General features: G+C 53.8%; 1 protein-coding gene and 1 long non-coding RNA gene across 2 annotated transcripts; one reads left to right on the top strand and one right to left on the bottom strand.

The window, feature by feature from the left end:
* Positions 1 to 40,813: 40,813 nt before the first annotated feature.
* Positions 40,814 to 137,689, bottom strand: RTN4R (reticulon 4 receptor). The gene is made up of 2 exons (XM_063173196.1): positions 137,285 to 137,689; positions 40,814 to 42,871 (listed from the first exon to the last, which is right to left on the bottom strand). Exons 1-2 carry the CDS (start codon positions 137,304 to 137,306, stop codon positions 41,445 to 41,447), a joined length of 1,449 nt encoding a protein of 482 aa, XP_063029266.1. The 5' UTR covers positions 137,307 to 137,689; the 3' UTR covers positions 40,814 to 41,444.
* Positions 133,419 to 135,394, top strand: LOC134427351 (uncharacterized). The gene is made up of 2 exons (XR_010030146.1): positions 133,419 to 133,842; positions 134,174 to 135,394. It is a non-coding gene; the product is annotated as an uncharacterized LOC134427351 (long non-coding RNA).
* Positions 137,690 to 141,959: the final 4,270 nt, after the last annotated feature.

Below are 141,959 nucleotides of genomic sequence, written 5' to 3'. Positions count from 1 at the left end.
ATGTTGACACTTTTTCATTTCCTCCTTTTCAGGTAGTTTAGGAATATTACACATCCCAAATCCCAGCAGAGACCTTTGTGGAGCTCTCCTGGCAACCACTTTCATTTATTGCTGCTCTTTATTCCTCCTCCTTAACCTGGGATGTGTTCTCACCCATGCCAAGGTTCCTGAGGAGCTCCAAATGAGGAAACATGCAGGAGGCCTTGGGGAAATCCAGGATCACCCTCCTCTCTGTGTTTGCCAGCTCCTTGAAAGGGCTCAGATGTCTGAGGCGTTTCTCCCTGCTGCTCACCCATTCTGCACTGCAGCTCTTCCCTCTCAGGTTTCTGTGCTTGAGATGACCCCGAGGTGTTGGAAAGTCTTTTTTTCCAGCCCCACGACTGGAGAAGAAGTCAAGATTCGTTGGTTCTGCTTTTCAAAGTTGTTTATTTTTTCTTCTTTACATTCTCTCTCTGACCTGCTGAGATCTGTCCAGCAGGTTGGGTTGTGGCAACCCAACCTGCCTGTCTTTGGGGTGGTGTTAACCTTTTATACCAAGAACTACGTGTACTTTATTTACAATAATTTTCCAATACCTATCACCTATGTTAGACAGTCTGTCTCTACTCTAAACCAATCCAGAAGTGTCACCATCACAGCAGAAGATGGAGGAGGAGGAGGAGGAGGAGGAGGAGGAGGAGGAGAAGGAGAAGGAGAAGGAGAAGGAGAAGGAGAAGGAGAAGGAGAAGGAGAAGGAGAAGGAGAAGGAGAAGGAGAAGGAGAAGGACATGCCCAGATTCCTCCATCTTGCCTCTTGAACCCCCATTCTAAATCCCCAAAATTCTAGTTTTTCACCCTGTGACAAATTCACTAACATTCTACTCAAACTCTCGTGGCTTGTAAATCTTCACACAAAGTTGGTAATTGTTTCCATGGGCTAAAATCAAAGGCACAGGTGTTTGTGACTCCATGCCAAGGTCTCTGAGGCCCCTGCCAGGGTCTGGAATCACCCAGGGCAGCCAGAGGCATGTCCTGGGTTCCAACACTCCCCAGTGTTCCCAGGGCAGCAGTCAGACTGCTCCGTGCTTCCCAGCTTCTCTGGGAGCTCCTTTCAGACCTTGGCATCTCCTCTGCCACCTCCCTTCCCTCTGGCAGCAGGGCCAGAACCCCAGCAAGGGGAGAGCTCAGCAATTCCCTACCTGGGCTCCTTGGCAAGGCTGGGACTCCAGCTGGGATGGACAGTTTTTCATTATTCCCTTGATGGATTCAGTCTAAAATCCCCTCTTCTGGCTCCTCAGCTCCTCTGATTTGTCTCTCCCACCACCCAAAAGCCTTGGCCAAGGATCCTCTCCATGTTCCAGTGCAAAAAGAACCAAAGGAACAGGGATTTTCTGCTATCACTTTTCCATAACAAACCCCCCACCACTCTTGGGTCACCTCTGGCTCCTGAGGGTTTCAGCAGGTTCCCTGAGCTCCTCTCCTTCCCAGGATCTTCTGGGGAAGGACTGAGCAGAACTGAGATGAGAGAAGGCTTTGCCTTTTCCTGCTTTTTCTCCATGGTGGTTTTTCCCCAATGCCCATCCAAGGGATAGGATGTCCCAGTGAGGAGCTGTTCCAGATTGCAAGGCAAGATGGATTCTATTACCATCTGTATGGCAGTTGCCTTTTGTCAAGGGAGCAAATTCCTTACCTCTTCCACAGTCACTCCTCCCTTGGGAGGGGACACCTGCTGATAACAGCTATTGAATGTCCCTGCATGACTGATAAGAACTACAGCATCCCACTGGGAGATGTGAGCCCAGAGGGAGGAGCCAAGCATTCCTACCCAGATATAATCCAGAGGTTCTGAGACACCAGCACAGCTTCTCCACGGGATTCCCCAGAGGAACAGCAGCTGCCTCTCCTTCCACTGGATCTTCAGAGGAAGAATCCATCCTTCTCTACAGGATCCCTGCTCCAGCAGAACCACCCCTGACACTGCAGGAGGGCTGAGCCACAATTCCAATGGCACTGCCACCAACACCCTGACCCACAGGGTGTCAGGTTGGCTTCTGACTCTGTCACTGTTGTTCTAGTGTACTGCACTACAGTTTATTTTTTCCTTTTATTTTCTTCCCTATTAAAGAACTGTTATTTCCTGCTCCTATATTTTTTGCCTGAGAGCCCCTTAATTTAAAATTTCTAGCAATTGGGAGGGGTGGGGAGGGTTTACATTCTCCATTTCAGGGGAGGCTCCTGCCTTCCTTAGCAGACTCCTGGCTTTCCAAACCAAGACAGGAGCCACCAAACAGGCCCTTGGTGTGGCCCTTGCAGCCACACCTGGAGGAGCAGAGCTCAGCACCTGCCTGGATTTCCTTCCAGTTCTTGGAAATGGAATGCATGGCAGAGCTTTGGGAAGGGTATAAGGAGTGCTGGGTATTTTCTTTTAATTTGGTGGTTTTAACCCATGAATTAAAAAACATGGGGGGTGAAATGGAATTCTTCACCTGCTGCTCCCTGCTCCCCTTCGCACCCTCCTGGGACCCTTCCAGCAGGGCCTGGAGTTGCTACAAACCCAAACCAGACCTTTTCAAAGTAGAATCATGGAATTGTGGAATGGTTTGGGTGGGAAGGGATCCCAAAGCCCATCCCATTCCAAGCCCCTGCCATGGGCAGGTGTTATAAATGAGATTCAGTTTGTATTGAGTTAAGATTGAGTTGATTATTGTAACCTTGGGAAGGGGAGTTGTTGTTTTAAGGGGGTTGGTCAATGTTCTTTGCAAGTTGTACAGGGTCCAGGGGGGATGGTCCAAAGGGGCAGAATAACATCCAGAGACAGAGTCAGGGCAAAAACCCAGCGCTGCAGAAGGAGATTGGAGAAAAGACTGAACCAATCATTTGATGCCCCAAGGAAATGATTGGTCAAGAATAAACAACAATAAAGACCAACAAAAACACCAGAAACAAGCCAATCACCACGTGGATCCAAAACCTACCAATCCTGGACTCAGAGGCAGTTTATAAAAATGGGAGTTCAGTTGATTTTGGGGTTCTTTTGAGGAACTTGCTTCCTGGAGAACCCAGTGTGTATGTGGGGTAGACACATTCTTACTTTGTTTTGACTTGTTTTGTGGGGGTCTGAGCCTATCTCAGGCCTTCCATCTCCTGTAGCTCTTCTTAAATAAATGAGAGCCTTTTTCTCTGAAGAAAGTCTGGCCTTGTTCATCCATAACACAGAGACACTTTCCACTCGCCCAGGTGCTCAGAATGTGTGGCTCACCCAGAGCCAGCTGGGCTGAGGGACACGGAGAAGGGAGGGAGATGGGAATACAGCTTCCAACCATTATATACAACCCCAAATCCAGGGTGCCATCCTCTTCTCCATCACAATAACCATAAAAATGGCCAAAGTCCTTTAAAGGCTGGGAAAGCCTTTCCCATCTGCCAGACTGGGAAAACCTTTTCCCTCCACCAGACTGCCTTTAAAAAATAATAACAAAAAACCCCAAACTCTGAGCTCCTTCTTACCAGGCCCATGTGTAATAGATGTTCCAAAATTCCATGACCCCCCAATAAATGTCCTGAGAGGAGCTCTGTGCTGTTTCTGAGCTCTGAGGAGGGACAAGCAGAATTCCCTGCCCACCCCAGCTCTGATTTCCTGCTCAGCCCCACACAATCCCTGTCCCCTGCCCAAATTCCCAAAAAAAAAAAGTTTGACTGTCATGAGCAGGGAGCTGCATGGGCTGCTCCATGCTGGCACCACATGGCAGCCATTCCTCCGCTTCTCATTAATGCTTAACAAAGAGCTCTAATGAAGCCTGAGGAACTGGGAATGGAAGGGCAGCACCTGGACCAGCAGACACCATGCTGGCATTGTGACACTCCACTCCAGGAAGCTGCCAAGGTGAGGGGGTGAAGCTGCAGAGGAGGACAAGGGGAGGATGTCCCCACATCCATTTACACAATCCCTCATGGATGCAGCTCCCAGCAGAGCCAGGAGCTTCTGGAAGTGGTGGTGGCACAATGGCTGCTCCCAGCATCATGTGGGGAGCAAGGACCAGGGTGCTCCAGTGGCCTTTATAAAATCATGGAATGGTTTGGGTGAGAAGGGACCTCAAAGTCCATCCAGTGCCACCCCTGCCATGGCAGGGACACCTCCCACTGTCCCAGGCTGCTCCCAGCCCCAGTGTCCAGCCTGGCCTTGGGCACTGCCAGGGATCCAGGGGCAGCCACAGCTGCTCTGGGCACCCTGTGCCAGGGCCTGCCCACCCTGCCAGCGAACAATTCCCAATTCCCAATATCCCATCCATCCCTGCCCTCTGGCACTGGGAGCCATTCCCTGTGTCCTGTCCCTCCATCCCTTGTCCCCAGTCCCTCTCCAGCTCTCCTGGAGCCCCTTCAGGCCCTGCAAGGGGCTCTGAGCTCTCCCTGGAGCCTTCTCCTCTCCAGCTGAGCACCCCCAGCTCTCCCAACCTGGCTCCAGCCCTTGCAGCATCTCTGGTGCCTCCTCTGGGCTCTCCCCAGCAGCTCCAGGTCCCTCCTGTGCTGGGCCCAGGGCTGGGGCAGCTCTGCAGGTTGGACAGAGGGACAGAACCTCCTCCCCTGCTGCCCAGGCTCAGGGGGGGTTTCAGGGCCAGGCAGGTCCACCTCTCACCCACCACCACCCCAAATCTTCTCCCAGAGCTTCTCTCCAGCCATTCCTGGCCTCTTGCGGATTGCCCCAGGGAGGGGCAGGATTTGCTCTGTGGCAGAGCAGAAGGACAAATCCTCCCAGTGGGGAAGGGGCAGTGGAGCAGCCTCAGCTGCAGGTACAGAACATTGGCTGCCCTGGGATTTACCCAGCTGCTTTTTCTGCCTCTCGATTTTGGCCCAGGGAAGGGCCCTTGTCTGGGCACAAGGGGGGCTCTGGTGAGGACCCCATGGCTGGGGGTGCCTTCCACCTCCTGTGTGCCCACACTCTGGCTTTCCAACCACCTGCATTTGTCTGTGGGCTGAATTCCCTTCCTGAGCTCTCCCCTCACAGCATTCACAACCCTGCCCCAATAAAAGCAGCAGGCAGAGTGCTGAGTGCAGCCCTGGCTGCGGGAGGAGCTGCACACAAACTCCAAAATGTCACTTTGGAACTTCACACTTCATCTTTTTTAGCTGTGGAGGGGAAAGATCCTCCCCAATGCAAATTAGCACTGCAGCAAAGATGCCAAAGCTTCTTTGCCTCCCCCAGTCGTGGTGAGATTCAAGATTGCTGCATGATTAAGCCCTGGCAGCTTTGCCTCCCCTCCTTTTTCTAAAACAAACATTAAATTATGAAAATAAATGTAAAAAATCCCTTCTGCTCCTGCAATCTGGATGTTATGGATCCAATGGACCGGAGTCAGAATATAGAAATTCAAAAGGTTACAGAGAAATATCAGCTCTTCATCCTTCATTTCACAGCCTTTAAATCAGGATTAAATGATTGCATTAAGGCAACCGAATATTAGAGAGGGAATTGGCTGAAATTTTGCAGGAATACTTCTAGTCAAGGAAAATGGAAATGTGGGGAAAACAAAATGTTTTGCAAATCCATATTTGTTTTGCAGCTTGTGCATTTATTAGAGACACTTGGGCAATGTCACATTCCTTGGGTTCCCATCATTGTGCTTTTGAGAGTTTGAGGTTAATTAAAAAAGGAGAGAGAGAAGAGATGATGTCCCAGTTTTCAATTGAAATGTATGTGGTTTGTCAAACTAATTTTCACTTTAGCCATAAGAAATTCTTCTTTGCATTTCTGCTTTTCCGAAAATTTCAGTTTGGCTTTAGCTTGGAACTGATTCTGTGATTCTGTGAAAGATCTGGGCTTGTACAGAATTCGAGTTGCCACCACATCCTCTCCTTTTGTGTTTTCCAGCTCCTCAATTTGCATCCCAAGTTTGGGGAGTTTTTGTCTTTAATTGCTCCAGTCTATTTTAATAAATACTCAGTCAGCAAATCAGTCAGAGGCTCTTCTCCCTCCTTTCTTCTTCCTTTCATCTGCAAAACCCAGATGAGATCTGCATCAGGGCTGGCAACTGAAGGACACAGGAAGGGACCTTCTCCTCTCCCAGCTGATTTTCCCTGAGAAAAGCCCTGGAAAATTGTTGTGTTTGACATTTTGGCATTTGCTGGGGATGAGCCACGTGTGGGTTGTTGTTCTCCCTCCCCAGAGGCGCTCAGCATCTCCCTGTGCTTGGAATGCTGCCCATGGAAGGAGCAGAGCTCCACTGGGAGCCCTTCCATGGAGCCCCTCCTTGGAGAGCCACAGGTGTGGAGGGAAATCCCAGTGGGAAATGGGGGAAATCCGAGGTTTGGGAGGAGGGGGCCGAGGGGATGGACTCCAAAACTCCCAGGAGGACTTTTCCATGTGCTGGTCAGTGAGGGAACAGCCAACCCATGGGAGAAGGCCAAGGGCACTGGGACCACGGCATTGCTCCCCTGCATCCCTCAGGTCCTGGGCAGGAAGGGAGGAGAGAGCCCAGACTGTGGAACACAGCAAATCCCAGCTCTTCTTAGAAGATTTCCATCACCCAGGAAGGCGGGAGAGTGTTTCCATTTCCTGGGCAGATGGAAATGGGAAAGGAAAAAAAAAACCAACAATGAAAAAAAGAAGGAAGGCAGTGTGCAATGCCTGATTGGGTGAGCAAAGCTCCTGGGGCTTATCCTACATTTATTGTGGGAATAAAGTAAATATTTCTCTTTCCCAGGAGCAGACAAACTTCATTCATGCTCCCAAGCCCTCCTGACAAAGCAGGATTTCCAGTTGGGAAACCCAACAGCCATGGCTGGGATTTGGTGAATCACCCACCAAGGGGTGTGGAAAGACAAAGAATTCCCAAACCCCGGCTCCAGGTGGGAACTCCCAAACCCTGGCTCCAGATGGGAATTCCCAAACCCTGGCTCCAGGTATGAATTCCCAAAGTCCAGGTGGGAGCTCCCAAACCCCTCCCAAAGTCCAGGTGGAATTGTTTTGGGCCTGGAGCTGTCCAGGGCCTTTGCTTTGTGCTCCCCACTCCTCTCTCAGCTCCAGCTTCCCCTTGCAGAGACCAAGGCAGGGCGGGTTTGTGACCTGGACACCAAGGCCAGTGTAAGTATTGGCCTTCCCAAAGAAGATTGCCTCTCTCCTGACCTCCAGCTGTGCTCAATGCTTCTTCCTTCCCTCCTTTTCCAAGTTCAGCAATTCCCAGATGCCCAAAGTGTTCAGTGACATTGGCACAACCCCGTCCCTGTGCTGCCCAGTGCTGGGGAAGCGCCACAAAGCAGGACCCAAATCCGTGAATTGCAATAGCTGAGGGAAAATCTGCTTCCAGATGTGGATTCTGGAGCTGTGAGGAGCTGCAGGTGCAAAGCTGGAGCGGCAGAACTGGACAAGGAGCAGCTCCTGCATGTGCAGAGCAGCCCCCAGGGATGGGTGGCTGTGCCCCACACCAGAGTGTTCCTCCAGGAGGAACTGGGAAATGGGGGAGCAGCAAGGAAAGGAGAAGTTTATCAGCCCAAATTTATCCTTCAACAGCTTCAGCACATGGAGCCAAATGAGAAAAATCCAGGTTTCAGCAGGAAAATCACTGCTGTGGCTGCTTAGAGATCTCCCTGCTGGCAGCACGGATGGATTGAGGGATTCCTGGCAGGAAGGATCCCACACTGCTGACCATGGTGGGACTCTGGATCATTGCTGGGATGGACACTTCTCCATTCTGCCCCAGTGTCTGTGCAGATGGATCCTACTGGGCGCCTGATCCCTCTGGCACCCACAGATTCCAGAGAGAGCCCCATCCTGCCCCTGCTCTGAGGGTCACATTTCACAGAACCCTCCATCCTCCTTGCTCCCCTGCTCCCCATCCCTGTTCCCAGAGCAGCTGGGGCTGCCCCTGGATCCCTGGCAGTGCCCAAGGCCAGGCTGGACACTGGGGCTGGGAGCAGCCTGGGACAGTGGAAAGTGTCCCTGCCTGGATGAGCTTCCAGGTCCTTTCCAACCTAAACCATTCCAGGATTCGGTGTCTCTTCCCCATATCTCATTGTGAATTGTGTCCATGCAGCCTCTGGGCTCCCATCCCAGCTCCAGCACAAGCCAGGTGAGCAGCTGGGGACTAAAATTCTCCCTTTCCTACAAATCATAACAAAACCCACTCCCCCGACATAAACAAGCCAATTGTAGTCAGAAAATGTTTCATTTGGCATTTTACCCCAAAAGGAGCGGTTTCACTTCACCAAAATCTCTGTCAAGTTGTAGTTTTGGGTCAGCTACACACTTGTATTATTTCCTGGCTCAATGGCCAAATCCAGGGAACAATTCCTTGCAGATCCCTGCTCCTGACAATCCCATAAGGCAGCCTTGCCCCCATCTGCAAAGAGCAGAAGGAGGTGGAAGATCTGAGCCTCACCAGCACACCCAAACTGCTGCCAGCTCCCCCCAGGGCCCAGGAGCACGAGGGATGGCGCAGACAAGTGAATTATTCGTGAATTATTCTCTGAGCTCCTCGCCCAGGGCGGGTGGGGCTGTGATTCAGAGAATGGATGTGGTTCGGATTTCACAGAAAAGCTGCGTTAGGGAAGGGAAATGAGATGCAGGCAGAGCCCACGTCAGAGGCAGCATTGATGTTTCCAGGAAAGGCAGAGCAGCCCTCAATGAGAGCCCAGCACCTCCATTCAGGGCTGTTCCCAATTAGACTGATTACAGAGGGCATCTAATCACCGTGGATCCTGGCCCAGAGCTATCGATAATTAAATATTTGCAGTTTCTTAGCGACATCCTGGGGATTTTTTTCCACTGCAGGACAGCTCTGTGCCTGTTGCTGCCATTGATTTCACCCAACAAGGGCACATAAATCTGAGAAATTCAGAAAACAGGGAGAAATTACATTGTTAGTTCAATGTAAGAAAAAGAACAACATTTTCCAAGGATTTCAGCTGCAGGTCCCATCTTTTTTTCTGGCAAATCCCACATCCCTCCATCCACGGGGGGATTCCAGATGAAACTCTGTGTTTGCTCAAGTCCTGGCACATGTGCAGCGGTGATGGGGATGCAAATTCCAGGCAGGATGGGTGGAAGGTGGCTTTTCCTTTTCACTGCTCATCCTGGGATTGATTTCCAGTGCTTTCCACTGCGTCCCCTGGGGTTTTTGGTGTCATTTTCATCTCCGTGGAAAGGGAATGTCTGAGGCACCAAATCACACCTTGGAAGGAGGGACTGACAGCAGCATCTTCTCATTTTTATATCCATGATCAGGAGCTAATTGCTTCTGGTTTGTGGAATTCTGGATGCCCCAGTGAGCAGAGAATATTTGGGGTCCAGAGCTGGGGAAGCAGCCTGGCATCCCACACAGCAGGACCTTGCTCCTTCTGCTTGAAATGGGAATTCATGGCAGAATTCCCTCCTTCCTTGAGAAAACGGAAGGATTGGGGTCTGAAGTGGGAATTTATGGCAGAATTCCTTCCTTCCTTCAGAAAACTGAAGGATTGGGGTCTGAAATGTGAATTTATGGCAGAATTCTCCCTTGAGAAAACTGAAGGATTGGAGTCTGAAATGGGAATTGATGGCAGAATTCCCATCTTCCTTGAGAAAACTGAAGGAGTGGAGTCTGAAATGGGAATTCATGGTAGAATTCCTTCCTTCCTTGAGAAAACGGAAGGATTTGAGTCTGAAATGGGAATTGATGGCAGAATTCCCTCCTTCAGATTGGGGTCTGAAATGGGAATTGATGGCAGAAATCTCTCCTTCCTTGAGAAAACTGAAGGATTGGGGTCTGAAATGGGAAGTCATGGCAGAATTACCTCCTTCTTGAGAAAACTGAAGGATTGGGGTCTGAAATGGGAATTGATGGCAGAATTCCCATCTTCCTTGAGAAAACTGAAGGAGTGGAGTCTGAAATGGGAATTCATGGCAGAATTCCCTCCTTCAGATTGGGGTCTGAAATGGGAATTGATGGCAGAAATCTCTCCTTCCTTGAGAAAACTGAAGGATTGGGGTCTGAAATGGGAAGTCATGGCAGAATTACCTCCTTCTTGAGAAAACTGAAGGATTGGGGTCTGAAATGGGAATTGATGGCAGAATTCCCATCTTCCTTGAGAAAACTGAAGGAGTGGAGTCTGAAATGGGAATTCATGGCAGAATTCCCTCCTTCAGATTGGGGTCTGAAACGGGAAGTCATGGCAGAATTCCTTCCTTCCTTGAGAAAACTGAAGGATTGGGGTCTGAAATGGGAATTGATGGCAGAATTCCCTCCTTCCTTGAGAAAACGGAAGGGTTGGGATCTGAAAGGGGAATTTATGGCAGAATTCCCTCCTTCCTGGAGAAAACTGAAGGATTGGGGTCCACCAAAGCAACACCCAGGAACACGTGGGTGCCCCTGCCTCAGGCTGTAATTCAGAAATATCCAAAATTTCCTAAAATGCCATCTCAGGTTGCTGCCTAAAAAATCTCTCACTTTGGGCTCTTTGTAGCCCCAGGGCTCTGGATTTCTCTGCAAGATCCAGCCCTTCCATCCTGGCCCCCGTGGTGCAGAGTGTGCCTGCTTTTCAGAGGTTCTAACAACAGATCCTGAGCTTTTTAAAGAGCTCCTGTTATCAGGAGTCCCTGCGTCATTGCCAGCCTCAGCCTCCCATGCCTGCAATTTCCTACCCCTGGATCTTGATCTGTGCTTATCTGCAAAATTAGACATTGTTTTGCTATCAGGAATCTGCACCCTCTGGGGGGATTTTTGTGCTGTACTATTATTCACAAACTTCACTTTAATAAACTGAAGGATGGAGCCGCTTCTGTTTGGCACACTCGGTTTTCCAAGCCTTGACTCATCTTGTGAGGCTTTGTCTCCCTTTTGCAGCATAACAACGTGTTTGAACAATGTGGATATCAACTCTGGGGGCACAGATTATCTCTCCCCATTGTTGCATGCAGAAATCACAGCACCTCTTTCTCTCCACTTGGCATTTCCCTATGAATAAATTCCTGGCTCCTGTTCACCATCCCCATTTCCTTATCTCAGAGCGAGCTCCCATTAAGTTGTTATCTCTGCTCATCTCCCAGTCATTGGTGGGGTCATGGCTTTATAATTTCTCATATCACCAATCTGATCTGTGCTGTCTGTGCCTTGATTGAGGCTCTTGTGTCTGGTGGGTTGGGATGCACATTGATCATGGAATCACAGAATCACAGAATATCCTGAGCTGGGACCCACAGGATGTCCCTGCCCAGACCCCCAACAACCCCACCCTGTCCATCCCTGGCAGTGCTGCCCAAAGGCTCCTGGAGCTCTGGCAGCCTCGGGGCCGTGCCCATTCCCTGGGCAGCCTCTGGGAGAAGAACCTTGCCCTGATCTCAGCCATTCCTGTCCCTGTCCCAGGGCAGAGATTGGAGCTGCAGCCCCTGTGAAATCACCCCTCAGCTGAACATTCCGAGCGTCCTCAGCTGCTCCATAAGGAATTGACCCTGCCCAGCTGACCTGCATTTCTCAGTGTTTTTCCTGGAGTTTCCTCCAGCTCAGCTGGGAAGGAGTTGAGAGGTTTGGGGCTGGAAACATATGAGAAATTCAGAAAACAGGGAGAAATTACATTGTGAGTTCAATGGAACAAAAAGGAACAACATTTTCCAAGGATTTCAGGTGCAGAGGGTGGGGGGCAGCTCCCAGCTGGGGCTGGGCAGTTCTGTGGGGATTTGCTTCCCATGTGGAATGACACCATGGGGAAAGAAGTGACTCCTCACCCTCTTCCCCAGTGAGAGGAGGATTTTAAGTGATTCCTGTATGCATTGAGAGGAAGCTGCCACTTACTCATATCACACCTTTCTCCTCCCTGCTCTGTGTTTTCCATCATGGCTTTTGCCAGGATATATCGCCGGCCGGGGGCTCTGTACAAATCACAAACAGGACAGGGCTGCTGGAACTGCCTTGAGCTGTTTGATTCTCCAGCATCAGTCTCATTACATGGTGATGACAATGGGAAGATGTCAGCAGCTCACATCCCAGGCAGCAGACACAGAACTCAATGTCACAACTCACTTTATAAGTGTTTTGACCAATCACACAAAGCAAAAGCACACTGACAGTAGTTCTATCCAACCACTATAAGCACAGGTACCTTTGGTTAAACAATGCTTGCTTATTTCAAATACAACACCTGCTTGTGAGCCTTAAACACAATGCACAGAGCTCCATTATGAAGCTTCAAACTTCCTAATATCTCACTAGATAAACTTTTCTGTAGCTTAGAGAATTATTCTAGACAAGCATTAATACACAGACCATTGTTCTATTTGTCCTTACTTTTCTACTTCTTATATAATTTTTCTGCTGACCAATCTCATGGCTGCTGCTTAGCTCCAATCACAGTTCTGCTGTCTCTGAGGCCTGCCTTTGCAGCTTTCCTAAAACCCTCTGATTTTGTGGATTCCCACAAGGATATTCCATTCTTCCCTTGCCAATTGGAAAAGAGCAAGTCCCAGAGCACCTGGCCACTTCCCTCAGAGCATCCCAGGCTGCTGGAGGGGGAATGAGCCCCCTGAGAGCTCAGAACTGACACCAGGCCCTGAAGTTGCAACCTGGTGCCTGTAGGGCTCACAGGGAGCTGCTCTTTCCCAAGGAGAAAAGCCCTGGGAGCCTCAGCACTGTGTGCACCATTTCTGTGAATGCTGCACAGAAAATCCACCCAGCAGCTGCAGGAATCCCAGAGGAATTCCCAGCTTTGCTCCAGGTGGGATATCAAGACAGGCTGAGCAGCTTTGCTGAGATCATCACCCCTGGGGTTTGATTCCTGCAGGCCCAGCTGTGCTGGACACACACAGGGCTCAGGTGGGCACAGAGTCACCCCAGCAGCACCAGAAACTCTCCCCAAAATCATCCAGGCCTCCTGAATTCCCCCTTGGGAAGAGGACACAAACAGCAGCTACCTGGGAGAGGATTTTGCAGGAACAACCAAGGGGAGGAGAGATCTGTGGTCAGAGGTGCAGCTCCATCCCTGCAGAGCAGCCCTGCAAACCCAGCTCCTGACACCAGAACCACACTGAGACAATACTGAAGTCATAATCCCATCACATTAGGGAAGAAACTTGCTTTTGAGCATAACAATGCACTTTAAGATAGAAGAGAATTGGTTTGCAGGAGCCCCCGTGGGCAAGGCAGGAGCAGCCCCTGCCCTGTGGTGGGCTGAAGGCACAACCCGAGGGGTTTGTCCTTGTCAGGAACATTAACCCACACACACCAGAGGTTTATGTCCAAAAAGGAGACAGGGGAGTCATGTAACCTTATTAGAATAAAGGGAGAGGCCATGGGGTATTTCTCTGGGATCTCTCAAGTTTTTGGAGGACACAGCCTCCTTTTTATCCCAATTTTCCTCTCTCTTTCCCCATTTCTGAGGTACTTGAGAGGTACAGACTTCCCAAAACACCTTCTAATGTACAACCCTCTCTTTTAATTTTTAATTCTTATGGGATTTAGGGCTTTCCCCAGTTGTTTCCTTCCTTCTTTCAATATCCAATTTCATTGATCAGCAAACCTACAGTTTAATTGTAAAGGCAAATAGCTTTTTTCCATTCATCAATCAGTGGAATCCTTCCCATTGTTTGTCTCTCAGTGCCAGTTTCATCTGCCAGTAGACCCAGAGCTTGTTTGGAAAGACAAATCTGTCACTGCTCTCAGTCCCTCATCCCAAGGCTGCTCCTGCCTGGCACCTGTGGTGGTGGCAGTGCTGTTGTGCTGTCACACATTTCTCCCTACAGGGGACACCAGTGCTGGTCTTCTCCCATCTCCCTCTCTCACCCATGGCCTTCTGTAGGAGTGTTGGAGGTAGGACAGTGGGGATGGACGGAGACCAGAGATCTCTGAGCCAGGTCAGGAACTTGGGGTTCATTGCAAAGGGCCTGGGTGCAGGGCCCTGCTGGGAGCTGCCAAACACAGCTGGGGCAGGGCTGAGAGAAGAGAGAGGGAGAGAGGATGAGAGGGTGAGACAGTAAAAGGGTAAGAGAGCGAGGTTCCTGTTCCAATACCATAAATCTCCTTCTGTATTGAATATTCTAATTCTCACTAACCAATCTAGTACAAGATACAAATCCTATAGCATTTACATACAGCCTATAAGAATCATTACATTACCATACTGTGTTACATTTTAAACCCTAAAAACTCCTCTTTGGGCCCTTCTGCCAAGCTGTAGGGTCTGCTCTGACCCTTGGGCCTGTCTGCAGGCAGAGGGTGTTGTTCCATCAAAAGGGGATCACCTTCAGCTGGCCATGCCATTGTTTTCCAATTGTTCAGTAACTGAGGGATCTCAAAGCTTGCTTTCATTTCAATCTCACTTATAGTTTCTATATTCTCAACATCTTTTGCCAGGCAATCACATTTATAAGGCTTTCCTGTTTCATCTTCCCCAACAGCCTTCCAGCCCCTTTTTATGGTTGAGGGAGAGCAGCTGCTCTGGCAGGACCTGAAATCCCCCAAATGCTCTGTCTGCATGGAATGCTGCACCTTTGGAGGCTGGGGGTGACCTCTGTGCCACTTTAAAGGGGGCAGCTCCTCCTCTCCTGCTCTGTGCTGCTCTGCAGACTTGCACAGACACCCCAGCAGCCCCAGGGCTCCTGTGCCCAGGAGAAGGTGGTGGTGGGATCCATTCCCACCTGGCTTCTGTGATAGATGAGTAATGCAATGATTGACTCTCAAAATTAACAGACAAATCTCATGTATATAGGTTAAGAAAGGTTTTATAGATTTAGAGTTATGTTGTATCCCCTCATGTGGTTATCAAGGGACACCTGGGAGGGCTGGCTTGTCACTATGGAACACCTGAGCTCCAGTCAGGATCTGAGGAATGATCTCCACCACTGGGCAGTAAAGAAGGGGTTGATGGACAGAACTTTGGGAGAGGTTAAAGGGTTAAATCAGGATTTTAGGCAGTGACTCCACCACAGGACAGGGAAGGAGTCAATGGACAGAACTTTGGGGGAACTAAAGGGTTTAAAGGTGAAACCTCCATTGTGAGGGTGAGCACAGGGTGGGAAACATTCTCTGCTCTCCACTCTGTGATATTTTCTCTATTCAGTCTGCTGTTGGATTTTTGTGATAGATGAGTAATGCCACGATAGACTCTCACAATTAATGGACAAATCTCATGTATATAGGTTAAGAAAGGTTTTATAGATTTATAGTTATGTTGTACCCCCTCACGTGGTTATCAAGGGACACCTGGCAGGGCTGGCTTGTCCCTATGGAACACCTGAGCTCTAGTCAGGATCTGAGGAATGATCTCCACTGCTGGACAGCAAAGAAGGGGTTGATGGGCAGAACTTTGGGAGGGGTTAAAGGGTTAAAAGGGAAAAACCTCCATTGTGGGGAGGCTGAGCATAGAGAGAGGAAAATCTTTTGCTCCCAGTGCTATAACCTTTTTTCTTTATTCAGTCTTCTGTTGCATTTGTGATAAGGTTTAATAAACCTTCCTAAACTATAAAAAGTGAGTAGCTATTTCTCACACTTCTCCCACTTCCAGTGGTTTCCAAGGGCTCTTTCTCCAAAGAACCCAGCCCAGGAAATTTCCTGCTGCCTCCCTGTTCCCCATCCCTCCCCACACAAATGAGGCCTCACAAGCACGTCCAATTCCCATGAATAATTTATGCAAAGGAATAAGTTCCTGATAGCAATAAACAGGATAAATACAACTCCCAGAGACCACATTACCGAGCAGAATTCATTTTTACACAGATATAAAACTGTTATGATCGAGTAAGGGGAGAAATAATCTCCATCAATAACATTCCCTTATTTCCTCATTGTTTTATTTGCACAGGGCTCTGTCTCTGTGGAGTGCCCCATCCATCCAGTTGTCCTGGGGATGCCTAAGAAGCTATTCCAGCCAGGACTGGATTAATCATTTCTCATCAGCTCCCAGACAGTGGTGGAGGCTGTTCTTGTTTCCCTCTCAACATTAGATCACTTTGAGAACAAGCAGGGTGAGACCTAAACTTATTTTCAAGGTACTGAAAGCCAGCCTTATTTATAAAAATCCATATTTTCCCGGTTAATTCCACACTGGCACTCAGTGCACAGGACATAAAACATCATTACTGGACACTAGGAGTGTTTGGATTCCGAGCTAAAAGTCCCTGCAAAGGCTCAGTGTCACTGGTGGCTTGATTAGATTTTTGCAGATGGCTTTTTCCATTTGGGCCCAGATTATCTTTTCCCATTATTTCCCAGCTTTTTCCATTTGATCATTCACTAAAGGGTTTGAGAGGCTCCACAGACACCTTTTGAGGCAGCATTTACTCAGCAGTGGCTGCATCCTCCCTTTCCATAACAAGCATTCCCTTCCAGTGGATGTGGGAGAGGCCTTGCCTGGGTAACTGCTGCTTTTCCTTATTGCTCACCTCATTTCCACAGCTCCAAAAAGCAAAGCACAGGCTGGGCAGCAATCACCTGAAATTTCTGTGCTTTCATATTTTGGCAGAGATTTGAGACTGGCAGTAGATTAAAAAAAAAAAAAAAAAAACAAAAAACAACACAACAAAACCAATTTGATACTTTGCAACTTTTTATCCTGAGCTCAGATTGCAGCAAGGACAACACTTCCTAATCAGCACAAATGAGCTCCCTCAGTGGGAATCTCTCCTGCTCAGCACGGAAAACATCAGGTCCCTTCGGAGGGGAAACACCTACCTCGGCAGCTCTTAATTGCCGCTGTTAATTGCGGGGCTGGCAGCGCTGCCGGGCTGCCGAGATAAAGGCGAGATGAAAGGAGAACAAAGGCGGCGGCAAAGTGCAAGGGCGGGGAGGTGGCGACGTGGGGACAGAGCTACGGACAGAGCCGGGGACAGGACCAGGGACAGAGGCGGGGGACAGAACTGGGGATAGAGCTATGGACAGAGCTACGGACAGAGCCAGGGGGACAGAGCTGGGGACAGAACCACGGACAGAGCCATGGACAGAACCGGGGACAGAGCTACGGACAGAGCTGGGGACAGAGCCATGGACAGACTGGGGACAGAGCTACGGACAGAGCTGGGGACAGAGCTGAGATAGAGCAGGGGGGACAGACCCGGAGACAGAGTCAGGGACAGAACCGGGGACAGAGTCAGGGACAGAGCCAGGCATAGAGCTGGGGACAGAGCTGGGGACAGAGCTACGGACAGAACCCGGGACGGAGCTGGGGACAGAGCCACGGACAGAGCCAGGGGACAGAACCATGGACAGAGCCAGGGGACAGAGCCGCGGACAAGAGCCAGGGGACACAGCCGGGGCACACAACAGCTCCTGGAGGAGCAGCCAGACGCAGAGGATCCCGGTGCAAGGGCTGGGTTTGGGTCACTCAGTGAGGCTGCACCCACAGCACCCCTGGGGCTGCACCCAGAACATCCCTGGGGCTGCACCCACAGCATCCCTGGAGCTGCACCCACAGTACCCCTGGGGCTGCACCCAGAACATCCCTGAGGCTGCACCCACAGCATCCCTGGGGCTGCACCCAGAACATCCCTGGGGCTGCACCCACAGCACCCCTGGGGCTGCACCCAGAACATCCCTGGGGCTGCACCCACAGCATCCCTGGAGCTGCACCCACAGCACCCCTGGGGCTGCACCCAGAACATCCCTGGGGCTGCACCCACAGCATCCCTGGGGCTGCACCCAGAACATCCCTGGGGCTGCACCCACAGCACCCCTGGGGCTGCACCCAGAACATCCCTGGGGCTGCACCCACAGCATCCCTGGAGCTGCACCCACAGCATCCCTGGAGCTGCACCCAGAACATCCCTGGGGCTGCACCCACAGCATCCCTGGGGCTGCACCCACAGCACCCCTGGGGCTGCACCCACAGCATCCCTGGGGCTGCACCCAGAACATCCCTGGGGCTGCACCCACAGCATCCCTGGAGCTGCACCCACAGCACCCCTGGGGCTGTACCCAGAACATCCCTGAGGCTGCACCCACAGCATCCCTGGGGCTGCACCCACAACATCCCTGGGGCTGCACCCACAGCATCCCTGGAGCTGCACCCACAGCACCCCTGGGGCTGTACCCAGAACATCCCTGAGGCTGCACCCACAGTACCCCTGGGGCTGCACCCACAGCATCCCTGGGGCTGCACCCACAGCACCCCTGGGGCTGTACCCAGAACATCCCTGGGGCTGCACCCAGAACAGCCCTGGGGCTGCACTCAGAACATCCCTGGGGCTGCAGTTTGGGCTCCTGGCTTGTCCTTGGCTTCTCTTCCTGCACCTCTGAGCAGCAGCTCTGATCAGCTCCAGCAAAGGCTGTGGTGGGAAGGTGAGGAAGAGCTTGGTGGCACAGCCCAGCTGGTGCTGACCCCACAAGGAATGGAGTCACAGGATCATGGAGTCATTAAGGCTGGGAAGGATTTCCAAGGTCACCAAGCCCAATCTTTAACCACACCTGCTCCTTCCTTGGACACCTCCAGGGATGGGGACTCCACCACCCCCTTGGGCAGCCCCTGCCAAGGTTTAACCACTCACTCAGGGAAGGAATTATCTCAAAACCCACCCTGAGCCTCCCCTGGCCCAGCCTGAGGCCGTTCCCTCTCCTCCTGTCCCTGTTCCCTGTATAAGATCCCAAAACCCCCCTGGCTGTCCCCTCCTGTCAGGAGCTGTGCAGAGCCACAAGGGCCCCCCTGAGCCTCCTTTGCTCCAGGCTGAGCCATGGGATTGCCCAGCTCTACCCCCAGGGTTATCCCAGACCACCCTTCCCAGGGTTTAATCACAAGGGGGGGAGATAAATGTCATTTAATGCCCACAGCAATGGTGCCAGAGCAGGCTTTTCCCCAAAAGAAAGCATTCCATAGCAATTATCTGGGATGACTATCAGGATCAGTTTGCCACATTGTGCAGGTGTTGGGAATAAATTTTACTTGGTTTGTCTCCACCAGCAGTCGGAGAAAAATCCTGGCAAATGGCACAGAGAAATAATAACACTAAAACTGATAAGAGAACCGAGGTGGCCTCTGATTTTTTTTTTTTTTTTCAATTACAGCATTTTCAGGAAGCAAAGAAATCTCTTTACAATTCCTTTCACAGGAGGGTTTCATTTTCCCATGCGGAGTTTCCCTCTCATTGGAACTTTGACCACTTCAAAACCATGGGCAAGCAGAGGAGAGCTCCTCGTGTTTAACAAGCGAAGTTTTGGTTTTAATATTCATGATTTCATAAAGCCTTTGGAAAAAGGCTGATTTTATCAGGTGAGAGCCAATATCCACATGAGAGAAGCTGAGTTATCACCATCCTCATGGGGTTTTCAGTGGCCAAAGAGAAGAAAAAAAACCCACTCAACAAAGTGCACTTTAAGTCTTGTGAAGTTTTGTTTTTGTTTGCTTAAAATAGAAGCAGAGAATGAAAAAAAAAATTGAAAATTAGTGTCAGTCCCTCAAAGCAATTTCCTTCAGAGAAACACTGGCTCTTCTATTAAGAAAGACATTTATTTTGGGATTTTTTTCATGCTCCTCTGATTAGCACCATCTAAACAAACACTTGTTTCTGAGAGCAGGACAAAGCAGGCAAATCCACAAACATTGAGTTTTTTACATTCCCACAGTATTGGATCTGGTTCCTCTCTGTCCTCAGGCACCCTAAAAATCCCAAGGGCATTTTCCTGGGGGAAGGGGATTTATGACCCACTTCAAACCAAAGTTCTGTTCTTCCGGGGCATGTCCTGATTGTGGGAGCTCAGCACATCACTCCGGATGTCCAGAGTTACTGAGACAACCCTTGAGGGGCTCGGAAATCCTGGAATGTTGCCAGGAGTGCTTGGTGGTTGGATTTTGACCCTGCACGGGATGTGCCACCTGTTTGAGGACAAGAGAATCACTTGGGAATGAATGGTGTAAGAATTAATTATGCACAGGGTGAAAATACAGATTTTAGAATTTTGGTACAGGGGGGTTATGGAGACAAGATGGAGGGATCAGGGCGTGTCTTGTCCTTCTTCCTTCTTCTTCTTGTCATCCATTTTCTGTGGTGATGTTGGCACTTTGGGATTGGTCCTTGGTGAAGGTGCACTTGCTAATACAGGTGAAAGGTATTGGGAAATAAAGGTAAATATGATGTACGTAGTTTTTAGTATAAAAAGAGACGACCGCCCAGTGGGAGGTCAGAGTGCCCTTGGCTGCCTTGCTGGTCAGACCTCTGTCAGGCTGGAAGAAAATTTTGTAGATAAGAAATAATAAACAATATTGAAGACTGAAAATCTGAAGAGTCCAGACTCGTTGTTTGAAGCGCAGGCTGTCCCAGGGCCATCCTGCCCATGTCTGGGCAGAGACAAAAGCCAGAGCAGTCACCTGATGCCTCAACTTCTCCATGCAAAGCAGAGATGGATTTAACAGCTCTGGCCAGGAATCTGTTCCTGACCCCTTTTTTCATTCCCTCCCATTTTGAGGAGCTCATCTGGGCACTGGTTTTGCCACCAAGGAAGCCTTGGCCACTTGGATCTTGGGTTCCTCAACACCAGGATTGGATTCTGGATGGTTTTATCTTAAAATAGAGCCTAAGGTGGTTGGTCTCTGTTGTCTTCTGGAGGTGCCTGGTGCTCTGGACTCCTCTCAGGGAGCAGTTCAGGTTTGTGTGGCACCTTTAGCTCCTTGTTTGCAGCCCTTTGAGGCTGAGCCAGGCTGGGAGAGCTGGGGGTGCTCACCTGGAGAGGAGAAGGCTCCAGGCAGAGCTCAGAGCCCCTGGCAGGGCCTGAAGGGGCTCCAGGAGAGCTGGAGAGGGACTGGGGACAAGGGATGGAGGGACAGGACACAGGGAATGGCTCCCAGTGCCAGAGGGCAGGGATGGATGGGATATTGGGAATTGGGAATTGTTCCCTGGCAGGGTGGGCAGGCCCTGGCACAGGGTGCCCATCCTGGATCCCTGGCAGTGCCCAAGGCCAGGCTGGACATTGGGGCTGGGACACCCTGGGACAGTGGGAGGTGTTCCTGCCCATGGGGGTGAATCAGGATGAGCTTTCAGGTCCCTCCCATTCCAAACAATTCCAGCATTCTGTGCTCTCCAGGCTCCTCTGCCCCTGCAGGTGTGTCTGAAGGGCAGGATGGGGACAGGGGCTGCTCCCTCTCCCCAGACAGCCCCACACCTGCCCAGGGCTGTGCCCCAGGGTGAGCATCCCTCCCACAGCCCCTCCTGGGAGCTGCTTTGCAGCAGAATTCAAAGCAGCTTTTTCAGTCTCCGAAAGGATGATCAAAGCCTCTCTCCCCTGAGCTGATTCCAGCAATATTCCTCATCAAAAAGCAAGGGAAGAAAAAAGAACATATTTGCCTGTGGTTGTCTTCTAAATAAATCCCCCTCTCTCAGGAGGCTCAGGGCTGCTGTGTCACCCCAAATCAGCTCTAGGGCTGCTGGTAAAATTCTTTTTTTCCCTTCAGCACCTCCAGAAAAAGAATCTCCCCATTGTAGGAATTGGAGATGTTTACATCTGCTTATCTTCCCTCTGATCTCAGGATCCCTGTAACATTCCAGCTCCCTCTTTACATGTATCATTAGTTCTCCACAGATGACTGAGAAAATCCTCCTTGCAGAGCTGAAACCAGCCCAGCATCCCAGAGCATTTCCACCTTTCTCTCCTCTGGCCTCAGCTCCCTTTATTTATTTCTCTGGGCAGGCTGGGGAAGGATTCCCAGCCTGGTTTGATGGAGCAGCTCCCGTGGCAGTGGCTGCAGCCAGACCCTGCCCCTCCTCTGTAACCCCTAAGGCTGCATGGACAGATCCTGCAAAACGTGATATTCCTACTAAAATTCCTCTTCCAGGGGCACTTTGCTGTTTATTTTCCAGGCACCTGCCTGTGCTGGAGCCCTGCATCCATGGAAATGGCAGTTTCCTTCTATCTCTGTGATGATTGGGCACAGGAAAGGTCCAGCTCTGGCCTCAAAGCTGGACAAGCTGTGCCTGATGTCACAGAAATGCCCTCACAGGACATTTGTAACCTGCCACGGAGCAGGAACAGGTTTGAAATACAGAATTGCAGGAGCCCCTGGGACACAGCTTCAGCCAGGGCTGTTCCTACTCAGGTGTAAAATTGAAATGATTTAAATGCAACAGAGCTGAGACAAAATAGATCATCCCAAAGCCTTGTTCAGGTCCCTTGGAGCCAAAGCCTTCCCATGATTCTATGAGGCACTGAGGGACATTTTTAGGGTCATCTGCAGCCACACCCCAGGCTGGAGCATTCCCAACTCCTGCTTCTCCTCAGGGATCCCACACTGGGGTCCAACCTGGCACACATGCCTTGGGAAGATAAAAGAAGCTGAAAAGTTGTATTTGACTCTTTCTCTGCTGGCCTAGAGGGACCCCAGAGCTCGGCCCCACCGAGGGCTCTGTGTCACACCTGCCTGGGCTCTGGGAGAGCTGTCCTGCTGCATCCAAGCCTGGTGGAAACGCCTCCAGTGATCCCTGTGGGGCACTGAGTGTTCCCTGGCACACGGCCCAGCACCCAGCACCCCTCCAGGGATATCCTGCAGGAATTTGGGGATGGCATCTCCCTGTGATTCCTGCCTGAGGGGAGCTGCATCACCCCGAGGGCACAGGGAGCTGTCCAAAGCAGAGCCCCAGTTTGGCTGTGAGCTGACGGCGCACTGCCCACCAGTAATACCAGTAACACCAGTTACAGCACCAGTTAACCCCACAGCATCAATATTCCTGGATGCTGCAGATTGCAATGCAAGATGTTTTCCATTCTCATCTGTATGGCAGATTCCCTTTGTCAAGTGGGCAGTTTGCCTTATCTCTCTCTCTGAGTGACCACATTCACACCTCCCTCAGGAGGGGACATTGCTGATAACAGCTATTGAATGTCCCTGCATGGCTGATAAGAACTACAGCCTCCCATTGGGAGATGTGAGCCCAGGGGGAGGAGCCAAGCATTCCTACCCAGATATAATCCAGAGGTTCTGAGACACCAGCACGGCTTCTGCACTGGATTCCCCAGAGGAACAGCGGCTGCCTCTCCTTCCACTGGATCTTCAGAGGAAGAATCCATCCTTCTCTACAGGATCCCTGCTCCAGCAGAGCCACCCCTGACACTGCAGGAGGGCTGAGCCACAAATCCAATGGCACTGCCACCAACACCCTGACCCACAGGGTGTCAGGTTGGGTTCTGACTCTGTCAGTGTTGTTCTGGTGTACTGCATTGTTTATTTTAGCCTTTTATTTTTCCCTTCCCTATTAAAGAACTGTTATTTCCTGCACCCATAATTTTGCCTGAGAGCCCCTTAATTTAAAATGTGTAGCAATTCAGAGGGGTGGGGAGGGTTTACATTCTCCATTTCAGGGGAGGCTCCTGCCTTCCTTAGCAGACTGCTATCTTTCCAAACCAAGATACTGGAACTCACTAAGCAGAGAGTGTCAAAGGAAAAGCAGCTTTCTACCTCGTACAAAGCCCAAATCACCTTTGTTCCCCTGTCCTGGATGCTGTGAAATCCCACCCCAAGGTGCTGGCCTGGCAGTGACAGCCAGCACTGTCCCCTTCCCTGCTCCCTGCCAGAGCTGGAGCCTGCAGCAGCTCCAGGTGCCTGCCCCAAACCATCCAACACTCATCTGCTGGTGAGAAAACACATTTTAATGGAGCAGCCCCGCTCCACTACCGGGAATTATCTCAGGCTGCAGAGCTGCCTGCTTTTATCTGTACATCCATCCTGCCAGGCCCGATCTTATCTGCAAATTCGCATTTATTTTTAGATAATTGATAGAAAAGTTGAAAAGTACAAAGGCTTCAGGGTTTCCTTGCGATCCCAGCAGAAATGTCCCCATTCAGTGACAGTTCTGTGTTGATTGCTCCTGTTCAGGAGTTTGTTGTTGCTTCCCAACCCATTTCACATGGATTAGGTAATGCCCAAATATTAGTGTTTAAAAACAGAGGATTATGTCAGGTCCCTTTCATGGTTATATCTGTCAGCTCCAAGCTGAGAGGGACTTCAGTGGCCTGGAGTCCAGTATTGTGTCACTGTGTCCTGCTTTAGTCACACCACACACAAAGGTCCTTGAACCTCACAGCAGCTCAGAAGCAAAAACTGAGGTCCTGGAAGTGTCCTAGGCCAGGCTTGGAGTAACCTGGGATAGTGGAAGGTGTCCTTGCCCTGAGACAGGGCTGGAACTGGATGAGATTTATGACCCCTTCTGACCCAAACCATTTGGGGATTCTCTGTTCCAAGTCGAGCCAGGAATTCCCTCTGCCCTGAGGACTCGAGCTGCATTCCCACTGCTTCTCCTGACGCACTTCTTGTGGTGCTCCAGCAGCAGCACAGTCTTTCTGCAAGTCCGTGCCCTGGCCCTGTGCTTTCTGCAGCACGGTGAGTGGATTATCCATGGGGAACAGGGAGTGGATTGTGCCCTGTCCCCAGGGTGGGGCTGTCCCTGTCCCCGTGTGATGCCTGGCACATGCCAGCCTCCCTGGAAGGATCCCTCCCCATCCTGCCATCCTCCCTGTCCCCATCCTGCCCACCCAGCAGGGAGCAGGGATGAGGCAGCTCTGACAGCCCCGTCTGCCTCTCTGCAATTAATTCTCGCTGCTGTCCACCGGCTCTGGAGGTGTAAACAGGGGCTGTGCCAATGCCTGGCAGCGCTCCAGGACCAGCTCCAGTGTCAGGATGCAACAGGGGATTTTTAGGTTTTTTCTTTATCGTCAAGCTCAGCTCCAAACAAACCCTTAATTAATTCCTCCACAAAGTTCTGCTGAGCTCGTGGCCTCCAATTCCTCCGGGCTGCTAATTAACCTGATCTTCTCCCTCCCTGCTCCTTCCTCGTGACTGTCAGTTTGCACTTGTTGAATCCTAATGCCTTTCCCTGGTGCAACAATCTGCTCCTGTTCCCCAGACGCCTTCGCCCCCAGAGCACAGGCTCCACTTCTATTTTGCCTCTATGAGCTCATGCTCCAGCTGCCTGAGGAACAGCAACAGCTCCCACTCCTTCGCAGCAAAATTCCACTTTTTTCAACATTTCCCCTTAGCGTTGGGAAAAGGAAATCACCCAGGGATTGCAGTTTTCCACTAAAATTTTAATTTTTTAAAGCTGTTGTCTTTTGGTTTTTTTCAGTGACAGTTACAGTGCTGTGGATTCATGGAATTATGGCATGATTTGGGTTGGAAAAGGCCTTAAAGCCCCCTCAGTGCCACCCCTGCCATGGCAGGGACACCTCCCACTGTCCCAGGCTGCTCCCAGCCCCAGTGTCCAGCCTGGCCTTGGGCACTGCCAGGGATCCAGGGGCAGCCCCAGCTGCTTTGGGCACCCTGTGCCAGGGCCTGCCCACCCTGCCAGGGAACAATTCCTAATGCCCAATATCCAATTTAAATCTCCTCTCCTCCATCTTAATTCCATTCCCTGTGTCCTGTCACTCCATGCCCTTTTGAGAAATCCATTAGCATGTTCCTGTTGCAAATGTTTCCTGCAAAAACCTGAGGAAACGGAATCCAGACTCTTATCAGATTTACAGGTGTCCGAAGGCATTTTGGGCAAAAGCCCATTTTTTGGGGGGGATTTTTTCCCTCAGCTCCATCTTGACCAAAAGCCCATTAATTTCAGGCAGGAGGCACCCAGGCTGTTCTCATGCAAAACATTTCTTGAGGCTGAAAAAAAGAAGCTCCTGAAAGGAACTGAGATGTTTTGGAGACATTTTAGTCTTTGTGTGACTCAGTTCCCTGAGACTGATGTGGGTGCACTGAGCCTTCCAAGCTTCCACGCGTGGTGACTCTGGGCACAAAAATGTTTGTGAAGCTTCCAGCTTTCAGGGGAGGTGCAGGTTGGATATTCGGAAAATTTCTTCCCTGAAAGGGTGGTCAGGCATTGGCACAGGCTGGCAGGGCAGTGGTGGAGTCACCATCCCTGGAAGTGTTCAAAAATGAGCAGAGGTGGTACCTGGGGACTGCTGGGCATGGTCGAAGGTTGGACTTGATGGTCTTGGAGGTCTTTTCCAAACTCGGTGACTCTGTGATTGTTTCCATGATTCTACAACACCCATGGGCACCATGTGGCCATGGCAATGCTGAGGGTGGTGCTGGGGGACTGAGTTTGCACCCCAGGACCAGGGAGTCAGTGTGGGATATGGCACCACGGGGACACTGAGGCACAAACGCCGTCTTTGCCCCATCACGTGGGAAAGCAGGGCACTGGCCAAAAGGGAGGGAAGGCCAGGGTGCTGCTGAGGGCACAGGGACAGGTGGGACTGCCCTCTGCATGCCCATGGGAGGAGCCTGGCACGGTGCTACAGCTGGGAGCTGACCCCAGAGGAGAAGGGAGTTGGGGGATTTCACACCAAGCCCAATGGGCATCGTGAGAAGAAGCAAAGGGGACACCCTGGGACCTCCAGTGTCCCCTTTGCTGCCTGGTACTGCTGGGATCACTCTCACAGGGGCAGAGACCCTCACAGGGACCAGGCCTGTGCTCCTCACCCTTGGCAGAGCTCCCAGGGCTGCCCTGGGGGACAGGACGTAGCTTCCACCCACCTCTCTCAGGGACTGGCACCTCACTGCAGGCCGCTGTTACTGAGCTGCTGCTTCCAATGTCAAACCTGAAATAGAATCAATCCCACAGCTCTTTTTTTCTGTTGAACACACAGTTTTTGTCTTTCCAATCCTCCTGAGGCAAAAAAAATAAATTTGGAAAAATGCTGATATTTCCATTGGGTCCAATTCTTCCGGCCTCAAGGATTACTGGGATGTTGGGTGGCTCGGCTCCCTGCTGAGACTGAGGCAGGAGCACTGAGACTTCCAAACTGCCCTGGGAGGTGGCACTGGGAGCAAAAAAATGCTGGAAAAGCTTCAAGACACTGATGTGGCCATGGGAATGCTGAGGGTTGGCGTGGGGTACAAATTCAGGGAATGAACCTACACCCCAAAACACTCTCATCAGAGACACAGGGAAATTTGCCCAGAGCAGCTGTGGCTGCCCCTGGATCCCTGGCAGTGTCCAAGGCCAGGCTGGATGGGGCTTGGAGCAGCCTGGGACAGTGGGAGGTGTCCCTGCCATGGCAGGGGGTGGGAGCAAATGTCCTTTAAAAGGACAAATGTGAACAAATGGGAGCAAATGTCCTTTAAAGGCCCCTCCCAACACAGACCATTCCATGATTTTATAAATGCTGCCTGTTAGCTGAATGTTTGGGATGAAAAGAACAGAAATGGCACAATTTTGAGGGGGGTTTTGTTATTCTTGTGGCTTTAGTTTAGGTTTTTTTTAACTTGTGTGTCATCCTCAGAGCAGTCCAATCACACGTATTTTGTTTGCTGAAAAGGAGGAGTTTGGGAGCAGCTTCCTGGCACTTTGCTGCTTTAACAACCCAACAACCCAGGTGCATTTTGGGCAGCTGAGAGGTCACCAACCCCAACCCAGCTCTCCAAGCACCTGGAAAAAAACGCTGCCTACAATGCTGATAAAATAACCTCCCTATTTCCCAGCATTGACACACCTTCCTGGCTGGCTGGGAAGCACTGGGCAGTGAGCAGCAGCCCATTTTTAGTGCTGTATCCAGAGCAGGGCTGGGGGAAAGAGGCCACACATGAAACGGTGCCTGTGGGAAGCAGAACAGAGCTGCTCTTCCACCCCCGCTGCTCTCGAGGTTGAGTGAGGTGAGGCCACAGGGGAAAGGATGAGATCATTTCGTTCCTCATCTGAAGGAATGTGTGCCAGGAGTCTGACCCCACATGGGGCAGCCCTGGAATTCCTGCCTCATCCCACCACAAGGTCAGGCTTTCCAGCTCCAGCTGTTTACCCTGAGGGGGGAATGTCTCCAAAATCCACTCAGACCTGATATATTCCTCTGGTGGTGAGATATGAGAGGAAACACAAAGGAGATACCACACATAAGTGAATTTATATATTTGGGAAAGATGCTGGTTGTTGCTAAATTCAGGATTTAAATTCTGATGATTATGTGAGCCCCGGCTGTAAACAGAGCAGTTTGTGCCCAAATCCCACTTCTGCTCTCACCCTTTGAGGCCACCTGGGTCATTTCAGTCCCCCAGACCCTCAGATGCATCTCCAACACAGGGCTGAGCCCTTCCTGGAGGGAATGGGGTGGAGTGGAGCAGCCCTGCCTGTCTCTGTGGCACTCCTGTCGCCAGGGCTCTGGTGACGCTGCTTTGCCCGCGTTTCTCTCTTGCAGGTGGGAAGGAAAGGTCCTGGGAGCACTAAAAGAGCAGCTTCCCAAACCTTCCAGGGGCTGACCCCGTTCTCTGAGGAACCTCCAGGCATGTCCAGCACAGCACCTGGGCTCCATCCCCTCGGGGGCAGCTCTGATATCTCCAGTGGGCAACACAAGGCAAAGCAGACCTGGAGCAGGGCAGAGGGGGAGGAAAGCCTTAAAATAAGGTTCTTGGGGAAAGGAAAAAAAAATTAAAAAAAAAAACAAAAAAAAAAAAAACAACAAAAAAACACCACGCCACCTCTCCAGCTGAAATGCTTTGGAAATGTGAGTGTTTCTCTGAGGCTGAGAGATGGCAAAGAAAGAGCCCCTCGGTGGGGAGGAGAGAGCCCCATGGAGCAGCAGGGTTTGGCCACGGCCTGGGGGTGCAGGGCATGCTGGTTATCCCATCACAGCCCTTTGTGCCCTTTGTTTCCCTGTTATTGTCTCCTGTCGCCACAGCCATTACACGCAGCCTGTAAATAGCTCGGCGTGGTGATTTCCTAATTGAGTTAACTGGGCTGCAGCGGCTGTGCTGCTGAAGGATGGGGCTGGTGATTAGATAAGAGCCTTGCCCCTTGCAGAACCAACACCGCATTAAGGGGTTTTTCTAGGTCAGGCCGGGCTGCTCAGCCCGTGGCCCCAGCCCAAGACAGACAGACGCTCATTACGGCTAATGAAGGGCTGTGCTCTCCTTCCCCTGGGGAGCCAGCGTGGAAAACAGCACATCCTCAAGCTGGAATGAGTGTCCTCTGCCCCAGAGCCCAGGCCGGACACCTCGGGGTGCTGGAGCCTGCCACGCAGGTGAGAGTGAGGAGTCCCTGAGCTCTCCGGGGCTCTGAGCTCCCCACAGGATCAGGCCCTGGTCCTGCTGGGCAGGTGGAGAGTGAGGGGTCCCTGAGCTCCCCACAGGATCAGGCCCTGGTCCTGCTGGGCAGGTGGAGAGTGAGGGGTCCCTGAGCTCTCTGGGGCTCTGAGCTCCCCAAAGGATCAGGCCCTGGTCCTGCTGGGCAGGTGGAGAGTGAGGGGTCCCTGGGCTCTCTGGGGCTCTGAGCTCCCCACAGGATCAGGCCCTGGTCCTGCTGGGCAGGTGGAGACTGAGGGGTCCCTGAGCTCCCCACAGGATCAGGCCCTGGTCCTGCTGGGCAGGTGGAGAGTGAGGGGTCCCTGGGCTCTCCGGGGCTCTGAGCTCCCCACAGGATCAGGCCCTGGTCCTGCTGGGCAGGTGGAGACTGAGGGGTCCCTGGGCTCTCCGGGGCTCTGAGCTCCCCACAGGATCAGGCCCTGGTCCTGCTGGGCAGGTGGAGAGTGAGGGGTCCCTGGGCTCTCTGGGGCTCTGAGCTCCCCACAGGATCAGGCCCTGCTCATGGCCCTCAGAGCAGAGCACAATTACTCTGGGCTGTGTTGGTCCCTCAGGGCAAACCCCGCTGGTGCCTTTCCTGCAGACCTGCTCTGTTTCTCCCCACAGGTGCCAGCCCCACACTGACCCATGGCACACCTTATTCCAGGGGCAGAGAACTCTGGGTCAGGTTGTCCTGCCCTGAGTCACATCTCAGATGCATCTCCAAGTTTGCTGAGGTCCAGACACACATCAGGAGTACCCACAGCTCCAGGTGCAGGCCTTGGTGCCTGGATTCCCTGAGATGCCCACAGGAGAGCTGATGGAGTTGGTGGATCACAGAATCACAGAATCCCAGCCTGGTTTGGGTTGGAAAAGGCCTTAAAGCCCATCCAGTGCCATCCCTGCCATGGCAGGGACACCTCCCACTGTCCCAGGCTGCTCCCAGCCCCATCCAGCCTGGCCTTGGGCACTGCCAGGGATCCAGGGGCAGCCACAGCTGCTCTGGGCACGCTGTGCCAGGGCCTGCCCACCCTCCCAGCCAGGAATTTCTTGCCAATATCCCACCTAACCCTGGGCTCAGTCACAGCACCAGCAGCCCAGGCTAGACACGAAATAGGTGATGCTGTGGTGCCGCTGACCAAAGAGTTTCACCCCTCCAGAGTCAGCCCAGAAGAACAGGGGGGTGGCAGCAAGCCCTAGGGTTTCTCAGTCCCTCATGTCCTCCAGCTCAGAGTGATGAAGAGCTGGAGGCAAACCCTTCATCTCTGGTATCACAGAACTCAGAACAAAGGGATTCTTGTTCCCTTGGTGGTGCTGAGGCACCTAAACCTGCACCATATCCCACAGGAGTGACCAAGGGAACAGCAGGGCTGGGGCCAAGCCACTAGGAAGGACTGCCACAGCCACATTCCTGGATTCATTCTTCCACCAAAGTTCTTCCAGCCTGGAGGAGATGTCCACCAGAGAGCAGCTCCATGTCACACCCCAACACCTGCCCTGCTCCAGGGCTGAATCCAGAGCCTGCTTCTGCCTGGCTGACAGCACAGAGGGAGCTGCAGGACATCTCAGCTCTCCCTGGAGCCTTCTCCTCTCCAGCTGAGCACCCCCAGCTCTCCCAGCCTGGCTCCAGCCCTTGCAGCATCTCTGGTGCCTCCTCTGGACTCTCTCCAGCAGCTCCAGGTCCCTCCTGTGCTGGGCCCAGGGCTGGGGCAGCTCTGCAGGTGGGGTCTCACCTGAGTAGGGCAGAGGGACAGAATCCCCCCTGCCCTGCTGCCCACCCCAGGGCTCAGCCCAGGCTCAGAGCTGCCCCCTCACACTCAAACACCGGCTGGGCAGGGAACATGAAACAAACCCCTTTTAACAAGAACTGAACGCTTTAAAGAGTGAAATCGTGTTTTCCCTGTCAGCCCAGAGCTGGAATTGGCAGCACACGAGCACCTGCCAGGGCTGGGCTGGAGTCATTAGCAGGATCAGAGCCCTGGCAGAGCAGCAGGAGCCTGGACTCGCTGACCTAATTTGCGTCCCTTCCAGCTCCGAGAGGCCTGTGATGTATTTTTAATGAAGCACACACAATAAACTGCTAACATAATATTAGAGGCTCACTTCAAAGCTCCACCAGGCTGGGAAATCAAGGTGAAAGTTTCTGGATTCATCATTATTATGTGTCACTCATCTTCACTATGACAACCCCTGGGCACACCAGATGCTTCTTTTCCAGCCTTTGGAACGTGGTTTGGAGCCCACTCTCCTCCCCATTTTTTTTCCAAGCAAACCAAAAATAACTGGAAAGTAGAAATCTTGCCTAGATTCTCCTTATACACACATGCATTGTTCCAGCACCACAAAAGGTTTTGCAAGCAGCAGAATTTAGCAGCTCTGGAGAAAGCTAAGGCCGCTTCAGACCGGTTTTTGGCCACCTGGGTGGCTTTTTGTTCTGCTCACCCATTCTGAGCTGGAGTCTGTGAGGTTTGAGATGTGTCAGGGAGCAGCAGGAGCAGCTGCTCCCTCAGGGAAGGCCAGGATTAGAATGCCACGACTGGAAAAGGTTCCTCCAGCCACAGCTTTTCCCACAGGCCCTGGGTGAGGGAGCAAATCAAGGGATGGTGGCCTGTCAGAACTCAATGCATCCCTCTGGGTGTCCAGAGTTGCAGAGAACCCTGCTGGGGGGCTCAGAGACCCTGGAATACTGCCCAGAACACCTGGGGATTTGATTTTGACCCCTGCAGTGAGTTGCCAGCTTTGTATGAGGACCTGAAAGCCACAGAGGTTTGAATGGTGTAATAACAAAATGATCACAGGGTGAAAATGTAGATTTTAGGATTTTTGGTATGGGGGTTTTGGGGACAAGATGGAGGAATCAGGGCGTGTCCAGCCTTTCTTCTTCTTCTTCTTGTTCTCCATTTTCTGCCATCCATTTTCTGCAGTGATGTTGGCACTTTGGGATTGGTTTAGAGTAGAAGTGCACTGTCTAACATAGGTGATGGGTATTGGGAATTAAGTGTAAATATGTTATACGTAGTTTGTAGTATAAAAGGACAACACCGCCTTGGGGATGGTCAGAGTGCCTGTGGCTGCCCTGCTGAGCAGACCTCAGCTGGGCAGAAAGAAAATTTTATAGATAAGAATTAATTAATTAACCCTAAACAACCTCAAGACCGAAAAGTGAAGAGTCCAGACTCGTTCTTCAGTTATGCGGGCCGAAACAGAGACATCCTGCACATCTTGGGGCAGAGAATATCAACAGCAAACCCAAGAGTAGCCAGGTCCAGCCAGGAGCCCACAGAGCTCCAAGGAGAAGCCATGAAATCCATCCATGGAGCAGCCAGGAGGGACAGAGGAATGGCCAGTGCAGAGCTGCACTCCCCAGTATGGCCTGGAGGCACCAGGCTGGACAAAACTGGAGCTCCTGGGCCCAGGGTTTGTGTGGAGACACCAAACCAGGCTGGCCAGGACCAGGAGCACCCAGAGTCAGGGCAGGGCCCTGGCAAGGTGGGAGCTGCACCACCAACACAAGGGAAAGTGAGGCTGCTGAAGGTCACTTTGCTCCTTCCCTGAACCCTCTGACCACTTTTTCACCCAAATATTTTCTCCCAGAAAGCCAGGCCCAGGCTGGGCTTGTTGGGGTGTCTGTGCAGGGCCAGGAGTTGGGCTGATGATCCTTGTGGGCACCTTTCAACTCAGGATATTCTGTGGTTCTACAAAACCTCCATTCCTTCTGGGATGGCTCTGCTTCCCCCAGTGGCTGGAAATAATCTCATAGGTTGATTGAAGCCCACAGATCTGCTGGAAATAAAGAATATATTCCAAGGGAGAGAACAAATAAAAAACTGAAGGGTCGTCTGACATCACCTAAATATTCCTGACCCCTCCAGCTGACAAGAGTTGTCCAAGAGCAATGTGGTCAAAGCACCTCTCAGGTCCTACCAAACCCGCAATTTAGAACTTACCCTCATGGAGCGTGGAGAAAGCTGGGATTCAACACCTCTGGTAAGCTGGAATTGCTGGAAAATTCCTAAAAGTGACACACAAATTAAAATATACAGAGAAAAGCTGGAATTGTTGGAAAATTCCTAAAAGTGACACACAAATTAAAACATACAGAGAAAAGCTGGAATAGTTGGAAAATTCCTAAAAGTGACACACAAATTAAAACATACAGAGAAAAGCTGGAATTGTTGGAAAATTCCTAAAAGTGACACACAAATTAAAACATAGAAAAGTTAAATGTCCTGGGTTTTTTCCACTCCCACCCCAAATTCACAGAGATCAGGGTGTGTGTGGGAATGCATTCCCAGACTTCAAGTTGCTTCTTCTTCGTCCCCACACCCCAGCAAGGTCAGTCTGGCAGCAAGGCAGGAGAAGAGCAAAGAAAAGGCATTTAGTGAAATACAGAATGTAACAGTCTGGCTCTGAAACCTCGTTAGAATTCCAGCTTTTACTGCCCAAAGCCAACGGGAACATTTAGTGCTGGAGCCTTGAAGTGAGCCTGGAAGCGGTGTGAGCGCCTGGCGGGGGTGAGGAGCTGCTGCTGCCCAGCCTCCTGCACCTCCTGGGCAGGCAGAGCCCCCAGGCCCTGGTTCTGGCTGGGGATGCTCCTGGTGGAGTGCTGGTGATTGATTCCTGTCTGGCTGTGAGGACACAGGGATGTCACAGGGGTTTGTAACCATTCCACGCAGCACTCAGAGCGAGAATCACACAGGGTAACTCTCCCAGCCCACTGCTCCGAGAGGGTGTTCGTACAACTGCTGGCTCTTCTTGACATTTCTGCAAACAGCTCATAAATATTCCATTGTTGTTGTGGTTTGAATGGAAACACCGGGGAGAAAAGAGCAGCTCTGCCCTTATTTAGCAGCGTGGAGCTCAATGCGAGTCCTCAGGCAGCCACTCCAGGGCTGGGCTCTGGTGACAGCAGCGAGCAGCCCAGCATCCTGCCCTTCTCCTGCTGCCTGGACGTGTCTGCAGAGCCAGCCCACACACCCAGCCGGCCCTGGGAAGGGACTGAAGGATGTACCTGTGGTGTCACCAAGCTCAGGTGACACTGCTGGGGCTGCAGCATCTCTCTGGCTGTGCCCCAGGGCTCAGAGGGTCTGGGGGCACTGCCTGTGGTGGGTGCTGTGGGAAGAAGGTGCTGGGCACCCCCTGGCAGCCACGGGCACAGGAGAGCCCAGCACAGCCACTGCCCAGGGCAGCAGGGGGGTCCCAGCCTGTCAGCAGACATCTCTTATGGAAAATCCTTTCCTTAAGATTTTTCCTCCTGAGAAGCTGGGAGGCCTCAGGAACAAAATGTAAACAATGATTATCTGCTGCTGTGGAATGCAACAGGTGCATCTGGGATTGGTCTCATGTGGTTGTTTCTAATTAATGGCCAGTCACAGTCAGCTGGCTCAGACACAGAGCCTGAGCCACAAGCCTTTGTCATAATTTTTTCTTTTTCTATTCTTAGCCAGCCTTCGGATGAAATCCTTTCTTCTATTCTTTTAGTATAGATTTAATGTAATATATATAATAAAATAATAAATCAAGCCTTCTGAAACATGGAGTCAGATCCTCATCTCTTCCCTCATCCTCAGACCGTTGCGAACACCATCACACCCAGCCTGTCAGGGCACCTGGTGAAAGGTGCTCCTGACACATGAAAAGGTTCCTTGTATCACTGCTATGCTCCTGCTGCCCATGCTTGGAACTCCTTCTCCTTCTGCAGAGGTGCTGGGTTAACCTGCACTGCAGAGGCTGGAGCAGAAAGCAGAGCAGGACGGCCCAGCTCAGCAGGGAGCTGCAGGAATTCCAGTTTAAACCCCAGCAACCAGCACCACCCCAGAGGTGCAGCCTCATTGCTTCAAAACCGTGAGCTCCCCACTCCCACGGAAAAGTCTGGCCCTCCTTCCTCACACCAGACTCTGCAGTTGTTCCCTTCTTCGTTGAAATTCCAGGGATAACACTCCAGACCAGCCACAGAACAACGAATGCAGGTGGAACCCAGCCCCAACCCCAGCAGCAGAGAGGAGCTGAGCAGTCAGCAAAGCACTGCCCACAGCCAGCCCCAGAGCCAACCACTGCGGGTGGGTCCTGGCACACATCAACCTCTGAGGGTGGGTCCTGGTACACATCAACCCCTGAGGCTGGAACCAGACGCAAATAAACCCCTGGGGGTGGAACCGGGCACAGATAAACCCTTGAGGGTGGGTCCTGGTACACATCAACCCCTGAGGGTGGAACCTGACACCAGTGAGGCCCTGCAGGAGGACTCTGACTCCAGTAAATCCGGGCAGATGGACTCTCACACCAGTAAGGCCCTGCAGGTGGACACTGGGACCAGTAAATCTGTGCAGATGGACCCTGACACCAGTAAACCCCTGCAGGAGGACCCTGACGGCAGTAAATCCATGCAGATGGACACTGACACCAATAAGGCCCTGCAGGAGGATCCTGAATCCAGTAAAACCATGCAGATGGACCATGACACCAGTAAACCCCTGAAGATGGACCCTGACTCCAGTAAACCCCTGAAGATGGACCCTGACTCCAGTAAATCCGGGCAGATGGAGCCGCCCACCTGCGAGAGGCTGTGCAGGAGCCCAGCCCGTGAGTCATGCGAGCAGCGCCCGTGTCGCTGCCATGTGGAGTGCAGCAGGCTATCAAAAGCGATGATTTCATCCCAAAAAACGGCCCTGTTTTTGTGCTTGATGACAGCTGGGCCGTTTTGGTACCTGCTGACCTAGAACAAGTCTCTGCACCGGCACGGAAGGTGGGTCACTGTGAGATCTGAAGTGCCTCATCCTTCAGTGAGTGGGCAGGGTGCACCGTTATTCTCATTGTGCCTCTTTTTGCCCAGCCTCTGTTATCCCTATTTATAGATACCCTGGGATGCAATTCCAATAAGTCTCACCTGCCTCAGCAGTTCCCCCTGCAGCGTCCTACTTATGGCACAAATCAAGGGGGCTCTAATTAGAGTTTCTGGCCCGAGCTAGACTCAAATGTTTGACTTTGGATTTATAAGAAAGGTTTTCACAGATTCCTTGCCCTCACCATGGTTGTAGGCAGAATTCCTGCTGTCTCCAGAGCTTCCCACCAGCAATGATGTACCATGGTCCGATATCATCCCTAAAAAAACTCCTGTCTCTCCTGCCTGCTCTCTGCTCTGCTGCCCACCCCCAGCTCTCAATGACTCTGGGATTTTTTACCCTTTCCTGAATTTGATAAGGAGTCAGAACAGCAAAAACTCTACTCCCTGACTGCTTAATGATGGGGAACTAATCCAGAAACACAGCTTGGAATTAAAAACCCTTCCAGCCTTTATTATTTCTATGCATCATGTTTGTTTGGAGCAAAACTCGGCAGCTCGAATAATCTGCTCCGTGTCAGAGCAGAGATGTGGAAACACAGCTTGCTCACAGGGTTATGGGGAATCTCTTTAGGAGCAGAGATCTCATCCCTGGGGAGTCACAGCCAGCTGTGAATCTGCCCCAGGACCTTCTTTTGGGGAAGGATGGAGCAGAGATTCCTCCTGCCTGCAGTCCAGGTGTCCCCATGGACAGGTGAGGACAGGAGCTCCCTGACACAGCTCTCAGTGCTCTCCTCATCCTTGTGGGATTTGGGGTTTTCCCTTTGGTTCCCCAACTCCAAGGAGGAGTGGGGAGACTCCAGCCTCAGTTGAGAAAAGCCTGGGAAAAGGGTCTCCAGACCCTTTTGCAGCTAAGCAGGACTCAGGTGAGCTTCGCTAAGGAGCTGATTTCAGCTCAGGAAGTTGAGCTGAGCCCCAGTGCTGCTGTTGGGGGGAACAGCTCAGAAATGGGAGCTCCCCGTCCCAGGGGAAGGGCAGGAGAGGCAAAGGCAGCTCCTCCCACATCCAGGGGAAGAGAGGGAAGTGGGGAACAAACACATTTGAGGCAGCTGTGGATTGCTCAAGTACAAAGGTAAGAGACACCCCCAGAGCAGGACAGCACCCAGGGAATGGCTGGAGCTGGGCCAGGGCAGCTCAGGCTGAGCTCAGGGCAAGGTTCTTCCCCCAGAGGGTGCTGGCACTGCCCAGGCTGCCCAGGGAATGGGCACGGCCCCGAGGCTGCCAGAGCTCCAGGAGCCTTTGGGCAGCACTGCCAGGGATGGACAGGGTGGGGTTGTTGGGGGTCTGGGCAGGGCTGAGGGGGACTCCATGATCCTTGTCCTATCCAGCTCAGCATATTCCGTGATTCTGTCATTCTGCATGGAGCAAAATGCCTGGAACACTCCTGGGGACACAGCCTGCTGTGGGCAGTGGACAGAGGCTGTGCCCCAGTTGCCTGCCCGTGATCCCTCTGGCTGCCCCTGTTCTCCTGGTCTCTCCCAGTGCCCTGCTGGGGGTTCCAGCAGAGCCGGGGGTTCCAGCAGAGCTGGGTGTTGCAGCAGAGCTGGGTGTTGCAGCCGGGCTGAATCAGCACCTGCAGGCCCCAGCCCCAGCCCCATGGGGCTCTGTCACTGCCCACACTCAGGGTGTTCACATTCCAAAGGCTTGGAGGGGCACTGGACAGGAACAGGGAGGGATCCTCAGGAGAACACAGCTTGTACTCAAACTGCCTGAGCCACAGGTGTCAGAGCAGCTCAGTCCTTCCTGATCCATGGCCAGGACATCTGCTGAACCAGGCCATCAGGGGGTTTCTTCCACGTTGCATTATCCCTCTCTTGCCTCCAGCTTTGATGGGAAAGGTCTTGCTGATGGAAATTATATCAGAGCCACAGGATCCCTCCATGAAGGTCTCATCCTGGTGAATCACAGTCATCCATTAGCAAAAGAAAAGAAAATCTTTCAGAACCGGTTGGATGAAATTCCTCTCCGTAAAACCTGTCCACATCAGGTGCTGTAGCTTGGCAGCAGAAATGGGGTCACCACACATGTGTGCCAGGGACCCCATTCAGGATGGGACAAATCCCACCTGCACAGGCATTTGGAATCCACTTGCCCATCCACAGGCAGAGGAACAGCCACATCCCCTGTGCAGGAGGATGGGAAGGGGGAGAAAGGGGCAGAGGACAAACACCCTTCCATGTGACCACGACAAGGAGGGGCACAATCATCTCCTTGCCAGTTTGGATTGTCCTCCAGATGCACCTGAAGACCTGGAAGAAAGGTTTCTCTTCTGGTTCTCCTCCTGCTTGGAACTATCAGCCAGCAATCCACAGAGACAAATTCTGGAGAATTAAGGATGAACACGGTGTGTTCCCAGCACTGCCTGAGGGCCTGTGCTGTGGCTGCCTCTTCAGCCGTGCCAGGGGTCTGCTGGGGACAGTGCCAGGGAACAGTGGGTGCTGAGTGCTGATGATGATGAGCCCATTCTTCCCAGGGATTCCCTTATCCCTCCTGGCTCCTTGCTGCTGCCTTTGCCTCTGATTTCATTGCTGGCATCAGTGACAGGAGCAGAAAATTGAGTGTGACTTGCACGGTGAGAAAGGATGGGAGAGGAAGGATCCTGAGATGGGGAACAGCCAGCAAGGTCCTGAGCCCTGCTGGGTGAATCCCACTCAACTCAGCGACATCTGAATGTAAAATAAGTCTGGGAATACCTGAAAGAATTGTGCCAACCCTAACAAGGCACAAAGCAGGGGTGAAATTCCCTTCATTTGAGCTCCTTTCCTACCTCACCAATACCAGAGCTCAGCCTCTGGAACACCAAGCTTCTCTGGGAATTCCTCCTGCCCACTGCGTCCCCTTCTCCAATATTTGTCATTCGAATGGCTGTAAACACAGAATTGGCATCAGGACAGCAGGAAATCTAGGAAATTAGCACGAGGGACTCTCCTGGGCTTGTGGCCAATGTATAGTCCTAGGAGCCACTGAAAGCACAGCAGAGCCGAGCTCTAGAAAGCAGGAATGGTGTCACTAGGTTGGGAGAGAGCAGCTCCTGCTCCATTCAGGATGAGTGACAGGAATTCCTTGTCTGCTTTGCATTGTCCACAGGGAGCCCCACTCCCCAGGACCCTGCTTTGGGCAGGGCAAGCCCAGCTCACAGCTCTGCCCTTCAGCTGCTGGGGGAAAGCCACAATGGTCTCTTTTTTTCTCAATTTTTTCCTTCCAGATTCATCCTGATTTTTTGCCACCTGGTCTGGCTTCCTCATGCCCAAGGAGCAGGAATTTGGACCACAAGACTCACTAATTGCTGTACAAGGGAGTCACACTGAGCCTCTGAGCCAAACAGGATGTTCCATGTCACAGCATCCAGCAGATCTTCCAGCTTTTCCATGGGCTTTGGGGCACTGCTGACCAAGCTGCTCTCTGCTCCTGAGCTTCAGATTCCAGTGTAGGTTTGAATCCTTCAAGAGACTCAATGTTGCTTTTTGGGATGAGACAGAGAGTGCAGACTTTGGGAAATCCTTCCATGCTGGCGTGCTGGACAGATCCGAGCAGGAATGGCAGGAAGGGACTGGGGAGGTCCCACTCAGTGGCCTGTGAGTGTGGGCAAGTGCACCCCAAACTGGGCACACGCAGCAGGGCTGGCAGGGCTGGCCAGCTCACCCGGAACTATCCCAGCACAGGCAGTGATTTCCTGCTCCATCCTTCTGGCAGGACCATGAATTTGCACCCAAACACACCTGGAGCCTCTGCAGAGGCTGGATCATGGAGCTGGGCTGGCAGGAATGGGACTTGCTGGGATCCCAGGGCTGTCCTGCACAGCAGCTCCTGCCCAGCTGGCAGAGACAGGCCTGTCCCCATCACGGTGACACGAGGGACATGTTCGCTCCCATGGGTCTGTGCCACACGTATTTGGCAGCCCCAGGGATGGATTTGGAGACAGATCACAACTGCAGCACTTTGGGCACTCCCTGTCACTCACCCAGGTGGGAACTGGCTGTGGCAGAGGAGGGAAGGAGCCAGCAGCACCCTGGAGTGGGGCACAGGCCCTGCTCCACAGCATCCCCAGGTGGGAGATCAGCCATCCAAGCATCCTCCTGCTCCTCCCCATGGTCTCTGCTCCCTCCTGCTGAGCCACCAGGCCTAGGACAAGGCTGGAAGGAAGCCATGGCCCTGCTGATGGCCTTCACTCCTGGCTGGCAGTGCCTCACTCCGTCTGGGAAGCTCAGCACCAGTCCCAGTGCTGGGAGCCCCAAGGGATGGTGCAACCTGAGCCCCCCAGTCTGACTTCCACACATAATCCTGGAGTTCCCTTGGCACTGTGGCACTGCCCTTCTCTGGCCCCCAGCCCCTGGCAGCTGTGTGTGACAGGCTGCTCCTGCCTTCAGAGACCTCCACACCCCAGCAGGACAGAGGGGCACAGGACAATCTCTATGCTTTGATAAGGAAAAGCAGCCTCCTGATAAGCTCTGCGCCCAACCCTCCCTAGCCTGGCCCAGGGGGTGGCTGCAGTGCCAGGGGGGCACAGCCAGCTCCACTTTATGGCTCACTCGGTCCCATGGGGTGGCATCCACTGCACATGGACAGCAATGGTTTATTTTCTCAGCATCACAAGATCACCCTGGAGATGAAGCCAGTGGCACAGTGACTCCAGGGACGGGCACCTGAGCTGCCAGGCCTGTGTTTCTGGAGAAAATCCCCCCATTCCCTAAATCCCAGTGCTGCCCCACTCAGGACCTACCACAGAGCTGAGCCCATCTGTGCAGAGCAGGAGAAAAACGGCCCTGCCCAAATCCTGGGATTGTTTCTGACATTTCTCTACCCCAGCTCTGAGGGGCTGGGCCAGCATTTCCTGCTCTTCTGATCATTCTGGAACCCGGATAATGCTGGGAGGAGGTGGGACAGTTTGCAGGGAAACAGGAGCATGAGCAGGGCATGTTTCACACAACCAAACCCTTTGCTGGCACCAGTTATAGGTTGCATAAGCACCCAAAAATGCCTTATTTATCACTGTGGTGTTAAACGCTCAGATCACACTCCACATCCTTTTAAATCTTCAGCTTTTCAGCTGCTCCCAGTCCTTCACCCCTCGCAGATGACAACCACTTAGGAAAAAGAAATCTTTATTTTATAGGTTTTTTTTGTATACTTGTACACAAGTAAAATAAAATGCATATCTATATATACTGCAATCTTGTGAAGGGGCAGGCAGCATTCTTTAACAAATGCTGCCCGTAAACGTGGTGTGAAGGATGGAATGGAGACGGAAAAACTGCAAGAGTCATCAACATAGGATTAAAACAGCATCAAATCCATTACCTCTGCAAATGGGAACCTGCAACATTGTTCAGTGAGATGGTGAGTTACAAACAGACTTTAGACATTCTTTTCAGAGCATTTCTTACACTTCTTTTTTTTTTTCCTGTAAATAAACCACATTTCTTTACCATCTGCTGTAGCAAAAGCTGCTTTGTGGGCAAGTGCAGTTCCGAAGACCAAAGGTATAATTCACAGGTTTCAGGACAAATAAATTATGTACATCTCAGTATTTGTCTTTTTTGTTTTTTGTTTTGTTTTGTTTTTGTTTGTTTGTTTGTTTTAATAAAGGCATCCAGTTAAGTTTTGTGTAACAAAGCTTTCTCAGGGTGGATAGGAGTCCTGCTTTTGTTTGCAACATTTATGGAGGTCAGCAAAAGTCGAGTATTAAAGTGTCATCAACCCAGGAAAAGAGTTAATTTTAGCAGAATAACAGTAAGCTCCACACCAAGGGGGGGATCAAAAGGCTTAGGCTGAGCTGTAACGTGGAGCTGTTCCCCTGCTGGGTCAGGCGGCACTGGGCCTTTGATCTGTTCTTTTTAGAGCAGCCCTGCCTCTTTTTGGTTGGGACTGTGGAAGGTTCAATGGGCTCTAGAAATTCGGGTCTCAACTTGGTCAAAGGAGGGTCTACAATGCTGGGGAAGGTCCCAAAGGGGGAATCGTTTATCTGCTTGTTGCTGCCGTTTTTGGAACGGTCCGTCTCCATGTACTTGGGCCTGGACATGTTCTCCTTCTCCTTGAGGTGGTTGTTGGACGAGCGGCTGCTGTGGGAGGAGGGCCCTGCCTTGCCCTTGGCCTCGTAAATGAAGGACTTGTCCATCTCTGGCTGGCAGCACTTGGAGGAGCCGTCGTGGGAGCCCAGCGGGGGCAGCCCCGTCGGGAGCTTGCCCGACCTGGTTTTGGTGCTGAAGACGCTGGTGCGGATCTGGTTGAAGGAGTCCACGCAGCTGTCCAGCTCCGAGCTCTGCAGCCGCTTCAGGTCCCGCCCCGCCAGGCGAGGGGGCAGGTGGCACTCCAGCTCCGAGGAGGAGCCCTTGAACTGCTTAAACCAATTCCAGAGCGAGCGGGCCTGGCAGTCGCAGATCCACTGGTTGCCGTTGAGGCGCAGGTACTGCAGGGACACCAGGGGGGCCATGGTGTCCCCCGTGAGCACGGTCAGGTTGTTGTTGAACAGGTACAAGGTCATCACCTTCCCCAGGTCGTGGAAGGCGCGCCGGTGCACCAGGCTCACCCTGTTCTGGTGCAGCAGCAGCCGGTCCAGGTTGATCAGCCCGCGGAAGACGTTCTCCGACAGGCTCTTGATCTTGTTCCCGTGCAAAAACAGGTACGTGAGGTTGGCCAGGTCGATGAAGGTGTCGTCCAGCAGGATCTGGAGGTTATTATCCTGAAGGTAGAGGTACTGCAAGGAGAACAACCCTTGGAAAAGCCCCGTGGAGAGCTCCAGGAGCCCGCAGCGATCCAGGTGGAGGGTGTGGAGGTGCACGAGCCCCCGGAAGGTGACGGGGTTGATGGATTTCAGGTTCGTGTTGTCGCTGAGGTCCAGCTCCTCCAGCTTGGTGAGCCCGTAGAAGGCCCCGGGCTCGATGAGGCTGATGTTGTTGGAGTGGATCCACAGGATGGTCATGTTGCGGCAGGAGGTGAAGCTGGTGGCCCTCACCAGGGTGATCCGGTTGTTGTGCAGGAAGATGCGCTGGCTCTGGATGGGGATCTCTGTGGGGATGGCTGTCAGCCCCTGCTGCTGGCAGCTGATGGTGATCTTGGGTTCACTGTAGCATACGCACGCCCCGGGGCAGGACTCCACTTCTGATGGGATGTTCAAGCAAAGCACCAAAATCAGCAGTTTGCTTCCTGAGGAAGGACAGAAATAGGGTGGGGATTAGGCAGGGTCATGGAGAGCGCTTCTCCTGGCAGAGGAGCCTGAAACTCCCCCTCTGAGTGTGGCACCACCAACCACAAACAGATGCCAGGGCAGCCAGTGATTCAAATGTAGGATTAAAAATGGGATTCTGTCACTCAGCTCAAGAGCTTAAATCAATGTACACTTGCAGAGATGGAGTCCCAGTGCCTCCTCTGCCCTGCACCCTCAGGAGGTGAAAGAGTGGGATCAGCGCTTTGGATTTGCACATCCAACACCAGCCCTGTTCCCAAGATCTTACCTGTGAGCAAAGAGACCAAATTCTGGGGCATTTCCCTCTGCCGTGGGCACACCTGGCACAGCTCAGCCCCTGGAAAAGCACCTGGGATGTACCAGGGAACCCCAAATCCCATCCCAGCAGTGCCACCAGCTCCTCACTTTGCAGGGTCACGGAACAACTCTTCCAAACAAGCATGTCTCCCCACACTGCTCTCAAAACATGACTGCGACTTTCCACAAATAATTTTGGACTGATTTGATCTCCTGGGAGAAATAACTGTGAGACATTCCCAGAATAACTTTCAGGTCAGACCTGCCTGGAGAAGTCTCAGGGCCAAAAGGATCCTTTCCTTCTCCTGCTCAAAACTTTAAGCAACATATTCCTCCTTCCTCTCTCCCCATATTTTTTTCCTTTGAACCTGTGCAGCCACCGAGGAAGAGGAGGAAACAGCAGGATTTTCCATTGTGCTGTTGCAGGAGGAATTCACGTGCAAGGCTTCCTTCAGGGATCCCACCAAGTGTGCAAAGCAGGAACAGATTCCATGTGTCCCAAGCATGCTGGCAGCCCCATGGGGCTGGAAAACCCCAGAGAGGAACAATTTTATTCCTGGTGATGCCCAGCCACTTCCCCAGGAGCTGGGAATCCCAGGGAAGCATCTTGGTTCACCAAATTCCCCAGCTGGGAGCTGGGAATGAGCCTGGGGGGAGGGAGGGGATGGACAGAGCATGGTTCTCCAGAGGCACCTCGAGGGTCCCTGAAGGTCCTGCTAGAGACCTGAGGAGAGCCAGGCTGTTCCCTGCTGCTGGTGGGAAGGGAGGCAGTGCCAGCAGTGCTTTCCCAGCAATTAGCAGCCAGTAATTAGTCTGATTCCTCCAAACGGGAGATAAAATGAATGGAGAGCAGCCAGAGCAGCGGGAGGCTCCGTTTGGGAATGCCACATGTGAGCAGGGACACTGTGACTCCTTCCCAGCTCATCACAGCACCTCTGGCCAAAGGAAATGTCCTCCCCACCGCTGGGAATCTCCAGCCCCGGGACAAGAGCAGCTTTGCTTCTCTTATGGGAGGGTTTATCCTTTGAAAAACTCTAAATATTGTTCCAGAATGTTGACGCCTCATTACAAAGTAAGGTGGAAAAGCAGAGTGCAAAAAGCCAGACAGGAAAGCCCAGAGGAGCAGAATGGGATGAACTGGGGAGACTGGAGCCAAATCCAGCCTTGCAAATTCCAGGGGGAATCTGAAGGCAGTGGCTGCACCTCCCTTAGAGCTGGCAGGTGCTGATGTGGCCAATGAAACCATGACAAACACCAACAATAACAGATTTTAATCATACAGAAACCTCACCAAATCTTCACTGAAGGAATAACAATTGGAAAAGCCGAGGTGGGAAAGTCTCATTCCTGCAAGAACAGGCCAGAATCCCAGCTTTGGGTGTCAGTCTGGTCAGAACAATTCACCGTGTGTGGTTAATAAATCTGATGTGATCCAATAGTCCAACACAGGCAGGAGACTCCCATATATCATATTCCACAAGGGAAAAAAAACCCAGCTCAGCATGCAGAGATAATTGGAGCCTGATGCTATCAGCTGCTGAGCAACCCTGCAAGGCAGAGTTTGAGTGCAGTGTTGTGACACATTTTGGCTGCCTTGTCATGTTTTGACGTGTCACGTCCCATTGCATGAAGCACAGTAAAAGGAGACAGCTGAGACTCCCTGCTGCAGCCATGGCACACCAAGAGCAGCCTCCTGGGAAATTAAAACGGTGCTGGCCACTCTCTGGCCATCCCTCTGCAGCTGATAATGAAACCCCGTGGGCAGAGAAATGGGACTTGCTGGAGCCTCCCTTGGCAGCTCTGTGATTTGGGTGATGGGGCCAGGGGTGACACTGGAGTCACCTCCTCATGCAACACCTCCCAGTGCAGCAAAACAGGACTGGGACGTGGGGCAGCATCCAGCTGTCCCCAGGCTGCTCCTCCCTGCCACGGCCTGGGGACAACCCAGCCACAGCCTGAGTGCATCCCACAGCCCTTAGGATGGGAAACAGCAGAGGGAATGCAAAAACCCACTGCTAACAGAAAGGAGGCACAATGACAACATCCCCGTCCCAGCTCCACCTGAGGACACGGTACCTTCATGTAAATCCCTGTGTACATGGGGAGAGAGCTGCTGGCATGAGCCATGAGCATCACCCTGCCCTGTGCCAGCTGTCCCACAGCTGGGTGGGCACAGGTGACCCACAGGGTCTCCCTTCCCTTGGGGAGGTCCTGGCCAGGCAGCAGGGTCCTGCCCAGCTCCTGACTGTGCCCAGGAGGGCAGGGGCACGTCCTGCTGCCAGCTTTGGCTCCAGGAGGGCAGGGGCACATCCTGCTGCCAGGTTTGGCTCCAGGAGGGCAGGGGCACATCCTGCTGCCAGGTTTGGCTCCAGGAAGGCAGGGGCACATCCTGCTGCCATCCTCTGTCCCCCTGTCCCGCCCCCATGCCCCGAGGCTGCCAGCAGCGCTGACTCAGTGGCACTGAGAGCTGCTGGGAAATTAATTACAGCAGGGCCAGGCTGTGCGCTTTAATTAGGGACCTGGTGTTCATGAGCTGCTCGGATTAGCTCCTTCCAGCGAGACAGCTCCTGTCAATCATCCCCCAAAGCCTTTTTCCAGTGGCTTTCCCAGCGTGCAGCCCAGCCGTGTCATGGCTGAGCCACGGCACTGCCCAGCCTGTCAGTCCCAGCCAGGGCAGGGCCACGGGGAAGGACAGGAGCGGATGAAGCCATGGGAAGCCAAGTTGACCCTTCTGTCCCCAGCCAGGCTGGGTGTGCAGGGACAGAGACCCCAGGGACCCTGCCACAGCTTTCCCTGCTCCCCCAAACCCTTCTGCAGTGACTGGTGTCCAACCAGCAGCTGTGCCTGCTCTCAGTGTGTCCCAGACCCCAGTGGACACCAAGTGCCATCAGCCACCCAGACCTTGCACAGGGATATTTTAATTTGTTTACCTGGAGCACTGGGTTCAGCTCTGGCCCTGAGCTCCTTGCTTTTCCAGGAAACCCCCCTGCCCTGAGGCCAGAAGGACAGGAGACATTCAAGGCCAGGTTGGACGGGGCTTGGGGCAACCTGGGGTAGTGGAAGGTCTCAGGGGGTGGAACAAGATAAGCTTAAAGGTCCTTCCCAACCCAAAGCATTCCAGGGTTCTGTGATTCAGGGGTGTCAGGGAGGAGAGAGGTCAGCAGGTTCCCTGTCTGCCCATTCCCAGCTCCCAGTGGGGAACAGCATCCTCCCTTCACCTTCCAGATAAATCCATCCTGACTGCTGTATCTGCATCATCACCAATGCATGTTGATCCTCCACCTCCACCTCCAGCTGGACCCTCCCACCTCAGCTCCCATCTCAGTGCCCATCCCTGAGGAAAAGGCTCTTGGAATGACACCTGTCCCCTCCTCTCTTAGCTGAGAAACCATCCCTCCCTCTTTCAGCAAATGATTAAAACTTAACTCGAGAGTTCCTATCAAAAGCAAAACATGAAAGAAACTCCAGAACCTGGAACCTTCAGTCCCTCCAAGACTTCGGCTTTGAGTTTAGCATTTGTTCCTCCAGAGCTTTCTTGAAAGCCAGAAAGCTCCTTCAGTGAAGCTGCAGCTTCCCCTTTGCCATTCCCGAGCGTTCTGACTCATGGAACTGGAAGCAATTAAAGTTGGGTCCATTATCTGCTCCCCGCCGCTCCCCCGGGCCATCGCCTTGTCAAACGTGGCAATTAGAAAGAAAAGGCTCCGGGGGCCTCCAACAGATGCTTTGCAAACTTTTTTTCAGGAGGCCAGAGCGAGCTGCAATGCGATGCCCTTTGCAGAGCCCGGCCTCTCCCCGCTGCTCCGCTCTGCCATTGATTCGGAGATATTCTAATGTGCCTTTCCTGCAGCGCGGGGTCAATAATCATCAGAATTCTCTCCTGCTCGGACATAAAGGCAACATTTCACAATACAAAGCCTTTTGCTGATGCACACAGCGTTTCGCCTTTGTTTATTAGCAGGGACACGCTGGAGCTGCCGAATTCCCCGCTCGGAGTGGGCATCGTTTGAAAATCCATGGGCATCGTTTGAAAATCCATGGGCATCGTTTGAAATTCCATGGGCATCGTTTGAAATTCTGTAGGCATCGTTTGAAATTCCACGGGCATCGTTTGAAATTCCGTGGGCAACGTTTGAAATTCCGTGGGCAACGTTTGAAATTCCGTGGGCAACGTTTTAAATTCCACGGGCATAGTTTGAAATCTTGCCCTTGGTTGCTCCTGGTGCCTCCTGCTCTGTCCCGTGCCAAAGGTGGGGCTGTGCCTGTGCCATGGGGAAGAGGGCAGCGCTTTGATGCATTTCAATGGAGGTGGATGGAGAGGTCAGTGAGGAAGGACAATCGGCTCGGAGTGGTCTGGAATTTCCTCTCTTCTGCTGCGGAGAGGACGGGGGTGAAGCTTTGCCTCCATGAAACACCTGGGACGGGCACCAGAGTCACAGCTGTGGGGCACAGCAGGTCCTGCCACCCCAGGCAGCTGCAGCACAGCATTTTGGGGCTGAAGCAGGTCCTGGGGCACCTCTGTATCTCCATGGGCATTTTGGGGTGTCAGACACCCCTCTCAGGTGGGACAGACAGCCAGGTCACTGCGGTGGGTGAGCTCTGGGGTTCTGCTGGGGATGCTCCAGGTCCAGGGGTCACGGCTCACACCAGAACACTGGGGATAAATCCCAGCAGCCTGAAAATAGGGAGCTGATTCCCTTTTGGGCACGGCCAGAGGCCTGAGGCAGCAAGAGTGCTGCAGGCAGGATTGCTGCAGCTCCGTGTAAGACCCGTGCCAGGCCTGCCTGGAGCTGCTGGGATGGGAGCAGCAGAGGGGCAGTGATTTAGGCACCTGAATCCCACCCCTGGCTTGTCCCTGATGCCACATCCTCTGGGACTGCATCCAGACCCATTAACCTTTGGGACTGAGGAGCTTTTCCTTGCCTTTGGCAGCACAGCCCCTCCAGCACATCCTGCACAGGGTTTGAGCAGGAGAAACCTCAGCTGTGGTCAGGACTGAAAGGTCATTTCCGTAATGCATCTCAGGCAGTGCATGTGCCAGCTCCTCACTTCGAGTCTTCATCTTCCCCTCTTAAATCACACTCCCTTCGTGTGGTTTCTAGATTTAATATTGCAGGGATATTTTGAAGGGAAGCAGGTAAAAACGAGTTCTATCTTGTGCAATTCTTCCACACCATCCTCCCAAAGCTCCAGGGGGGTTGGAGCACTGGTTCTTCAGCATGGCTGGGGCTGAGCTCCACGGCTCATTCCAGGAGCTCAGGGCAGCACAGCCTTCCCTGGACAGCTCCATCCTTCCCTGGCATGTGCCAAAGCAGCTCCACTTGTGGGGCTCCCCATCCCTGCCACTGGCTCTCCCTCACTCCCAAAATTTTGGCAGCAGCCTGGCTTTAGCCTAAGAACATTTGGTCAGAGTTTTGCTTTTGGTGCTTTGCCAGCATTTCCCTGGGCAGCAGCAGGGAGAGGAAGGAGAAGGGCAGAGTGAACACTTTGTATTTCAGCCCATTTGAATGAGAACCCAACAAGAAGCACAAAAATTAAAGTTCCTTCTGTAGCCAGAGGGTTTCCATGCTGCTCAATTCCCAAGGCTTGCTGCAAGGCACAGAGGTGTGAGAGCTGCTCAGAGAAAAGGTCACAGAACCCTTCTGAGGGAAATACCAAGGGAGTCACCAGGTCCCTGGTTAACAATAACAATTATCAATTATTACAGCCCAGCAGTGCCCTGGGAGGCCAGGGAATGGGAAAAGTCCTGATTCCAATAAAAGAAGGTGAGGAGAGCTGCAGGGAGCCAGGCCAGGGACATTTGGGCTGGGCTGAGGTGGGATCCAGGAGCAGACAGGGGTGGGAATGCAGCTCTGAATGGTGGGAGTGTTTCCCTGGCACTTTCCCCAAGCCCTGGGCAAACAGTGGCTCAGGCAGAGCTTCCCTGGCTCCCCACCACACAGAAAACCTTCTTTCCCCTCTTGGGGATTCTTCCAAGTCCCAGGTCCCTGTGGGAATGCTGCTCCAGATGTTTTTGCTGTAGTCCACAGTGCAATACTTGGGGTGCAGGGTCAGCTCGGACCATGGCAGAGGTGCAGATGGATTGGGCAGAGATTTAGAGGGAATTCTGCAGAAGTTCAGATGGAAAATTTCAGAGGATCAGATGGAGTTTTGCCGAGGTTCAGAGGGATCATGGCAGAGGTTTAGATGGAATATTCCAGGTGTTCAAATGGAAAATTACAGAGGTTCAGGTGGACAATTGCAGAGGTTCAGGTGGAGTTTTGCCGAGGTTCAGATGGAGTTTTGCAGAAGTTCGGGTGAAATTTTGCAGAGGTTCAGGTGGAATTTTGGAGAGGTTCAGGTGGAATTTTGGAGAGGTTCACATGGAATTTTGGAGAGGTTCAGGTGGAGTTTTGCAGAGGTTCAGGTAAAATTTTGCAGATGTTCACGTGGAATTTTGGAGAAGTTCAGGTGGAATTTTGGAGAGGTTCAGGTGGAATTTTGCAGAGGTTCAGGAGGAGTTTTGCAGAGGTTCAGGTGGAATTTTGCAGATATTTAGATGGACTTTGCAGAGCTTTGGATGGACAATTGCAGAGATTCAGATGGAATTTTGCACAGATTTAGATGGACAGCTGCAGAGGTTTAAACAAATGTATACAGGGCTTCAGATGGACTTTTAGAGATGTTCCACAGCTTCTCTGGAAATTCCATTTTAGCACCTCCCCTCCCTTACAGGGAACAATAAATAAGGACTTGGCCAACCCACACAGGTCAAAGACGGTATTTAAAATTATTTTAATGAAATCAGGAATAATCTTTGAGGTTCTTAAGCACTGAAAACCTGACCTAGTTATTCCTATGGAGAGGCACTGGGAAATGCAATGGCTACACCAGCCCATTTTGCAGTGAGTGCTCTGCTCCTCACCTGGTGGGGCTCTCTCTGCCAGGCCCATCAGCACAAGCAGAATTTTCAGCTGTTCTCATGTCATACAAAATAAATCTGCATGGTTGCCACCTGGCCTCTTTCCATTTGTGGCACAACTGGAAGGGGAAAGCTCCTGACCTTTTAAAGGGAGAAAATGATGAGCTTAAAGTAAAGCATGGAGCATTCCTGTGGAAAAGGGCTCTTAGGTGGGTTCGGGCTTGGCACAGATCAGCCCTGCTCCTTTCTGTGCAGACACCGCAGGTCTCAGATGCTGCTGCCCACCCAAACTCCCAGTATTCCCGTTCCCTTCCCCAGAACTGGTTTCCCCAGTGCAAGCAGGAGTGTGGCCCTTGTCAGGATGTGATGAAGTCTGGAGCTGGAACACCCATGGACATGTCCAGCTCTCCTGAACACACTCCTGAGGCAAAGCCTTGTCCTGGTGCCCTCTCCAGCAGTGGGACAGCACAGCAGCAGGACAGGGAGCACGGGGGGTTTGTAGGGATTTGGCTCAGAGCAGGTGAGTTTGACTTTTGCCAGGTACCAAATTCCACAGAGGGCAGAATCTCCAGGAGAGGGACAGAGCAGGGGCCAGCTGTGCCAAAGGGACCCGAGGCTGTGGGAGCTGGATGGGAAGCAGAAAAACCTCAAAGAGAAGGTGAAAGCACACGGTCTGGAATGTGCATTTGGAAAACTTGAGGCACCAAGAGGGGAAGGGAATGGGCAGGAAGGCAGGAGGGCAGAGAGAGATCCCTGAAGGGCTGCAGGCATCTGCTGAGCTCTCCAAATCCCACTGCATTAATCCTGGAGCGCAGCTCTGAGTGGCTGCTCTGATCCTGATCCACCTCCCAGGGCTGCACTGGGCACCTGCCAGGCTGGGCCCAGCCACACTGAGCACAGGGAGACGAGGAGGAGGAGGAGAGAGGGGTCCTTCCTCACAGCCTGGCAGAACAAGAGGTTCTCCCAGAACCAGAAATTCCCACGGAATTTCTTCTATCCAACAACTTCAAAAATACCCCCAGCAAAATCATAAACACAGTCAAAACTTCCTTCTTAATCAGCCTAATCCCAATAACAATTTACATCCATTCCGGAACAGAAAGCCTCACCTCTTTCTGGGAATGAAAGTTCATCATAAGCTTCAAAATCCCCATCAGCCTAAAAATAGACTTCTACTCTCTTACCTTCTTCCCCATTGCACTGTTTGTATCATGATCCATCCTACAATTCACAACATGATATATATATGTGAAGATGAATGAGTTCATCTTTAAGGTGTCTTCCCACCCAAACCATCCCAGGGTTACATGAACTGTCACAGCTGCACTTTCTCCAAGTGACAGCCACCAATGGCCATGGTATTGTCACAGTTGTCACAGGATTATGGGATGGTCTGGCTGGGAAGGGACCTTAAATCCCATCCCATCCCACCCCTGCCATTGCAGGGACACCTCCCACTGTCCCAGGCTGCTCCCAGCCCCAGTGTCCAGCCTGGCCTTGGGCACTGCCAGGGATCCAGGGGCAGCCCCAGCTGCTCTGGGCACCTGTGCCAGGGCCTGCCCACCCTCCCATGGAAGGATTTTTTCCCCAGATCTGTCCCTGTCATGCTGCCTTTTCCCAAGAGTCTCATGGCCAAAACCCACACCCAGCCCAGTAAAGCCAAACCCAGCAGAGCCAAACCCTAAGAACGAGACCAGAAAACCTGTTCCTGGTTCCAACTCTCTGCTGAGGGCACCCTAAATCATCCCAGTCCTCACTGCCATCCTCTCCAGTTGGGATGCATCCAGCACACTGCACGAGCAGGATCATGTGTGATCCTGCCACCCTTCCATCCCCACGCTGGGAAGAATGAAGTGACAAAATATTCACTGTGAATCACAAGCAGCTCCTCCAGAATTCGGGATTATCTGTGCCATTTCTGTAAAAAATCAGGGACAAACAGGTGTCCAGAGGAAGGAAATGCAGGTTCCTGAGATGATTAAGGTCTCCCATGGGGCACAGAGTACCTCTTCCAAACCTTCTCAGGAAGAAGGAGAGGTTCCTGCAGCTCCAAAGCTGGCATTGGTGGCTGCTCTGTGTGTGAGTGACTCAGGGATGGGAGAGGTGAAGCTCCAGATGGAATTTACACCTGCTCCCCCCAGCCATCTGGGACTGCACCCCCTGCCAGCTGCAAATCCCACCCCCACAGCTTCTGGAAGAGCCCCTTGCCCAAGGCAGCATTTTCCTTGGTTTTCCTCTCAAATAACATTATCTCAGTTTTTGCTTGCAGCCCCAGCATCTGCATCATGTGGAGTGCAGGGATGAAGCTCAGGAAAGAGCCTAGAAGGGAAAGTTGTTCCAAACGTCCCCCATGGCCTCAGTTTGGTCGTGTGTGGATGCAGAGTGAGCAAACAGCCCCAGGCAGGACAGGGAGGGGGAGAACATTCCAACCCAACCTTGGACACAGCCAACTCCCTGAGAACAGTGGAACAAGCACGGGAGAGAGCAGATACAGGGCACTGGAGAGCAGATTTCTCCTCCCTGCTCACAACTTGTTGCTCCCCTTGCTGGGCCTGGAGGACCAGAGCTCTCCAGATATCCTCAGGTTTGTCACCTGGAGCAGGGGAGGAGCAGAGCTGGGATCTGTGAGGTCTCCACCTCAACGTGGCCTTCAGCAGGTTCAGGACATCCCTGATCCCCCCTGGGATACCCAGCCCCTCCAGCCTGGCCCCACTCCCCTTCTCCCTTCTATTGTATTTGTGTTCCCTTCAGGGGAGGGAGGGGAGGAAAGGAAAGAAAGGAAGGAAGGAAAGGAAAGGAGGGAGGGAGGGAGGGAGGGAGGAAGGAAGGGAAGGAAGGGAAGGAAGGGAAGGAAGGAAGGAAGGAAGGAAGGAAGGAAGGAAGGAAGGAAGGAAGGAAGGAAGGAAGGAAGGAAGGAAGGAAGGAAGGAAGGAAGGAAGGAAGGAAGGAAGGAAGGAAGGAAGGAAGGAAGGAAGGAAGGAAGGAAGGAAGGAAGGAAGGAAGGAAGGAAGGAAGGAAGGAAGGAAGGATGCATCTGACTCCATGTTCTCAGAAGGCTAATTTATTATTTTATGATACTATATTATATTAAATAATGCTATACTAAATTATACTGCAGAATACAGAAAGGATACTTCGTGCTAAAAAGATAGTAATGTAAACTCCTGACTCTTTCCAGAGTCCTGACACAGCTTGGCTTCAATTGGCCAAAGAGTGAAAACAACTCACAGCGGAATCCAATGGAACAATCACCTGTGGGTAAACAATCTCCAAACACATTCCACACCAGCAAAACACAGGAGAAGCACATCAGATAATTATTGTTTTCCTTTTCTCTGAGGCTTCTCAGCTTCCCAGAAGAAAAATCCTGGGTGAAGGGTTTTTTCAGAGAAAATGTGAATGCCACACCCTCCTTACCCCTTTCTCCCAGTATCTCTTCCAGCTCCTGGCACACATCCCTGGCTCGTCCTTTCATTCCCAGATCAAGCTGGGACTGGTTTTGGTAAGTGTGTTTGTCTCAGGTGAGTGCAGCTCTCTCAGCCACGCTCCTCAGGTGAGGAGCACGACACCCACACCTCTAGAAATAAACATATTGCTCTGAAATGTGCCAAGCTGAGCAAGGACACAACAGGCTGCTAATTACACAGCTCCCTGTTTTCCTGGGAATCAGGATGTGAGCAATGGGGAAAGGATCCCAGCAGGGTTTGAGCCCCTGGTGCTGGGCTGAGCTGCCCTCACCTCACACCCACCCTGAGATCCCACAGATCTCTTCCACCAGAAATTCACACCAGACTTCCATGCCCAAAGTCCTCTGCCCAAGGTCTCATTGCAGGCAGAGAAATGACAGCCCCCTCCTGCTTTTCCCTCCAGGTGGATAAATCTCCTGTTCCACTGCAGCCTCCCCTGTTCCCTGTGTCCATCCATTTCCCCACTGCAGGGCATTAAGTGTCCATAATAACCTGCTCTCCAATGGGGCCTTCAATCAGTTTTTGGCCCTGCAGCTCCCAGGTGCCAGAGATGCCCCCATTCCCTGCTCCCAGGTGAGCACCTGCTGGATTTCAATCCCCTTTTTCCTGCTGTCCCTCTCCCAGGCAGCTGCAGTTGCTCTGCATTGGAGCCCTGCCTTCAGCTTTATCCGTCAGGGCAAAATCCCAGCCAGCTGCCAACTGCACGGGCAGCAATTTATAGAGATGTTCAGGATCATTCATGAAAACAGGGAAATACAGCAGGGTGGAAGCTGAACCCTGCAAAGCTCCTGTGCAAGCAGCTTGTTCTGCACTGATCCTCCACCAACAATCGCATTTTGAGGGCTTTAAGCTGCCTGTTTCTTAATCCATTTAATAACTGCCCATTGATTCCAGAGACAGGATATTCCCCACCATGGAAATCGAGCTCCTGACATAAATCTGAATTTGTTATGATAATCCAGATCCATGAGCAGAGGCTGGGGAGGTTTGTGCACATCTCATCCACCAGGACATCGGTCCAAGCCTGGGGCTTGCTGACATCGAGGTGATGCCATCAATAAATAATTGTGACAGCAATACCTTCAAAAACAACATCAGAGAGGAAAAAAAAGGAGAAAACAGGGTTTAGAAAATAATTCTGGGAAATATAGCAGTGGAAATTATTGGTGTTTCACGGAATGGTAGAATCAATCAGGTTGGAAAAGCCCTCTAAGTTTTCCAAGTCCAAGTGTCAACCCAGTGCTGTTGAAGCACAGGGATTTGGTTCCCAAGTGCCACGGGGACACGTCTCTGGAGCACTCCCAGGGATGGTGACTCCCTGGACAGCCTGGTCCAGTGCTTTTCCAGGTATTTTTATCTGGATTTCTGTGCCTTTGATCCTTAGCTCTGTTAACATCTCCTCTTTCTCCACAGCACAGCTCCTGAGCTGAGCAGCCTCTCCTCACCTCTGGGGCTTTCACACTTGTTGCTTCCAACCTTCCCTGGCCTTCCCCATCTCTGGGAGTCCTCTTGTTTTCAGGTTTATAAGGAATTAGAGCCAGGATCTTGTCAGCAAGTTCTGGCCATGCTCCCACCCACACACCTGAGGAAGGGCTGGAGCATCCATCCCGGTGGGATTATTGTCCATAAACCATCCCTGTGGTTATTGTCCATAAACCATCCTGGAGGATGGGCTCTCATGCCAGCTGGACATCCCTCTCCACGGTTGTTGGAGCATTCAGGATCATTGCAGAGGAAAGAAAAGATTTTCTTGAATAAACAGGATTTTCTCCTTCCCATGGGAGCTGTTTGTCCCCAGAACTGGGTGTTCTTGTCACCCCTCCAGCCCTGGCAGGGTCCTCTGTCCTTCCCCTGCCACCCCAGGCTCACAGGCTCAGCCTGGCCCTGAGCTCAGCCCCTGGGGCTCATTCCTCAATTGTCACCATGATATTTCCTGAAAAATCCCTTTGCCAGGATTTCCTCTCCTGTCATGATGAGAAGCCTCAGCTTCTCCCTGTTTTGCTGCTTTGGAATGTGGTTTGGAGAATTGTTTACTCAGCATGGGAATTGATTTAATTAATGACCAATCACAGTCCAGCTGTGTCGGGACTCTGGTCAGTCATGAGTTTTTATTATTCATTCTTGTCCAGCCTTCTGATGTCTCCTTTCTCTTTCTTTAGTGTAGTTTTAGTATAGCATATGATAGATATGATATTATATGATAATATTGTAATATTATATAATAATATGTAAATATATAATATTTATGTATAATTAATATAATATAATGTAATATAATATAATAATAAATCAGCCTTTTGAGAACTTGGAGTCAAATTCTCATCTCTCACTTCATCCTGGGGATCCTCACAACACCACACTCAATTGAAAGAACCAAACCACCCATAGCCAGGGATGTGTCCAGGACAGAGAATTCCCACCCTCCAGAGCCCTTCTGCAGCAATAGGCCTCCCTTCCCATAAATGCCTGTTAATATTTCATGGGACTAAGTGAATTTCTTTCCATTTAGTTTGCCATCTTTGTTTAATTCACCTCCTGCAGCACGAAGGGGAGACAAATGACCAACTGCTGATGTGGGGGAAATATGAATAATCTCGTCAAAGGAATGAAGTCGAGTGAAAAAAAGGAAGAAATTGGTCAAATTATGAATAGAAATTACAGCAGAATCACAGAAAGCTCAAACCTGCAGGAGCAATAACATCAGGCACCCAAATAGCACCTCATGGGTAATACATTCATTTCCAAGCAGAATATCCCATCTCTTCCAGCTGGAAAAGCCTCAGCCCAGCATATTCACAAGGGTTTTTGTGGGGGATTTCTCATATTATGCAAGTCAAGGAAAAAGAAGAGTAAATCTTGTGGGTTTGAAGACAGAAAAAAAAAAAAAAATCTCCTCATGTTCTCCTGCTCTATTTTTTCCCGGCAAAGTGAAAGCCAGCTCTCCTTTCCCTGGGGAAATGATTTGTGCAGCTTCTGACAGGAGCAAGGACAAGGAGCACAAACCCTGCTGGCTCCAGCTGGAGCTCTCCAGACATCCTTCCCAAAGTGTTCCTGTGCCAGCCTTGCTTCCAGCCCTGCTCAGCATTCCCACCTCTCAACCCAAAGCTCCACAAAAAGTGTCCAGCAAATCCCCCCCCCAGCCTCACAGGGGGCACCGTGGGACCTCTCACAGGAAAAGCAGCAATGCTTTGGATTGAAGCTGGAATTGCAAATTGTCACTACTCCTGATGCCTCTGTCTCTGCCTTCCCTCCCTGGAGGACTTTTTCAGAGCAAACTCAGCCAATCTCCCCTCAGCTCCAGAGCCCAAATCCCAAATCACTGCTGGTGGAAATGGTTCCTCCCAGGATGTGATGCTGCTGGTTCTGCCTTACCACACGTGATCTCTTCCTTCCTGCTCTCCTCTTTAGCTATAATTTGGGGTGACACCCCCTTGCACAGCCCTTTTTATGGAACACAGACCAAACCCTGTTCCCCTGTGCACAGCCTGCTCAGACCCACACGGGGCTCTGCAGGAGGGTGACAGCAAATCAGGGTGACAGAGGAACCAGGGACAAATCCTGCTCTGTTCTGTGCATGTCCTGGCCATGATCCCACAGAGTGGGGACCAAGGGAGGGGATCCTGTCCCTCTGTCCCACCCAGGTGAGACCCCACCTGCAGAGCTGCCCCAGCCCTGGGCCCAGCACAGGAGGGACCTGGAGCTGCTGGAGAGAGCCCAGAGCAGGCACCAGAGATGCTGCAAGGGCTGGAGCCAGGCTGGGAGAGCTGGGGGTGCTCACCTGGAGAGGAGAAGGCTCCAGGGAGAGCTCAGAGCCCCTTGCAGGGCCTGAAGGGGCTCCAGGAGAGCTGGAGAGGGACTGGGGACAAGGGATGGAGGGACAGGACACAGGGAATGGCTCCCAATGCCAGAGGGCAGGGCTGGATGGGATATTGGGAATTGGGAATTGTTCCCTGGCAGGGTGGGCAGGCCCTGGCACAGGGTGCCCAGAGCAGCTGTGGCTGCCCCTGGATCCCTGGCAGTGCCCAAGGCCAGGCTGGACACTGGGGCTGGGAGCAGCCTGGGACAGTGGGAGGTGTCCCTGCCATGGCTGGGGTGGCACTGAGTGGCATTTAAAAGGTTCCTTCCAGCCCAGACTGTTCTGTGGTTCCATGAGTGAAGCAGCAGCAGTGACCTGTCCTTGGGACAAGGGGGCCTCTGGCAGTGGCAAATGTCCCCAAATGTCCCCAGGAGCTGCCAGAACCTGAACTGCAGATGCCACTGCCTCTCTCCAAGTCATCCCAGCTCCCTGGGAAGTTTAGGTGTGAAATTTAGATGAAATCCCAGGCACTTTTCTGGCCGTGAATTCTCTTGGTGCACATTTCCATCCCCAGGTGCTGGTGGAGCACTCAGGCTCTGCTTGGCCAGCTGGGCATGGAGAGGCTTGCAGAGGTGTCCTGGGCTGTGCCACCATTCCTTAACCATTCCTAAGGAGGACGAGGGAGGGAGATCTCTTTGTTTTATCCTTCCAGAGCCTGGCCTGAGGGACAGCCCTGCACCCTCACCCCACAGGCAGGACCACACCATGCTCAGGACCTGCAGCTCCTTCCTGACAGCTCTGCTGGAATGGGAGACCACTGCTCTGTTCCTCTTGTATTAAGGATGGATGGATGAAGTGACAGAAATTCTTATGTTTTTAGAATGTAAAATGTTGAGTTTATTAGATATTGCACATTTTTTAATAGATAGTCCTGACAAAGCTGGACTTGACTGGTTCTTAATTAATACTTCTTATACTACTGGTTAATTAGGAATAACACTTTTTTTTGTATGCATCTTACAAATAAACAACATGTTTAAAACACTAGCTATAAAGATTAAGGATTGTTTTCATTTTTTTCTCTGAACTTTCTCAAAAGTTTTGTTATAGATGGATAATGAGATGATTGGCTCTCACAATTAAGGGATGACTATTGTGTGAATATTAAGGAAAGCTTTATTGATGTGTAGTTATGTTATTGTAGTTTAGCTGTCCTCTGTTCTCCCCATAGTTCCCTTTCCCCCTGTATTGCTGTCCAGGACAGGTACAAAGAAGCTGCACAGGTGTCCCTTGCATGGGGCAGGTGGAATGGAAAAGCTTGGGGGTGCTCAGGGGGTGCAGCATGGCAACACCTGAGCTCCAATGCAGGTACAAAGCAGTCTGCCCTGATAAATGGCACAGAAGAGCTGAGTGACAGACCTTGGGAGGGGCCAGGGCTGGCTGATGCAGCCCCCAGGGGTATAAAAGACTGAGAATCCAGCTTGAAGATGAACTGGCCATGTGGTACCCACAAGGGCAGCTCCCAGCACTGCAGCTTTTTCCTTATGCAGCCCTTTGTTGTATTTTTGTTAAGGTTTAATAAACCTCTTTAAATGTTCAAAGTGAGCTGTTTTCTCTCACAGTTCCCACAGCAATGCCTGGGGAAGTTTATCTCACTCTTTCTGTGGCCAGACCATCAGCACCCATCCTGGTCCACGTCACCCCATGGAGGAATCCCTGCTCTGCCTGGGAGAGCCACCCCAGGGTTCCGTGGTGATGGATGGAGAGGAGGACACGAGCTGGGACAGGCCACCAGGGCCTTAGAACTCTCCTTAATGAGAGTTCTAATGAGAAGGGCAGAAAATGTGGGGATGCAGAAATGACAGGGAGGGCTGTGGCAAGAGCTGGCAGATTGTTCTAGGCTGGAGAACTGCTCCTTGTGGGGAAAATGAGCCTCCTTCCAGCTCGTCAGGAAGGGGAAGGCTGCAGATATGAGAGCTGTGTGTGAGGAGCTGCCAGGAGCTGGGAGGTGATGCCTGATAATGAGAGAGGGAAGAGCTGGGGACTGGAAGGGAATATTTGCTCTGAGCTTGTGTTGCCAAATGTTACTCCTTGCCTGGGGCTCCTGCAGCTGATCAGAAAGAATCCAATTGTTATTGATCCCTGCTCCAGCCGCTCTTAGGGGCTGATGTTCCTCCTCAACCACAACAGCAAGAAACTCAGAGAAAGGGGGACAGAAAGAGCTTTGTCCACAGGGGAACCTGGAGCAGCACAGGTGGAAATGTCCTAATTGTATGTCCAAAGAGCTGGAGGATCCTGGAAATACAGGATGGAGCAGGATGGGACAGTGAATTAACTGAGCTGGAGGAGAAGGAACTCCAGGACGGGAAGGGAAGGGAAGGGAAGGGAAGGGAAGGGAAGGGAAGGGAAGGGAAGGGAAGGGAAGGGAAGGGAAGGGAAGGAAGGGAAGGGAAGGGAAGGGAAGGGAAGGGAAGGGAAGGGAAGGGAAGGGAAGGGAAGGGAAGGGAAGGGAAGGGAAGGGAAGGGAAGGGAAGGGAAGGGAAGGGAAGGGAAGGGAAGGGAAGGGAAGGGAAGGGAAGGGAAGGGAAGGGAAGGGAAGGGAAGGGAAGGGAAGGAAGGGAAGGGAAGGGAAGGGAAGGGAAGGGAAGGGAAGGGAAGGAAGGGAAGGGAAGGGAAGGGAAGGAAGGGAAGGGAAGGGAAGAGAAGAGAAGAGAAGAGAAGAGAAGAGAAGAGAAGAGAAGAGAAGAGAAGAGAAGAGAAGAGAAGAGAAGAGAAGAGAAGAGAAGAGAAGAGAAGAGAAGAGAAGAGAAGAGAAGAGAAGAGAAGAGAAGAGAAGAGAGAGAAGAGAAGAGAAGAGAAGAGAAGAGAAGAGAAGAGAAATGTTGTGTGACCTCTCCAGTTCAAATTTCCCTCCTAACTGAGCTGTGCCATGACAGGGAAGCCCGTGTGGGATGGTACCACATGGACACAGCAAAGGCACACCAGGACAACCCCTGGCAGCTTGCAAAGAGCTGGGAAACAAAAAAATCGCAGGAAATTATGGGCAAAATAGTCCCAGCTTGAAGTCTGTGTCACAATGGGACTCAGCAAGTGGCAGTGCCCAAGGCCAGGCTGGCGCTGGGGCTTGGAGCAGCCTGGGACAGAGGAAGGTTCCCTGCCATAACAGGGATAGAATTCCATGATCTGAAAGGTCCCTCCCACCCAGAACATTCTGGGATTCTGGGATTTGCCTGTAAAATCATCCCTCAGACCAGTACAGCACCACAGGGCAGCATTGTTTGGTCTTTTTGTCATTGCTATCCAAGGGTGCTCCACAAAAAGAAATATTTCAGGAGGAAAAAGCTTGGGGAAAAGGGGACAACAAATTGTCACCTTTCCAAGGCAGAAATGTGGGCAGAGTGTGTCTGTCCCAAGTTCTACTCTACCCAGAGTCCTTCCCTGGAATGCTCCAGCTGAAACCAGCTGCAGTCCAAGTGCTCTCTGCAGTGAAGAGACTGAATGACTTAAACCCTTTCCCAAAGGCAGGGACTTCAAACAAGAGGGAGAAGATATTCAAGACAAATGTGGAAGTCTGACTACTTAAAACAGCTCCTGAAGAGCAGAGAGGAGGCAATAAAGCAAGCTTTGAGAGAAAAAAAAAAAAAAAAAAAAAAAAAAAAGGTGTTAAGGCTTGAGAGCAGCATTAATGCACAAAATCAAAGCAATTTCTCTAAGCTGTCAAAATAATCCCTGGATGTTGGGAGGAGCAGCCCCACAATTGGAGAGGGAAGGGATCCCTCCTGCCCGGGGGTGGGAATTCAACCATTGCTGACAATCACAATAGAAGCAAAGCCCATGGCTGAGTGGCATTTACAGGAGACTGAGAAGAAAATCTAAATGAGAAAGAGAGAATTGCAAAGCCCTGGCAAGCAGGGACACAAAAGGTTTCTGTTGAGATGCTTGTAAGCCTTGGTGCATCTCAGACGTGCAGAAATTAATAAATCAGTGGTGTAGGGCTCTGATTAAAAAAATAAACCCATATATAAATAAGAGGCTGTCAGCTCCCAGCACTTGTTTGAATACACTTTGTGTCACCACCGATCAGATCTCACCCAGCACGAGCAGCTCAGCACCACAGTGAAGTTAAAGACAAAAGGCAGGAAATCTGCATTTGTGACATGTGAGCTTTTTATAAACCCCCAGTCTGAGAGGTGAAACCCGCCAGGGTGAGAGGGACAGAGCAAAGGGCCAGGTTTGGGCTGGGATGGAGCTCCTGGAGCTGAGCCAGGGCCTGTCTGTCCCTGTCTGTCTGTCCGTGTGTCCCCCAGTCTGTCCCTGTCCGTGTGTCCCCCAGTCTGTCCCTGTCTGTCTGTCCGTGTGTCCCCCAGTCTATCCCTGTCTGTGTGTCCGTGTGTCCCCCAGTCTGTCCCTGTGTCCCCAGTCTGTCTGTGTGTCCCCCAGTCTGTCCCTGTCTGTGTGTCCCTGTGTCCCCCAGTCTGTCTGTGTCTGTCTGTCTGTCCGTGTGTCCCCAGTCTGTCCCTGTCTGTGTCCCCCAGTCTGTCCCTGTCTGTCTGTCCATGTGTCCCCCAGTCTGTCCCTGTCTGTCTGTCCGTGTGTCCCCCAGTCTGTCCCTGTGTCCCCAGTCTGTCCCTGTCTGTGTGTCCCCAGTCTGTCCCTGTCTGTGTGTCCCTGTGTCCCCAGTCTGTCCCTGTCTGTGTGTCCCCAGTCTGTCCCTGTCTGTGTGTCCCTGTGTCCCCCAGTGTGTCCCTGTCTGTCCCTGTGTCCCCCAGTCTGTCCCTGTCTGTGTGTCCCTGTGTCCCCAGTCTGTCCCTGTCTGTGTGTCCCCAGTCTGTCCCTGTCTGTGTGTCCGTGTGTCCCCCAGTCTGTCCCTGTCTGTGTGTCCCTGTGTCCCCCAGTCTGTCCCTGTCTGTGTGTCCCTGTGTCCCCAGTGTGTCCCTGTGTGCAGGCTCAGGGCAGCCCCAGGCTCTGCTCCAGGCCCAGCCATGGCCCCAGAGCCACGGGCAGGGCCTGAGCCCAGGAGCTGCCCCTGCCCAGGAGGCAGAACTGCTGCCCTGGGCAGTGCCAGCCCTGAGCAGAGCCCAGAGAGGCTCTGGGGGCTCCTGGCTGGGGCCATGGCAGAGCTGTGAGCACACCCTGCAGTGCCCTGGGCTTGGCATGGCCCCAGGGAGCACCAGGGGACACCAGGGACCCTCTGGGCTCCCTCCAGCCTCACCCACCCTGTAACTGATTTTGGAGATTCTGACAATGTTTGGCATTTTAAAGGACTTTGATGGAGCAGAGGGTCCCACCTGCTTCCCAGGGAGTGGGACACCATTGGAAGGGCACAGCCCCACCTCTGCCTCGTCTGCATTTTCCTGCCCACCCGAGGTGTGGAGCTGGAGTCCAGGATGGGTTTTCCATCCCTCACCCTGTCCCTGGGACTGTCTGGAATGACAGAAGGGGAGGGAAGGGGCCACAGCTCTGAGATCATTACCAGCATTTGCATGAAGGCCCAGCCTTTAAAGGGATGGTGGGAGCTGACCTTCACTGCAGCCCCTGCCCCGGTGTCCCCCGGAGGAAGCACAAACAGTGTGACATTTCAGAGCACGGCCTCTGTGGCCACTCTGACATTACAGGCAGAGAAAACAACTTCACACTGAGAGGGAAGTGTGAAAAATGCCTATTTATCATTGACTTTTCACAAATATTAAAATGAATGTTATATGTGTTATGTTTGAAAATGATGATGTATTAATTCTCTTAAGTAGTGTGTTAAATACAGTTTTCGGTTATAACAAAATGTTAAAATAGAAACTATGCTATCTAAGATGCTTTATTTAAAGAGAGGACTCAGACTGAGATAGCAGCCACAGGACACCTGAATCTTTCAGAAAAAGAGAATTTATTGCTCCATTATCAGGAGAAATGAACTTCTTCCTGCCTTGCTCAGCCCTGGGGACCCCGTCAGGATTAGGAGGAAGAAGCTGACACTGCCCAGACAGAATCCTGTGTTTGAATGGAATTTATGCATCATGGATGAGGTGTATGAATATGCAACAGGCTGTTGCTTTTAAGGGTTAATCCTCTGTTAACGTGGGTACTTTTTCAGGATAATTTTGCCCAGAAAGAGGTACCTGGACTGTCCATAACTCTTTGTTTCTGTTGTGTCATATTGTCCTAATTCAAATTGTTCACATTTTTATTACTCTAATTATATTGCTATTTTTATAACCATTTTATTATCATTAAACTTTTAAAATTTGAAAAACAAGTGATTGGCGTTTTTGACAGGAAGTTTGCATCAGCTGCAGACACCTGGGCTGGAGAGAGGTGCCAGGGCTGGTGCCAGCCCAGTGCCAGCCCCAGGCTGGGCTGCCAGGGCTGGGGAATGTGGGTATTGACAGAGAGAGAAAGCCAGATAAACCTTCCCTGCCTTTGGAAAAGGGTTTAAGTCATTCAGTCTTTCACTGCAGAGAGCACTTGGACTGCAGCTGGTTTCAGCTGGAGCATTCCAGGGAAGGACTCTGGGTAGAGCAGAACTTGGGACAGACACACTCTGCCCATGTTTCTGCCTTAGAAAGGTGACAATTTGTTGTCCCCTTTTCCCCAAGCTTTTCCTCCTGAAATATTTCTTTTTGTGGAGCACCAAATTCCTTTCCTTCCTTTCCCTTGGATAGGGATGACAAAAAGGAGGCCAAAGAACCAATAACAGGCTGCCCTGTGGTGCTGTGCTGGTCTGAGGGATGATTTTACAGGCAAATCCCAGAATCCCAGAATGTTCTGGGTGGGGAGGGACCTTTCAGATCATGGAATTCCATCCCTGTTATGGCAGGGAACCTTCTTCTGTCCCAGGCTGCTCCAAGCCCCAGTGCCCAACCTGGCCCAGGAATTGTCCTGTGGAATTTTGAGAAAGCTCAGAGAAAGAATTAAAACAATCTTGCAGCTGGTCTTTTGAACAGTTGTTTCTCATAAGATGTTTACCAAATGTGTCTCCTTAATTAGCCAGTGGTGTGTGGGGTGTTGATTAAATGACCAATCAGGAAAGGAGTATGAAAAGGAACTGGTTTCTCATAAACTCAGATTATCCTTCTGAGAGACCCAGAGCGTGTGTGTCACCTTCACTCCTGTTCCTGGTCAGCAGTGCCAGGGGAGGGGCTGAGCTGGGCACTGCCAAGCACAGCACAAACAGCCCCAGATGCTGCTGGGCTCCGTCCCCAGGCAAAAATGAAGGTGTAAATGGAGGGAGTCCGGCTTATGAAGAGATCTGAACATTTCAGACACTGTTAACAGCAGCACAGGACAGATGCTAGGAAAATGGGAAGGTGAATTAAAAGGGTGGAAAGCAAAGCCCCTGGGTCTGTGAGAGTCTGTTCGAAATATCCCCCATCTGCCTCACGATCGTCATTGGGGGACCACTGAAGAGAAGACCCCCCTGTCTAAAATCTCTGGCTCTGAAGGAGAAAGGCACATGCCAACAAGTCCCCGAGATCTGAGAGCATTGCTAAGTTATTGTTTTCACAGGTGTGTTTGCTGTATGCTAAGAAGGGGGCACCGTGCCCTTTTTGCAACAACAGCCTTGGGAGCTGTCCCACCTCTCGGCCTGCCTGGACTTCTCCTGAGTTTCAGGTGGTCTCCCACAGAAGACCCTCACCCGTTTTACAGCCACCATGACAGACAGACTGAGATGTAAGGAGCCTCTCCAGCAAGGACTGAGACATGGAATCCCCATGTGCAAAGGCCCCTCTGCTCCTCCCAAGGACTGGGACTGAGACCCCCAGCCCGGGGCAGGTGTGTGGGGAGGCAAGCTGACCAAAGCGAGATGGATGTTGCAGGTGTGAGCATTGGACCACGAAAACAATGGCTCTTGCTTACTGACAAACATGGACTGTGTATACCCTTTCCAAATACCATTCTTTCCCCATGAAGATACAAAAAACTACCTTTGATTTGGTTGCAAAATTAATTTGCCCCCTTTACCCCATGGAAAAAGAGTCTAATTGGGGTCCAGATGAACTGCACCTCTGAGATCTCCCCAATGTAACAGGCGGATCCTCGACTGGACTGGACCAAAGGACTTTGTCTCTACATTTGGTGGCTATACCCCCTCTTTCTCTCTCTCTTTTCTCTCTCTTTCTCTATCTTTTTCTCTCCCTTAATCCCTCTCTCACATTTTGCTGTGGTCACTCAATAAAGCTGCATTTGTTTAGATTATTACTGCAAACCCCTGTGCCGTGTCGGGTTTTTGCACTCTGAGATCAATCCATGAACCATCACGAAACCCATTCGTAAGGATGGATTGTGACAGTGTAAATCACGATTTTTTAACACTCAAGCCCTTCTTGGACAGTCAGCTGCAGCTCTGGCCCAGCACCACAGCTCTGCACACACACCCTCACACACTCCCACAACTGCTGGGTGAGAAGAGCCATCCCTCAGGTGCTCTCCAAGGCACACAAATCCTGGGAGCAGAGCTGTCAGACCCCATGGGCAGGTTAAAAATCACCAGTTTCTTCAAAAGACAGCCCCTACACCAATTCACAGTGATAATGTTGATGCAGGAGCATTACAGCATGAGGAGAGGTTCCTGGTCCTCTGTGTCCACCTGCACTGCCCAGGCAAACCCCGAGCTCAAAGCCATGCCTGTGCATCCCTGAGCATCTCAGGGCTTGGTGGGAGGCTCCAGAGAAAGGGAGGGCACTGAGCATGGACCTGTCCAGCTCTCAGCCACGTCCAAGGGGATCTGAGAGCAGCAAATGGGCTGGGTCAGCAGCCTTGTCAAGGGGGACTGGAAATTGAAACAGTTCTGCCATGACAAATACAACCAGAGCTTGCAGCAAATGAGGCAGGAGATGAACCTGAGAGCAGGACAGGGAGCAGAAGGAGAAGGTTTATTCCAGGCCCTGCTCTGAGGACTGTTCCTGTATCTGACATGACACAGCTGGGAATTAAAAACCAGAAATGCTCCTCTGAGAAGGGCAGGGAAAGGGTCCCTTCCCCTCCTGCATGCTCCTGCTGTGCTCTGCTTGCTCCCTCGGGATCCCTGCCCTGCTGGATGCATCTGGAATGGGCAGGAAGAGCTGCAGATCAGCACTTCCCTCCCTTCTCCCTTCCCACCTCTCCATCTTTTGGGGTGGCTGCTGGACCACGGATCTGCAGCTTCTGCCTTGGCTCCCCCATTCTGAGCCCGATGTCAATCTCAGGAAGGTGTCACCCGTCACCAAGCTGTCACCAGTTCTTTGGAGTTCACATTCTCTGCTCAGCCCTGGCCCACCTGGAGCACTGCCCCAGCCCTGGGCCCAACAGCAGGAGGGTTCCGAGCCCTGGAGCCAGCCCAGAGGAGGCACCAGGGATGCTGCAAGGGCTGGAGCCAGGCTGGGAGAGCTGGGGGTGCTCACCTGGAGAGGAGGAGGCTCCAGGCAGAGCTCAGAGCCCCTTGCAGGGCCTAGGAGCTGGGTTTGGTTTGGTTGGGTGACCATGACCAGGTTTGGGCACCCAGGAGGGCGCACTCAGTGTGGAAAAATAAGAATTACTTCAGTGAAGTTCCAGGCCCTGGAGAGAGCGAGGTCACTGAGGGTTTCTCACGCCCAGACATTGTCTTCCTGACAGCTGCCACTCAGCTCTGCCCTCCCACTGCTCCTGCAGCCTCTCCCTGTGCTGAACTCCAGTTCCTGCTCCCCTTTCTGCACCCCAAAACTGCCCCAGCCTGCCAGAAACCCACAGCTGGCTGCAGGTATGGTATCCTGGGGGACAGGTGACATTTATCACTACTTGTCAGAACTCAGCACATCCCTCTGGGTGTCCAGAGTTGCCAGGACCCCTGCCAGGGGGCTCAGAGACCCTGGCACACAGCCCAGAACACCTGTGGGTTTGATTGTGACCCATGGAGCAAATTACCAGCTTTGTATGAAGGCCTGAAAGCCACAGAAGTTCAAGTAGTGTAATAACAAAATTATCACTAGGTGAAAAAGTAGATTTTGGGGTTTTTAGAACAGGGGTTTTGGGGACAAGATGGAGGGACTTGGGTGTGTCCAGCCTTTCTTCTTCTCCTTCTCTACCTCCATCTTCTGCTGTGATGTTGGCACTTTGGGATTGGTTTAGAGTAGAAGCTCACTGTCTAACACAGGTGATAGGTATTGGGAAGTAACTGTAAACATGTTATACATAGTTTGTAGTGTAAAGAGATAACACTGCCCTGGGGGCAGGCAGAGTGCCTCTGGCTGTCCTGCTGAGGGGACCTTGGCTGGACAGGAGAAAAATTTTTCTAGATAAGATAAACAACTCCGAGACTGAGAAATTAAGAACTCCAACTCATTCTTCAGACGCATGGACTGAAACAGAGACTTTGCATGTGCCTCGGGGCTGCAATAAACTGTGAACTCCTGAGAACCACTGCCCTGACATTACAGACAAGAGGGAACTCTGAAATGCTTTTAGAGCAGGAGAATCCAGAGAAGGAGCTCCATGGTTTCCTTGGCAGAGCTGACCCACGGGGGGATGACTCCCCCAGGGAGGCGACAGAGCTGTCCCTCACTGCCAGCTCCGGCAGGGAAATGGTGGGATCAGGCTGTGGGGAGTGTCTGTGTTCCTGTTAAACACAGCATGGAGCATCCCTGGAGCATCCCTGGAGCATCCCTGGAGCATCCCTGCTCCTCGGGCTCAGCAGGAGAGGCAGGCAGGGGCAGGAGCCCCCCTGAGCTCACCCAAGGCAGGGGATGTGAGGCTCTCCCACGCTGCAGCTCCCAGCACATTTCAGGGTTTGCCATGATCTCAGGGCACTGAGCACTGTTTGAGGTGCAACTTCTGCATTCAGGGGCTCCTCACAACTTCATGATGCTGTTTTATTTTTCTGGCAAAAAAAGATGAAACATGAACTGTAGCTGAACCTCAGAGAGAAGGAGGAGCATGAAATATCCCAAACTGTGTTCTCAGGGAGTCTCCTTCCCTGCTCCTGAGGTTTGCAGCTGTTGGCAAACGGGGTGGATGAGGAAAGGCTCAGGGACAGGCTCCCAAATCACAGCAGCCCTGCAGAGAGCAACACCCGTTCCTCAGGAACAGGGCACATTTTCTGTGATTTTCTGATTTCCTGTGGGCTCCGAGCAGGGCAGTGTGGAAAGAGCAGGAGAAGGGCTCAAAACCAGAGCCTGAGCACTGAAGAGGATGGTGTGGGAGGACAGGGGATGGTGTGGGAGGACAGGGGATGATGTGGAAGGACAGGGGATGATGTGGAAGGACAGAGGATGGTGTGGAAGGGCAGGGGATGGTGTGGAAGGACAGAGGATGGCGTGGAAGGACAGGGGATGGTGTGGAAGGGCAGGGGATGGTGGGGAGGACAGGGGATGGTTTGAAGGACAGGGAATGGTTTGGAAGGACAGAGGATGGTGTGGAAGGACAGAGGATGTTGTAGGACTGGGGATGGTGTGGAAGGACAGGGAATGGTTTGAAGGACAGGGAATGGTTTGGAAGGACAGAGGATGGTGTGGAAGGACAGGGGATGGTTTGGAAGGACAGGAAATGGTGTGGAAGGACAGGAAATGGTTGGGAAGGACAGAGGATGGTGTGGAAGGGCAGGAGATGGTGTGGAAGGGTAGGGAATGGTTTGGAAGGACAGGGATGGTGTGGAACGACAGGGAATGGTTTGGAAGGGCAGGGAATGGTTTGGAAGGACAGAGGATGGTGTGGAAGGACAGGAAATGGTTTGGAAGGACAGAGGATGGTGGGGAGGACAGGGGATGGTGTGGAAGGACAGGGGATGGTGGGGAGGACAGAGGATGGTTTGGAAGGACAGAGGATGGTGTGGAAGGACAAAGGATGGTGTGGAAAGACAGGGAATGGTTTGGAAGGACAGAGGATGGTGTGGAAGGACAGGAAATGGTTTGGAAGGGCAGGGAATGGTTTGGAAGGACAGAGGATGGTGTGGAAGGACAGGAAATGGTTTGGAAGGACAGAGGATGGTGTGGAAGGGCAGGGAATGGTTTGGAAGGACAGAGGATGTTGTAGGGCTGGGGATGGTGTGGAAGGACAGGGGATGGTTTGAAGGAAGAGGAAATGGTTTGGAAGGACAGAGGATGGTTTGAAAAGCCAGCAGGCAGGGAGGACAATGCCGACAATCCTCCGGCACAGGCTGAGCTCCAGGCTGGCCCGGGGCTCTGATTTACAGGGCTGTGCCTTCTGGAGTGCAGATGACCAATAAGTGCTCGTCGCTTTTAAGAAAGCCCTTGTGCCTCGCAATAACTCAGCGCTGATTGCCCGCATTTCCTTAAAAGAGCTCATTTAGGGTTGATTTAAGCACTCCTGGGGAGGCAGGCGGGCGGGGGGAGCTGATTTACGGAGCTGGAGTGGCCGCAGAGGCAGCTCAGGCGTTCCTGCTGAAATGTGGCCCTGCCTGGAGAGCCGGGGCTGCCCGGAGCGGCTCCTGCAGCTGAGCCAGGCAAGGGCGAACTCTGCTCCCCCTTCTCAAGGGCCAGCTGCGGTTCCGGCACGGATTTGCTGTGCCCCACAGATGCCAGAGGTCAGGGGGTGTTTGTAGCTGCATTTCACCACTCGGATTTGGGGAGGGCATCACTCTGGGCTCCAGGCTCTGGGACACTGCTGCTCAGGAGGAAACATCAGCCCTGGACTCTACTGGGGGCCAAGGTGACCTGCAGGGACTTTCAAACGATCAAATAAACGTCACTGGACAAGGAGGTTGGATGTACACATCCTCATGGGACTGATCCCTCTCTTTTTTTTTTTTTTTTTTTTTTTTTTTTTTTTGCAGTGACACCTGTTATAGATACATATTACAATATTGGCTTTTTGCAAATATTAAAGTGGATTTATATGTGTGGTGTTAAAGTTACTCTGATATAGTTTTTATTTCTGCTGTTAATTAAGTCTAGACATAGCAGTGCAATAGCTGATGTCAGTGTTCTGTGTTACACTGCCTGCTGGGATGGGATAACACCCAGTGAACACAGGATGAGCACTCCCGGACAGATCTGCCAGCCATCAGCACTCACTGGCTGAAGGCAATGTGGAGCAAGGCACAAAAAACTGGAGGTGGTAAAATAGGACAAAAACCACAGCCAAGGAATGTGCACGCTCTAAAAGGGTGGATCCAAGGAGGAGCCAGGCTGAACAGTTCTTGGAACATGTGAACAGGTTTGGGGAAAAGCTTACTATGCATGAGGGTCTATGAAAATGCAACAGGCTGATGTAATTAAAGGTATTTAAGGGGTACCCTGAAGATAACAGGGTGCTCTTGGCTGAGTGCCATAAAACCTTTCCTCTGTGGTCCTTGTCTCCTATTGTCCTTTATTACATTTTTAAATGTTCCCAGGAGAGTGAAAGTGTTTTTCAGACACCCCTGCAAGAGCCCCCAGTGAGGCCCTGAGGGGAGGAGGACTTGCCCCCTGTTTTAGAGAGCCTCTGCCCCCTGTTTTACAGAGCCTCCCCTTGTCCCTCCTGGCTCTGCAGAGAGCTGCTCCACTGGGGACAGCCCTGGCAGCAGAGGCTGAGCAGGCAAAGCCTGTGTTCCCCCATTCCTGGGTTCCCCCATTCCTGGGTTCCCCCATTCCTGTGTTCCCCCATTCCTGGGTTCCCCCATTCCTGGGTTCCCCCATTCCTGTGTTCCCCCATTCCTGGGTTCCCCCATTCCTGGGTTCCCCCGTTCCTGAGCCCTGCAGGACACTCCTGCCATGCCAAGGTGTCTGACAATGACAGGAAAACGATCCCCAGGGCTGGCCAGCTCCTCTCAGACACAGCCTCTGACATTCCCAGGAGCTGCCTGGCAGGTCCCTGCCACGCTCCTGGCAAAAGCAGAAAAGCAGGAATAACCCAAACTTTTAATGACACATCTCCCCGTTTGTAAGTGTGCTGCCTCTTGAAAGCACTGCCTGATATTTCTGTGCATCCCTGGCTGGAGGGGTTGGAAAACACTGAGAAGAGAAATAATGAGGAGAAAAGGATTCATTTAGAAATGAGCAGAATGGGGAGAATTCTGCTGTTCTGCTGTCTCTGTCCCTCTGGCAGCCTCTAAGAACCCTTGGCCAGTCCTGAGTCGGCAGACACCCCAACACCACAGACAGCGGTGTGGTAAATAGGTATGATTTGTGCTGACAAAATTGAAACAGTAATCAATATTGATACAGTAATTAATATTTGGAAATAATAAAACAATTAAAAGTTGTAATGCCAAGAAAGAAAGAGAGAGGAGGGGTTCCACCCCTACCCCCTTACTGCAGACGTTCAAGGACAGGAAAAAGCAAGAGATGACAGTTACTAAAAACTAACAGAAAGAAGGGAAAATCTGGTTGGGTCCCAGGAAAATGCCAGCTACAAGAGATTTATTGCTTTGATGCTTAAATGTAGTAATATGTTAGTTCTGGCTTACATCATACTGGCTTGATGCACATGTGTAACCCAAAGGTGAATTAAAGGACAAAGATGAAGAGGAGAGGCCTTCATCCAAAACAACCCCCAAAAAGTGGTGCGACCACCAAAACGAGCATTGCAGTAAAGGTGGTGATGAGGGTGGAGGTAGAAGTGTGATGAATCAAAAATGGGAGGAGATGACATTGACACATGGCATATAAGGGGTGATTTTCACTTGGCAAGCTCGTACGTGAGGTGGCAAGGATCCCAGAGCCCTGCCCTCCGTACCCCGCGGTTATCTTTTGCTTATGCGCTATTATTGGAACCAAATTATCCCTTGTTTTAATCAAATTATATTGTCAATATTTCAAGTGTATCCAATTTTATATATTTCCTAAACTATTCAATTAAACTTGCTGCTACCTTAAATATTGTTTGGTTTTTTTATGATAGGATAATTGGGCAAACATAACAGCAGGGAGACACTGTCCCATGCCCCGAGGGTACTGAGGGCACTTAGGTTGGTCATCTTTGCAGCAGGAGAGACACCAGAGACATCCGTAGAAGATAAAGGGCCGACTCTTAGCAGGGGTTAATCCAAGTGTGAAAAATGCATGTATTTTATGATTGGCTTTTCTCAAATATTAAAATGAATGTTATATGTGTTGTGTTAGAAAATAATGCTGTATTAATTCTCTTAAGTACTGTGTTAAATACAGTTTTAGGTTATAAAAATTGTTAAAATAGAAACGATGCTATGCAAGATACTTTTTTTAAAGAAAGGACTCGTAGTGAGATAGCAGCCACAGGACACCTGAATCTTTCAGAGAAAAAGAATTTATTGTGCCATTATCAGAAGAAAGGAACTTCTTCCTGCCTCGAAGGCGCTGTTAGGATTCAGAGGAAGAAGTTGATGATGACCAGACAGAATCTTGTGTTTGAATGGAATTTATGCATCATGTATGAGGTGTATGAATATGCAACAAGCTGTTGTTTTTAAGGGTTAATCCTTTGTTAACGGGGGTCTTTTTTTGGGCTCGTGCTACCCAGAAAGAGGTACCTGGACTGTCCATAACTCTTTGTTTCTATTGTCTCATATTGTCCTAATCCAAATTGTCCAAATTATTATTACTCTAATTGTATTACTATTTTTATAACCATTTTATTACTATTAAACTTTTGAAATTTTAAAAACCAAGTGATTGGTGTTTTTCACACCAAGGGTTTATTCAGGGGCTCCGGGGAGCCCCTGCACCTCAGGGAGCTCCTGCTGAGAGCCCTGGAAGATGTGCCAAGGTTACATTTAAAGGGAGGTGGAAACCCAAAGGAGGTAACATTTTACTGACCAATGAGTGACCCTAAGGGATGGGCACTGGGGGATGGACATTTAGGACAGAGTATGGGGCAAGGCTTGGGGGGCTGACCCTGGCCTCTGGCTGATCACTCAACGACCTGGACTGAAGCTTCTAGATGGAGGGGATGGGATGCTGAGTGATGGACAGAGAGCCTGGGTGGGGTTTGAGGGTGATCTCATCCAGGGAGAGGGATTACACAGCTACAGGGAGGGGGGTACAGTCTGGGATAAATCATTTGGGAAAAATATGGGGTTACAAAACAAAACTTCTTCAAAGTATTACGAAGTATAAAAACACACACTACAACATTCTGCCCTCCCTGTGCCCAGTCCCCCTCTCCGCTCCTGCCCTCCCAAACTGGGAGCCAGGCCAGAGAGGCAGGGGGCTGCCCCAGGTGTGCCCTGGCGAGGGGCAGCAGGGGCTCAGGGTCTCTCTGTGTTTGTGTCTCCCACCCTGGAGCCCCGGCTGTGCTGAGGCTGAGCTAGCAGAGCAGGGCCTGGTTTCCATAGCAAACTGTGCACAGGGAGAGGCTGAGCTCACAGAGCCCACAAGAAAAGCCTTTATTCCCCCACAGGCATGAAGGGCACGCAGAGCTCCGATGCCACGTGTGGCTCAGATTCCATGAGCTCCTCTCAGCAGGGAGAGCCGGCAGCCAGAGCCTGCTGGCAGCTTTTGTCTGCTGCTCTACCCAGGCCCTGAAGCCTTTGTGGTGCTGAGCTGAGCTTTGCCCCCAGTTTATGGATTTGCTGCTCTCCCAGAGGAGATGCCCAGCGGGAGGACGGGCTGCTCCTGCCCCACCAGGCACAGGGGAAGAGGCAGTGAAGGCACCAGCACATCCTGGCAGGAGTGGGAGGACTGAAGGGAGATGGAGAAGGGCAAAAGCACCGAGTCCTGTGGGAGACAGGAGTCCCAGGCCCTGGAAAACCCCCAGGGAGGGGCTGGGCAGTGCCAGGGCCTCAAAAGGTTGTCAGGACCCAGGACATCCCTCTGGCTGTTCTGAGCAGCCAAGACCCCTGCCAGGGGGCTCAGGGACCCTCACACAGAGCCCAAAACACCTGTGGGTTTGATTGTGACCCATGGAGCAAATTACCAACCTTGGATGGAGATCAGCAAGCCACAACAGATAGGCAGAATATTAGTGAAGTTATAATGGGGTGAAAAAGTAGATTTTGGGGTTTTGGTATGGGGGTTCAGGAGGCAAGATGGAGGGAACTGGGTGTGTCCAGCCTTTCTCCTTCTTCTTCTCCTTCTTGGCCTCCATCTTCTGCTGTGATGGTGGCACTCACAGACTGGTTTAGAGTAGAAGCTCACTGTCTAACACAGGTGATAGGTGTTGGGAAGCAATTGCAAACATTGTACATGTAGTTTTTAGTATAAAGACACAACACTGCCCTGGGGGCAGGCAGAGTGCCTGGAACTGTCCTGCTGGATGGACCTCAGCAGGGCAGGAGAAAATTTTTTATAGATAAAAAACAATAAACAACCTTGAGATCAAGAAATGAAGAGCCCTGACTCCTTCTTCAAGTGCCGGGCTGGGAAAAGAGACTTTGAACAATCTCGGGGTCACTCTGAGCAGCTAGAGACCCCAACACCCCAGGAGCATGGGAATCACCCAGCCCACCCTGCCCTGGGGCAGCTGTGATAGTCCTGTCCCCTGGCAGCACCTGAGGCTGTGTCCCTGTCCTCCTGAGGGCTTCCTGAGCACAGCAGCCTCCACCCCTCCTCCAGATGCAGAGATCTGCATTTGCAGTGGACATTAAATCCACAGCAATGATAAAAAAGAAAAACTGTGCTGCAGCCATAAAGCTCCTTCCCTCAGGCAGAGCCAGGCAATGCCTGGGTGGCAGGGACATGTCTAGGTCAGGACAGGCAGGAGGGGACACCTCAGAGGTGTCACCTTTGTCACAGCTGCCCAGGGCAGGACAAGCATCCAGTTCTGCCTGTGCTGGGTTCCTGTGCAGGAATGCCCCAGAGCACTGGGATGTGCTGGGGAGACTCCCTGGGCCCAGAGACCCCGCGGCCTTTCCCTGGCTCTGGAATGCTGGGGCACAGTTGGGCTGAGCACTCTGCAGGGGAAGGTTCTTGGGGAAGATGTAACAGGAAAGCCTCATAAATATGATTGTCTGGCAAAAGATTTGGAGAATATGGAAACTGTAAGCGAAATTGAAATGAAAGCAAGCTTTGAGATCCCTCAGTTACTGAACAACTGGAAAACAATGGCATGGCCAGCTGAAGGTGATCCCCTTTGGATGGAACAACACCCTCTGCTTGCAGACAGGCCCAAGGGTCAGAGCAGACCCTACAGCTTGGCAGAAGGGCCCAAAGAGGAGTTTTAGGGTTTAAAATGTAACACAGTATGGGAATGTAATGATTCTTATAGGCTGTATGTAAATGCTATGGGATTTGTATCTTGTACTAGATTGGTTAGTGAGAATTAGAATATTCAACACAGAAGGAGATTTATTGTATTGTAACGGGAACCTCGCTCTCTTACCCTTTTACTCTCTCACCCTCTCATCCTCTCTGCCCCTCTCTTCTCTCAGCCCTGCCCCAGCTGTGTTTGGCAGCTCCCAGCAGGGCCCTGCACCCAGGCCCTTTGCAATGAACCCCAAGTTCCTGACCTGGCTCCAGGGATATCTCATCTCCCATCCATCCCCACCGTCCAAGCCCCCCTGATGCTCCTACAGAAGGGAGCACTCCCAGCTGGATGTTGGACACAGGCTCTCCCTGCTCCCTCTGGCCCTCTCCTTCCTGGGGGAGTGGGAACAGCCCATCCTGCAGCCCTGTGCCCAGCCCTGCTGCACAAGGAGAATTCCAATCTCATTTAGAAGTGGTTGGTCAAAGAAAGGCAGTGAAGGAGAGAAGATGCTCTTTTATGTATTAATTACGCATTAACTAATTTGCTCTAGAGCTACACCGGGAGCACATGAAGAATTACTGCATTAATTAGGGAGTAAATGACCCCAAACTCATCCCTGACAGGCTCCCAGCCCTGGCTGTTTGTTACCAGCAAGGAAAAGCCCCAGATTTCACTGCAGAGCAGAACAGGGAGTGAGCACACACTCAGCACTTCAGCATTCCCCTGCCAGAGCACAGGGAGCTGTCTGTGCCCCTGGGACCAGCCAGAGCTGCTCCACAGAACGCTCCCAGCACCTCGCACCTTTGATTTTGGGACCAAGAGATTTTTTCCTCCAGCTGAAAACCTCTGCAGCAGCACATCAGAGCAATGACCAGGGGCAGCTCTCACTCCTGCACAGCTCATCCCCTGCCAGAACCCCAGCAGCCTGTGCATTCTTAATTGACAGAATTAGGAAGCTTATTTGAAGAATACTTGAGTCCTCAGAGTCTAATTTCCTGCTGTATAAATAATACATCAGCAACAGCAGGCTCTGGGAAAACCAAATAAATAAATAAATAAATAAATAAATAAATAAATAAATAAATAAATAAATAAAAATAAAGAAGCAGAGGAGCCCAGATGAGTATTCCAGCTTCCATCACACTGTGAGAAATCCTTTGCAGAGGCTTTTCACAATAGCCCCCAACTGCATTGTACCATTTCTCGCCTTGTCTGCCGGAACCGAGGGGATGGGAGCTGAAAATGATTCTTGGGGGCCTCTCTGCAGGCGTGATCACACCTTGTGATGAGCACAGCCGGCGCTGGGCTGGCCAAAATAAACACTGCAGCCCCCAGAGGCCAGCCTGCAGCCCTCCGTGCAGGGAAACCTCCCCAGCACGCCCAGCAGAGCTCTCAGGCCCCTGCCACGGCCACAGGGGCTCCTGGCAAAAAAACCAACATGAATCTCCCAGCCAGTGCCAGCTCCCAGCGCTCCCAGTTCGGCCAGTCCCAGACTGGTTTGGGTGGGAGGTGAGAGGAATGGCAGATTTGTCTTTCCAAACAAGCTGTGGGTCTGATGGTGGATAAAACCAGCACTGAGAGATAAAAGAAACAAAGGAAAGGATTCCCCTGATTGATGAATGGAAAAAGAGATTTGCTTTTACAAATAAACTGTAGGTTTGCTGATAAATGAAATGAGACATTGAAAGACGAAAGAAACAATGGGGAAGAAAAACCCCTAAATTCTGTAAGAATTAAAAATTAAAAGGAGGGTTACACATTTGAGGGAAATCTCTGGTATCAGGTGTATTGGGGAGTCTGAACCTCTCAAGTACCTCAGCCAAGGGGGAAAGGGAGAAGGGAAATGTGGCTGGAAATTGGGATAAAAAGGAGGCTGCGTCCTCCAAAAACCTGACAGAGCCCAGGGGAATGCCCCATGGCTTCTCCTTTTATTGGAATAAAATAAAAGGATTCCTCTGTCTCCTTTTTGGACATAAACCTCTGGTGTGTGTGGATTAATTTTCCTACCAGAGGGGACCTTAAAGCCCATTCATGTCACCTCCGTGCCATGGCAGGGACACCTCCCACTGTCCCAGGCTGCTCCAAGCCCTTGGACACCCTCAGGGATGGGCCATTCCTGCCCACGGGGCTGGCACTGCCCAGGAGCTCACAGGACAGGTGCTGCTGCTATTGAATCCTTATTCCTGGGCAGGGAGGGATGAGAACTGCACAGCACCTGGGGTTTGGGCACACTGCACCTTCTTAGGGCTCAGTTTGTAGCCGCCAACTCCCTCAGCAGGAGCAGCTCCAGCCCCAGGGTGACAGGGCAGTCTGGGCTGTTGGGTTGGAAGCGCCACTCTGGTGTCTCTGGAGCCCTCCATGTGCCAGCACCATCCCCTGCTCCCCTGCTCCATCCCAGGAGCTGCACCCTGCCCAGGAAAGCTGCACTCAGCAGCTGACACCCAGATTTACCCTGCATCTGAGTTCTGATTTCATTCTTGCTTCAGCCCCACACTGCTCTGCAGGCACCACTGAGAGATCCAGGGAAACAGAAAAATCATGGGATGGTTTGGGTCAGGTGGGACCTCAAAGCCCATCCTGTGCCACCCCTGCCATGGCAGGGACACCTCCCACTGTCCCAGGCTGCTCCCAATGTCCAGCCTGGCCTTGGGCACTGCCAGGGATCCAGGGGCAGCCACAGCTGCTCTGGGCACCCTGTGCCAGGGCCTGCCCACCCTGCCAGGGAACAATTCCTTCCTAACATCTAATTTAAATCTCTCCTATATATATTCAAAACCATTTCCCCCTTTCCTGTCCCTGCAAAAGCAGCTCCATGTCCCACAGCCCAGGAAGTACAGCAGGCCTGGGAAAGGCTGGAAGGAGCTGAGCAGGGGAGCTCCAGGAGTTCATGGGAAGTGTTTCTGCAGCACAAATATTTGTATTCCTCTGCTGTGGGATTTACAAGCACACACTCAACTCCAGCAGGGAGAGCCTGCAAACACAGGCAAGGTTTCTGTGTACTCACCACTTACTCCTGCCTTTCTCCCTCCCTCTGGCTTCTCCCTCATGTTATCTCCATTTTTTCCTGGGCCTGACCCAGGGAATTGTGGTTGCTGGAAAGACAAAGTCATCACTGGCTGCTCTCACCAGAGGCAAAGCAGCCCCTGAGATTGGGAGCACACAGGGTCAGAGTGAGCACTCAGACTGTCCCTTTCCTTCCAGAACCATGGAATGCCAGGGGTGTTAATGTTGGAAAAGCCCTGTGAGACCATTGAGTCCAACTGTCAGCTCAGCACTGCCATGGCCACCACTGACCCCTGTCCCCAGGTGCCACATCCACGTGGCTGCTGGAAACCTCCAGGAATGGGGATCCAGCGCTGCCCTGGCAGCTGTGCCAAGGCCTGACCCCCTTTCCATGCAGAAATCCCTCCTGATGTCCACCCTGCCCCTGCCCTGGCCCAGCCTGAGGCCGTTCCCTCTGCTCCTGTCCCTGTTCCCTGGAGCACAGCCCGACCCCCCCGGCTGTCCCCTCCTGTCAGGAGCTGTGCAGAGCCACAAGGGCCCCCTGAGCCTCCTTTGCTCCAGGCTGAGCCCCTGCCCAGCTCCCTCAGCCTCTCCTGGGGCTCCAGCCCCTTCCCAGCTCCGTTCCCTGCCCTGGACACGCTCAAGCCCCTCCAGGTCTCTCCTGTCAGGAGGGTCCCAGAGCTGCCCCAGCCCTGGAGGTGCCCCAGCAGTGCCAGCTCAGGGGACATGGAGGGACATTCCCAGCCCTCAGTCCCACGCAGGGACAGGCTGGGACATGGGACAGAGGTGCCAGGCACCCTGAGCTGACAATGCACCCAAGGCCTGAAGCAGTGTGGGGACAGCCTGAGGCTGCCCTGCTGCAGACACCTCCATCTGCACAGGAACCTCACTCACAGCATCCCTGCTGCTGGAACAGAGCTCCAGGGTCGTGGAGCCCAGCCTTGGACCCAACACCTTCAGCTCCCTCTGCACGGCAGCCCTGCAGCTTCAGGAATTGCGGTGGATCCCATCAGGAAGAGAGGAAGGACAGGGCTGTGGGACACGGAGCTGTTCCCTTCCCCAGCTCTGCCTCGGGGGAGCCTCCTCATCCCCACCTGGGAGCTCTGAGATGTGGAGCAGAGGCGCAGACAAAGGGCCCTGTTAGAACAGCACTGCCCATAAATAATTCATGGCAGAGGAGTGGGGAGTCTCCAGGGAGCCAGCGCAGGGATCTGTGAATCTGGATGAGTTTGCAGTGCTTTAATTATGCAAATTGACAAATGTCTCCACACTGACAAATTCTGCTAGCCCTGCAAAAGAGCAAGAGCTGGAAAATAGCAAGAATTTCCCAAGGCCGCATGCCCAGCCAGCTGCCAGGCACAGCTGGCACGGGGAGCCTCCCCCAGGCCCCTCTGGAGCTGGCTCTGCTCCTGAGCAGGGCAGCTGGGAGCATCCCCGAGCAGCAATGGGGCAGTGCCTCCAGCTCCAGCTGCTCTGCCTGGCCGTGGCCTCAGAGCCTCTCTGGCTGCAGCACCTTTGATCCCCTCTGGCTCAGGGAGAGGGGAAAAACACCCAGCTCAGGGCTGCTGTGGGATCACAGGTTATGGGGTCACAGAATGATGGAATCTCCTGAGCTGGAAGGGACCCACAGGGATCACTGATCCAGCCCCTGTCCCTGCCCAGACCCCCAACAACCCCACCCTGTCCATCCCTGGCAGTGCTGCCCAAAGGCTCCTGGAGCTCTGGCAGCCTCGGGGCCGTGCCCATTCCCTGGGCAGCCTGGGCAGTGCCAGCACCCTCTGGGGGAAGAACCTTGCCCTGAGCTCAGCCTGAGCTGCCCTGGCCCAGCTCCAGCCGTGCCCTGGGTGCTGTCCCTGTCCCAGAGCAGAGATTGGAGCTGCCCTCGGGAGGAGCTGCAGCCCCTGGTGAGCTCTGAGCTCAGCGTCCTCTGCTCCAGCTCAACATTCCAAGTGCCCGTGGTGTGACCGTGTGCACAGGGGTTCTTGGATGAGGGAAGAGATGAGGATCTGACTCCATGTTTCAGAAGGCTGATTTATTATTTTATGATATATATTACATTAAAACTATATTAAAAGAATAGAAGAAAGGATTTCATCAGAAGGCTAGCTAAGAATAGAATAGAAAGAAGGATAACAAAGGTTTGTGGCTCGGGCTCTCTGTCCAAGCCAGCTGACTGTGATTGGCCATTAATTACAAACAACCCCATGAGACCAATCCCAGATGCACCTGTTGCATTCCACAGCAGCAGATAATCATTGTTTACATTTTGTTCCTGAGCCCTCTCAGCTTCTCAGGAGGAAAAACCCTAAGGAAAGGATTTTCCATAAAAGATGTCTGTGACACCCTGGAGTGCCCCAGGCTGGCCCTGAGCCCCACACAGGGGAGCCCAGCACGCAGAGGGTGCAGAACCTGCAGGTGCTGCTCTCTGGCTCCAGGCACAGCCAGGGATGATCCACGGGCTTGGAGGAGCGAAGCCTTTGCCTGTGGAACACTTTTGGAAAGCTGAGCACTCGGATGTGCCAGAGGAAGCTGAATCCAGGGCACCAGGGGCTGGCATGGCCCCAGCAGCAGCCAGCCCTCGTGGGACCTGTGGGAATGTGGGAGCTGCTGTCCCCAGGGACCAGCACGGTGCCTCCACCCTCCCGTGCCACCAGAGTGGATTAATTAGGTGCCTTAATTAGGTGCCTCAATTAGGTGCCCCATCCAGCCTCCTTAGGCTCAAACCAGGGACTGGGCAGGAGCAGGAGATGGGTAAAACAACAACTCAATAAACTATTTAGTGCAATACAACACCTCCCCCTTTTCTGTTAAAAAAAAAAAAAAAATAAAGGAAATGCATCAGACTATTTCTGCTACAGATTATGAAATTGTCACATCATGGGTTCTGGGTCACAAGGAGGAGGAGGGACCCGAGGGCAGGGGCACTGCTGTCCTCTCCCTGTGCCCAGGGCTGCTCTGGGACTCTGCATCCCCCATTCCCCTCTGCAAACCCTTTCCCAAATCGTTCTGATACCCCCACTCCATTACCAGCTGATAGTTTCATTTCTGAAAACTCACTTTTCTTCACTTTGGAGGGAAAATATTTGATTTTCTCTCAAAATATGCAGTCCTCTGTTACCTAAAGCCAGACACTTTCACTGAAAAATTAACACTGCCTCTGAATTATTTTTGGGCTCGTCTCTTTGGAAGAAAGTGGGAGAAGGAAGGAAGGGAAGTGTATCATTGAGAAAAAATGGGGAAATGTCAATGTAAATAATATTTCATCCAGAAACGCTTGCTTTGATTGAAAACCCATTTTCTTGCAAAATAAATTTTTCATGAAAACTGTGTCAGTGCCAGCTCCAAAGAGGGACAACCTGGAGTGGAGACAAGTCACCTTGTTCCTCTGCTGCTGATTTATGCCAGGCTGGGAGCAGGAGCTGGTGGCAGCTGCCTTGGCCTGTCACACACTGAAAAAGTGCTTGAGCCTCGCAATGCCAAGGCTCTGGATTGTGTTCAGGCTCTTCCCAGCACCTTGGCATTGCACTGCTGGCTGCACTGATGCCTCCTAAACAGCTCATCCTCACCCCTCACGTTTTTGGGATGCTGCTGGTGGGGCAGGATGAGGGCAGTGAGGTGAAAGGTCTTTTGTCCTTGGGTGTGTGTGGCAGCCATCTCGACATCTTCAGTGTGATGCTTTTTATAAGCTACAAGAATGTAAAATTTGGTGGGTGATTGGTTGATGATTTATTATCATGGTTTGTATTTTTGTTTGGGTCTTTTGGGGGGTTAGTTCTGGGGTTAATTCTATGTCTGTTTAGAGGTGGTTGTGGAGTGATGATGGTTGATTGTTGTTTTTGATATTAGGAAATATAGAGGAAGGTTAATTGAAAGTGTATTGATGGCAAGTGATTTGGATAATGTAGGAATATATGGTTTAATTATTTGACAAAAAAAAGTCAAGATAAAAAATGGATGCGTAAAATGGAATTTAAATTCTAGTTCCTAGTAAATTATAAAATAATTAAATAAAATCTGCTCTGCACTGGTGGGGCAGGATGGGGGCAGTGAGGTGAAAGTTCTGTACAGTGATCTGCTCTGCACTGGTGGGGGACAGCCCTGCCCCTCATGGTTCCCATGGTCCCTCAGAGGGTTTGGGGAGACATGGAAAAGGTGACACCCCAAAACGATTGTTGAAAATTGCAATGCAAGATGTTTTCCATTCCCATCTCTATGGCAGATTCCCTTTGTCAAGTGGGCAGTTTGCCTTATCTCTCTCTTTGAGTGACCACATTCACACCTCCCTGGGAGGGGACATTGCTGATAACAGCTATTGAATGTCACTGCATGGCTGATAAGAACTACAGCATCCCATTGGGAGATGTGAGCCCAGGGGGAGGAGCCAAGCATTCCTACCCAGATATAATCCAGAGGGTTTGAGACACCAGCACGGCTTCTGCACTGGATTCCCCAGAGGAACAGCAGCTGCCTCTCCTTCCACTGGATCTTCAGAGGAAGAATCCATCCTTCTCTACAGGATCCCTGCTCCAGCAGAACCAGCCCTGACACTGCAGGAGGGCTGAGCCACAATTCCAATGGCACTGCCACCAACACCCTGACTCACAGGGTGTCAGGTTGGCTTCTGACTCTGTCACTGTTGTTCTGGTGTACTGCATTGTTTATTTTAGCCTTTTATTTTTCCCTTCCCTATTAAAGAACTGTTATTTCCTGCACCCATAATTTTGCCTGAGAGCCCCTTAATTTAAAACGTGTAGCAATTCAGAGGGGTGGGGAGGGTTTACATTCTCCATTTCAGGGGAGGCTCCTGCCTTCCTTAGCAGACTCCTGGCTATCCAAACCAAGACAATGATCCTGCTCCACACAGCTGCAGAGTGACTCCTCTGAGCTTGGTCCCATTCCCAATGCTCCCATCTCAGTGGGGATGGAAAAAACAGCAGCTCCTGCCATGCCCTGAGGGCTGCTGTGACCCATCCCGCTCTGCCAGTCCTCTGGGACCGTTCAATGCCAGCAGGACGGGTGCCAGGGCACCTGAGGGCACTGGGGATGATGCTCTGGGCTCAGCTCCGTGCTGGGGGCAGGGTGCTGGCAGCTGGAATCTCCATTTCCAGACTCTGCCCTGGGGGCTTTTCCAACAGCTGCTGCTGCTGCTGCTGCAGATCCATCTCCCTGCAGGCTTGGCTCACAGCAGCACCCGCTCACGGGATGGGCTTGGGAGGGGGTTTGGAGGGGTTTTGGAGGAGTTTTGGAGGGGTTTGGAGGAACAAGATCCACTGACTGCCCTGCCCCTCCTGCAGGAGCTCCAGCCAGGGACACAAACCCCTCGGCTCCAGCTGTGCTCACCACAGCTGCTGGCACAGGGGAATGGGGATCCTGGGGCACTGCTGAGGGCCCTGAGGGTTGGGGACAGTTCTGGGCCCTGCAATTGAAGGAGGAGCTGGAGGGGCTGGAGCGTGTGCAGGGCAGGGAACGGAGCTGGGAAGGGGCTGGAGCCCCAGGAGAGGCTGAGGGAGCTGGGCAGGGGCTCAGCCTGGAGCAAAGGAGGCTCAGGGGGCCCTTGTGGCTCTGCACAGCCCCTGACAGGAGGGGACAGCCGGGGGGGTCGGGCTGTGCCCCAGGGAACAGGGACAGGAGCAGAGGGAACGGCCTCAGGCTGGGCCAGGGCAGGGGCAGGGGGGAGTTTGGGATAATTCCTTCATGGAGGGGGCAGCCAGGCACTGGCACAGCTGCCCAGGGAGGTTTGGAGTCCCCATTCCTGAAGGTGTCCAAGGAAGGCCTGGACAGGACACTCAGAGCTCAGGGCTGGGGACAAGATGGGGATTTAGCACAGCTTACACTTGCTGGGAGGATTTTCCAGCCTCAGTGATTCTGGGATTCCATGACCAAGAACTTCATGTGAGAAAGGTGACATGGCCACTGCCCCTGCCTGCTGACCAGTGCCATGCCCTGGCTGTTCCCTGCACCTCCAGATGCACCCTGAGAGATGGACACTGCTTATCCCCTGAGCTCCAACCAGAGGTTCGGATACCACAGCATGCCACCTGCCCTAGAGCAGACTGCAGGAGCCCTGACTGGACTGGAGCAGCTCCTGGATGAATGTTTGGAAGGGTTTTCAGGTCTCTGCACTGCCATTCAACTGCCACAGCCATCATCTCTGGGAATGCACCAGCTCCAGCCACCCTCCTGCTGTCCTTGGGCAGGGAGCTGGGAGCTCCCCTGTGCCAGGAGGGGATACACACAGCCCGGTGTCCCCGAGAGCACAGAGGGACCAGACCTGCTCCCCAGGACCTGCCAGGAGAGTGGAGGGACTCAGCATGGTCCTACTGCAGAACCAGCAGCTCCTCTGCAGAACAGGGCTGCTCCTGACCCATTGCATCAGCTCCATGGAACCACAGATCCAGGGAATGGTTTGGGTGGGAGGGACCCTAAAGCCCATCCAGTGCCACCCCAGCCATGGCAGGGACACCTCCCACTGTCCCAGGCTGCTCCAGCCCCAATGTCCAGCCTGGCCTTGGGCACTGCCAGGGATCCAGGGGCAGCCCCAGCTGCTCTGGGCACCCTGTGCCAGGGCCTGCCCACCCTCCAGGGAACAATTCCTGCCCAATATCCCAAAATCCCATCTAAGTCTACTCCATCCCAGTTACAGCCACTCCCCCCCGCCCCATCACTCCATGCCCTTGTGAGAAGTCAGTTTGTCCTGGATTGCAAGGCAATGTCTGTGTTCTGTCCCCATCTGTCAGAGCTGGGGCAGTTCTCTGCTGTCCATGGGCAGTTTTTTCTTTCTCTCTCCCACAGCCAACCCTCCCTCCAGCAGATCTCTGCTGTCCATGGCCACTGAGTGGCCCTGCAGGGCTGATCCAATCCCAGCATCCCGTGGGGAGATGCTCCGCCCAGGGGAGGAGCCAAGCATTCCTGCCTGGATCCAATCTGAGCCTGGCACAGCACAGCAGCCTTTGCCCCCTGCACTGCCAGAGGAGCAGCTTTCTGCTGCCCTGCATGGCCAGAGGGAGCCCAGGCCCATCTGCAGCAGCCCTGGATAAAGAACTGTTATTCCTGCTCCCATATCTTTGCCTGGGAGTCCCTTAATTTCAAAATTATAACAATTTGGAGGGAAGGGGTTGCATTTTCCATTTCAGGGGAGGCTCCTGCCCTCCTTAGCAGACACCTGTCTTTTCAAACCAAGGCACAGTGCCACATTTCTGAGGGAGCACTGAAGCCTTTGCAGGGCTGCCCTGGCAGCTCTGGAGCCCGTTCCCTGCTCCTTCTCCCCTGGGAGAGCCCATAGGGATCCATGGGGTGGGCACACCCTCATTCTGCAGCTCTGCCTGGGCAGCTTGGGGGGCATCAGGGCTCACTGCACCCTGCTCCACTGGCCAGGGCCAAAGAGGAGGAGGCCCCGTCATTTTCTGCCTCAGCACTGGAGACAGACAGCAGCGCCTTAAAACAGGATCTTCTCATCAATCATTTATTGGATTTATGCAGCTTCACTTAGGAACCTGATTTATATTTCCTCTCAATTTACTGCATTTGAATTGTTTGCAAATAGGCACGTGAATCATCGGCTGGAGAGGGGGAAAAAAAAGCTATTTTCAAGCTTCATTTAGGCCTTTCCAAGCATTAATTTTTAGTTGCAAAGGCTATTTTTTGCTAAATTGGTTTTTAGATCTTGTCTTCCTTGTGCTGGCTTATAAATTTAGTGCAGCTGGAGCAAAAATGAGAAGAATTGGATATTTTTCAGCCTTCTGAGGCAGGTGCAAGGGCCCAACCCTGTGCTGTGTTTTGCTGTGGGATGAGAGGAGACAATTTGACAGAAATGCCCACCTTGCCCCCAGCACAATTCAGCAGAAGAGCTGCAGGATGAGCTCTGTGTACATTCCCTTGTGTTTCCTTGGTATCAGGGTTGGATATTTCCTTGGAGAAGATTACAAATCCTTCAGCTGCACTCCAAGGGTGCCTTTGCTCCTGGAGCATCACCTCGGAATGCAGCCGGAGAAAAGGCTCCAGCTCAGCTCTTTTAAAGGTGAACTCGTTCCAGGTCCACAGCCTCCAGCAGCTTTTGTGGGTGGCTGGTGGCTGATGTTTTATTTAAACACAAAGCCATGAGATTCTAGCTCAGTTAAACAAATCCTTCGCTGGGAAAATATGCACATATTTCTGACACAAATCTGTCCGCGGCTCCATTAATTCTCCACCAAAGTGCTTTACCTGCTGGAGGAGATGATAATTCAGCAATGTAAACAGAGCCTTTTAATTTCATTTTGGGATCACGAAGGGAAACAAACTGATTAACAAAAGCAGGGTAAACAATGGTTCTGCCTCCTCCTGTTAGGATTAATATTCGCCTGGCACTGATGCTGCTCTCCTGGGAGCCACGGATGCTGTGCCCTGCTCAGGGCCCATCCAAGGACATGGGGCAGGGCCAGCAGGGGGGTTGGCTGCCTGGACACAGGGACGGGGCCTTCTCAATGCTGGGATCCACCAGCACCGAGGGAATGATCCCCTTGGCATCTGCAGTGCCCCAGGGAGCGCTGTCCCTGCTGCCAGGGCTGCCCCACCACCCACAGGGCAGCTCAAGGAGGCAGCACAGAATCCCAGGATGGTTTGGGTGGGAAGGGACCTTAAAGCTCATCCATTCCACCCCTACCATGGGCAGGGACACCTTCCACTGTCCCAGGCTGCTCCAGCCCCAATGTCCAGCCTGGCCTTGGGCACTGCCAGGGATCCAGGGGCAGCCACAGCTGCCAGGGCCTGCCCACTATCCCAGGGAACAATTCCTTATTCCCAATATCCCATCTAACCCCACTTTTTATCAGTGTGGATCCCTTCCCCCTTGTCCTGGCTCTCCAGGCCCTTTAAATCTTCTCCCTTCCCCTTCCTCTCCTCTCCTCCAGGCACTTCCCTGCACCCCCAGGGCAAACACTGCCAGGGAGGGACTCGAGCAGGGACAGGGAATCCAGGCTGGGATTGTTGGGGGGTCTGGCCAGGGCCAGGGCCAAGCTGGATGATGATGGTGGGGCCCTTCCGGCTCAGGAGATTCCATGTTGATATGATTTACTTCAGGCAGCCTGGAAGGGTTTTGTTCAGGAGCAAAGGGAAGGGATAAATCTCTGACAGCAGGAGGGGTGCCAGCCCCAGCCCCAGCCCCAGCCCCAGCCCCAGCCCCAGCCCTGCCTCATCCTCCAGAGCTGCAGGAAGGGCTGGGAGTGCCCCAGCTCCTCTGCAGGTGTCAGGAATGCCTCTGGGATTGCTGTAAGCACACGGAGGGACAAAACCTTATCCCAGCTGGAGCAAGGGCACAGGGAGGAGCTCAGAGCTCTTGTTCCTGACACCCAAACTGCAAACCCAACCTCCAGGGAAGAGCTGGGAACCAGGGATGGCAGGCACAGAGTGGGGCTGGCGACAGGGATATCACAGCCGCTCCCTCTCCACCACGCCCCAGCAATAAAAACCAGTGCAAGGAATAAAAGAGAGCAAGGGCTGGCTCCTGGGTGGACACAGCCCCATTCCATCCAGCTGACTGGATGTGAGCCATGCTGAGATGCAGGCAGGGAGGCAGATGGAGAAGGGAAAGGGCTGCAGGACAAGTGCAGAGATCAAGCTCAAGCCACAGGCTGAATTAAATCTTGATGATTTCGTTCGTGCTGCAGCTTCCAGGGGAGAGAAACCCAGAAGGCAGCAAAATTTTGGTGCTGCAAATACAGGATTTTCTTCTTGATTTTGGTGCTGCTGTTTGAGTCTTTGCTTTGGAGAATGCCAGGACAGAGCAGGGGAGCATCTCCCAGCAGAGCTGTGAGCCCAGCGTGGGGCAGGGCACCCTGTGGCAGAGCTGGGCAGGAGGGCACAGCCTGGGCACCAGGGAGGGCCATGGGAAGGGATCCCTGGGAAGCCCCAGAGGAAGAGTTTGTGTGTGTGTGCACAAGGAGGGGAGGAAGAGAATCCAGCTGGGCTCCTCAGAGGTGTCACAGGACACTGGGGAGGTGAAGGGAAGGCAGAGAACCCACACCTGGCTTTGCTGGGCCTGGGCTTACACAGGGGATGTCCAGACCAAGAACTCACTGGGACAGCTTCCACAGATATCCTGAACCTCTGGATGCAAATAACAGATTTCCCTGGCTGTGGCACAGTGGTTATCACACCCTGGGCACCCCAAGCTGCTGGAGATGTTGAGTGAGAAACCTGGGAGAGCCCAGCAGGACATCCCAGTGCTCCAAGGGCTGGAGCCAGGCTGGGAGAGCTGGGGGTGCTCACCTGGGGAGGAGAAGGCTCCAGGGAGAGCTCAGAGCCCCTTGCAGGGCCTGAAGGGGCTCCAGGAGAGCTGGAGAGGGACTGGGGACAAGGGATGGAGGGACAGGACACAGGGAATGGCTCCCAGTGCCAGAGGGCAGGGATGGATGGGATATTGGGAATTGGGAATTGTTCCCTGGCAGGGTGGGCAGGCCCTGGCACAGGGTGCCCAGAGCAGCTGTGGCTGCCCCTGGATCCCTGGCAGTGCCCAAGGCCAGGCTGGACACTGGGGCTGGGAGCAGCCTGGGACAGTGGGAGGTGTCCCTGCCATGGCAGGGGTGGCACTGTATGAGCTTTAAGGTTCCTTCCTGTTGGGGAAGATGAAACAGGAAAGCCTCATAAATGTGATTGTCTGGCAAAAGATTTGGAGAATATGGAAACTGTAAGCGAAATTGAAATGAAAGCAAGCTTTGAGATCCCTCAGTTACTGAGCAACTGGAAAACAATGGCATGGCCAGCTGAAGGTGATCCCCTTTTGATGGAACAACACCCTCTGCTTGCAGACAGGCCCAAGGGTCAGAGCAGACCCTACAGCTTGGCAGAAGGGCCCAAAGAGGAGTTTTTAGGGTTTAAAATGTAACACAGTGTGGTAATGTAATGATTCTTATAGGCTGTGTGTAAATGCTATAGGATTTGTATCTTGTACTAGATTGGTTAGTGAGAATCGGAATATTCAACAGAGAAGAAGATTTATTGTATTGTAACGGGAACCTCGCTCTCTTACCCTTTTACTGTCTCACCCTCTCATCCTCTCTGCCCCTCTCTTCTCTCAGCCCTGCCCCAGCTGTGTTTGGCAGCTCCCAGCAGGGCCCTGCACCCAGGCCCTTTGCAATGAACCCCAAGTTCCTGACCTGGCCCCAGAGATCTCTGGTCTCCATCTGTCCCAACCATCCTACCCCCGACACTCCTACACCTTCCTACCCAAAGCATTCCATGATTCCATTGTCTTCCTGCTCCAGATGTGTTAAGTCCAGCTCAGGGGGACACCTCCCACTCCTGCTGTTGGACTGGAGGGCAGGGATGGAAGGAAATTCACAGAGAGTGGTGAATGAAGTACAGAGCTCCCAGGCACCAACCCAGCATTGCAAGGAAACCATGGAAAATCAGGGCTCCAGGAGGGTAATTCAGGAATTGTGTAGGAGCAAAGCACCCACCTGTGGGCTCATTTGTTACAACTTAATTTGCATTCCAAGGTTATCATAAATATTGAATAAACAATGATTTCGGAAATGCTCTTATTGCAGGTTCTTTGTGAAGGAGTGAAAAGGTTCCTGTGGAAAGGGAAGGAGGAGAAAAATGAGCTCAAATGAGTGGGGACACAGTGTGTGAGCTGCAAAGTGCTGCAAAACCTTCTTCCCACTGCAGTTCAACTGCCTCTTGCGAGAAGAGGCAACTGGGCAGAAAATCAGCACTTGAGGGTCTCTTCTCCTTATCCAAGAGATTCCTTCTCAAATCCACTGAAGAGCATTTCCTCAGCAGGCCTCAGCTGCTCCAGGGGCAGCAGGATGCCAGTGTAAGGAAGCTCCAGCAGCAGAATAAAATGCTCCTTGAGATGGTGTCTGGGATGGGCATGGATGGGATTGCAGAGGCCCCAGGACATCTCTGGATCCTGCACATGAGCTCTGAGCTCTCCCTCCCAAGGGCATGCATGAGAGTCACAGAGCCACGCAATCATGGAATGATTGGGGTGGGAAGGGACCCTACAAATCATCCAGTGCCATGGCAGGGACACCTCCCACTGTCCCAGGCTCCTAGCCCCAATGTCCAGCCTGGCCTTGGGCACTGCCAGGGGCAGCCACAGCTGCTCTGGGCACCCTGTGCCAGGGCCTGCCCACCCTGCCAGGGAACAATTCCCAATTCCCAATATCCCATCCATCCCTGCCCTCTGGCACTGGGAGCCATTCCCTGTGTCCTGTCCCTCCATCCCTTGTCCCCAGTCCCTCCCCAGCTCTCCTGGAGCCCCTTTGAGCACTGAACAGTCACAGAGTTAAGGCTGGAAAAGACCCCCAAGGCCATGGAGCCCAAGAACTGCCCTCATTACCCTGACACTGCCCAGGCCAGCACTGAGCTCTGTTCCTCTATCACCACATGTGCAGGGATGGAGATTCCACCCCTGCCTTGGTTCCTACCCCAAGCAGGACCTTCTGTGGTGTGGAATGTCCCTGTGGCCACTGTGGGTCAGCTCTCCTGGCCAGGTTCCATCCCAGCTCACTGCCAGGGCCTGGCAACCTGAGAACTCCTGGGTTTGTAGTGAGCACACCTTGCACCAACCACCAGCTCAGAGTGTTCTCAGCGTTATCCTCACATCAAACCCAAACACAGCCCTGCACCAGCTCCAGGGAGGGAGGGATCCTGTCCCAGAGCAGAGCAGGACAGCAGGACAGCAATGACAGACAGCAGGACAGCAGTGACAGCATCTTGTTGAAGGTGCCACGTTGCCCAGCCAGAGCGACTCTGACCCCAGCTCACACAGAGAGGGGATGGAAATCTGGGACAGATTTGTCACTACCCTGTCATATTGTCTGGAAAAATCCCTTTTGCCGGGATTTTGCTCCTGGGAAGCTGAGAAGTCTCAGAGAAAAAGGAAAACAATAATTATCTGATTTGCTTCTCCTGTGTTTTGCTGCTTTAGAATGTAGTTTGGAGATTGTTTACCCACACGTGATTGTTTCATTGGTTTAATGTGAATTGTTTTTACTTATTGGCCAGTCAGTGCCAAGCTGTGTCAGACTCTGGAAAGAGTCACAAGTTTTCATTATTATCTTTTATTATTATCTGTCTGTATCTTTCTGTATTCTTTAGTATAGTTTAGTGTTCTTTTATATCATATAGTATCATAAAATAATAAATTAGCTTTCTAAGAACATGGAGTCAGATCCATCATTCCTTCCTGCCGCAGAGCACCCCACAATACAGCACCACCCTGCATTTGTGGATTGGTGCCATCAGGTATCCTAAGCACAGAAATGTCCTTGGTGGGTGACAGCCAGGCCCTGGCTCAGAGCAAGCTTGGGGAAGGGGAGCTCTTGTTCTCATCCCACTCCCAGCAAAGCTTCCAGCTGAGAGAGCAGAGCACGGAGAGCTGCCTAAGACAATGAAGTTATTTGGAGCTCCCATTTGAGTGAGTTCTTGCTGTTTCAGAACACCTGCAATGATTTAGGAGATTTGTGCTGCCTGTGTGAGCCATGACTGGCACAGGCTGCCCAGAGCAGCTGGGGCTGCCCCTGGATCCCTGGCAGTGCCCAAGGCCAGGCTGGACACTGGGGCTGGAGCAGCCTGGGACAGTGGGAGGTGTCCCTGCCATGGCAGGGCTGGCACTGGATGGGCTTTAAGGTCCCTTCCCACCCAAACCATCCCACAATTCTGTGATATTCATTTCACCAATCAGCTGCAGAGCCTGTGTGTCTCTGGAGACCAAGCAGGGAGCACCAGCATGCTGTGGATTTTCACACTCACACACAATAAACCAATCAGAACTCCACCATCTGTGGGTGCTTTTTGGTAATTTTAGAAAACCATTAAAAAAAAAAGAAGAAGAAAAAAAAAAAAAAAAGACAGACGTGAGCCAGGATGAAATCTGCAGCTTCTGAAAGTTAAATCCCTGTTTCTGCAGTGCCCAAGCAGCTTGGAATCTGGGTCTGGGCTGCTCTGTGAACCCTTTTAAAACTCTTTTTTTGTACAAGCCCTGGAATATTGAAGCACTACAAAGATCATGGGGCTTTCATCCTGCCCTGGCACAGCAGAGGCTCCACATGGGGCTGAGCAGGTGAGGCACAGGCACAGGGAACAGGCAGAGCTTTGGAGACTCCACATTTGGGATTATCCACAAGCACCACCTGCTCCACGGCCACAGTGGATCCCAGAGAGCCACTTTGCCTTTCCTCTCTCCAAGCTCACTCTGTCCTTTGGCTCCCACAGCATCCTGGGGCAAAGCCCTGCACACTGAGGGATGTGTGGGGAGGCTCCAGCCTCACCTGTTCCCCGAGTGCCACCAGGGTCAGAGCTGTGACCAGTTCCTCAGCGCCCCCTGCCCTGGCCTGGACACAAAAAGGTGTAAAACCTCTTTGTGGGTCTGTGCCCACCCCAGCCCTCTGAGCACCCTGGCTGCCCTTCTGAGCAGCTTTTCCTTTACTCCAGCATCTTTTCTGAGGCAGGACAATGAGAAATCCATGGATTATTCAAACCATGGACATAGCATAAGGCTTATTATATCCATATTAAAAACCCTTCTCTCTTAGTGGCATAAAATCTTTGCACATTCAAAACAAATTGATTCCTTGTTAGCATTAAAAAGTGATCTTGGCTTGCAAGGCACAAGGTGGCTGTAAAATTCCTGAGCACAGGGGCTGACATTTCCAAAGGGAGCAGGGTAAAATCAGCCCTGTGCTCCAGCCAAAGGGAACAGGGAGGGCTTTGCTGAAGAATTTCAATGCTTGACGTGCCCAAGTCCCAAAGAGTTCAACCTGGAAACTCTGATTGGATATAAAATCATGGAATGGGTTGGGTTGGAAGGAACATTAAAGCTCATCCAGTGCCACCCCTGCCATGGCAGGGACACCTCCCACTGTCCCAGGCTGCTCCCAGCCCCAGTGTCCAGCCTGGCCTTGGGCACTGCCAGGGATCCAGGATGGGCACCCTGTGCCAGGGCCTGCCCACCCTGCCAGGGAACAATTCCCAATTCCCAATATCCCATCCATCCCTGCCCTCTGGCACTGGGAGCCATTCCCTGTGTCCTGTCCCTCCATCCCTTGTCCCCAGTCCCTCTCCAGCTCTCCTGGAGCCCCTTCAGGCCCTGCAAGGGGCTCTGAGCTCTCCCTGGAGCCTTCTCCTGTCCAGGCTGAGTAATTCCAATCTCTCAGCCCTTCCTAATAGGAAAAGTGCTTCAGTCCTCTGCCCATTTCTGTGGTGATTGATGATTGATGATGATCAATCTTTGTGACCTGTAAGGTCAAATCCCAGCCCCTGGATCTCTCCCAGTGCATCAGAACTGGACACTGAAGCCAGCAAACCTGTCTGCATCATTCCCACAGCCTGGCTTTCCCTTTCACTTCATGTCTTTCCGTATGGATGAGCTTTTTTAAGCCTAACCTTAAGAAATCAACTTCAGAAGAAGCACAAGTCTCCATAGGAAAGCTGGGAAGCTGCTAAGAAACTAATTAAAGGAACAAGCACAAAACAACCACTTCAGCAGTACCAGCCTCTAAGAGGAGAAGAAAATGAGGGAAAGAAAATGCAGCCTTCAACATGAAAAGAAATAAAACTCATTTAAATTTTAAAAACTTTTTAAACATGTATTTATTTTTAATTTTTTTTCCCCCAGTTGCTTTGTGCTTACCCTGGTTTCTCTGCACACAACAGCCCTGGGCCACAGCTCAGCCACTGCCACTCCACCCACCCAGGGAATTCTGTGCAAAGCTGAATTTTGCAGCTGGTTTGGATCACCAGATTCCCCAGCAGGGCCAGGAGCAGCGGCCAGGGCAAGGTGTGTGCCTTTGGGGAGATGTTCCTCCTCTGGCACGCCCTCAGAGAGTCTGCTTGGAAAAGCCCTCTAAGACCAGCAGCTCCAACCCTTCCTATGCCCATGCCCATCCCCATTTCCATCCCCATGCCCATCCCATTCCCATTCCCATTCCCATGCCTATTACTGTGCCCATTCTCGTGGCCATTCCCACGCCCATTCCCATTCCCGTTCCCATTCCCATCCCAATTCCCATTCCCATTCCCGTTCCCATTGCCATGCCCATTCCCATTCCCATCCCAATTCCCATTCCCATCCTCATTCCCATTCCCATGCCCATTCCCTTTCCCATCCCCATTCCCTTTCCCATCCATATTCCCATCCCCATCCCCAATCCCATGGCCATGCCCAGCCCTGCAGGGAATGCAGCTACAGCCTGTCCCATTCCTGCACAGCCCTAGGACAGAGCTGTCCCTCTGAGCTCCCCAAGGCAGACACAGCAGAGCTCCCTGGACTGAACTCTCTCTCGCAGCTGGGCAGGAGGGAAATGCCAGCTCTGTCCTCTGCTCCAGCTGCCCCAGACCCCACCTTGTCCCAGCAGGCCCCTCCTGCTCCTCAAACAGGGATTTCAGCTGCAGCTGCTGGCAGCAAGCCCTGCCTGGCGACAGGAGCTCCTGCACTCCGGTGTCTCAGTGCCTGAGCCACTCCAAAGCCCTGCAGCTCCAGGGTGGAACTGAGCTGGGGCTGCTGTCCCACAGCCCTGCCCCACACAGCCCCTGCCTCTGCTGGGAGCTGCTCCTGCAGGGTGGAACCAGAATCACAGGATCATGGAACCATTCAGGCTGGAAAAGAGCTCCAGGCTCACCGAGTCAAATCTGTGCTGATCCCACCTTGTGCCCAGAGCAGAGTGCCACGTCCAGGTGACACCTCCAGGGATGGGCACTCCAAACCTCCCTGGGCAGCCCCTGCCAAGTCCTGACCCCCCTTTCCATGGATAAATTCCTCCTGATGTCCACCCTGCCCCTGCCCTGGCCCAGCCTGAGGCTGTTCCCTCTGCTCCTGTCCCTGTTCCTGAAGCACAGCCCAACCCCTCTCCTGTCAGGAGCTGTGCAGTTCCCTGCAGGGATCCCAGGAGCCTCCTCCAGCTCCCAGTGCCAATGGGATCACTGACTTCATCCAGGGAAACCTGGAAACCCAAACCAGCAAACCTAGAGACCCAAACCAGCAGCACAACCCAGTATGACCAAGGGAAACCCAGTATGACCCAGCAGAACCCTGCATAACCCAGTACAACCCTGTAGAACCCTGTATAACCCCATATAACCCAGTATGGCCCAGGACAACCAGTATAACCCAGTATGACCCAGTATGACCCTGCACAACCCAGTATGACCCAGTATGACCCTGCACAACCCAGTATAATCCACTATGACCCAGCACAACCCAGTATGACCCAGTATGACCCTGCACAACCCAGTATGAGCCAGTATGAACCAGTAGAACCCAGTATGACCCTGCACAACCCAGCACGACTTAGCACAACCCAGTATGACCCAGTATAATCCTGTATGACCCAGCACAACGCAATACAACCCAGTATGACCCTACACAACCCAGTATAATCCAGTATGACCCAGCACAACCCAGTATGACCCAGCACAACCCAGTATAACCCAGTATAACCCCATATAACCCAGTATGACCCAGCACAACCCAGTATGACCCAGTATGATCCTGTATGGCCCAGCACAACCCAGTACAACCCAGTATAACACAGTGTGGTCCTGCACAACCCAGTGTGAGCCAGTACAACCCAGCAGTCTCTCTCTCCAGGGCAGTGCCCTGGCAGAGCCGTGTGTGCAGGTCCAGCCCCTTCCAGCAGCGCTGCAGAGGGTGGCCCAGGTGTCCCCAGCAGCAGCAGCTGGGGGTGGCAGGGCAGTCCCTGGGTCCAGCTGCATCTCTGCTCTCTGCCGAGCACAGGCTGAGTGGGGGCAGAAGTGTCCCCAGGCACTTCCCAGCCTGAGCCTGGCACTCAGGAGCTGCAGGGAGATGGGAAAGGTCGAGCATTAAGAGCTCTTGATGTGATTCTTTGCTGAAGCACTCTGGAAGCTGGAAACACTCAGCCTGCTATTTCCAGAGGGGGCTTCCCCAGGAGAAGGCCTGGAGTGGGGGAGGATGGAGCCATCACCCTCCCTACACTGCATCCAGGAGAGCTTCCCTGGCCCCAAAGCCATGGGAGACCTGAAATGGATGTCACAGGACCCATGGGGGACGGGATTCCTGTGGGAAACATGGCCAAACATGGGAAAGGAGGGAAGCAAGCAGTGCCTGCTTGGAGCTTTGTGCACACCTGAGTGTCCCTGCCTGTCTGTGTCCCCTGGGGCAGGACAGGCCCCTGGCTGAGGGAGACATGGTGTGACCATGTCCACCATCAGGAGATGTGGTGTGACCATGTCCACCATCAGGAGATGTGGTGTGACCATCTCCACCATCAGATGTGGTGTGACCATCTCCACCATCAGGAGATGTGATGTGACCATCTCCACCATCAGATGTGGAGCTCCCTGCAGCCGAGGGAATTCTCCTCGCTGCTGGGGACAGAGCATCCATGGAGAGGAACAGGGAACAGGGGAAGCGAAGCTCAGAGCGACCAAGGACACAGATCCCAACAGCTCAGCACAGCAGGACAAGGCCCAGGCACCCTGGGCTGGAGCACAGGTTAGGGGGTACTGTCCCTCCCGGGATGGAGGATTTGGAGGATTTGAGACCATTCTGACTAAAATCAGACTGTCCTGCCCTGCTGCCAGGGCTTTGTGTCCTTTCAGACACCAGCACAGCTCTGCACCCTCCCTGCAGCCAGGACCCCCAGCCCAGCCCAGCCCGGCCCGGCCCAGCCCAGCCCAGCCCAGCCCAGCTCAGCCCAGCCCAGCCCAGCCCTGCCCAGCCCGGCCCAGCCCAGCCCAGCCCAGCCCAGCCCAGCCCAGCCCAGCCCAGCTCAGCCCAGCCCAGCCCAGCCCAGCCCAGCCCAGCCCAGCTCAGCCCAGCCCAGCCCAGCCCAGCCCAGCCCAGCCCGGCCCAGCCCGGCCCAGCCCAGCCCGGACCAGCCCAGCCCAGCTCAGCCCAGCCCAGCTCAGGTATTCTGGCATTCAGGGCTATCCTGGCTATCCTGGAAGCCCCAAGGAAAGCCCCTCAATGTCTCAGGTGTGCCCCAGGCAGTGCTGGCAGCCTCAGGAAAGGGTCCTGGGCCAGAGAAGAGGGGCTGGCTCCTGTTCCCAAGGATCACCATCCCACCAGCCTGGGCTGCACAAGCAGTTCCTGCTTTGGCCATGGTCCCCAGCTCTCTGGGGTGGGCAAAGGCCCTGGAATGTCTGGAGTGGGCAAAGGCCCTGGAATGTCTTCTCTCTCCAGCTGAGCCAGCACCTCTGGCTCCTCCAGGGCAATGACATTTCCCTCCCTTCACCTGGGAAGCCTCAGGATGCAGCTCCTTCCAGCTGCCACAAACAGCTGGGATGCAGCTCATGGCTCTGGGCTCAGGGACACTGGCAGTCACTCCTGGGGCAGGGGTGGGCATGAATCTCAGCCATCCTGCACTGGATGTTCCTGGATGAGCCTTGAGCCAAGATTCAGTTCCCAAAGAGGAGAATAAAGCAAAATAAAGCTTCATTTTCCATGCCCAAAGAACAGATCCAGCTCTTCCTGCCCCACCCATCCACAAGTTTGTCCTAAACCAGCAACTGCTCATAGGAAATACAGCTTGCAGGCAATGCCAGCTCAAGGCACAGAGCTGGGACTGAGCTCCACCACTAATCCCACCTGCAGGTACAGAAGGGAAGTGGCCCACCATGCACCAGAGGAAGGCAGGGTTAGAACATTGCTCCAGTGGAAATCTGTCCCAAGGCAGTTCAGAGAAAGGCACAAGATTCAGACCGGTTGTGAAGAGCCTAAAATGAGGTCAAGAGCCAGGAAAACAGTGTGAAGTAAAGACACCTGATCTGAGTGTGCCCTGAAGAAAAGCTAAAAGGTGACCTGAAAACAGCCCTTGAGCACTTCCTGGGGAGGAAACCAGTGGACACTCAGACTCTTTAATCCAGCAGAGGTAGCAAAGCAAGCCCAGGTTCCAGCTGGGAATTCAATTCAGGAAAAGTCACAGAGATCAGCCCCAGCCACAAAGGCAGGGGGAGCAGCAGCTGCTCCATGAGCCCGGCCTTCTAGGGCACTGTCCAAACCCTGCCTGCATTGCTGCATTCCTGCATTGCTGCATTCCTGCATTCCTGCCCCTCAGCTGTGCCTGCTGAGCCCCACTGCTGGCCCTGCTCCTGCCTGGTCAGTGGGCACCAGGCAGCCCTGCCCCCTGACAGGGCCTGCAATGCCCAGGCAGGAGAGGGGAGGCCAGGCCTGCCTTTGGAAGGACCTTCCCATTCCCCCATGGCACCAAATCCCAGAATGGTTTGGGTGGAAGGACCTTAAAGCCCACCCAGTGCCACCCCTGCCATGGCAGGGACACCTCCCACTGTCCCAGGCTGCTCCCAGCCCCAGTGTCCAGCCTGGCCTTGGGCACTGCCAGGGATCCAGGGGCAGCCACAGCTGCTCTGGGCACCCTGTGCCAGGGCCTGCCCACCCTGCCAGGGAACAATTCCCAGTTCCCAATATCCCATCCATCCCTGCCCCCTGGCTGCTCAAATCCATTGTCCCTTGTCCTGTCACCCCCCTGGGACACTCCACTGCTGAACCTGCTCCATCCCTGGCCCAGCAGAGCCCCTCAGGGGCGACCAGGCCCAGGCTGGGCCCAGCACCTGCTCTGGTCCTCCAGGGGATGTCACAGCTCTGTTTCTATTCCAGCCAGTGCCTCACCCCCCAAAACAGCCCTTTCAAGGCTGGACTCCCAACATCCATCATCCCTCTCATTCCCAAAAGCAGGGGTGGGGCAGGCCGCAAACCCAGCCCTGCCCACAGCTCCTTGTGGAGTGACGGGACAAGGGCCCTGCTCAGCCGTGGTGCCTTCTGCATGCCCAGGTTCCCAAGGGTTTGCTGGAATCCCAGTGCAGCAGTGGCAGAGTGACCCCGGGGGTGTCTGTGCAGCTGTGGATCAAAGCAGCCCTGCACAGGAGCACACAGAGCACCGAGTCCCGTGGCCAGCTTGCCCCGCGCCATTGGTGCCGAGCCGAGTACGATCCTGATCCTGTTGTGCTGGGTTTGCAGCCTCTCCCAGGGCTCCAGAACCGCGGAGCTGTGCGACACCTCTCAGACCTGTGACACCTATCAATCTGTGTCACCTCTCAGCCCTGTGCCTCCTCTCAGCCTTGTGACACCTCTCAGCCCCGTGCCACTTTTCAATCTGTGCCACCTTTCAGCCCTGTGCCACCTCTCAGCCTTGTGCCACCTCTCAGCCCCGTGCCACCTTTCAGCCCTGTGCCATCTCTCAGCCCCATGCCACCTCTCAGCCTTGTGCCACCTCTCAGCCCCCTGCCACCTCTCAGCCCTGTGCCACCTCTCAGCCCTGTGCCACCTTTCAATCTGTGGCACCTTTCAGCCCTGTGGCACCTCTCAGCCCCATGCCACTTTTCAATCTGTGCCACCTCTCAGCCTTGTGCCACCTCTCAGCCCCGTGCCACCTCTCAGCCCTGTGCCACCTCTCAGCTCTGTTCCACCTCTCAGGCCCTGTTCCACCTCTCAGCCCTGTGCCACCTCTCAGCCCCGTGCCACCTCTCAGCCTTGTGACACCTCTCAGCCCTGTGCCACCTCTCAGCCTTGTGACACCTCTCAGCCCTGTGCCACCTTTCAATCTGTGCCACATTTCAGCCCTGTGACACCTCTCAGCCCCGTGCCACCTCTCAGCCCCGTGCCACCCTTCAGCCCTGTGCCACCTTTCAAGTCTGTGCCACCTTTCAGTTCTTTGCTACCTTTCAGCTCCGTGCCACCTTTCAGCCCTGTGCCACCTTTCAGGTCTGTGCCACCTTTCAGCCCTGTGCCACCTTCCAAGTCTATGCCACCTCTCAGCTCCAGCCCGTGCCACCTTTCAAGTCTGTGCCATCTTTCAGCCCCATGCCAGCTTTCAGTCCAGTGCCACTTTTCAGGCCCATGCCACCTCTCAGCTCCTGCCCCCCGCAGTCCCACCGCTCGCTAATGAAGCTGTTAATGAGAGGATTCATTGCCCAGCTGTTAATGAGAGGATTCATTGCCCAGCTGTTAATGAGAGCATTCACTGCCCAGCTGTTAATGAGAGCATTCACTGCCCAGCCATCCCCCTGCCCGCAGCCCCCGGGCAGTCCCTGCTCGCTGTGACAGAGCTCCCAAACTCATCCCGAGACAAAGGTTCCCTGAGAATCTGCTCCAAATGCTTTGGACATCTCCACCTTGCCCGTTCTCTTCACAAGGGTGGAGCCCGAGGAGGGGTTTTTGACAGACTCTTTGAAGGGCACAGGCTGAGGGATCACATCTCTTCGGGCACAGCTCCCCAAACAAACACCTCAGCCCAATTTGCTTCATTTTCCTGCTTTCCTGATCATCAAGTCCAAAATGGATCCCGTGGCTGCGTTTTTATTGGTGCAAAGCCTGCTTGGGAAGCACAGAGAGAGAGAGATGCTCCCGTGTTTGCAAAGCAGCTGAGATCACATTTCCATGGGAAAACTTCAGAGTTATTTTTGTTCTTCCTTGGGAAATCTGGGGCGGGGAGAAGAGGGGCTAATACTAGAATCTCACGAGGAATACAAATGCCGGTTTTTGAGCATCTCTCCTGAACACTAATCCTGTTTTCTAAGCAGGATTAATCCCTGATAATCCTGGAGTGGGGTTTGCCCTGGGATCAGCTCTTTGCTCAGCCCTTGTTCCCAGTTTGCAGGGTCAGAGCAGCGGTGCCATGGGGTGCCCCTGCAGCAGGACAGGCCCCTGCATGCCAGAGCTCTTCTTCTGCACCTGTCAGAACTCAGTGCATCCCTCAGGGTGTCCAAAGTTGCCGGGGGCTTGGAGACCCTGGCACACACCCCAGAACACCCGGGGATTTGATTATGACCCCTGGAGCAAGTTACCAGCTTTGTATGAGGACCTGAAAGCCACAGAAGTTTGAATAGTGTAATAACAAAATAATCACAGGGTGAAAATGTAGATTTTAGGATTTTTGGTATGGGGGTTATGGGGACAAGAGGAAGAACTTGGGTGTGTCTAGCCTTTCTTCTTCTTCTTCTTGTTCTCCATTTTCTGCAGTGATGTTGGCACTTTGGGATTGGTTTAGAGTAGAAGTGCACTGTGTAACATAGGTGATAGCTATTGGGAATTAAGTATAAATATGTTATAAGTAGTTTGTAGTATAAAAGGACAACACCGCCTCGTGGTGGGGGGGGTGGTCAGAGTGCCTGTGGCTGCCCTGCTGAGCAGATCTCGGCTGGGCACAAAGAAAATTTTATAGATAAGAATTAATAAACAACCTCAAGACCAAAAACTGAAGAGCTCAGACTCGTTCTTCAGATGCGTGGGCCGAAGAGACATCCTGCACATCTCAGGGCAGCAATTATCAACCAAAAAGCCAAGATCCACCTATCCCACCTCTGCCCATTCCTGCTGGGAGGACACACACCTGGGCTCCAGTGAGCTGGGCTGCAGACAGTGTGCTTCCCTCTGCCACAGAATTGCTGGGAGGAGGCTCCAGCCCCAGAGCTGGACCTGCAGGGCAGTGCCCAGACCTGTTTGTGTCCCAGGCTCAGGGAGGACAGAGAGGACAGGCCTGTTTGTGTCCCCGGGGCTCAGGAAGGACAGAGAGGACAGGCCCGTTTGTGTCCCCAGGGCTCAGGGAGGACAGGCCTGTTTGTGTTCCAGGCTCATGGAGGACAGGCCTGTTTGTGTCCCCAGGGCTCGGGGAGGACAGGCCTGTTTGTGTCCCCAGGGCTCATGGAGGACAGGCCTGTTTGTGTCCCCAGGACTCAGGGGGGACAGGCCTGTTTGTGTCCCCAGGGCTCAGGGAGGACAGGCCCGTTTGTGTCCCCAGGGCTCATGGAGGACAGGCCCGTTTGTGTCCCCAGGGCTCAGGGAGGACAGGCCTGTTTGTGTCCCCAGGGCAGCTCTCTATTCCAAGGACACAGCTCTGCCCTTCCACCCCGGCAATCACTCAGGGAATTTGGGTCCTGGCTCCCCCAGAGGAGCTCCAAGCTCCCCTGCAGGAAATGTCCCCTGGACCTTGTGCCACCATCCACGTTTGCCATGGAGCAGCTCTGCGCTGGGACAGCTGGGATCCAGCTGCCTCGGGCCCAGCACATCCCATTCTCCTCCATTCCCTGGTCCCCAGGGGTGGGAGTTGGCACCAGGCTCTCCCTGCTGCCCTGGCACACCCTGCTGTGTGCTGGACCTTCTCCTGCCCCAGCCCAGGGGATGTCCCCATCAGGAAAGGTTCATCACCTTCATCTGGGCACAGCCTGGGACAGGGCAGGTAAAAACACACCTGGGGCTGAGGAGCCAGCCTGGTTCCCTGCTGGGTGGGCAGGGAAAGGCGATCCTGCAGTTTCCTCCATGGTCCAGGTCCCCTGGTGTGGGGGAGCCCCAGGACACAGGCAGGGAGGATCTCTGTGCCTGGAGAGGGAAGGTGAATTCACAGCTCAGCAGAACACAACAGCATCCAACTGACTGGAGCACATCTTCTGTTTGTCAAAATAAAATGTAGGTGCTTAATAATTAATCAGCTCATATGCAAAATAGGTATCATAGCAGAAGGGGGGAGGGGGGAACGCATTGTTCCTTTAGAATAAATATTTAACATGATACAGAACAGCATGAATTTTTAAAGACAAGTTTTTGTAACTGCTGAGGCTCCGTTAAAGAAGCAGAACATCTTCAAGCAGCACAGCCAACTCCTTGAGTGGGCACAGCCATTTCCACACAGGGACTGCAGGGAAGGAGGAGGAGGAGGAGGAGGAAGGACAGGAGAGCCTGGACCCCAGGAATAGCAGATTTTCATCCCCCCTCCTCCTACAGCCAAAGCAAAGCAGCTCTGAAAGTGCAGCTCCAGCAGGAGGGGGCGGGATGGGAAAGGGCTCAGCCTGCTCTGGTGGGTCTGAGGAGAAATCCAAGGAATTCCTGCTGATTTCAGGCTGTTCAGGATATCAGTGGGAGCAAAGGCTCGGGAGCAGAGATGCCCCAGCCATTTCTGCTGTCTGGGATGTGAGGAAGGTTTGTGGGCTGGGGGTGCAGCAGCCGGTGCCTGGGACCCGCCTACTCCCGCCCATGCTCTCACCTTTCCTTCCCTCTCCCCACAGCTCCAGGTGCCTCTGCACCTCAGCTGCTCCAGGCCCTGCCTGCACCAGCTCCTGCTGAGGTTTCCATTCCCCATTCCAGCCCAGCAGCTCCCACTGGTTCCTGCTGAGGTTTCCATTCCCCATTCCAGCCCAACAGCTCCCACCAGCTCCTGCTGAGGTTTCCAGCAGTGCTGGGATCCCCATTCCAGCCCGGCAGCTCCCACTGAGTCCTGCTGGGGTTTCCATTCCCCATTCCAGCCCAGCAGCTCCCACTGAGTCCTGCTGGGGTTTCCATTCCCCATTCCAGCCCAGCAGCTCCCACTGAGTCCTGCTGAGGTTTCCAGCAGTGCTGGGATCCCGAGTTCCCAGAGGAGCTCCAGCTGGGCTCCTGACCTGCTGGCTGCCCCAGGATCCTGTTCCACAGATGGCTCCAGCACCCCCAGCTCAGCTCTCCTGCCAGGGCCATCCCCAGCCTGGGCAGCCCCTGGGCCATCCCTCAGTGTGGGAACAATGGGGCACAGCAACTCGGGGCAGGGACAGGACAGAGATATCCCCACAGCTCCATCCCCACCCTCCCAAGGGCTGCTCCCAGGGGTTTTGGGAATGGGAAGTGACAGAGGAGCCAATCTGCCCCTGCAGTGCTCTGCCTGTTCCAAGGGGCACTGGGGGCATTTCCATGGGCAGGAGCAGCAGGAGGTGGCACTGCCTGCAGGGACACTTGGGGCAGGTGCCAGGGCCAGGAGGCACAGAGAGCCCAGGAACTGCAGCAGCAGCCCTGGGCATGAGCAGGGAGGGACTGGAAGGACAAACTGCCCCTGTTCCCATGCAGAGGGGTGGGCACAGGGCACTGCAGGAAGGTCCTGCACGGCTTGGGTGGGTTGAGCTTTGGGAAATCTCCCCTTCTTAAGTTTGCCATTCACTGCCAGAAGGCAAAGGGCTTTGGGTCCCACTGCACAGGCTGGGCACTCTGGGCAGTGTGGGAAGTGCCAGGACTGCCCCTTCCCTGCTGCTGGGCTGAGGGAGTTACAGCAGTGCCCCTGGTGAGTGTTCCCAGTGCTGAAGGGGTTAAAGCAGTGCCACTGGTGAGTGTTCCCAGTGCTGTCCCTGCTCCTAGAGGCTCCAGGATGTCCCCCCAGGAGATGGGCACAGCAAAGCTATTACCTGTGCCTGATATATACCTCCCATAAATCCAGGCACCATAAATTAGGGTAACCTTCTGCTTTAAGAGCTGTCTGAGTCTGCAAAGACATCCCAAAGTCAGGCACATCCTCGCTGGAGACATGGGAACTCTGTCGTCACCTCCCTTGGGAGCATGGCCCTGGGACAAGGGACAAACAGGGGACAGAGGAGCTGTGCCAGCAGCTCAGTGCTGGGGAAACCCCCAGTTTGTGTCCCCAGAGGGGACCAGGGCTGGTGTCTGAGCTATTCCTGTGTCCTCAGGGCCTGTCACCCCTCAGGATGCAGCTCCTCTGCCCCTGTGCCCCTGGGTTGTTCTCACTGAGTGCACAGAACGAGCTCTGAGTCCTCTCTGACCTCTCAGAGGGCAAGGAAAGGGCCATGGAAAGGATGCAGCACCTCCTCCTCCTCCTCTTCCTCCTCCTCCTCCTCCTCCTGCCCCAAGGCTGCCTGGGCTCCCTCTGCCCTCTCCATCCTCTCCTCCACCCCTCATCCCAAACACCATCCCAGGCTGGGCTGGGAGCCCCAGGGATGAGAACCACACCAATGGAAATGCACCCAAACTGGGATTCACCCTGCTGGAAATGCACCCAAACTGGGATTTACCCTCCTGGAAATGCACCCAAACTGGGATTTACCCTCCTGGAAATGCACCCAAACTGGGATTCACCCTGCTGGAAATGCACCCAAACTGGGATTCACCCTGCTGGAAATGCACCCAAACTGGGATTCACCCTGCTGGAAATGCACCCAAACTGGGATTCACCCTGCTGGAAATGCACCCAAACTGGGATTTACCCTCCTGGAAATGGACCCAAACTGGGATTCACTCTCCTGGAAATTCACCCAAACTGGGATTCACCCTGATGGAAATGCACCCAAACTGGGATTCACCTTGATGGAAATGCACCCAAACTGGGATTTACCCTCCTGGAAATGGACCCAAACTGGGATTTACCCTGCTGGAAATGCACCCAAACTGGGCTTTACCCTGCTGGAAATGCACCCAAACTGGGATTTACCCCGCTGGAAATGGACCCAAACTGGGATTCACCCTGCTGGAAATGGACCCAAACTGGGCTTTACCCTGCTGGAAATGCACCCAAACTGGGATTCACCCTCCTGGATGCAGCTCCAGACTATGGCAGGAATAACAACCGTGACCACAGCCCCTGGGGAAGGGGATCCAGCAATCCCCCAGACCCCACAAAGGAGCTCACAGGATGTGCAGCAATCCCCAGACCCCACACAGGAGCTCACAGGGTACAAGGCAATGCCCAGACCCCACACAGGAGCTCACAGGGTACAAGGCAATGCCCAGACCCCACACAGGAGCTCACAGGGTACAAGGCAATGCCCAGACCCCACACAGGAGCTCACAGGGTACAAGGCAATCCCCATTTCCCACAAAGGAGCTCACAGGGTGTGCAGCAATCCCCAGACCCCACACAGGAGCTCACAGGGTACAAGGCAATGCCCAGACCCCACACAGGAGCTCACAGGGTACAAGGCAATCCCCAGACCCCTGTGGGACTGAGCCCTTCACAGTCCCAGGCTGTGAGGGATGTCCCCTCCCTGTCCCAGGGGTGCAGGGGACAGGCCCCACACCTGGAGCACCCCAGTGTGAGCCACCCAGCCTGGCCCTGGAGCTGGCACCTGGCCTGGCAGCATTTCCCACACACCAACACTCAAGCTGGAACTAAACAGGATCAGGTTCCCAGCAGAAAGCAGCCCCCAAGCCAGCCTGCTCATCTGCTGGGGGATGAGGAATCTAATAAAGCCATCGAGGTGACTCCAGGCTGGGCACCATTATTCTGCCCCAATTTGAGCTGTCAGCCCCTTGTAAAACATGACATATGGCCCTGAAAATTCATCTTGGCCACCAAACTGGATTTATTCTGCTGTAAAGAAGAAAGAGACAGCGAGCAGTGGCCCAGGGACCTCCACACCAGTGCAAACACACCCGCAGTGATCTCAGCAAACAATTTATTTGATTCCCCACCGCCGCCATCCGTCTCCGCTCCATCCCCTGCCTGCCCGGCTGGCAGCACAAGATGAGCTTTAAAGGTCACCACTTAATGATGTTAAGGAGCCATCCTCCCTCCCAGATAAAATACAGATCAATCTGTAATATTTCTGACAGCCCCTGCTCGTGGAGCACATCCAGGGGGGCTCTGTTCTCCTTTGTGCTCCCTGTGAACTCCCCTGGCACCAGGCTGGGGCCAGAGCAGCTGCACTGGCACATCCTGGGTGCAGGGAGCAGCAGGGGATGGAGCTGGGACTGCTCTGCTGCACCAAGTGCTGGTAAATCCTGGCATGATTTCATGTGCAAACCTCTGGCTTCTGCCTCTCCTGTCACCTGTGGGGAATCACAACAGTGAGAGCAGATCTGCACCCACTTCTCCCCTCTTTGGGTGCCCAGAAGGAGCTTACCCCCAGCTCAGAGGTGCTCAGCAGCCCTGGAGCATCACCTGCCACATGGGTTTGGGATGTGTGGGATGCTGAGTGGGCTCAGGGACAGCAGGGACAGCAGGGACAGCAGCACCCCGTTCTGAGTGTGGCACCCCAGGGACCTCCTGTCCCTCCCTGAGACAGGGCTGGGCTCCCCAGTGAGGCTCCCTGGGGACCACTCTGGAGAGACCTTCCCAGATCTTTGCTGAGCCACTTCTGGCTGCAGCAGCCACCAGGGGTTTGTGTGACACCAGGGTCTGTGTGACAGCTCTGGCCATCAGGGGAGGTGACACCAGGGTTGTTGTGACACCAGGGGTCTGTGTGACACCAGGGGTTTGTGTGACACCAGGGGTTTGTGTGACACCAGGGTCTGTGTGACACCAGAGTCTGTGTGACACCAGGGGTTTGTGTGACACCAGGGGTTTGTGTGACACCAGGGTCTGTGTGACACCAGAGTCTGTGTGACACCAGGGGTTTGTGTGACACCACGGTCTGTGTGACACCAGGGGTTTGTGTGACACCAGGGGTTTGTGTGACACCAGGGGTCTGTGTGACACCAGGGGTTTGTGTGACACCACGGTCTGTGTGACACCAGGGTCTGTGTGACACCAGGGGTTTGTGTGACACCAGGGGTCTGTGTGACACCAGAGTCTGTGTGACACCAGGGGTTTGTGTGACACCAGGGTTTGTGTGACACCAGGGCTGGTGTGACACCAGGGGTTTGTGTGACACCAGGGTCTGTGTGACACCAGAGTCTGTGTGACACCAGGGGTTTGTGTGACACCAGGGCTGGTGTGACACCAGGGGTTTGTGTGACACCAGGGTCTGTGTGACACCAGGGGTTTGTGTGACACCAGGGGTTTGTGTGACACCAGGGCTGGTGTGACACCAGGGGTTTGTGTGACACCACGGTCTGTGTGACACCAGGGGTTTGTGTGACACCAGGGGTTTGTGTGACACCAGGGGTCTGTGTGACACCAGAGTCTGTGTGACACCAGGGGTTTGTGTGACACCAGGGTCTGTGTGACACCAGGGGTTTGTGTGACACCAGGGGTTTGTGTGACACCAGGGCTGGTGTGACACCAGGGGTTTGTGTGACACCACGGTCTGTGTGACACCAGGGTCTGTGTGACACCAGGGGTTTGTGTGACACCAGGGGTCTGTGTGACACCAGAGTCTGTGTGACACCAGGGGTTTGTGTGACACCAAGAGTTTGTGTGACACCAGGGTCTGTGTGACACCAAGGCTGGTGTGACACCAGGGTCTGTGTGACACCAGGGGTCTGTGTGACACCAAGGCTGGTGTGACACCAAGGCTGGTGTGACATCTCTGGCCCCTACAGCCGATCCCTGCCCGAGGAGGCCCAGCAGCACCCGGGCCCCACCCCCAGGGATGCCCAGTGTTATGAGTAGAACAGTTCCCCATTTTTTAGAAAAGGTTGCAGAGTTCACAGGTTGGGCCAGTTGCTGCCAGGGTGGTGTTCTAACTGTTTGTTATTGTAATAACCGATCATTTTCCTTAACTACCTGCTGTTGATGGTTAAGAATTCCCCCTTTTGTCCAGTGGCACCTGCTGCATCCTGGAGGATGGCACCCAGAGGTGAAGAGGAGGGGACATCAGAGTTGGCATGCAAATGAAGAAACCCCTCAGCAAACCCAGCCAAAAACCCCTAAAAACAACGAGCCAACACGGAACTGACAGATCAAAGTGATGTCTAGACGTGAGGAACAGAATCCAATATCCACTAAGACCCTTTGTACCCCTCACCCTAACCTCAAAGATGCCAGCTGGACAGAGGACCTTGAATGTTGAACCAAGAAGAAGGGAATCTCCTGATGCTCTCGTGAGGATGGAAATCCCAGCTCTGCCCACAGACCGGTGCACAAAGCTGCATCTTCCTCCTCCTCTGTGCCATTCCTGGGAGCAGTGGTGGCGTAAGCACGGACCCGTCGGTTCTCCCCCCAGAGCTGATCATTTTTAATAAAGGCATTAAAAAGGAGAAAAGGCTCCTGCCCATGTTTGTATCACCCAGGGCTGCCCCTGCCAGACCAGCCCTGGCTCCCCCGAAGCTCCTGAGCCCTCTCTGAGAGCATCACCGACCCTGCCCCAGCCAGCCCTCCCCGGGCCGAGAATGCCCTCCCGAGCAGCCGAGCAAAGGGAAATACTCTGCATGCACAAGGTAAATACTCTGAATGCACCCTCCTCCAACCAAAGCAAACAACTCCATTCGATATTGCCATGAAGAGGATTTAATTTGCTGTTGGCTGTGCAGCCGGTGCCCGAGGATGGGGTTTATAATTTATTCAGCAGGCAGAGCATTTCCGAGTCTGTCAGAAGTTCCTCACAAAGAAAGCCACGGGGGCGGGGTTGTGCGGCAGAATTTTATTTATATTTTAATTTTTTTTTTAAACAAAGCAAGCAGGGTCAGCTCTGAATTTCTAAAGCGCCTGCGAGATGTGCAGGCTTTTAAAGCTCTCCTGAGAGAGCGCTCACATCTTTCCTTCCATCCTGGCTCGTTCTGCTCGGCACAGTCGATCCCTAAACTTTGTTTTGCAAACAAACCAACACAAACCTACACAAACCTGCCTGCCTCGCTCACCGAGCCTCCAACCCCCCGTGGTTCCCTGAGCGAAAACAAAGAGCGAATTAACACCCCAGACCTCTCTTTACTCTCAAACAATTCCACAGGAAAACAATTTAGCTTTCACTAATCGAGGCCAGGAGTTGAAAGCAGCCTGGGCTGCGCGCAGCAAGCAAAAGCAGGTCAGGATTTTGCCTCTTTCCCTCGGGCTGGGTTTCAGAGGAGCTCCCAGGGCTCTGCTGCTCCAGCTGAGGCTGCAGATGCTGTGTGAGACAGGGCTCAAAGATCCTGAGCCCCAGAGGGTCTGGGGTGCCCCTGGAGTGTCACTGCAGGACAGGAAACAGCACAAGCGCACACCACTGCTCTCAAGGTGAAGGAAAAAAGGGAAGTTTATTTCCTGACTCCAACGTTTATATGTTTTAGATTTAGATAGATTATTTTAGATAGATTTTTTTAGATTAAGATAGATTATTTTTTAGATTTTTAGATTTCCAAGAGTGACAGTGGACTGGAGAGTGACAGTGCCGCCTCTCCAATGACAGTGGACAAACCATCAAATTTCTCCTCCTCCATAAAGGAATGCAAAACAATGAGTTATTTACAGAAAGTGTGTGAAGAAGTTCGTTACAAGAATGTAAACATCAGAAGACTTAGAAAATCTTGAAAAACCAGGGTGACACAGGGGGGTGGGATGTGTGGCACAGTGAACCAGTGCCCCCCTGTCCTTGGCTGCCAGGAGGGTGGGATGTGCGGCTGTGAAAAACGCCAATCTCTTGTTTTAAAAATTTTAAAAGTTTAATAGTAATAAAATGGTTACAAAAATAGTAATGCAATTAGAGCAATAATAATTGAGACAAATTGAATTAGGACTATATGAGACAATAAATACAAAGAGTTATGGACAGTCCGGGTACCTTTTCTGGGCAGCATAAACTCAAAAAGGACCCACGTTAACAAAGGATTAACCCTTAAAAGCAACAGCCTGTTGCATATTCATACACCTCATACATGATGCATAAATTCCATTCAAACACAGGATTCTGTCTGGTCAGTGTCAGCTTCTTCCTCTGAATCCTAACAGTACCTTTCTTTAAAAAAAGTATCCTACATAGCATAGTTTCTATTTTAACATTTTTTATAACCTAAAACTAAATTTAACACAGTACTTAAGAGAATTAATACAGCATTACTTCCTAACACAACACATATTCATTTTATTATTTGTTATATTCATTCATTTAATATTCATTTTAATATTTGTGAAAAGTCAATCATAAAATGCATGCATTTTTCACAGTGGCACAGCCCCCTGAGCCCCTGTCCTTGGCTCCCAGGAGGATGGGATGTGTGGCAGAGCCCCCTGAGCCACTGCCCCCTTGTCCTTGGCTCCCAGAGCTTCCAGAGCCAGCCCAGGGACAGCCCAAGCTCCCAGCCCCACCTACCTCCTGCCCCAGAGAGGCAAAAAGGACCAAGACCCTTTTGGGGATGCCTGAACTCAGGGTACCCCAAGGGATTTCCCAGGAGGAGCTGGCAGGGCAGGGCCAGGGCTCTCCTGCAGCCTGGGATGTGTTTGGGGGGCAGCTGAGCGCCAGGGGCTCCTGTTTAACCCCCCCAGGGGGATTGTTCCCTGCTCAGGTGAGACCCCACCTGCAGAGCTGCCCCAGCCCTGGGCCCAGCACAGGAGGGACCTGGAGCTGCTGGGGAGAGCCCAGAGGAGGCACCAGAGATGCTGCAAGGGCTGGAGCCAGGCTGGGAGAGCTGGGGGTGCTCAGCTGGAGAGGAGAAGGCTCCAGGGAGAGCTCAGAGCCCCTTGCAGGGCCTGAAGGGGCTCCAGGAGAGCTGGAGAGGGACTGGGGACAAGGGATGGAGGGACAGGACACAGGGAATGGCTCCCAGTGCCAGAGGGCAGGGATGGATGGTGAAAGGAATGAGGTGTCTTTAAAACACCTGCTGGTAGATAAAATCAGATAATGAGAGGTGAAGGAAGCAGTGGGAGGAACCATAAATTCCAGAGGAGTTCCACTAATTGACACAGACTGTTGCTCACCCAAGGCTGCGCTAAATCCCTGGACTTAGAGAAAAAGAACAGAGGAAAAGGAGGAGGGGGATGCCCATTAGAAGGGGATCTGTACCAGGCCATTTGGGAAGTCTGTACCTTGCAGGTACCTCAACCAGTGGGGAAAGAGAGGGAAATGCAGCCGGGAAACTGGGATAAAAAGGAGGCTGTGCCCATGAGCAATGTGAGAGACCCAGGGAGATGCCCCATTGCCTCTCCCTCTATTCAAATAAAGTTACAGGCCTCCAATGACTCCTTTTTCAACATAAAACCTGTGGTTGGTGTTTGTGGATTCATTTTCCTGACAGTGGGATATTGGGGAAATACTGGGAGGGTGGGCAGGCCCTGGCACAGGGTGCCCAGAGCAGCTGTGGCTGCCCCTGGATCCCTGGCAGTGCCCAAGGCCAGGCTGGACACTGGGGCTGGGAGCAGCCTGGGACAGTGGGAGGTGTCCCTGCCATGGCAGGGCTGGCACTGGTTGGATTTGGTGTCCATCCCGATCCAAAGCAGGTCATGACTGTATGATTTACAAGCAGATGGAGTCCCCAAGGCAGATCCCATCCCAGTGTTCCTGCAGGCACAGTCCCTGTGGAAAGGGCTGGGGCAGGGTCTGGGGGTAGAGGCTGCCAGGGCTGCCCCACAACAACCCCCAGGGCAGCCCAGAGGAGACAGCTCAGTGCCACAGGTGCCACAGGTGCCACAGGTGCCACAGGTGCCACGGGGCTAGGGCTGCCCCACTGGCACACACACACAGCCTGAGCTTGGGGGTGAGCAAGAGCTGCAATTCCTGTCTGTGCCACCCTGAGCAGCCTCCAGGGACACGGCCCTGCCCTGAGCCCTGCACTCTGCTGGAACAAAGCCTGCACTGAGCAGAGCCCAGCGCTGGCTGCAGGTGAGCACAGGGCCACACCAGGTGTTCCTGTCATCATTTCTGAAAATCCCTTTGCCAGGATTTCTTCTCCTGGGAAGCTGAGAAGCCTCAGAGAAAAATGAAAACAATAATTATCTGATTGCTTCTCCTGTGTTTTGCTTCTTTGGAATGTGGTTGGGACATTGTTTATCAACTGGTCGTTGCTTGATTGGTTTCATGTGAATTGTTTTAACTTAATGACCAATCATGGTCAGGCTGTGTCAGGATTCTGGAGAGGGTCACAAGTTTTCATTAGTATATTGTTAAGCCTTCTCTATGTGTCCTTTCTCTATTCTTTAGTATAGTTTTAATATAGCATAATAATTATGATATGATATGATATGATGTGATATATATTATATTATATTATATTATATTATATTATATTATATTATATTATATTATATTATATTATATTATATTATATTATATTATATTATATTATATTATATTATATTATATTATATTATATTATATTATATTATATTATATTATATTATATTATATTATATTATAATACCTTTAAGAACATGGAGTCAGATTCATTCCTTCCTGCCACAGGGGACCCCAGAAAATGCCCCACCCCAGGGACTGTCCCAGCGGTGCACCCCAGGGCAATCCCTGAGGGATCTCTGTGGGGAGAGCTGGGCTGCTCTTGGGATTTCTAAAGGGAAGAAATCCCCCAGATAACTCTGTGACCCCACGAATGCATGGGGCATCCACTGCCAGCTCTGCTGGGCTGCATCTCAGACCCCAAATAATCAGTGTAGGCAGCAGCTGTGGCTGCTGAGGCTCCTGGATCCTGCACGGGCTCCGAGCTCCCCACAATTGTCTGGGGGATTATTTCCCTTTACAATTCCCTCTCCATGGGACGCCCCTGGTGCCCAGCTGGCCAGGAGAGCAGCTCAGGGCCAGCAGGGAGCTGAGCTGGGCCAGCAGTGCCCAGAGGGAAGGGGATTGCTCACTGCAGGGCCACACAGCACTGGGGGCTGCTGCAGGGGGAGAAGGGAAGAGTCAGGGTTGGCAGGCTGGCCATGGGGACAGGGACGTGGGGCTGCAGCTCCTGTCCCCAGGAAGGGCTGTCCCTGCTCCTGCACTGTCCCAGCCCTGCTCCACTCAGAAAACCAGGATGGAGCCCAGGATGTGAGCAGGGAAAGGTGCTCAGGCCCGGGAGATCCAGGCAGACATGGGAGAGCTGCATTTCCCAGCAATATCCCAACTCTGCAGCAGGGTGAACAGAAAAGAAATAAAGGCCTTAAATATGACAGATTAATGGGCTAGAGCTGAAATATGAGATTAGAAATTTCAGAATATGCCTGCATATTCCAGGTGCTCTTTAAATTTGTACAATCCAGTTACTCTATTATGTGCAATTTAATTGCCTAAGAAATCCATATCACTGTGAGCTCTCAGCAGCCCGAGTGGGGGCTCCTCACTTCTGCAATCTTTATTCAGGTTGGATTTAAAGATTGAAATGTGAGCTCTCTTGGGTGCAGGGAGTTTACTGAATCAAGTGCCAGCCTTGGGCTGGAGCACAAAGGGAGGGTCCAGCAGCAGAGGAGGCAGGGTCTGCATGGCCAGGCTGCTCCTGGGGTTAACAAAATCCATGGAATCACAGAATCATGGAATTGTTAATTGTTAATTATGGAATAGTTGGAAGAGACCTTACAGCTCATTCAGTGCCACCCCTGCCATGCCAGGGACACCTCCCACTGTCCCAGGTGCTCCCAATGTCCAGCCTGGCCTTGGGCACTGCCAGGGATCCAGGATGGGCACCCTGTGCCAGGGCCTGCCCACCCTGCCAGGGAACAATTCCCAATTCCCAATATCCCATCCATCCCTGCCCTCTGGCACTGGGAGCCATTCCCTGTGCCCTGTCCCTCCATCCCTTGTCCCCAGTCCCTCCCCAGCTCTCCTGGAGCCCCTTCAGGCCCTGCAAGGGGCTCTGAGCTCTCCCTGGAGCCTCCTGCTCTCCAGGTGAGCACCCCCAGCTCTCCCAGCCTGGCTCCAGCCCTGGGAGCATCCCTGGGCTCCCCTGAACCCACACTGGGAGGGTTGGGCACAGCTGGGCAGCAGAGCGGGGCTGGCACAGCAGCAGGACCCGGGCACAGGAGGGCTCAGGGGCTGCCCAGCTCTGGGGGATGCTGAGCACACGCTGGGGGCAGAGCCAGACCCCAGAGACCCCAGCACCTCCCACCCCCATCAGCTCTGTCCCTGTGAGCACAGGGTTGGAGAGAGGGCTCAGGGCCACCGCAGTCACCAACTCCTGAGCTCTGGCAGCCCTTTCTGAGAAAATCCCAGCTCCTGATCTGGCAGGACAGGGGATCAGGGCTGATCCTGGCTGGGCAGGGAGCCCAAGGGGATGGGCAGGAGCCTCAGCAGGGGCTGAATGACTTTATGATTTACAAGCAGCAACAATTCCTAATTCTGTTGCTGTTCCTGGAGCCTTGTCCAGGGCCAGCAGCCACGCCAGGGTTTCAGCCACAGCCTCCTCCTCTGGGCTCAGTGTGTCTGCCTGGCCTGGGATGGAGGGACAGGACACAGGGAATGGCTCCCACTGCCAGAGGGCAGGGCTGGATGGGATATTGGGAATTGGGAATTGTTCCCTGGCAGGGTGGGCAGGCCCTGGCACAGGGTGCCCATCCTGGATCCCTGGCAGTGCCCAAGGCCAGGCTAGGCAGGGTTGAACACTCTCTCTTCTTGTCCCTGCCCATGGCATCCTGTGGTTCTGGGGGATATCAGGCACTGAACAGCAATCCCTGAGCTGGAAATCTCACCTGCAAATCCCCTCAGGCCCTGGGCAGAGGCAGGCCCTATGCAGAGAGATCTCTGTGAATAATCCTCTCTCAGACACTCAGCCTTGCACAGGCACAGCCACCAGCCGAGGGATATTTAAGGTTGCTCCTGAGCACTTAATATAGTTTATATTTACAGCTTAATGGCTTTTCAGCATCACTAACTTCCACTCCAGCAAAAAGACTTCTACGGTATTGCCTCGGCTTAAGTGCTAACGACATCTTCACATTAATAAATATTTTAAAACAGTGCAACTCTAAACTCCCCTGGCTGTGAGCCAGCATCCGCTCAGCTGGAGCCACCTGCACAGGGGAACAGAGCAGGGAAAGCCCCTGCCAGAGCAGCCCTGCCTGCCAGGCTGCCCCTTCCCCTCCACATCCCACAGCACGGCCATCCCTGCCCTGCTGCTCATCTGCATCCTGGTTGTGAAAAATGTGTGTTTTATGATTGTATTTCACAAATAGTGAAATGAATATTATATGTGTTGTGTTAGAAAGTGATGCTGTGTTAATTCTCTTAAGTAGTGTGTTAAATATAGTTTTAGGTTATAACATCATGTTAAAATAGAAACTATGCTATGTAAAATACTCTTTTTTAAAGAAAGGACTCACAGTGAGATAGCAGCCACAGGACACCTGAATCTTTCAGAGAAAGAGAATTTATTGCCCCATTATCAGGAGAAACGAACTTCTTCCTGCCTCGATGAGCCATGAAGAGCCATCAGGATTCAGAGGAAGAAGCTGACACTGCCCAGCCAGAATCCTGTGTTTGAATGGAATTTATGCATCATGGATAAGGGGTATGAATATGCAACAGGCTGTTGTTTTTAAGGGTTAATCCTCTGTTAATGTGGGTCTTTTTCGGGCTTATGTTGCCCAGAAAAGGTACCCAGATGTCCGTAACTCTTTGTTTCTGTTGTCTTGTATTGTCCCAATCCAAATTGTCCAAATTATCATTACTCTAACTTTATTGCTATTTTTATAACCATTTTATTATCATTAAACTTTTAATATTTTGAAAAACAAGTGATCGGTGTTCCTCACACTGATCCCAGCCTGCCTCGGGTGCTGCAGGCTCTGCTCACTCCTCACTTCACTCCCAGGGGCTGCCTGGGCTCCACTCCTGAGGGATGGATGGGGCCAGGCCTCAGCTCAGCCCCACAGCTCCTCAGAGTTCCCTTCCCTGTCCCACAGCCCCTCATCCCCTCCGTGTCTGAGCCTGGGTGCTGGGGACAGCAGGAGGGGCCCCAGTGTGTGCTCCACACCCCACAGACCCCCCCAGAGCCTCCACGCACACCCCAAACATCCCACATGAACCCCAAGGGCCCCATATGTACCCCAAACCCCTACAACCACCCCAACACCTCCACAGACACCCACAACCTCCACATACACAACGTACACCCCAAAGCCCTTATACACACCCCAAACCTCCACTCACACCTCTCAGAGCCCCCACAGAGACCCCAAACCTCACACAGACCCCAAAACCTCCACATACACCCCAAACCCCCCATGTGCACCCAAACCTTGACATACAACCCAAAGCCCTCATGTACACCTGAAACCTTGACACACACTCCAAAGCCCCCATGTACACCCAAAGCCCCAGAAGCCATGGAGCCTTCTCCTGGCAGCCCCAGCAGCTGCTGCTGCTGTCTCCAGTGCCAGGGCCTGTGCTGGGGTGACCCCAGACTGTCCCCAGGGTCTGAGGTGCCCCCTGATCCAAACAGAGTCATGGAGAAGGGCAGATGGCCAGGCTGGCTGGGCTGAGCCCTCAGCCAGGAGCTCAGCATTTCAAGGAGATGCCTTGAACCCTCAGCAGTTCCAGGAGATCCCCTGACCCCTCAGCCAGGAACTCAGCAATTCCAGGAGATGCCTTGAACCCTCAGCAGTCCCAGGAGCTCCCTTGGCCCATGGCTCTCCCCAGGGCTGGAGCTGCCATGGAGCAGGACAGGAACCACGGGGCTCCAGGCACTCAGAGGGCTCTGCTGCTCCCAGAACCCCCAACCCTGCTGCAATGGGGCTGCTCTGCTGCAATGGGGGTGCTGTGCTGCTGCTGCAGAGGCCCTGGGCCATCCATCCATCCATCCATCCATCCATCCATCCATCCATCCATCCATCCATCCATCCATCATCCATCCATCCATCCATCCATCCATCCATCCATCCATCCATCCATCCATCATCCATCCATCCATCCATCCATCCATCATCCATCCATCCATCCATCCATCCATCCATCCATCCATCCATCCATCCATCCATCATCCATCCATCCATCCATCCATCCATCCATCCATCCATCCATCCATCCATCCATCCATCCATCATCCATCCATCCATCCATCCATCCATCCATCCATCCATCCATCCATCCATCCATCCATCCATCCATCCATCCCCACCAGAGGCAGGAGCTGGGGCCCAGGGCTGGGCAGTGCTGGGAGTTCCCCTGTCCTGGCTGGAGCCCCTGCCCTGCCCTGTGCCAGCCCCAGCACCTTCCCAAAGCCAGAGCTGCTGCTGCAGCAACCCCTGGCATCACCCCTGGGCATCCCTCTGCCAAGGGAAGGGATGCCATGGGGTGTGGGTGTCCTTTTGTGTCCCTTGCAGGGTGACAGCAGCACCAGAGCCTCAGCTCTGCCACTCCAACCAGCAAAGCCAGGGCTGAGAGCAGCAAACACATCAAGCACCAGCTCTGCTCTGCATTCTCAGGATGGTTTCCCAAGAAAAAGGGGAAAACCCCACCCCAGCTGGCTGTGAAGGATCCAGCTCTGAAGCAGTGTTTGGATTGTACAGGAAATTTTACAAAGCTCAGCTGAAGGAGAGCCTTGCCTTGTACAGGGAGAGATAAAAATCCTTGGTGCTCACAAATGAATGTTCACATCTGCTGTGCACAGCATTATCTCACTCAAAGAGGGGAGAAAAGAAAGAAAGGCGAAGGGGAAAAAAAAGGAAGTGAATGGAACTTAGGATGCTTTTCATTTCCCAACAATGTGCAGCAAACTGTGATTCCTATTCATTAAGAGAGAAGATTGACATTCATTAGAGTGAGCATTAAATTCCTCATTCTTCTTCTCTCCTCAAAATTAATCCACAGAGGGTCCTACTCAGTGCTTTCAATATTGAATTTCTAGGAACTACAGAGGGTTTTTTTCCAAATAAGCCAGGCAATTACACCAGGACATGCTTATCCCTGGCTGGGAGAGCAGGCAGTGCCCTTGAACCCTCTGCTGCCTCCCTTGCCAGGGGCAGCTCCACATCTGCACCAGCAGCCCACCTCTGCTCCTGAAGGGATTTGGGAAGCAGCAGCTCTGCCCCAGAGCTCAGAATCACAGAATCCCAGACTGGTTTGGGTTGGGAGGGACCTCAGAGCCCATCCAGTGCCACCCCTGCCATGGCAGGGACACCTCCCACTGTCCCAGAGTGTCCCAATGTCCAGCCTGGCCTTGGGCACTGCCAGGGATCCAGGGGCAGCCCCAGCTGCTCTGGGCACCCTGTGCCAGGGCCTGCCCACCCTGTGAGTGAAGAATAAATAAACCAGGCCTTGGCCATTCCCACCTGCCACACAGCCTAAAGATGCTCCTTAAAATGGTTCACACGAAAAAAGGGATAAATTTTGCTCTCATCTTTGGAATGAGGCTCTTCTCTCAGGCATCAAAAAGCTGGCCTGGTTCTCCCTGTTTCCTGTGGATAGGCCCAGGAAAATCCTATGGCTATCACCAGAAAATCCTATGGCTCTCACCAGAAAATCCCACGGCTATCACCAGAAAATCCCACGGCTATCACCAGAAAATCCTATGGCTCTCACCAGAAAATCCCATGGCTCTCACCAGAAAATCCCACGGCTATCACCAGAAAATCCCATGGCTATCACCAGAAAATCCCACGGCTATCACCAGAAAATCCCACGGCTATCACCAGAAAATCCTATGGCTATCACCAGAAAATCCCATGGCTCTCACCAGAAAATCCCACGGCTATCACCAGAAAATCCCATGGCTCTCACCAGAAAATCCCACGGCTATCACCAGAAAATCCCAAGGCTATCACCAGGAAATCCTGCGGCTATCACCAGAAAATCCCATGGCTCTCACCAGAAAATCCTATGGCTATCACCAGGAAATCCCATGGCTATCACCAGGAAATCCTGCGGCTATCACCAGAAAATCCTATGGCTATCACCAGAAAATCCCATGGCTCTCACCAGAAAATCCCATGGTTATCACCAGAAAATCCTATGGCTATCACCAGAAAATCCCATGGCTATCACCAGAAAATCCTGTGCCTATGACCACAAAATCCTGTGGCTATCCCAGGCCTTGCTCTTCTGAGTGCTGGGCAGGGAATGTTCCCCCATCAGCCCTGCTGTGATGCTCCAGTCCCCAGGTGCCTTTGGGGCCGTTCCCCTGGCTGTGAATAACTCCACACCCTGCAGAGCCTCCTGGCCCTGGGCTGTCCCTGCTCTGTCCCTCTGGTCCCCAGGAGCCTGTCCCAGTGTCCCATGGCCAGGTGCTCTGGGGTTGCCCAGCAATGAAAACTCATCATCCCTGCCCTGCTCCCAGCCCCAGGACAGAGCCTGGGGAGATCTCCCAGCCCCTCAGCCCCATGGCTGGGCTCAGGTGGTGCTGACAGCACCGAGGTTCAGCCCCAGGATGGGCCCTTCCCTCCAGAGCTACCCGTGATCCCTGTGGGTCCTCTCCAGCTCAGGATATTCCATGATCTGGCAGATCCAAGGCTCTGGAAGGTGCTCATGCCCTGTGGGAGCAGCAGCTTTCCCACGTGGATCCATGGGAATCACAGAACCCAGAGCTGGAGCTGGCACAGCCCATGGGAATCACAGAATTTTCTGGGTTGGACAAAACCCCTGAGATTGTTGACTCCAACCCTTGAGGCAGCAGCAGCACGTTCAGCACTGAGCCATGTCCCACACCCACAGAGCTTCCTGAGCTTTTCCAGCGATGGGGATCCACCATGCCCTGGACAGCTGTGCCAGGGCCTGACCACCCTTTCAGGGATTAGAAATGTTCCCAAAATCCACCCTGTCCTTCCCCTGGCCCAGCTGAGGCCGTTCCCTCTGCTCCTGTCCCTGTTCCCTGGAGCACAGCCCGACCCCCCCGGCTGTCCCCTCCTGTCAGGAGCTGTGCAGAGCCACAAGGGCCCCCTGAGCCTCCTTTGCTCCAGGCTGAGCCCCTGCCCAGCTCCCTCAGCTGCTGCTCAGTGGAATGATGGAAATATTCCATGAGAATGGTGCAAAGATCAGCACATCCACCCCAGCAGGGGCTGCCAAAAGCCACAAAGCCAATATGGCAGCACCTTCAGGGGTGTTAATAAAGGCTTTGGTTATTCTGGTGCTGAAACTCCTCTCCCTCCTGCAGTCAGTCAGTCCTGCCCCCACTGCAACCCCCTCTTGTTTATCCTACAGGTGCTTCCCAGGAATAATCCCAGCCCTTCACCTCAGTCTGGGCTGAGCTGGGACAGTGCCATCAGCCTCTGCCAGCTGGGATTGCCCTCCTTTCTCCAGGCAAACAGGAAGCTCCCTCTTGCCACAGCAGCAGCCTCTGGATTCATCCCTGGAGCACAGCACTGCCTCCCAAGCCTCGCCCAGCAGCAGCAGATGTGGAACAGCTGGCAGCTCCCCCAGCCTTGGGGACACGAGGGACACAACCTCCCTCTGGCTCCAGTCACCCATTGGCTGATAAGAACTACAGCATCCCATTGGGAGATGTGAGCCCAGGGGGAGGAGCCAAGCATTCCTACCCAGATATAATCCAGGGGTTTTGAGACACCAGCACGGCTTCTGCACTGGATTCCCCAGAGGAACAGCAGCTGCCTCTCCTTCCACTGGATCTTCAGAGGAAGAATCCATCCTTCTCTACAGGATCCCTGCTCCAGCAGAACCACCCCTGACACTGCAGGAGGGCTGAGCCACAATTCCAATGGCACTGCCACCAACACCCTGACCCACAGGGTGTCAGGTTGGGTTCTGACACTGTCACTGTTGTTCTAGTGTACTGCATTGTTTATTTTATCCTTTTTTTTTTCCCTTCCCTATGAAAGAACTGTTATTTCCTGCTCCCATATTTTTGCCCGAGAGCCCCTTAATTTAAAATTTCTAGCAATTGGGAGGGGTGGGGAGGGTTTACATTCTCCATTTCAGGGGAGGCTCCTGCCTTCCTTAGCAGACTCCTGGCTTTCCAAAGCAAGTCCCCATCCCTGCAGCCATCAAGGCAGGGCAGGGCAGCTCCCAGAGCCCTCCCTGGAGATGCCAGCCCCACGCTGGATCCTCCCCAGGAGCCAGACACACACCACTGCTGCTCTTTCCCCCAGTGCCAGGCGATCCCAGCTTGGTGCCCCCGGTGACATTTCCCAGGAAAAGAACAGCACAGAAAATGCAAAGGTTAAATTTGCATATTCCCTGTGCTGCTCCAGAGAGCCAGGCAGGCAGGAGGAGCTGTAGCTGTGCCAGCCTGTGCCAGCAGGGCTCAGGGACCTGCTCAGGGGGCACCAGGCACCTCCCTGGGCAGGTGGGAGAGGGGAAACGGCCTCAGGCTGCACTCCAAGGGAGCTCCAGGCTGGAAATCAGGGACAATTTCCTCACTCAAAGGGTGGTCAGGCCCTGGAACAGGCTGGAGTCACAGCTGGAGTCAATGAAAACAATAATTATCTGATTGCTTCTCCTGTGTTTTGCTGCTTTGGAATGTGGTTTGGAGATTTTTTATCAACTGGAGGTGTTCATCCCTGGAGGTGTTCAAAACAGTGAGCAGACCTAGCACTTCACAATATGATTTGGTGGCCAGGGGTGTTGATCAGAGGTTGGATTTGATAATCTTGGAGATCTTTTCCAGCCCTAATGATCCCATGGTTCTGTGACTTTCCACAGTGGCCTTTGGTGCTGGGAGGGAGCAAAGCAAAGGGCCACAGGCAGTGAGGGACAGCACTGTGGCCCTGCCTCTGCAGAGCAGCCCAGGGCAGGGAGGAGGAAACCAGCAGCACCTCCTTGTTCCTGGGAGGGACAGCCTGGATGCACCTTGTGGAGGGCCATGGAGCCACCACCACCTCCTTGTCCCCAAGGAGGGACAGCCTGGATGCACCTTGTGGAGGGCCATGGAGCCACCTCTGCATCGCCTAACACAACACCTGTTCCAGTGGTGCCCTTGGGACTGCAGCACTCCAGGGAGGCCCCAAAGCCACAGAAACCTGCCCAGCAGAGCTCCAAATGGCCCAGATGAGCACAGAGCTCCCATGGCACGCCTGGGGTGGTCACACACTCGAGTGACTGATCCAGGAGGGCAGGGCTGGTCCTGGCTTAGCAAGGACAGCACTGAGGCTCAGCCTGAGGCTCCCAGAGCACAGGGAGAGCCCCTGGGGTAGCTCACAGGGGGAGGAACAGTGTCACACAGCCAGCCCCAGTGTCACACACTCAATCCCAGTGTCCCCCAGCCTGGCATGTCCCTGCTCTGTGATTTTTTTCCACGCTGGTCCCCAGGGGCTGTGCTGGCCTGGCCAGGGGCTGTGCCCATCCCTGCTCCTCCCAGGGCACCAGGGCAGCTGCCCTGGCAGGGTGGCCCCACAGCTGGCTGGGGTTCTGTCCCAGGAGCTCTGGGTGCCCTGGCAATCCCTGCTCACTCCTTGTCCTCTCTGCACGCCCAGCAGGTTCTGGCTCCCAGCACGGTGACAATTCTCGTGCCATTAGAGCCCTGGCTCCACCATCCCTTCCTGCTGCAGTGTGATCTCAGGGTTTACCTCAGAGTCCCGGGTCTCTCCCCTAAGATTCCCTCCCAGGTGTGTCAGTCACCTCTCCTTTCCCCTCCCAGCACTGTCTGTCAGTCCTGGCATTCCAGAAGGGCCTCAAGTGATTGGCAGATTCACAGGATGCCCTCTATCCCTGGAGGACATTGGGTCATCCAGGTGTCCTTTGTCCCTTTGTCCCTCCCCTCCTGTCCCTGCTTGGTGGCCCTCTACCCCTTCCCTGCCCCTCTCCCCGGGGTTAAAGGAGCAGCAACCACGGGCTCAGGGAGTTCTGTTGGAGCTGGTGCTGCATTCAGAGGCCTGTGGGCCAGAATAAAGCTCTGCATCCAAACCCTCCATCAGAACCGACTCATTTCCTTCACCATCGCCTTAAAGCTCCTCTGCCAGAGGGAAACCTGAGGAGCAGCCCCTGTTATGGGGGGAAGCTCCATCCCAGCACCAGCTGAGCTCCTGCAGGCCTGGACTTGTCCCCACGGGCCCAACTGCAGCACCCAGCCAGCCCAAAGTGTCTGTGGGGTGAAACACCACACACCCAGCCAGCCAAAAGTGTCTGTGGGGTGAAACACCACACACCCACCAGCCCAAAGTGTCTGTGGGGTGAAACACCACACACCCACCAGCCCAAAGTGTCTGTGGGGTGAAAACACCACACACCCAGCCGGCCCAAAGTGTCTGTGGGGTGAAACACCACACATCCACAGCCCAAAGTGTCTGTGGGGTGAAACACCACACACCCAGCCAGCCCAAAGTGTCTGTGGGGTGAAACACCACACATCCACAGCCCAAAGTGTCTGTGGGGTGAAACACCACACACCCAGCCAGCCCAAAGTGTCTGTGGGGTGAAACACCACACACCCACAGCCAAAAGTGTCTGTGGGGTGAAACACCACACACCCAGCCAGCCAAAAGTGTCTGTGGGGTGAAACACCACACACCCAGCCAGCCAAAAGTGTCTGTGGGGTGAAACACCACACACCCACAGCCAAAAGTGTCTGTGGGGTGAAACACCACACACCCACAGCCAAAAGTGTCTGTGGGGTGAAACACCACACACCCAGCCAGCCAAAAGTGTCTGTGGGGTGAAACACCACACACCCACAGCCAAAAGTGTCTGTGGGGTGAAACACCACACACCCACAGCCAAAAGTGTCTGTGGGGTGAAACACCACACACCCACAGCCCAAAGTGTCTGTGGGGTGAAACACCACACACCCAGCCAGCCCAAAGTGTCTGTGGGGTGGAACACCACAATTGCTGTGATTTGGTTCAGCAGCAAGGGCCAGACAAGCTCAGACACGTCCTGTCTGCAATATTGGTGATACCAATATCATCCTCTCTGTGCCCATGCCAAGTGCTGGGCTCACCTTTCACTCTGGATCTCTCTGGGTTTGAGAGCACAGCAAACACAAGCCCTGAGCAGGGAGGGCTCTCAGGGCTTTTTCAGCTGCAGCCCCTGGTTTGGAGCAGCTGCTCCACTGTCCCTGCAGTGCCACAGGGCAGCAGGTGACCCCTGGGGACATTCACCCCAAGCAGGGGCACTCAGAGCCTGGTGTCCCCTCCTCAGCAGGCACACAGGCTGGGATGAGCTGGCAGGGATTATCGGGAGGGCCTCATGCTCTGGCACACACAGGGGAGGTGCTGGGGGGCTGCTGGCCCCTCTGTCACTAAACCATGGTCTGGACAGCAGACCTGCCCCGTCCCACAGAGTGACCGACCCAGGGCCAGCACATCCCACACCTGCAGAGGGGTGCAACACACCCAGACATCCCACAGAGCTTTGGGGGCTGTCACAGCAGGGCTCCCACCCCAGCCTCAGGGGGGGCTTCAGGAGCAGGGCTGGACACAAATGTCACAGCAAGGGAGTCACGGGCTCACATGGGCCATGCTGAGACCTTGATTTCAGGAGGAGAGGAGCAGGTTAGAACTCAGAAATGCAGGTTAGAACTCAGAAATGCAGGTTAGAACACCCAGAAATGCAGGTGAAACCAGGAAACCACAGCTCAGCCCCCAGAAGCTCCCTTGGGTGGCGCCTGAAGCTGGGAGGGGCAGGGCTGGAGCAGGCACAGACTGGGCTGGGGGATCCTCGTGACCATAAAAACAGGATCACAGACTCCTGGAATGGTTTGGCTTGGGAGGGACCTTAAAGCTCATCCAGTGCCACCCCTGCCATGGGCAGGGACATTCCCCTGGCCCAGCTGTGTCTCCATGCAAAGCACTCTGCACCTGCCCCAGGTGTCCCCAGGTTAAACTTTTCCAAGATCCCAGCACACCCAGGCTCCCCAGGAAATGGCAAACCTGGTGTTCTCAGGCAGACTCTATCCCTGCAGCCCAGCTGGCCATCCCAAAGCTCAGGATTACCTGTAAGCCTTGAGAAACTCCAGGAAAGCCAAAAATAAACACAGAGAAAGCAAAGCATTTCCCATGAAACACCATGGGCAGGGAAAGGCTCCCCAAGGCAGCTCGGGGTCATTTATGGTGCCACTGGAACAAATGTCTCTCCCTGGCTGGGAGAGGAGGGGACAGGGACTGAACACAATCCTGGGCCAGCAGCACCCCCAGCCCCTCCCAGAGCCCCGTCCCAGGGCCTTGGGACCTCTCTGCACCCACCAGAGACACAGGCTCAGGAAAACAGGAATAGTGCCTGAGTAGTGGGAATGATGTTTAAACAAGCACTGCCTGATCTCCAGACCCCACATTGCCCCCAGTGCCTCAGCAGCAAAGTTTGTGTCATGGTAGAAGCTGGGTCTTGCTAAAAGCTTGGGAGAAATGGGGAGAAATGGCTCCTTGGCTTGTGGGTGGCATCAAACCCAAGGGTGTGGCCTTTGAGGTCACCTGAAGATGAAGGTGCACCCTTCAGCCAGGCTCCTTCTCCTTCTCCTTCTCCTTCTCCTTCTCCTTCTCCTTCTCCTTCTCCTTCTCCTTCTCCTTCTCCTTCTCCTTCTCCTTCTCCTTCTCCTTCTCCTTCTCCTCTCGCTTCACCCCTGATGTCAAAAATCAAGGTTCAAACCTGGAACATCAAACCTGGAATATCAACCCTGGAACACCAAACCTGGTACATCAAGCCTGGAACACCAACTCTGCAGGGCTGAGCCTGATCCCCCTGCCATGCCCAGGGAGGCTGAGGGGCACAATCTCTTTCCTTCCCCCCCAGCATTTTCCATTCCAAATAAAATCCATTTTCTGGCCTGAAAAGGAGCCAGCCAAGGGGGGATGCAGCAGCTCTGCCCAGGGCTGTGTCAGTGTGGGGAGCAGGGTGGGCTGAGAGGTGCAGCCCATGAGCCCAGCCTGGGCAGCTGCCCCTGGATCCCTGGCAGTGCCCAAGGCCAGGCTGGACACTGGGGCTGGAGCAGCCTGGGACAGTGGGAGGTGTCCCTGCCATGGCTGGGTGACACTGGGTGGGCTCAGGGTCCCTCCCAGCCCAGCCCATTCCATGTTTCTGTGGTTCTGAGCTGCCCAGCTGGCAGGGCTCTGTGCCAGCAGGGCCGGCTCTGCCCTCCTGCCTGCCCACAGCTCCCAGCTGTGCCCTGGGTGCAGGGCAGGGACAGCAGGGGATGCTGCCTGCAGCAGTGACCCTGAGCACCAAAGGGACCCTGAGGACATCCTGTCCTGAGCCCTGGGGACTGCAGGGACACTGCTGCTCTACTGCCACTGCTGCTGTGCTGCCACTGCTGCTGTGCTGCCACTGCTGCTGTGCTGCCACTGCTGCTGCCCCAGCCATGGGTGGTGGATGCAGAGCAGTCCAACCCCTGGTCCCCACAGCCAGCAGTGTCCCACCACCACCCCTGGGGTCAGTGCCACCCCTCAGACCTCAGCACCACCATCATTCCCCCCTCAGGACACATCAGGGACAAACTGAGGGAGTGAGAGAAGTGCCCGGAGCTCCTAAACCAACTTGTGCCAGAGAACCACCCTCTGCACTTGAGTGTCACCCTGGTTTTTTAAGATTTTCTAAGCCTTCTGATGTTTATATTCTTGTAACAAACTTTCTCACACACTTTCTGTAAATAACTCATTGTTTTGCATTCCTTTATGGAGGAGGAGAAAGCTGATGGACTGTTGGTCTGTCCAGTGTCATTGGAGCGGTGGCACTGTCACCCTCCAATCCACTGTCACTTTTGGAAATCTATAAATGTTAAAGTCAGAAATTAAACGCTCTCTTTTCTACCTTGGAGAATGTTGTGTCCACATAATTTTATTTTGTGTCCTATAACGACACAGAAGCTGCCAAATGACACTGGTAGGGGGCTATTTACAAATCATGAATGGGACAGGACTGCTGGGAACGTGCCTTGAGCTGTTTTATTCTCCAGCATCAGTCTCATTACATGGTGATGACAATGGGAAGATGCCACCAGCTCACATCCCAGGCAGCAGACAAAGAATTTAATGTTACAACTCACTTTATAAGTTTCTTGACCAATCACACAAAGCAAAAGCATTGACAGTATTGACAGTCGTTCTATCCAACCACTATAAGCATAGGTACCTTTGGTTAAACAATCCTTGCTTATTTCAAATACAATACCTGCTTGTGAGCCTTAAACACAATGCACAGAGCTCCATTATTAAGCTTCAACCTTCTTAATATCTTGCTAGATAAACTTTTCTGTAGCTTAGGGAGTTATTCTAGCCAAGCATTAATACACAGACCATTGTTCTATTTGTCCTTGCTTTTCTACAGTTTAAAGAATTTTTCTGCTGACCAATCTCATGGCTGCTGCTTAGCTCTAATCACAGTTCTGCTGTCTCTGAGGCCTGCCTTTTGCAACTTTCCCAAAACTCTCTAATTTTGTAGATTCCCACACCAAATCTCTTTCAGCCCTGGGACACTGAAGGCTCCTCCAGCCCCCAGAGCCATTTCCAGAGCAGCTCCTGTCTGTGACCCCAAGCTGGGTGTGCAGATGTTCAGGGCTGCAGATCCTCACCAGGGCAGAGGCAGGAGATGCCAGCACACTCCTGGGAACCCAGAGCACCCCTGTACTACAGAGTGCCCCACTGCTGGCAGCAAAAGGGGCCTGGAAGAACAGGAGGGGAAGGAATCCTGTGTGGAAACTGCTGCTTCTGGACAGGGGCAGAGCCAGAGATCTCCACTTGACCAGAAACAGCTCCAGAGGGCCCGGGCAGAGCAGCACCGAGAGAAGAGCTGAGCCCACACCCCAGCCTGCAGCCTCCCCACCCCGGGATCAAACCGGGATCCCGGCACAAGGGCTGCTCTCAAAGGGAAAGGGACAGACAGCCCTCTAGTGTAAAGCCAATGCTAACCGTGTTTGCACGGCCACGGAGCATTGATCAGGGCCAGATCCATCAGGATCTGTGCTTGGGAAGGAGCCTGGGCACGGGGAGAGGGACAGCACAGCTCCCACTGCTCTGGAAACATGCCAGTGTGCAATCCCAGAATGGCTGGGTGGAAAGGGACATCACAGCCCACCCAGTGCCACCCCTGCCATGGCAGGGACACCTCCCACTGTCCCAGGGTGTCCCAGCCCCAGTGTCCAGCCTGGCCTTGGGCACTGCCAGGGATCCAGGGGCAGCCACAGCTGCTCTGGGCACCCTGAGCAGGGAAGGATCTCCCCTGATATCCACTCTACACCCACTCTGTCTCAGTTTGAATCCATTTCTCTGTCCTGTCCCTCCAGATCCTTGCAGTGCAAGTCCCACAGGTCCTGCTGTTTCATTTGTCTCTGCACAGGTAAATCCCACATTCCCGAACTCTGGATTTGCTCTGAGGCTCTCCAACAACCCCTCTGCACAGAGGAGAGCGTGGAGCCCTGCCAGCCTTACCCCAGCACCCCCAAAGGGCTCCTGAGAGCCCAGCCTGGCCAGCAGCTCCTGGCACATCCCTGCAAGCCCCCGTGCGAGCAGGGAAAGCTGAATTTGGGGGCTCCAGAGGATTTTCCTTTCTCTCTCCCCTGTGCTGAGAGCCAGGCTGAGCTCCCCTCTCCCAGAGCACGTGGCTGTGTTGTGCTCAGGATCATTGTCCATGGCTCCCACCATCACTCACAGCCTTAAGGAAGAGGCACAATTAAAATCAATATTTAAAGTCATCAAACAAGCAGAGGGAAATCTGAGCAGCCCCACAATTCACAGTGACAGGAGAACCCAGGGTGCAGGGCTGAGCCTGAGCTGCAGCGCCCAGAGCACACTTCTGCCCACAGCCTTCAAAATTTAATGAAAACACACCAGTTTTAAACACTTCCCCAAATCCAGCTTGCAAAATCTGTCACTTTGATGGGAATGGTCCCAGTCTCAGACTAATCAGTCACTTTTACTTCCTCTTTAGTAGCTAAAGACGCAAATGAACTCCCTGCAAACCGCACAGCTCCGGGAGGAGAATTTAGCAGCCAGATGGTTCTTGCAAAAGATTGGTTTTTAACAAAAAAATAAAAGTGAACCCGCTTCCCCCACGAGCAGCTCACGGGAGATGAGGTGACACATCACAAGTGTGACATTAGAGCATCACTCCTGCCACAGAAATGCCCCTTCCTAAAGCACCACGTAAATCACAATTAGCACTAATAAGGGATCAATTAGTGCGAGGCACTGTAATTATCCCCTGCACTCAGGGAGGAAAGGGAAGCGTCGCGCTGGAATGCAAACATCCCTTTGTTTCCAGCAGAAGGTGCAGCACGGAGAGAGAAAACAAAGCACAGGGCGCTGGAGAGGCACCAGGGCTCCCAGAGCCAGGGAGGGAACGGGGCCAGCTCCAGCGGGACCGGGAAAAGATGGGCTGGGATGGGCTGGAAACTCCATCCAGGCAGGAGAAAAGCTGGGATGGGATGGAAACTCCATCCAGGCAGGAGAAAAGCTGGGATGGGATGGGATGGAAACTCCATCCAGACAGGAGAAAAGCTGGGCTGGGATGTGATGGAAACTCCATCCAGGCAGGAGAAAAGCTGGGATGGGATGGAAACTCCATCCAGGCAGGAGAAAAGCTGGGATGGGATGGAAACTCCATCCTGACAGGAGAAAAGCTGGGATGGGATGGAAACTCCATCCAGGCAGGAGAAAAGCTGGGATGGAAACTCCATCCAGGCAGGAGAAAAGCTGGGCTGGGATGGGATGGAAACTCCATCCAGGCAGAGAAAAGCTGGGATGGAAACTCACTCCCATCCAGGCCCTGAGCCTCCCTCTGCTCCCCTGTGGAATTGCAGCCGTGGTGGGATCAGGGCACAGCTGACATTAAAGGCTCTCAGAGCACGGCTCAAGGACAGGAATGCTGGACAAGGAGGTTCCTGGGAGTCAGCTCCAGCCAACAAGCACCAAAAGGGTTTGGAAGCTCTCAGTATGCAGCTCCTGGAAGGAAGAAGGAGCTGATGTCCAGCCCTTGTCCCAGGCTGCTCCCAGCCCCAATGTCCAGCCTGGCCTTGGGCACTGCCAGGGATCCAGGGGCATCCCCAGCTGTGCCAGGGCCTGCCCACCCTGCCAGGGAACAATTCCTAATTCCCCATATAGGTCCCAGTATGTCCTGCAGGGTCAGGCAGAGGGAATTATGATGGTTGGGCTGGGCAGAGGGAAGGTGAAGGGAGATTTCCAGGGCAGCTGAAAGGATGGCAGAGCAAAGCACACCTTGGTGTGCCAGGTGACACAGCAAGGAGCCACAGCCACGAGCTGCAGCCTGGGAGCTTCAGGTCAGACATCAGGAGAGATTTTCCATCAGCTCCAGTCATGGGAAAGGCCAGCAAGGCTCCATCACTGGGGCTTTCCAAAGCCTGGACAGAGCAACCCCCACAGAGCTGAGCTGGGGTGCAATGGCCCTGCTCTGGAGCCTCCCCCAGCACCTGCAGGGCGCTGGGGCCTGGCCAGCTCTGTGTGTCCCCAGAGAGGTCCCTGTCCCTGCAGGGAGTCAGCACAGGGGGCATCTGAGGGCTGCAGAGCCCCAGGGCAGCTGTGTGCAATTACCATTGATGAGGGACTGCAGCCTGGGGGCTGGAACCAGGCCAGGGGCTCCTCCAGGAGCAGCCACACAGCAAACACGGGCACAGGACAGTGTCTGCAAGGGTCTGCTGCCACCCTGGGTGTCCCACTGCCACCCTGGGTGTCCCTGCTGCTGTTCTGAGTGTCCCATTGCCATTCTGATTGTCCCTGCTGCCACCCTGAGTGTCCCATTGTCACCCTGGGTGTCCCACTGCCACCCTGAGTGTCCCTGCTGGCCCCCTGAGTGTCCCACTGCCATCCTGAGTGTCCCTGCTGCCATCCTGAGTGTCCCATTGCCATTCTGAGTGTTCCTGCTGCCATCCTGAGTGTCCCATTGCCATTCTGAGTGTTCCTGCTGCTATCCTGAATGTCCCACTGCCACCCTGAGTGTCCCTGCTGCCACTCGGAGTGTCCCACTGACATCCTGAATGTCCCTGCTGCCACCCTGAGTGTCTCACTGCCACCCTGAGTGTCCCATTGTCACCCTGAATGTCCCTGCTGCCATCCTGAGTGTCCCTGATGCCATTCTGAGTGTCCCACTGCCATCCTGAGTGTCCCTGCCACGGCACCTGGCTTTCACCCCTGCTTTTACCCCTCTTTGGCACCTCTGTAGCCCCTGCTCTGACCTCACAGGGACCTAGGACGAAGTTCCCCATCACTCCTGCCCCAGCCAGGGACAGAGCCAGGCACCCCCAGGCCACCAAAGGGACAGGGAGCACCCGTGGTGTGACCCAGGCCAGGTGGAAAAGGGCTTGGGCTGCAGACAGGCTGTGGAGGGGGACAGGGCATCTCCATCCTTGGGAAGACATCCAAGCCCCTGAGCAGCCAGATCTGGCTGTGGAACCAGCTGAGCTTTGAGCAAGAGGTCCTTTAGATCCCTCCAGGTGTATCCAGATTATAACATCCAAAATATCCCATGATTTCATGAAAGCAGACATTGTGAGCCTGGCTTGCCTGAGCCCTGCAGACAGGAGCCAGCTCTGCTCCTTGAGAGCCATCAGGGTGATGCCTCAAACTGCTGAGCTCTCCAGAAACTGAACTAAAACCCCAGCACTGGAGTGTTTGTGTTGCTTTGTTTCCAGTCTCCTGGATGCTTTGCATGTGCTTGTGGAGTGTTTCTGCTTTCCTTGACAACCAGGGAGGATTCCAAATAAAACTGAAGTGCTCTGCTGATCTCCTGGTTCCAGGAGAGGGACAATAAACGCTGTGAAATCTGCAGAGTGAAGGCTGGGAGGAAGGTGGGCCAGCCCAGAGACACAGACCTGCTGTGGATGCAGCAGCAGCCCTCAGGGATCATCGGTCTGTCACTGCCTCTGTGGCCCTGCTGAGGGGGTGACCAGGGACTGCCCAGCTCCACACTCAGCTCTGGGCTCACTTTAGCGTCCCCTGGGTCCCCTGGGACAGAACTCAGCATCACTCTGAGGACAGGGCTGGAAGAGCTGAGAGAACATCACAGAAAGGCTCAGTGCCCTGGGCAAGGGTACCAGGAAGGGAGAAACAAGAGCAAACTGCAGAGGCCTTCCAGGAGAACCCCCAGAGCAAAGCAGGCAGGGCAGGGGCTGTGCCGCCCCACAGATGTGCTCTGCCTGTGCCACCCCACAGATGTGCTCTGTGTCACCCCACAGCTGTGCCCTGCCTGTGCCACCCCACAGAGGTGCTCTGTCTGTGCCACCCCACAGATGTGCTCTCCTATTCCACACCACAGCTGTGCTCTGTCTGTGCCACACCACAGATGTGCCCTGCTCTGTCTGTGCCACCCCACAGCTGTGCCCTGCCTGTGCCACACCACAGATGTGCTCTCTCTGTGCCACCCCACAGATGTGCTCTGTGCCACACCACAGCTGTGCTCTGTCTGTGCCACACCACAGCTGTGCCCTGTCTGTGCCACACCACAGCTGTGCTCTCTGTGCCACACCACAGATGTGCCCTCTGTGCCACACCACAGCTGTGCCCTGCCTGTCCCACACCACAGCTGTGCCCTGTGTCACCCCACAGCTGTGCCCTGCCTGTCCCCCACCACAGCTGTGCTCTGCCCACAGGCAGGGCCTGGCCGAGAGCTGCCCCCAGCCCCAGGGAAGCAGCTTTGTCCCCTGCCCTGAGCCCCCACACCCCTCTGAACACCCACAGAGGGTGAGCAGCCCCCCCAGAGCCCATTCCCTGTGTCCCAGCAGTGCCAGGCACACGCAGCTCAGGCTGGGGTGAGTTTGCACATTTGAGCAAACTCTGCACGAATTCCCCCAGCACCTCCACACAAGCACAGCAGGATCCACCCTCAGCCTCTTTCAGCTGATTAAGACTTTCCAGTACAATTGTCCCCTTTTCCCTCAGCCTCTGGAAACCTCCAGGAGTTGCAGCCACAGCAGGAAGGGGGAGGAGAAGGTGGAATTTGTGTCTCAGCAGCCTCACTGCTCCCTCCCACAGCACTGTGATGGAGGAGCCCTGACACCCTGCTCATCACAAATCCCAAACAGCTCCGGCTGCTCTGGGACACAGCACAGAGCTGCCCACATGGCCACGAGGGACAAGCATTCCCAGAAAGTCCCAGGAGGGACAAACACTCCCAGAAATTCAGTCCCAGCCCTGGCAGGCCCCAGGCTGGGCTGCTGCCTGTGCCAGCCCCTGTGCAGTGCTGCAGGGTGGGTGCTCCTTGTTCCACGGGGGCTGTGCCTCCTGCAAGAAGAGAAAACCTCTCAAGGAACATCCAAAGAGGCGCCTGGCACTCGGAGATGTGTCTCACTGAAGGTGACAGCAGCAGAGAGCATCGCAAATCCAAGGGGGAGAGGACAAACAAACACCTGAGCCTGGAGGGAGCAGCTCCTCCCTGGCCCTGCAGGTGAATCCTGGGGGAAGGGAAGGGAAGGGAAGGGAAGGGAAGGGAAGGGAAGGGAAGGGAAGGGAAGGGAAGGGAAGGGAAGGGAAGGGAAGGGAAGGGAAGGGAAGGGAAGGGAAGGGAAGGGAAGGGAAGGGAAGGGAAGGGAAGGGAAGGGAAGGGAAGGGAAGGGAAGGGAAGGGAAGGGAAGGGAAGGGAAGGGAAGGGAAGGGAAGGGAAGGGAAGGGAAGGAGCCCCAGTACCCTCAGGCAGCAGGACTGAGCAGGGCTGAGCAGGGCTGAACAGGGCTGTGTGTGCAGCAGCCTCAGAGCATCCTCCCCTGCCCTGCCCCCAGCTCACAGGCTCCTCACTGCTTCTGAGATGAAAGGTGGAAAATTCCCATCTGTACTGCTGGATTCTGGTTGTTCCTTTGGAAAGCTGAGGCCCAAGTCATTGCTGGGGTCAGAAGAAGATTACCCAGGGCCTGTGGCAGCAGGCACAGGGAATGTGGGATCTCAGTTGGGCATCCCCGTGGCCCTGGCCAGCTTCCAGCTCCACAAGATGAGCGGATGGAGCCACAGCCACTCTCCTGCCCTTGCAGAGCAGGGCAGGGAGCAGGGCAGAGCAGAGAGAGATGCCGTGTGCCAAATGTCCCCTTGCTCCTTCCCACCAGCCACTCCCTCTCCTTTCACTCCTTTATGGACACACCAGGCTCCCGGGAGGTTTCCCAAGCCCAGCCTGGAGCTCCTGAGCATTGGGGGAATTCACGTGCTGCCCACAGCCCTCCACACTTCTCACTGCTTCTCATTAACTCCTCCTCTGGCCCAGCTTTGTCTGGGAAAACATCCCAGATCCAGCAGGGAACAGTGATGTCTGCACCGGTTCAATGCCCAGGCACCAAGTGGTGCAACAGCACCTCCACCTTTCTGCCCTAAAATTCCTCTTGAAGCACATTCCTCCCCAGAAAACCTCTCCACACACAGCCCTTGATGGCCCCATGGATACACATCTGAGCTCTCTGCCGTCGGCTGGCTTATGGGGGACAAAGCCCAGAAAATGCAGCGGGCCCGTGATAAAAAATTTACATTATAAAGACAGGAAATACAGAATAATGCAATGAATGGTGTCTTCTCTCAAGAGGAAAAAAAAGGAGCTGCTCTCCCATCGGTGATGTTGATGTAGGTTCTCATATTACAGGGGTTTGTATTCGGGTTAAAAAAAAAAAAAAGAATAAGCATAGAAAGCCCTTTTTCAGTAAAAATGAATCGTGTTAATAAGGCAGCAAGTGCTGAGAACAGGGAAAGCTCTGCCTGTCCAACTGCCCCTGGTGGCTATTTCTGGCTTACAAGGCACTTGAAGCATCCTGGCAGCCCACAGTGGGAAATGTAGTCCAGATCCAGCAGGATGGACACTCAGCTAAACAGAATCCCCCAGGTTCGTGAGGACTTTCCAGCCAAACCTGCCAGCAAGGCAGCCTCTCACAGGAGCAATTCATAAACTGCAGCAAAAAAGCAAATAATTCAACCCCGAACTCCTCCAAGCCTTGTTCTATAAATAAAGCCGTTGTAACACAGTTTTTATATTTCATTATCCCCTGTGTTGTTCCACACGGCGCTGGCGGCAGCCGCGAGTGTGGGTGCGTGGGGAGAGCAGCGCTGCAGCAGCGGGGATGGAGCGAGGGGAGCGGGCACACCCAGCCCGGCCCGGCTCCGACAGAGAGCCCCGGGCACCGCCTGGCACGGGCACAGCGGGGCACCGAGCCCCGGGCACAGCCTGGCGCGGGCACAGCGGGGCACCGAGCCCCGGGCACGGCCTGGCACCGGCAGAGCGGGCACCGAGCACAACCCGCACCGGCCAAACGGGCACCGAGCACAGCCCGCACCGGCCGAGCAGGGCACCGAGCCCCGGGCACAGCCTGGCACCGGCAGAGCAGGCACCGAGCCCCGGGCACAGCCTGGCACCGGCAGAGCAGGCACCGAGCCCTGGGCACAGCCCGCACCGGCCGAGCGGGCACCGAGCACAGCCTGGCACCGGCCGAGCGGGCACCGAGCCCCGGGCTCACACCCACGGCAGCCCGGGCAAATGGAGGCTCCGCTCTCAGCATGCCCCGCGGGCCGGGGAGAGGCTGCCAGAGCCGAGCCCGCTCCCGAGGTGCTCCCCAAACAGCAATAAATTGGCCATTTCGCGTTTCACATCGACACAAAGCCTCTCGAGGAGGCAGCGTGCGGGATGGATCACAGCTCGGATGTGTCCTTTGATCGTCACAAATAAATCAGCCAGAGTGCCCTCCAAAATAGAAAGGGAAAGGGAATGGTATCTGTGTCGCTGACGGGCACGGGAAGCGAGCCGGGCACGGCACGGAGCGGAGTCAGAGCGGGCAGAGGCTCCGCACGCCCGAACCTCCCCCGGCCGGCCCGGGAGCTCCACCACGGGCCGATCCCTCCCGTTCCAAACTGCAAACCTGGGCTGGCTCCCAGCGAGCACACCTGGGCGGCACACGCTGCTGCTCCAGCGGGCACCGCGTCCCTCCAAACTGGGGCCGCCTCCCGGTGCCCCCGGTCCCGCGCAAGCGGCCACAGCACGGCGGCACCGGGGAGCTCCGGGAGCCGCCGCAGCCCCGGCCCCTGTGCCAGCCCTGCCCGGCCCCAGCCCGCACACGGGGCCGGCAAGCGAAGGTTATCGCCGAAGAGCACGGGAAAGGTGCGGGCACAGTCCGGCCGTGCCAGGCTGCGAGCTCCGTGCCTGTCTCCTGGCGAAAGGAAAGGGGGTCCAGCCCCGCACCCCCAGCCCTTCCCAGCCTCTGGCTCCGAGCACAAAGCGGCCGGCGGGACCCTGAGCTCTGCGGGGAGCCCCCGCCGCCCCCCGGAACCCTGCGGAGCCCCCGGAGCCTCCGGGAACTTCCCCGTGCGGCGGCTCCAGGAGCGGGACGGGCTCGGGCAGCGGGGTCGGGGCTGCGAGCGGGGCAAGCCGGGCTGCCCCATCCCCTCTGCCGCCCGTCCCGGCCCCTCCGCCGCGGGATGCGGGGTGCGGGATGCGGGATGCGGACGCGCTTCCCCCGGAGGCACCAACTTCCCCCGGTCACCCCAAGGCCGATATGAGCCAAGGCAGGCTGGGCGGCGGCTGGAGGGGGCTTAGCCCGCTGCTCCCTTTCCACCATCCCTCTGTCCTCGTTCCCTGCCAATGCCGTGCTCGCGGCTGGAGCCGAGCCGTGCCCGGGGCTCGCTCCCCCTCCGGCCTCGCCTCCGCTCCGCTCCCGCAGCCGCGGCGCTCCCGCTCCCCCCGCGCCCTCCCCGCCGCCTCTCCCGGCCCCTCTTCTCCTCGTGGCACCTTGGCCGCTCCCGAGGACCCCACGGGGGAAAAAAGTTGCGGCGAGGGAAGTTCCCGGCGCCGGGCGGAGTCGGGGCCGCGGCCGCCGTGCCCTGCCCGGGGGAGCCGCGGCGGCGGAGGGACACCGGGGCGCACGTACCTTCAGCTATCGCCCTCTTCATCTTAGGGGTCGGGGAAGGCACGTCTGGAGGCGCAAAGTGGAGCGGCAGCGGTACAATCCTTGGGAAAGCGGGGCAGATCCCGGAGCCAAACTTCAGCCCGAGCGGGGAGCGGCGGCGCACGGGGAGGGGGGGGCGCTCCCGGTGCCCTCGCTCATCGGGGGAATGAGCAGCCCCCGAGCTGGAGTCAGCATCCAGGCGAGGCTCCCCCTCCCTGCCTCGCCTCGCCTCGCCTCGCCTGCCTCGCTGCCTCCTGCTCGCTCCGCCCGCCCGCCCGCCGCACGCACGGGGCCGGGGCTGCGGCGGATCCCGGCGGGGAGCGGGGCCGGCTGCGCTGGATCCCGGGAGCGAGCGGCGAGCGAGCGGGGATGGAGAGGCGATGAATGTTTTATGGGATCATGTGGTTTGACGTGAGAGGAATCAGCCTAGATCGGATTTACTGGCTGGAGGAGTGAGCGGGAGGACGGGGGAGCCGGGCACGGGCTGGCGAGGGGAGGAGGGGCCGCTCCGACGGTGCGGAGCGCGGCGGAGCCCCCGCGGTGCGGCCGCGGCCCGGGCAGGGCTGCGCGGGGCCGGGCGCTCATTCCTGGAGGAGCGGTGCCACCTAAAGGAAGCGGCGGAGAGGGACGGCCGGGCTCGGCGGGCACCGGGCTCGCTCCCTCCTCCTCCTCCTCCTCTTCCTCCTCCTCCTCCTCCTCCTCCTCCTCCCCGGCTCCCGCCGCAGCCGCGCCCGCACCGCCCGGGCACCGCGGCTCGGAGCCCCTCGGGAGGCAGCGGAGACCTCGGCGGGTGTTTGCCCCTGCTCTGGATCTGCGCACGGGGAGGCGGTGAGAGACATCCGAACGTGCGCTGCCTCCTCTTCCTCACCAGATTCGGCTGCGGCGGGAGCGGAGCCGCTGCTCTCCCGAGGGAAGGATGTCAGAGAGCCCTTTGAGAACTCCTCCCTGTGGCTGAGCCCTCTCGCCGTCCCTGCCCTTGGGGATCCCTCTCCCGCGGGCAGCAGGGACAGCGGCTCGCCTCAGTTTACCCACAGAGCCCGAGGGTTTCGCTGTAGCTGGATTCCCACCCTGCTGAGCCCCCCGGCCCCTTCCCTGGTTCCTGCACGGGCAGATCCCATCTGCAGCCGGCCCATCTGGGCAGCAGAAAGATGGATTTTTATTAAGTGAACTCATTTGCTCAGCGGGGAAAGGAGGAGGGAAGGATTGTGCCGGGGAAAGCTGAACATCCACGGTGTGGGGAGGTGGTGGCTCTGTCCCTGCTAGGCAGAGCTTCAGCTGCCACCAGATCCGTGGACAATGTGTGCCTGTGTCTGTATCCATGTGAAACCCCACCTGGGACTCTGCATCCAGCCCTGGCGCCCCCACATATGGGACAGGGAGCTCTGGGAGCAGCTCTGGGCTGGAGCCCCTCCCCTGGGAGCCGGGCTGGGAGCTGGGATTGATCAGAGAAGGTTGTGTGGAGACCTCACAGCACCTGCCAGGGTCTGAAGGGGCTGCAAGGAAGCCAGGGAGGGATTTTTCATCAAGAACTGGAGTGCCAGGACGCAGGGAATGGCTCCCACTGCCAGAGGACAGGGATGGGTGGGATACTGGGAATTGTTCCCTGGCAGGGTGGGCAGGCCCTGGCACAGGGTGCCCAGAGCAGCTGTGGCTGCCCCTGGATCCCTGGCAGTGCCCAAGGCCAGGCTGGACATTGGGGCTGGGAGCAGCCTGGGACAGTGGGAGGTGTCCCTGCCATGGCAGGGCTGGCACTGAGGGGGCTTTAAGGTCCCTTCCAGCCCAATCCATTCTGAGCTTCTATAATGTGTGTAATTGTCTTTACCTGTGCACACTGGGTATAGAAATGCTACTGAGCCTTCATTCCTCACTGGGTTTGTCACCCCAATGTTGGCCATCTCTCCAGCTCACCCTCGGGGTTGTTGTCACAACCACACCCCTCCAAGGCCTGCCCAGTTTCCACCTTCCCATGTAGGCATCACTGCAAGGTGAGCCAGGGTTCACACAGGTTTCTGTGTGCCAAAACCAGAGGCTGAGGGTGCCTCCGGCTGACCCAGCCCACAATCATCTGTGGAACAAAGAAGCTCCACCAAAGGCACCCAGCTGGACACTTGGGGCAGCTGGGGGTGATTTACTCGGTGTGGGCCTTGTTTGTGCCAACAGCCTCAGCTGGCCCGAGGTGCTGGGATCAGAGTCACAGCAGGGGCTGGGTTAGAGGGAACCTTAAAGCTCATCTGGTTCTAATCCCTGCCATGGGCAGGGATACCTTCAATAGGTCCTTGAAACCCCATCTGCAAATGACCCAGGAGAGCTGTCCAGACCCCCTGTAAGTGCAGATGTGAATTCTGTGCAGCCCAGGGCCTGCAGCCCCTTCCTGCAGTGCCTGCAGAGGGCAGGTGGCACCTGGGGAGGGCAGGGGCTCCCTCTGGCCACTCTTTCTGCTCCTCCAGAGTGCCAAGGTGCAGAGGTGATTCCCTAATCCTCTTCCTTCCCACACCTCCAGCCCAGCTCAGGCATCCCCTGATCCCCTCTGCCCCTCCTGCCTTGCCTGCCCCCTTTCCTCTGTTTGCTCTTGGTAACTCCCAGCTGCCTCCTGCCCATCCTGGATTTTCCAGGAGCCCTGTACGTACTGAATGAACAGGAGAGCTCTGGATGAACATGCTGCCAGAGGGGCAGAGTGCCCACAGCTGGAACACTGGGTCATTCTTGGGTGCCTGGGCCAGCCCACGGCAGGAGCAGCAGGGTTTTCTGGGAATGCCAGGAGAGGTGAGCTCTGGGAAGAGAGCAGGAGCATTCCAGTGCAATGTGGTGCAGCACACTCTGTTGTTTATGGACATCTCATGGGAGGGAGGCTGATCCCACCCTGCCCTGCTCTTGCTGCCGTGGCAGCCCAGGTTAGGAATGTTCTCCTCCTCCCTTTTGAACACACCTGCAAGCACTCCTGTTTCAGCAGTGCCCTCTGACTCCACCATCCCAGGTGGTGCAGCAGGAGAGAGAGGTCACAACGTGCAGGGCATCAAAACAGCAGCAGAAGAAAGGGCCCTGGAGCTGGAATTTCCTGGGAGAGGGCTGGAAGGTGAGCAGGAGCACTGAAGGAGTTAATTGAAGCTCTAGTCACAGGCCCAAAAATTCCTGGTTGTACGAGGGAGGCAGCGGTTGTTTGGCTGACATTTCTGAAAGGTTAATCTGGAAATGGAGAGAACACATCTGTACAGGGCTGGGGCTGCCCTTGCTGCAGATCCTGCCCCTCCTCGGGCTGTTTGCCCCAGCAGCTGTGGCGCAGAGGTCACTGGGAGGCAGCTGGGGCTGTGACATTGGCATGCAGGGATGCTGCAGGGTGTGCTCGGGCCTGTCCTGCCCCAGGCTGTGGGACAAGGCACAGAAACTGAGAAACTGCTTCTGCAGCTGTGTGCCCGTGCTGGACACCTGTGCTTCGTGTTTCTGTGTCATCTGTGCTGTCCATTGCTGTGTGTGTGACACCTGTGCTTCCATTGCTGTGTGTGTGACACCTGTGCTTCCCATTGCTGTGTGTGTGTGTGTGACACCTGTGCTTCCATTGCTGTGTGTGACACCTGTGCTTCCCATTGCTGTGTGTGTGTGTGTGACACCTGTGCTTCCATTGCTGTGTGTGACACCTGTGCTTCCCATTGCTGTGTGTGTGTGTGTGACACCTGTGCTTCCATTGCTGTGTGTGTGACACCTGTGCTGCCCATTGCTGTGTGTGTGACACCTGTGCTGCCCATTGCTGTGTGTGTGTGTGACACCTGTGCTTCCCATTGCTGTGTGTGTGACACCTGTGCTGCCCATTGCTGTGTGTGTGACACCTGTGCTGCCCATTGCTGTGTGACACCTGTGCTTCCACTGCTGTGTGTGTGACACCTGTGCTGCCCATTGCTGTGTGTGTGACACCTGTGCTTCCACTGCTGTGTGTGTGACACCTGTGCTTCCCATTGCCCTGTGTGACACCTGTGCTGCCCATTGCTGTGTGTGTGACACCTGTGCTGCCCATTGCTGCTGTGTGTGACACCTGTGCTGCCCATTGCTGTGTGTGACACCTGTGCTGCCCATTGCTGTGTGTGACACCTGTGCTGCCCATTGCTGTGTGTGTGACACCTGTGCTGCCCATTGCTGCTGTGTGTGACACCTGTGCTGCCCATTGCTGTGTGTGACACCTGTGCTGCCCATTGCTGTGTGTGACACCTGTGCTTCCCATTCCTCTGTGTGTGACACCTGTGCTTCCCATTGCTGTGTGTGTGACACCTGTGCTTCCCATTTCTGTGTGTGACACCTGTGCTGCCCATTGCTGTGTGTGTGACACCTGTGCTGCCCATTGCTGTGTGACACCTGTGCTGCCCATTCCTCTGTGTGTGACACCTGTGCTGCCCATTGCTGTGTGTGTGACACCTGTGCTGCCCATTGCTGTGTGTGTGTGACACCTGTGCTGCCCATTGCTGTGTGTGACACCTGTGCTTCCCACTGCTGTGTGTGTGACACCTGTGCTGCCCATAGCTGTGTGTGTGACACCTGTGCTTCCCATTGCTGTGTGTGACACCTGTGCTGCCCATTGCTGTGTGTGACACCTGTGCTGCCCATTGCTGCTGTGTGTGACACCTGTGCTTCCCATTGCCCTCTGTGTGTGACACCTGTGCTTCCCACTGCT

The sequence above is a fragment of the Melospiza melodia genome, chromosome 20 (assembly GCF_035770615.1).
Source record: "Melospiza melodia melodia isolate bMelMel2 chromosome 20, bMelMel2.pri, whole genome shotgun sequence".
In the NCBI taxonomy this organism is placed as follows: Eukaryota; Metazoa; Chordata; class Aves; order Passeriformes; family Passerellidae; genus Melospiza; species Melospiza melodia.
This window is presented reverse-complemented; position numbering and strand designations above follow the sequence as displayed.

Coding starts and splice junctions, on each gene's coding strand:
- RTN4R (XM_063173196.1), bottom strand. CDS start 137,306: ATGAAGAGGGCGATAGCTGAAG. Junction 42,872..137,284: donor GAAGAGGGCGATAGCTGAAG/GTACGTGCGCCC, acceptor GTCCTTCCTCAG/GAAGCAAACTGCTGATTTTG.